Source organism: Marmota monax, unplaced genomic scaffold, assembly GCF_021218885.2.
Source record: "Marmota monax isolate L192 unplaced genomic scaffold, Marmota_monax_Labrador192_F-V1.1 WCK01_AAM20220418_F8-fsc00023, whole genome shotgun sequence".
Taxonomy (NCBI): domain Eukaryota; kingdom Metazoa; phylum Chordata; class Mammalia; order Rodentia; family Sciuridae; genus Marmota; species Marmota monax.
The window spans coordinates 310,438-436,411 of NW_026692907.1; the positions used below are offsets into that span (position 1 = coordinate 310,438).

General features: G+C 42.4%; 2 protein-coding genes and 1 non-coding gene across 9 annotated transcripts; 1 reads left to right on the forward strand and 2 right to left on the reverse strand.

The window, feature by feature from the left end:
• Positions 1-15,324: 15,324 nt before the first annotated feature.
• LOC124097047 (U6 spliceosomal RNA) lies at positions 15,325-15,427 on the reverse strand. Its single transcript, XR_006853089.1, has one exon. It is a non-coding gene; the product is annotated as a U6 spliceosomal RNA (small nuclear RNA).
• Positions 15,428-26,831: 11,404 nt separating this feature from the next.
• On the forward strand, positions 26,832-59,950 carry Rnf11 (ring finger protein 11). The gene is made up of 3 exons (XM_046451090.2): positions 26,832-27,440; positions 55,928-56,097; positions 57,686-59,950. Exons 1-3 carry the CDS (start codon positions 27,318-27,320, stop codon positions 57,855-57,857), a joined length of 465 nt encoding a protein of 154 aa, XP_046307046.1. The 5' UTR covers positions 26,832-27,317; the 3' UTR covers positions 57,858-59,950.
• Positions 59,951-66,437: 6,487 nt separating this feature from the next.
• On the reverse strand, positions 66,438-120,632 carry Ttc39a (tetratricopeptide repeat domain 39A). Of its 7 annotated transcripts, none has more exons than XM_058581443.1 (18): positions 120,487-120,632; positions 95,454-95,558; positions 87,846-87,977; positions 86,930-87,006; positions 86,083-86,150; positions 84,484-84,548; positions 81,991-82,090; positions 81,217-81,282; positions 79,069-79,177; positions 78,513-78,580; positions 78,373-78,432; positions 77,363-77,524; positions 73,619-73,710; positions 71,752-71,872; positions 69,509-69,719; positions 69,087-69,201; positions 68,037-68,153; positions 66,438-67,517 (listed from the first exon to the last, which is right to left on the reverse strand). In XM_058581443.1, exons 1-18 carry the CDS (start codon positions 120,537-120,539, stop codon positions 67,394-67,396), a joined length of 1,845 nt encoding a protein of 614 aa, XP_058437426.1. In that variant the 5' UTR covers positions 120,540-120,632; the 3' UTR covers positions 66,438-67,393. The 7 variants fall into 7 exon arrangements, with proteins under 7 accessions (XP_058437426.1, XP_046306807.1, XP_058437430.1 ...); XM_046450851.2 differs by having other exon boundaries at positions 69,608-69,719; positions 120,487-120,631; XM_058581447.1 differs by lacking the exon at positions 120,487-120,632 and adding an exon at positions 103,934-104,022.
• Between the last annotated feature and the right edge of the window lie 5,342 nt (positions 120,633-125,974).

Consider the following 125,974-nt stretch of genomic DNA (forward strand, 5'->3'; position numbering starts at 1 on the left):
TAGCAGATAAAGAAAATATGCCACACTTCCAGGAAAAAATAATGGTATCATACAAGGGATAGAAAGAAAACTGACATGACATTAAATGTCTCAAAGCAAACACTAGAAAATGGAATACAAAGTATCAAGGCCTTAAAAATTCTGTGTAAATTTTTTTTCAACTTAGAATTCTACATCCAGAGAACACTGATCAAGCATGAAAGAAAAAGGAAGGCATACTAAGACTTGTAAAGTTTCCAAAAAATTATTTTCCATGACTCTTAATTGGAAAGATAATACAAGAGTATGTGTCACTAAAAGGAGACAGCAAAGTAAAAAAGCAAAAGACATGGAATGTGTAAAACAGGAAATACAACACAGAAAAGAAGCAGAGAATCCCCAGGAGGATGATAAAGGGGAATCTTAAAATGACCACTGTTTCCCATGCATACTTTGGAACAGTAGAATGGAGGACTTTAGGAACAGAAATTATCTAATACATTTGATCACGTAGAAAATAGTGACAGAGAATTAAGTAAATGAAAAAAGTTATTAGTGCAGGGTGTTGTGGCGCACTCCTGTAATCTCAGTGACTTGGGAAGTGGGAGGCCAACCTCAGTAATTTACCCAGTCCCTAAACAACTTAACAAGACCCTATCTCAAAATAAAAAATAAAAAGGGCTGGGATGTGGCTCAGTGGTTAAGCACCTCTGGATTCAATCCCCAGTACCGAAAAAAGAAAGAAAAGAACAAAGTTATTATCTCCAGTAAGGAAAAAAAAAAAAGGTGTGAAAGAAAATACAGTGCACTTAGCTTAGCAGTAAACAACATTTAAATTCAATAAATTTTGATTTAGTAAAAATTTATATTTTAACCATATGAGGGAGGGAAAATAGAGGCCTAGAGTGATGAAAGAGAGTTAAATCCTCATCTTTCATAATGGAATTCCAAAATAATGTCTAAAATTGACAAACCAAAAAGAATAAATATACAATAGTCTCCCCTTATCCAGGTGGGATACATATGTTCCAAGACCCCAGTGGCTATCTGATACCTAGTTCTACATATGATAGTTTTCCTACTCATACACATCTTGGATAAAATTTTATTTATAAATCAGGCACAGTAAGAAATAAACAACATAATAACATAAAATAATTATAAAAATATGCTGAAATAAAAGTTGTGTGAATGTAGTCTCTCAAAATATTTTATAGGCTGGGCGCAATGGTGCATGCCTGTAATTCCAGTGGCTCAGCAAACTGAGCAGGAGAATCATGAGTTCAAAGCCAGCCTCAGCAATAACGAGGTGCTAAGCAACTCAGTGAGACCCTGTCTTAAAAAAAAAAAAAAAAACACAAAATGGGGCTGGGGATGTGGCTCAGTGGTTGAGTGCCCCTGATTTTAATACCTGTTACTCCACCCCAAAAAATTTTTTTATGGTGCATGCCTGTAATCTCAGCAACTTGGGAGGCTGAGGCAGGAGGAACGCAAGTTCAAGGCCAGCCTTAGCAACTCAGCAAGGATCTTAGCAAGACCCTGTCTCAAAATAGAAAATACAAAAGGGCTGGAGATGTGGCTCAGTGATTTAACACCCTTGGGTTCAATCTTGGTACCAAAAAAAAAAAAAGAAAAAGAAAAACTTATTATAGACATGAAGATTAATGTCATAGAAGACAAAAAGACAAACCTACATACCTACAGTTATCCAATCTTGAAAAAGTTACCAAAATATAAAATGGAGAAAAGACAGCCTTTTCAACAAATGGTGCTGGGAAAACTGGATATTCCTGTGTAGAAAAATGAAATTTAGATCCCTATCTCTCAACCTGCACTAAAGTCAAATCAAAATGGATCAAAGACAGGAATTAGACCAGAAACCTTGCAACTGATAGAAGAAAACGTGGGGTCAACACTCCATCATGTGCACTGACATTGGTGCAGGCGCTGACTTCCTCAACAAGACCCTTAACATTCAAGAAATAAAACCAATAATCAATAAGTGGGCTGCCATACAATTTAAAAGTTTCTGTACAACAAAGCTCTCAATTAAGAGCATGAATTGAGAGCCTACAGAATGGGGAATAAAAGCCCTTGCCAGCTATTCCTCTGACAGGAGATTAATATCCAGATTATATAAAGAACTCCAATACTCAGTGCAAAAAAAAAAAACAATAAATGGGTAAAAGAACTAAACAGAAATTTCCCAAAAGAAGAAATACAAATGGCCAACAAATATATAAAAAAAATGTTCACCATCTATAGATATCAAGGAAATAGAAATCAAAACTGGAGTAAGATTTAATCTCATTCCAGTCAGAATGGAAACTATCAAGAATACAAATAATAATAAATGCTGGCAAGGATGTGGGGGAAAGGTGTACTCATACATTGGTGGGACAGCAATACAATAGTACAACCACTCTGAAAAGCAGTAGGGAGTTCCTAAAAAACCTAGGAATGGAACCATCATATGACCCAGCTATCTCACTCCTCGGTATTTATCCCAAAGAACTAAAATCAGCATACTATAGCAATACAGCTACTTCAATGTTTATAGTAGCACAATTCACAATAGCCAAATTATGGAATCAGCCTAGATGCCAGTCAATAGATGAATGGATCAAAAAAAAAAATATGGTATATATCTATAATGGAGTTTTACTCGGCCATAAAGAAGAATGAAATAATGGCCGTTACCTGTAAATGAATGAACTGGAGAATACTATGCTGAGTGAAATAAGCCAGACTGAGAAAATCAAGGGTTGAATATTTTCTGTTATATGTGAAAACTAGAGCAAAACAAGGGAAAGAAGGCAGTGGAGGTGGGAGTATCTGATATTATAAATATATAGGGAAGATCAGTGGAGTAGAAGAAGGAGAATTAGAGGGAGGGAGGAAGGGAAAGGGGAGGAAATATGGAATTAATTTAACAAAATCATGTTATATGTATATATAAATGTGCCAAAGGGAATTTCACCTTTATGTATATGTAGAAGGTACCAATCGAAAATAAATAAATATCCAGCTAGCTAATTCTAAATATACTATTTCTTCAACATAAAAATAAATAAATAAATAAATATTTGGGCACAGTGACACATGCTTGTAACCACAGTGACTCAGGAGTCTGATGTAGGAGGCTCACAAGTTTGAGGCCAACCTCAGCAACTTAGTGAGACCTGTCTCAAAATAAAAATAAAATGGGCTGGGAATGTAGCTCAGTGTTAAAGCCCTTCTGGGTTCCACCCCCAGTACCAAAAATAATGATGATGATGATGATGATGATGATGATAAAAAATAAATAAAGGAATAAAAGGAAGATCCGAAGAGAAGGGAGAATAGGGGAGGGAGAAGGGAAGGAAAAGTAGGGGGACTAGGGACTGTAATAAAATTTCTTACATGTAGGATTTCATCAGAATGAACCCAACCACCATGTATAATTATAATGCTCTAAAAAAAAATCTTATTACACTATAGATCCTAACAACTTCATACGATTTTTTTCTTTCCTGATTATGTTGAGAACTTTCACCTTTTCACTTAAAGAAAGCACTTTAAGGCTTCTATTTTGGTGTATCTGAATTGCAAAAGCATCAGTACTCTTTTAAGCACTACAATACTGTGACAGTCAATCTAATAACCCTCTAATGGTTAATTTGAATTGTCAACTTGATTGGTTGAGATGCAGATAATTAGGAGGCTTATGGGTGTGTTAATGAGGGCATGTCTAGGAATGATTGGCATGTGGAATAGCCAACTGAAATGGAGATCCTCCCTAAGTGTGGGCAGCACCATCCAATAGGATGATGACTTGGATGGAATAAAAGTTGGAAGAACAGAAAACAGCAGCAGTTGCAAGCTCAATTTTTTTTTTTCATGAGAGAGAATTTCTTAATATTTATTTTTTAGTTTTTGGCAGACACAACATCTTTGTTTGTATGTGGTGCTGAGGATCGAACCTGGGCCGCATGCATGCCAGGCGAGCGCGCTACCGCTTGAGCCATATCCCCAGCCCTTAATTCTTCTTGAATGGGTTCTTGATTGCTGCTGTGATCATCTGAGGATGTTGGACTCTCACTTCTTCACTCTTCCAAAGCGATTCTCCAGAAGCCTTCCATCTCAAACTAGGGTAGCACTGTTGATCCCTCTTGTTCTGGGGCTTTAGCCTCTTGGACTGTGCAGCTACTGGTTCTTCCAGCTCTCCAGCCTGCAGGCAGCCTTTGTGGATTATCCAGCTTCAGGTTGCTTAAGCCAGCCAAATAAGTCCCTCTTTTATAATTATACATCCTGTTGATTCTGTTCCTCTAGAGAACCCTGACTAATCCATACCTAGATGGCTATTAAATGACTTACGGGTAATTAGTGTATCCAGCATGGGTATGTTGGACAAAGGGATGATTCATGTCCCAAGCAGGACACTAAAACATTTCTTCATGCTACTCAGCAGTACATGGTGCATGCCTGTGAGCAAGTTGGGAGGCTGAGACAGGAGCATAGCAAGTTCAAAGCCAGCCTCAGCAATTTAGCAAGACTCTAAACAATTTAGTGAGACCCTGTCTCAAAATAAAAAGGGCTGGGGATGTAGGTAGCTCAATGGTAAAACATCCCTGGGTTAAATCCCCAGTACCAGAAAATAAAATAATTTTATTTCATAATTCATAATTATTTATGAATTGTTCATTTCTGCAATTTTTCATTTAATATTTTCCATCTGAGGTTGAGCTTAAAAAAACTGAAACCACAGAAAGCAAATGATGGATAATAGAGGAGACTACCAAAGTACATTTTTTGTTTTAGTTTTTGTGGTGCTAAGGATCAAACCCAGGACATTCTAGGCAAGTGCTTTACTTTGGAGACACATCCCAAGCCTTTTTATTTTTTTCTTGAGACAAGACCTTACTAAGTTGCCTCAGCCTCCTGAATAGTTGGGATTACAAATGGGTGCTACCATACCTGGCTCAAATTCTTTTGATATGTGTATCCTCTACTGGCCTCAGTGTTTCTGATTTGCTCTGTAAGGAGGATGCTGAGTTGTAGGCAGAGTTCCTAACTTTCCAAATTATGAAAATGAGCCTTTATCAAGCCTTTCCAAGCAAAACCAGGCAATACTTAATCATCTTTCAAAATATCATGTCCTGGCTGGGTGTGGCAGCACACACCTGTAATCCCAGTAGCTAGGGAGTCTAAGGCAAGAGGTTGTGAGTTCAAAGCCAGCTTCAGCAAAATGGAGGTGCTAAGCAATTCAGTGGGACCCTATCTGTAAATAAAATACAAACTAGGGTTGGGGATGTGGCTCAGTGGTTGAGGGCCCCTAAATTTAATCCCCAGTACAGAAAGAGAAAGAGAAAGAAAAGGTATTATCTGTGGAAATAATCACTGTTAGGTTGGTTTGAGGTGGCTAAGGGAACAAAGCACCAGGCAACTGGTGCACAAAAGAACAACCAATCAGGTGCCAACAGACAAGCAGTGATGGTGCCTCATAACTACCTGTCAATCAGCAGGATCTCCTGACCAATCCTGGATGGACATGGATCTCAGCAAGATCCCCCAACCAACCCCAGGAGGACCAGGGAACTCTAAAACCCTCCCTTTCCTGTCCCAAGCCCTCCTTTCCTCTCCTAAACCCAATAAAATTCCAATCTGGCTAAGCCTGGGCGCTATTCCCCCAGACCCGCTCTGTTAGACTGGAGGATCTCCCCAGGGAGCAAATCTCAATAAAGCCTTGTTCAGCTGCTTTTAATCTGCCTCTTTTTGATCACCGTGCCTGACCTTACAATCACTAGTTTTTGTATTCCTTGGTTCCATTTCCTCTATCCCCACTGCCATCATTCCTAGTTTGGGTCTCCATATCCATTGCAACTGAGTCCTAACAACCCTTTTTCTCTGCTTCCAGTCTCTTCCACTCAATCCTTTTCCCCTTGCCACCAGACTGTTCTTTCCAACATAGATCTACTCTTCTCACTCCCCGATCAAAAAAAAAAAAAAAAGCCAAGAGGAACTGAGATGTAGCTCAGTGGTAAAGGACTTACCTAGCATGTGGAAGACACTTGGTTAGATCCCCAGCATTGCAAACAAACAAAATACAAAAACAAATACAAAGTAAGAGAAAAAGGGAGGAAAAAATCATGGCTCCACACAGCCCATTGGATCAAGTCAAAACTCCCTTGTCCTCCATTACCTGGCCCCAAAGAAAGTACTCTTCTAGCACACTCCACCTATCATTCTTCTCTCATCCCGTTTCCTCATATCCCAACACACATACATACACACACACTAGAGAAATTCTCTAAATTTTAGGTACTTTTAAAATTTATTCTTAGAGCACAGTGAATTTTTTAAAGTCATCAAACATTGGCATGTTTTTCTTTCTTTTCTTTTTTCTTTCTTTCCTTTTTTTTTCTTTTTTTTTTTTTTTTTTTTTTTTTGTGGGTGGCCAGAGCTATGATTAAGCATTCTCTCTCAGTCTTGAGCCAAGAAGGTGTTAGTCTAGCATTGCAGCTTCAGGCTGCCCATGCAGGTGACTTCCACCTTCAATCGGCAAAGAAGTTTTGCTTCCTCCTGGTTCTGGACCTGGGCATCATCCATTGGGACTTGACCAGTCCCCCTAGCCTTACTTGGTGAAGAACATTTTATCGAAAATCCTTTGTTCTTGGGCTGGAGATGTGGCTCAAGCAGTAGCACGCTAGCCTGGCATGCGTGCGGCCCAGGTTCAATCCTCAGCACCACATACAAACAAAGATGTTGTGTCCGCTGAAAACTAAAAAATAAACATTAAAAACTTCTCTCTCTTAAAAAAAAAAAAAAGAAAGAAAGAAAGAAAAGAAAATCCTTTATGCTTTTCCCTATAAATAAAGAGATTCTGGTGCATGGTGCTCTCTCACTCTCCTGCCTTCCAGCGTGATAGCAAGTCCTTTAAGGTCACAGAGCCATCTTACCCCTTGCTTTGTGAAAAAATTACTTCCATGTGGTCTTTTGCCCAACAGCCCACACCACGCAGAGTTATCCAGATTCCAATCCCTGTGCGGGACATGGGCAGTATTTTTTCATTCTTTATTATTTTTTTATTTTTCATTAGCGGGGACTGAACCCATTGAACTACATCCCCAACCCTTTTTATTTAGTCATTTTTTTTTCAAGACAAATTCTCGCTAAATCCCCCAGGCTGGCCTTGAACTTGTAATCCTCCTGCCTCAGCCTACAGAGTAGCTGGTATTATAGGCTGCACCACTATGCCCATCTTGCATGTGTTTCTCTGTGTGTGTGCATGTGTGTGTTCTCTCTTAAATGCCTTTTGGCCCACAAATCTTCTTTAAAAAAACAACTTAAATATCCCTATTATTGGTTAAAAGCATGACATCTGGTCCAACTGCTTCCAATCCAGTTTACTAAATGTGCAACCTTGAACAAGTTACCTAAACTCTTTGCTTTAGTTTCCTCATCTGTAACATGTAGAAAATAATAGTGGCTACTTCATAGGGTTGGTGAGACAAAATAATAAAACACTTAGTACAAGGTCAGGCATCTTTAGATGAGATTCGAGTTCAATGAGTGTTAGCTCTAGTTTTAAATAATAAAAGATGAATGATGAAGAAATAGGTAAAATATCTGTTTTCTGAGAAGCTTTTTTTCTCATTTCCTCAGGGAAAATTAATCGTTTTTAGCACAACACATTCATATGTTATATTGCTTATGACATTCACTTTCACATATATTCACTTTACATAATTTCTGGCAGATAGAATGTGTTCAAAAATTAGTTTTAAAAAATGAAGTCATCAGGGATCTCATGAAAATCAAAGGGAAGTTAGGAGAGGAAAGGGACCAAGGGGTGGGAGGAGGGTAGGGAGGAAATAAGTGCTGGGGAGTGATATTGGCCAAAATATATTATTATATTTTGTGCATGTACAAATATGTAACAACAAATCCCATCATTATATACAATTATAATGCACCAATAACAAATGTGGAAAGAAAAAATGAAGTCATGTTTGCCCTTGAAGTCTTTTAAAATATAGTTTCATAGTTATTGGACATGGATTCAAATCCTTTATCAGCCACCTACTAATGATGTGTTCTTGAACAGGTGGCAAAACCTGTCTGGAGCCTTATTTTCCATATATACAAAAAGAGAATTAATATAATTTATCTGATTAAAGGTACTAGATAGGGGTTGGGGTTGTGGCTCAGTGTAGAGCACTTGCCTAGCATGTTTGAGGCACTGGGTTCAATACCCAGCACCACATATAAATAAATATATTATAAAGGTTCATCAACAACTTAAAAATAGTTTTTATTTTTAAAAGAAGATACTTGATAATTTTACACTCAGTATCTTTCATAGTCTATGGATAGACACTTGGGCAGTCACACATATCTTTCCTGAGGCTTGCCTTTGTCTACCTTTTCAGTTTCATCTGCCTCATTTTCTTTTATACTTGTTATTTCAATAATTCTGAAATGAGATTTTCTAAACTTTCCAGGCTTTTGAGCCTTTGCATATACTATTTATTCTTTCTGAAATGTTCTTCCCCTTACTTCTACTTACTCACCTTATTCATTCTCCAAAACTCACTAAAATAACTGGGTGTGGTGGCATACATCTGTAATCCAAGCAATTTGGAAGAGTGAGGTAGGATTAATGCAAATTAGAGGCCAGGCTCAGCCATTTAGCAAGGCCTAAGCAACTCAGCAAGACCCTGTCTCAAAATATAAACTAAAAAGGGGTGGGGATGTAGCTCAGTGGTAAAGAACCCCTGGGTTATCTGGAAATGGTGGTGCATGCCTATAATCCCAACAGCTCAGGAGCCTGAGGCAGTAGAATCACAAGTTCAAAGCCCAGCCTCAGCAATTTAAGGAGGCCCTAAAATCAATTTAGCAAGACCCTGTCGCTAACTAAAATATTTTTTTAAAAGGGGGTTGGGGGAACTGGGGCTGTACTCAGTGGTTAAGTGCCCCTGGGTTCAATCCATGGTACTAAAAATATTCCCAAAAAGCAAAACAAAAAACCATGGGTTCAATTCTTAGTACAAAAAAAAAAAAAAAAGCAAAACTCACTAAAATACTTATTGCATACTTGATCTTGATTACATGTATTCTGTATTCATTTTGGTATCAACAAATGCCCAGATGCCATATCAAGTACTACAATCTCCTTCAAAAACAGTCTGCATTGGAGCTAAAAATCAGAAATATAAAGGTTTGTGAACACAGTGGCACACACTTGTTATTCCAACTACTCACAAGGCAGAGGGAGGAGAATCACTAGTTTGAGGCTAGCATGAGCAGCTTAGCAAGACTCTGTCTCAGTGTAACAATGGTCCACTTTTTGCTTTGAATATAGACCGTGCGGCTCTCCACTGCAACTTATTTTTAAAGTGGACATGTTTCTTTCTCTTCCTCTCTCCTGGCTCCTCCCTAATCTCAGGGGAAACAGGATTACCTTTCTTCCCCATCTTTGCCCACATTTGCCTACCACAGGAACAAAGTAATCCAGGTTTGGGGGATGGTACCAGATTTCAGAAATGACTATCTCCCAAATTAACAAGTGAATTATAGCTCCAACAGAGAACACATGGAATGTAGCCTTTGAATCACCTGTATAAAAGCCGCTATTCCTGCTAATGGGCAGAATCACAGCCTCTGGGGTAGGAGTCCCCTGGGTTTCTTCTTTGCTAGCAAAGCAATAAATTTTCTTTTTCTTTTTTTTCTCAAAACTGTGTTCTTGTTATTGAATTGGCATTGGGAACAAGGACCGAGATTTTGGCAATAGTTTCAATTGACAAACTTCCTAACAGCCTTGTCCTTGGGCATCATCAGGTGCAGTTTGGACAACGAATAGGATATACGTGGCTCTATTTGGCACAACCATTATTCCTTCTTTAGTCATCTTGGAAGTGAGGACCTGAGAGAGACTCCATGTACTTTTGCAATATGTATTTGGGAATAAAGGGAGAGATACTGAGTCTCAAAGAAGTGCCAGTGAACCACTGAAATGTGTGAAACACCCATAAACCTTTGAAATTGAGAAAGCAGAGCTGGGGATATAGCTTTACACAAACTACTTCAAATGGTGATATAGGTATAAGATAACTGCAACAGACAGTACTTGCCTACCATGTGCCAGCCCCTGGCTCCATTCCTAGCAGTGCGCGCGCGCATACACACACACACACACACACACAGGAAGAAAGAAAAGACAGAAAGAAAGAACCCATGAAGAATTGCAGTTGCAACTCCAGAGTGAAATGCTCTTGGCCCCATGCCCTTATAACATAGGGCAATGTGCAAGAGCATAGAAAACTGGTGCAAAATTGTGTAGTGCCACCCTGGCTCCAGTTCAAGTCCAGCCCCTAGCAACCCTCCCTCTGTAAATATTAACAACCTATACTAACCAGCTGTTGTCCACCCCCCCACCCCCGCAGATAGCCCAAATTCTCCCTTGTGTTGATATTTTATTACTTTATCCCAAAGGCCTCTTCTTTATTCTCTATTCTGTCCCTTCCCTTTCTCCTCCCCTCCACTTCCCTCCCCTCCTCTTCTCTGTCCTTCCCTCTCCCCATCCCCCTTTCTCTCTGTTCTGGAGATTGAACCCAGGGACACTTTACTACTGAACTACCCATCCAGCCCCCCCCCTTTTTTTTTTTTGAGAAAGAGTCTCATTAAGTTGCTAAGGGCCTTGCTAAGTAACTAAGGGTGGCTTTGAACTTGCAATAGTCCTGCCTCAGCCTCCGAAGACGCTTGGATTATAGGAACGTGCCATCACGCCTGGCTTCCAAGGTATCTCTCCTTTGCTTATGTTTCTACTTTCCTAAATAAACTTTTTATCCATGCCTTTGACTGAAATTCTTTCCTGTCAAGTATGCCAAGAACCCCATTGGTTCCAAGTCAAGTCCTCACCTCTCTCTGGAAACTCCTCAGACCCTTTTTTGGAGACATGTCTTCAGTAATTATATTGTTTCAATATAATCTCTCCAGCAGAGTACATTGTTTTCTCAGAGGTCTAATAGACACTGTTCCCTAGAGACAGGTAGTAAAAGTTACCAGTCTCTGAATTATTTGGGATTGGAAACTAGCACAAGTGTCATTTCTGCTGTATTCTCTTAGTCAAAGCACTCATAAAGTCACTCATATTCAAGAGGAGGAAACATGGGCTTTCTCTCCCTCTGCAGATGGCTCCCATTTCTCCCTTGAATGCGTATTCTCAAAGGCATTTCTCTCTCTCTTTTTCTTTTTTCGAGGTGCTGGGGCTTGAATCTAGGGCCTTGTGCACATGAGGCAGGCACTCTACCAACTGAGCTATATCTCCAGCCCGGCATTTCTCTTTTGAATGTATTTCTCACTTGAATGTGTAACTACTCCCTTGAATGTGTAACTACTTTCCTAAATAAACTTGTCAATAAAAGAAGGGGTGATATTGGTTAAATTATATTGTTATATTGTGTATTGTATGCATGTATGGATATATAACAACAAATCCCATCAGTATGTACTACTATAATGCACCAAAAAAAAAAATGTTGGGGGAATAAAGCAGAGAGAGAGAGAGAGAGAGAGAGAGAGAGAGAGAGAGAGAAGGAAACACAAGACCCTGCCAGGATTATTAAAGCATTTACAGCCATCTTTAATCTGTCACAATCTACTTTCTGGTCACAAATTATTTACATTCCTCTCACCATGCAAAGTATGCTCACATCTTCAAAGGACTCAGCAAAACTCAGCTCACTACATCAGACTAAGGATCAAGGTCTGTGATCTCTTCAAATGCTAGGTGTGGTTGTGGGCTTCAGACACAGCTCACAGAGCTTAGTTTTTGAGTATCCTTTCAGCCTAAACACCTGTGAACTAAAAAAATAAGTTGCTCCCCTTTACACACACAACTACAAATGGTGAGATAGGTATAAGATAACTGCAACAGACACTCTTTTTTGAGAGGATTGTAGGGCCAAGCATAGTGGCACATGCCTGTAATCCCAGCTATAGGGAAGCTGAGGCAGGGGGATTGCAGGTTCCATGCTAGCCTTGGCTACTTAGCAAGACCCTATATCAAAATAAAAAGGGTTGGAGATATGGTTCTGCAGTAAAGTGACACTGGGTTCAAACCCAGATACCAAAAAAAAAAAAAAAAAAAAAAAAAAAATCTGAAACCTAGCTATTTGCAAGTTCCTTTTTTAAGACTTGGTTCTGCTACCTAGAAATGATTCTCTGCCCTCTGTCATCATTTCTTTTCCATAAGAAACAGCCCATTTTTGAAACTGAGTATTTTTTTAATGCAGTGTTGAGGATTGAACCCAGGACCTTAATACATGTTATGCAAGTGCTGTACCACTGAACCACATCCCTAGCCCAAAATCAATCTCTCCTTCCCTTCCCTTCCCTTCCCTTTCCTTTCCTGTCCTTTCTCCTCTTCCCTTCCTTCCAAGACAAGGGCTTATTATGTTGCCAAGGCTAGTCTCCAACTCCTGGGCTCAAGCAATCCTCCTACCCTCCCCCTGCCCAGTGCCTGGACTACAGATGCTTACCACTGTACTTGGCTTATAGCTTACTACTTTCCTCAGTCTGCTTTCTGCCCTTAGTAGGTAGGGATCCAGAGACCTTTTATTGATTTGTACTGTCTGTGAATTAGCCGAGCTAATGTAACTTTTTAAATTTTGGAGGGTAAAATAAAAAGCAAAATAAAATAAAATTTAGGGAGTTTTCTATGTCTCAAATTATACTCCACTCCATTAGGAAAAAAAAAAAAAACACACCTTTTCAGATAACCTTGTAGATGGGCCCCATATGCAGCTGATGTGAAACCACACCCATAAGGCTAAAAAACCCTGTTGTTGATCAGGGAGAGACTGTAAGGCATATAATTAAGATCCTTATACTTTTTTCCTTTAGAAATGATTTTGAAAGTATCTGAAAATTTCTGAGATTTTAAAAGGTTTTGCAGTCACACCCTTGACTTATCTTTACCCTGTGATCTCATTTTACTGGCAACCCTATGGATTTGATATTTACCATTTCTTCCTTTGAGATCTTACAGAGACTAGAAATGCTACCCTGAGTCCTTCTATCATATTTTTGGATAGACAACTAGAAATATTCAGTTGATACTCTGCACTTTCTATGTGGAAACTCCCCAACCATATGCACATGGTCATTAAGTATCTTTCTACTTTGCATGTTACCAAAATCAACAGTGTTGTCAAATTTGTGTCCAATAGCAATTCCTTGGTGGCAAACCCAAGAGATTAACGATCTCTTTCAGGGCTTTCCAGTTTTCACTAAAAGGCTCCTCTAGACCTTGAAGGTAGAGACCCATTGGCCAGTCCCAAAGTAATTGGTACATGTTTTGGGGTTTTGTTTTTGTTTGTTTTTGCTATAGAAACACCCTATTTGCAGGTATAAAATTCTGTTATGTTTATCGGTTAATGATGTAGCAAACTATCCAAAATTTAGTTGCTCAAAAAAATTCATTATTTCTCTCAATTTTGTAAGTCAATATTCAGGGTAAAACTTGGATGCTAATTAGGGGGTCAACCAAGCAAGATCAGTTGATGGTATTCAGCTGGCAGGCAGTCTGGTCTGGAGGATCCAAGACAGCTTTATTCATGTGATTGACACATTGTTAAGAAAAACTGGAAGGCTAGGCTCAGAACCTTTTTCACTGCCTATAGTATTGAAGACTCCATGAGGTCTCTCCAGAGGGGTGTCATATATCTTATATGACACCTGGGGACTCCATGAGGCAGTGTTCCAAGCATAGGAAGTTGAAGCTTCCAATTTTTTAAGGTGTAGCTTTGTAATGGGCATAGTGTCATTCCTGCCATATTTTATTAGTGGAAGCAGTCACAGAGTAGGCTTAGATTCAGGGGGAAGGGCTAGCTGGTAGAACTAACAAACTAATAAGGTCAGTAGGTAGGTTCACATTTAATACAAGATGGTAATAGAGTATTGTAGTAAAAGGGACTAGACTGGTTAAGAGTATCAGAGAAGTGCTCATAGAGCTGAGTTTTGAAAAATGAAGAAAATTTGCTAACAGAAAAGAATGAAAGAGGGGCTGGGGATGTGGCTCAGTGGTACAGCGCTTGCCTAACATGTTCAAGGCCCTGGGTTCAATCCCCAGCACCACACTGCAAAAAAATAAAATAAAATGAAAAGGTTTGGGAATGTAGATGAAGCTTAGTGGTAAACTTCCCCACTACCCCCGCCTCAAGTTCAATCCCCAGTACCATTTTAAAAAAGAAAAAAAAAAATGAAAGACTTTCCATTCATGAACCAAGGAGAGGAACAGTAAGAGAATGTGCATAGTATGTTTGCGAAACATTGAGGTGTTGATGTGATTGGTGTAGAAGGTGGTGAGGAGTACAAAGTGCTTATTTTATTGTTTGTTTGGTTTTTTTTCCTGACTCATTCAGAGGGATAGAGAGAAAATGATTGGGTACTTCATTTCAACATAGTGCTTTTATTTTGTTTTATTTTATTTTATTATTAGAGCTTTATGGTTATACATAGTAGTTAGTTTCATCCTGAGAGACTCCTACTATTGCCAAAAGCTCGGTCCTTGTCCAGATGCCAATCCAATAATGAGGACACTGGTTTGAAAAAAAAGGAAAAAAAAGTTTATTGCTTTGCTAGCAAAGGAGAAACACAGGAGACTCCAGCCCAAAGGCTGTGATTCTGCCCATCAGGTGATTCAGAGAAAGTGAGATTAGGGAGGAGAGATTAGGAAGGAGATCACCTAAAAGAAGATCAGGGAGGAGAAGTTTAGGGAAAAGAAGATCAGGAAGAAGTTTAGGGAAAAGAATATCAGGGAGGAGAAGTTTAGGGAAAAGAAGATCAGGAAGAAGTTTAGGGAAAAGAAGATCAGGGAGGGGAAGGTTAGGGATAAGAAGATCAGGAAGGACAAGGTTAGGGAAAAGAAGATCAAGGAGGAGAAGGTCAGGGAGAAGAAGGTTGGGAAAAAGAAAAAAAAAACATGTAAGTTTCAAAGCCACAAGGAATACAGTCAAAGCATCAAGTGAACCCATTATAATACATGCATGGAAATAGATGTATGATCCCCCTTTTCCCTCCCATGCTCCCTATCTTCTCCCCTTCTCCTTCTTCTAGTCTATTAGACTTCCTTTTGCGTATCTATTAATTTGTATTTGATGGGTTCTTTATTTAATTTTATCCTTCCCTCCCTCTTTCCTTTATTTTACTCTAGTTTCTAATTATGAGAGAAACCATTGGACCTTATGGTTTCTGAGTTTGGCTAATTTCACTTAGCATGATATTCTCATAATTTCATTCTTTTTAATGGCTGAGCAGAATGCCATTATTTGTGTGTGTATGTGTGTGTATCTCACAATTTCTAAAAATATGGAACACTTTACAAATTTGCATGTCATCCTTGTACAGAGGCCATGCTAATCTTCTCTGTATCATTCCAATTTTAGTATATGTGCTGCTGAAGCAAGCATAACATAGTGTTTTTCCTACTGATAATTCCAAGGGTTGTGACTCCAACACTTTCCTTTCTGTTCTCCCCATTTGCAACACTTACCACCACTACAATCCAGCCCTGTTTCTTTATTAAATTATGGCAATAGGATTAGAGGAAGATAAGGTCATTTATCGTTCTATATTTACATCCAGTACATAAACTTCTGTTTTTCAATAATATGTGCATTTCCAGGTAATGGACACTATGTGATAAACATCATTCACTGTTTTCATAATGTTCTATGAAGGCTACATGTTGAACCTGACCCTAGTATTGCTGGAGTCGAGATTTATATGTTGCAACTAAGAGGTTATTTCACCTACATTAGACTCCAACACACTAAATCAATACCCACTTCACTACCCATGATAGGGCCTCAGCCATATTATGTGATGCCTTTGTGAAAATTAGAACAAGGCACACTATATGGGCAAATACCATACTATGACAATTTCAATAGCTCAGAGAGTAACATCTGAATTTCAACAGCCACTTGTTTCCAGAGTTGGGCACCTTTGCAACATGTACAGACCGTGCAGCTCTCTGTTTTGCCTTGTGGTTAGTGTTCCATTATAAAATTCAGAACAGAGCCTGTGGGCACAGATCAGAGAGGCTATTTTCCATTTCCTTCTCTCCACATTCCCCAATTCTAATGTGTTGTTATTTACTGTTCAACAATAAGCAAACTATCCTATTTCTCTTATTTTTCTCTCTCCAAAAATACTAAGGATTGCCTTTTCCATCTTGAAATACAGAGTCCCATTTTTCAGAAATAAGTTTTGCAAACATAATATTCTATCTGTACCTTCACAGTGATTTTTAATCCACTTTTTGTGGCATTGGGGATTGAGCCCAGTAGTACTCTACCACTGAGTTATATCCCCAGTCCTTTTTATTTTTTATGATTTCTCATGAGGCATTGTGGCCTATGACTGTAATCCCAGAAGTTCAGGAGGCTGAGACAGAAGGATTGAATGTGTGAGGCCAGATTCAGCACTTTAACAAGCCCCAAAGCAACTTAGTGAGACCCTGTCTCAAAATAAAAACTAAAAAGGCTGGGGATGTGGCTCAGTGGCAAAGTATCCCTGGGTTCAATCCCCAGCATTGAAAAAAAAAAAAAAAGACACTAAATTGCCAAGGCTGGTCTTGAACTTGTGATCATTGTGTCTCATCCTTCTAAGTCATTGGAATTACAGGTTTGTGTCACCACACCTGGCTCACTCTGACTAAACAAAAATAATTCTTACTGGGAATGTAACTCAGGGTTAGAGCACTTGCCTAGCATCCCCCATCCCCCCAAAACAATTATTTCATTGTACAAACGATTTTGAAACAGTAATACTGTGGCAAGGGCAGACATTGTTAGCAATTCTGTCCCCTATCAAATAAGCCATTTTTGGTTTTCCACATTATCCTGGTGATTATTGTCTCCAAGTTCCTAATTCCATTTTCTATCAACATATATATGTCATTTTTCACTATTTTAATGAGAGAATAAACTGCATTCTATTTTCTGTATTTACTATGTATTATACTGAAGATTATATTTCATTCATATATTGTCTAAAATATGTCCACAGTTCCTACAATGTTCTAAATTGTTTTTGTTCTTGTTTTTTTGGTACTGAGGATTGAACTCAAGGGCCCTTTACCACTAAGCCACATCCCCAGCCCTTTTTGTTTTTTATTTATAGTACTGGGAATTGAACCCAGGGGGGCTTAATCACTGAGCCACATCCCCAGCCTTTTTTTTCTTTATTTCTTCATTTATTTTTGCATTACAATTCTTAATACACCATTATACAATAATTTACCATATCTCTGATTATATATAAGGTATGTTGACACCAAATTTACTTCTCCATACATGTATTTTGTATAATGATGACGGTCTCCATGCTATTCCCCTTCTCCATCCCTTTCCCTCCCACCCATATTCCCTATCTAGAGGTAATCTTCCTCCCTTGCTCTCCCTCCCAACCCCTTTTTGAGTCACCCCCCTTATATCAGAGAAGACATTCAGCATTTATTTTGGGGGGATTGGCTAACTTCACTTAGCATAATCTTCTCTAATGCCATCCATTTCCCTGCAAATGCCATGATCTTATTCTTTTTTACTGCTGAGTAATATTCCATTGTGTATAAATGCCACATTTTTTTTTTTTATCCATTCATCCATGGAAGGACATCTAGGTTGGCTCTACAGTTTAGCTATTGTGAATTGTGCTTCTATAAACATTGATGTGTCTATGTCCCTGTAATAGGCTGTTTTTAGGTCCTTTGGGTATAGTCCAAGAAGAGGAATAGCTGGGTCAAATGGTGGTTCCATTCCCAGTTTTCCAAGCAATCTCTATACTGCTTTCCAAATTGGCTGCACCAATTTTCAGTCCCACCAGCAGTGTATGAGTGTACCTTTTTCCCACATCCTCACCAGCACTTGTTGTTGTTTGTCTTCATAATGGCTGCCACTCTTACTGGAGTGAGATCACCAGCCTTTTTTTATATTTATTATTTAGAGATAGGATCTCACTAAGTTGCTTAGGGCCTTGCTGAGTTGCTGAGTCGGGCTTTGAACTCAATATCCTCCAGCCTCAGGCTCCTGAGGTGCTAGAATTACAGGCTTGAGCTATAGGGCCAGGATAGACTCTATTTTAGATGTTGAGGACTCAGTAGTGAATAAGACAAGGTCCTTGCCATGTGGACTTTATTCCTGTGAAGGAGACATACAGTGAATAATTGATATATGGTAAAATGTCAAGTGCTATAAAGAAAAACAAAGCTGCTGGGGTCTATGCTGGTCTTGAAGTTGTGTTCCTCCTGCCTCAGTCTCCAGAGTCACTAGGATTGCAAACATGCACCACTGCACCAGGCATAAATTATCTTATTTTAGAAAACTTGGTAACTAGCCAGGCATGGTCATACATGTCTGTAATCTCAGTTTCCTGAGATACTGAGGCAGAAGGATCACTTGAGCCCAGGAGTTCAGGGCCAGTCTGGGCAACAAAGAAAGATCTCATCACTAAAACAAAAATAATATAGTAATTAATCTAAAAAAAAAAAAAACAAAGAGAGAGAGAGAGAAAGAGAAAGAAAACTTGGGTAAAAGTCCTTTGTGAGTTTGTCTGGCACCACAGTAACTTTCTATAGGTCAATATTCATTAGAAAAACTAAAAAATGTATGAGTCTTCTCTCCTTAGGGTGTGGTTAAATGAAGACTTGTGGAATTCAAAACTGGAACAGTGGAGCAGTTTGGGAGTCTGGCATTCCAAATATGTTGCCAGCTTGGGTGAGGACCTCATGGGTGGCATCATGGGGGAGCCTACATTGTGTGTGTGTGTGTGTGTATACACTTTTCTTTTGAGATTTAACTCAGGGGCACTTTACCACTGAGGTACATCCCCAGTCCTTTTTTTAAAAAAATTTGAGACAGGGTCTAAGTTGTGGAGGGTCTCACTAATTTGCTGAGACTGGTCTTGAATTTGATATTGTCCTGCTTCAGCCTTCCATGTTGCTAGAGTTACAGGCATACACCACCGTGCCCAGCTACTTTATAAACTTTTACTTTAAAAATCTCTTTCAGAATCAAGTTTCAGAAAGAGGACTAGAGGCACTTTTAGATTCTAATTTGGGGGGGGGGCATGTATTGAACACAAAGGTACTCTACCACTGAGTTACATTCCCAATTCTCAATTTTATTTTATTTTGACAGAGTCTCCACTAAGTTGTCCAGGCTGGCCTTGGGATCTTCTTGCCTCAGCGTCCTGAGTAGCTGGGACTATGGGCATGTTGCACCACACCTGCCTAGCTCCTGATTTTTGTTGAACTCTTATAGTTGCTATAATTCATTTTAAAAAATATTTATTTTTAGTTGTAGTTGGACACAATACCTTTGTTTTATTTATTTGTTTTTATGTGGAGCTGAGGATCGAACCCAGGGCCTTGCCGGCGCTAGGAGAGCGCTCTACTGCTGAGCCATAACCTCAGCCCATGATAATTCATTATTTTTGGAGGACTAAACGTTGCTAAGGATATAGGCATGTTTTATTGGCAGTGTCACAGAATGTCATGACATTTCTTTTTATTATACCTTCCTCCAGCTCTCTCCCTCCCCAAATCATCTATCTGCAGTCCTCCTTGGATACTCCTACCCATCCTATAAAATCCAAGTGTCACCTCTTCCAAGAATTTTTAACCACATAGATCAGTGTTGCTCAAATTTTAATATGTATATAAGTCACCTGAGTATCATGGTAAAAGATACATTCTCATTTAATCAATCTCAGATCTGTTTAAAGGTTTTGTATTTTTTTTTTTAAACCAGAGATTGGACCCAGGTGCACTTAACTGCTGAGCCACATCCCATCCCTTTTTATATTTTATTTGGAGACAGACTAAATTGCTTAGCACCTTGCTAACTTGCTGAGACTAGCTTTGAACTCCTAATCCTCATGCCTCAGCCTCAGGAGCCACAGGGATTAAAGGCGTGTGCCACCATGCCTGGCAGCAGAATTTTGTTAAATTGCTTAGGGCCTAGCTAAATTGCTGAGGGTAATCTGGAACTTGCAGTCCTCTTGCTTCAGCTTCCTCAGTTGCTGAGATTAAAGGTGTGGGCCACCTTACCACACCTAAGATTTTGCATTTCTAACAAACTCACCAGTGATTCAGATAGTGCTGATTCATGGACCACACAGTTGAGTAAGAAGGCCTTAAACAGGGATTCTCAAACTTTAATCTTCAGATTGAAGGCCCCAAAAAGTTTTTGTTTATATGAACTATGTCTATCAATATTTATAATGTTAGAAACTAATGTTAAGAAATATCATAAGCGGGGCTGGGGATGTGGCTCAAGTGGTAGCATGTGTGAGGCACCGGGTTCAATTCTCAGCACCACATAAAAAAATAAAATAAAGATATTGTGTCCACCTAAAAAACTAAAAAAACTAAATATTAAAAAAATATCATAAGCATATTTATTTGTTTAAAAATAACAATATGAAGCTCATTGTGTGCTAGCATAAATATATTTTATTTAATCTTTTTATTTTTATTTATTTTGGGGGTACTGGGGATTGACCCCAGGGGACTCTACCATACAGCTACCTCCCCAGCCCCCTTTTTTTGCGGGGGCACCAGGGATTGAACTCAGGGGGACTCGACCACTGAGACACATCTCCATCCCTATTTTGTATTTTATGTAGAGACAGGGTCTCACTGAGTTGCTTAGTGCCTCGCTTTTGCTGAGGCTGGCTTTTAACTTATGATCCTCCTGCCTTGCCTCCTGAGCCCCTGGAATTACAGGCATGCACCACTGTAACCAGGCCCCCAGCCCTTTTTATTTTATTTTGAGATCCAGGGTCTTGCTAACTTGCCTAGGTTGACTTTGAACTTGTAATCTTGCCTCAGTTTCTTGAGTCACAGGTATGTGCCAATCTGCCCAGATCAAACATTTTTGTTTTAAAATAAATATATTAGGGCTGGGGTTGTAGCTCAGTGGTAAGTGCGTGCCTTGCATGCGTGAGGCTCTGGGTTTAGCACCACATAAAAATAAACAAATAAAAATATAGTTATTGTGTCATCTACAACTAAAACAAATATTTAAAATAAATAAATATATTAGCCTAGGCCTATACAGGATTAGAATTATCAATATCATTGTCTTCTAACTTCACATTTTATCCCACTGTAAGTTCTTCAGGGACAATAACATGCATGGAGCTGTCAACTCCTGTGATAATAATGCCTTCTTCTGGATCCCTTCAGGAAGGACTTCCCTAAAGCTCTTCTGAGAAGTCAGCTCTTTTCAGAAATATGTCCAAGGTGGTTTGGTTGGTTTCTTTTTTCATCATTAATTTGCTTATAAGGAGATAATGAATCATGACCATTCCTCTCTGCTAATGACAAACTTTCAGTGTTGGGGACCATGTTTTCAAACATTTTAAGAGCTTGTTGAAACTTGCAAAAACTTCTGGTAAGTCCTTCTGCTAAGCTGTGAATTTTCTTAGGCATTCTTCTTGTTCTTCTGCATTTCACTTTTCTCTTGCTTCTTCTTCAACTATGTGTTCCTGTTTCATTTCCAACAACTCCTCATTAGTCATTTCCTCAGGAACCACCTCTATGTGCTCCTCAATGTCAAATTCATCCCCATACAGTTTAAAGTTGTTTGTATCTCCATAGTCTTATTGATTTTTGCAACTTCCTCATCCTGGGCAGGAAGTCCTATGAAGTCATGAATGAACCTCTTAAATGTCTTCTTCCACACTGGTGACATCATCCCAACCCCAAGTGAGGCTCTTGAAATACTTTGTAATTCTTCCAGAATTGCATCAGTGTCTTCCTAATGTCTTCAGTTGCAGCAATAGCCTGAGAAAAGGTTCTCCTCAGGTAGTACATCTTAAAAGCTGTTATTACTCCTTGATCCATCTGTTGGATCAAAGAGCTTGGGTTTAGTGGGGAAAATATTGGTTTGATATTGGGATGAAACTCACTAATAAAAGGATTCATGAGAGCATTACCATGAATCTTGAAAGGTGTGTTATTCTCTAAATGGCACTTCTCCATTTTGCTGGCACAGCAATGCAGGAGGGCACCTTGGAAGAGGAACTGGGTCATGGCTTCTTATTTCTGCTGTAGTACACTGGCATTGTGTGCTTACTGATATGCTTGAAGACCTTGGAATTCTCAGTGTGCCAGATCACAGAGGGTTTCAATTTGTAGCATGAAACATTGTCCCATAGCAAGATTGTTAGTCTGTCCTTAAAACCATGGATACTGAGCACTGAACTTAGCCTCCTTATGAATGGAAGTCTTGTCCAGGGATCTGTTTCCAGAATAAGAATGTTTCATCCACATTGAAGCTTGCTCAAGCAAGTGATTTTCCTCCAAAATCAGCTTATCTAGAGTTTCCAAAAATTCCTACTGGGGATTGAATCCAGAGCATTTACATGAGCTGCCTCCCCAAGTCCTTCTTGAGTCTGAGTCTTGCTAAATTGCTTAAGGCCACGCTAAATGCTAAAGCAGGTTTCTAACTTGTGATCTTCCTGCCTCAGCCTCCAGAGCAGCTGGGATTATAGGTGTGCACTATAATCTCAAAAATCCTCAAGCTGTCTTCACATTAGTATTTGATGACTCAAGTCCCTACTCTTTTTTTTTTTTTTAAGATGGGCTCTCACAATGTTGCCTAGGCAGGCCTTAAATTTCTGGGCCCAATTGATCCTCCCTTTTAGCCTCTCAAGTAGTTAGGGTGATAGATGCCAGCCACCACATCCAGCTTAAATAACAAATCTTTCATTGATTGATTAATTGATTGATGGGGGTAAAAACTCGTGCACGATAAGCAAGTACTATTCTTCCATCAAGCTACATCCCTAACCATGTAATGGGGGTTGAACTCAGGGCCTTATGCTCTATCAGCTATGTCCCCAGTCCCAGAATAATGATTCTTGAATCTTTTAAACAACTCAGAGCAGCAGTAAAGTCAATGTCATAGGTAGTCAAGTCCAGCGTTTTCTTTTCACAATGCAAACAAATTTTTGCTTTGGTTGTGATGATCTTGAAGTTGAGAGGGATATGCTTCTGTGTCCGGCATCATTAGAAGTTTTTCCATTTCTGATATAGGCTCTTCTCAAAATTTTATTAGTACATTGCTGTCAATGGAAATAGATCCTTTAACAGCCTCTGTCACTTTATTCTTGTTCTTCAAAATCCTAGTTATAGTGTAATGGGACATGCCTGAGAAGTGACTAATAATAATCATTGATTTTCCACCTTTGCAGTCCTTAATTTTTTTATTTTTATTTTTTTTTAAGATAGGCTCTCGTTGTTTTGCCTAGACTGGCCAAAAACTCCTGGGCTCAAGTAACTCTCCTTTCTTCACCTCCCAGTAGCTGGGATCACAGATGTGCACCACCACACCCAGCTTCTTAATCACTTTTAATTTGGTTTTCAGGTCACTCAGTTGATGTGGCCTCTTCCTAGCAACACTTGCAATGGATTTCGCATGATTAGGGACCACAATGAACAAAATAACATGATTAAGTCAAGCACAAGAGAAAATGATGCAATTAAGAGGTGTGGGAAACACAAAATATATGAGGCTGCTGTTGGTGTAACACAGCAAACTTTTTTCTTATAAGTATAAGGCGATTCTTTAAAATAATTATAAAAGGATAATACAGTAAATACATAAACCAAGAACAGTTGTTTATTATCAAGTATTATGTAGTGTACATAATTCTATGTGCTATGTTTTTACATGACCATAGTACAGTAGGTTTGTTTATACCAGCATCACCATAAACACTCAGGTAACATATTGTGCTATAATGTTACAATGACTAGACATCACTAGGTGATAGGAATTTTTCAGCTCCAATATTCTTATGGGTCATCATAATATATACAGTCTGTTGTCAACTGAAATATTATGCGGTGCATAACTATGATTATATAGTTTCTTATGCATTATTTTATTATCATCAAGACCATTTGTATCATTTTTTAAAACTGTGTTAGGATTATAGCTGGTATTTTGTCCATCCCTTAGGAAATAATGCTGGGGCTAGGGGACATAACTCAGTGGCAGAGCAGTTGCCTAACATGTACAAGACTCTAAATTTAATCCTTAACACCACAGGGAGGGGGAAAGGGGGAGTCTCTTCCTAAGGAAATAATGATGAATAACCACTCACCTTTTCTAAAATATAATTCCATACCTCCTCTTCATATGTATGCTTTATGTCCTAGATGCTATTATAAAATCATACTTTCTGTGGCTACTTAAAAAAAAACAATTTGCAGTCAGGTGCAGTGGTGCGAGCCTGCAATCCCAGCATCTCAGGAGTTTGAAGTAGGAGGATTGCATGTTTGAGGCCAGCCTCATCAACTTAGACCCTGTCTCAAAGTAAAAAATAAAAAAGGGCTGGGGATGTAGCTCAGTGATAAAGCACTCCTGGGTTAAAGTTGTAGTACCAAACAAAGAGAAAAAAAAATTTTACAACTGACTTGAATTTCTGTGGAATGAGAGGGAAACTCTCATTATTATCAATATTGTCACCTAAATTAGGTGGTAGTGCTAGGTTCAGGAACATGCAACAGTCGTTCTCTTACCACACGGAGGTCTAAAGCTGTACCTACGTGAGGTAGTAATATGGTGTATATGTATATGTGTATGGAGGGGGAGGCGAGTGAGAGAGGACAAAGAGAGATAGAGAGCAAGAGCAAAATTAAGGAAAAAACTAGGGCACAAACAAAACCTAAAAAACAACCACAACAAAAAACTCTGTATCTATAAATTCTAGCATTGTGTAAACATTACATTAAATTTGTTATTTATGAAATGTCATTAGACATGAAAATAATTTGTAAGTTAAATTTTCCTCACTTTGCAAAAATTCAGGAGTACCTCTGATTTCTGGAAGATTTAGCTAAGCACAAATTACATGACTTCCTGGAAACTCAACATTTAAAAATCAAAATTATTACAATCTTTAAAATTTTTTTACACTAGCCAGGCATGGTGGCACACACCAGTAATCCTAGTAACTCAAGAGGCTGAAGCAGGAGAACAACAAATTCAAGATCAGCCCGGGCAACTTAGCAAGACCCTGTTTCAAAACAAAAAGCAAAAAGGGTTGGGTAATGTAGCCCAGTGGTAGCATGCCCCTGAGTTTAATCCAAAGTACAGCCCCTCCCACCAAAAAAAAAAAGAAAGAAAAAGAAAAGAAATACTACTACAAAATGTTATATTTAACATGGAATTTGAATGTATTTTAAGATAGTGATTTTGTAGAATTAGGGACTCCGAAGTAAGGGTGCTAAGGCCCATATTGTTTAAAACAATATTTTCTCTAGGAATTTTTCTGATCCTTAGCCAACTGAACTAATCATTCTCTTCTCAGTTCTCTAAAGACTGTAGGGGTTGGGGAGAGGCACAGAAGGGTTCCTCTGTTTACTTGTCTTCCTAGCTGGATTCTAGGCTCCACCAAGAACAAGCCAGGCTGGATAACCATCAGTTTTACTAGTGCTTCATATAGGGGCACATACAAATAAGAATATAAAAAAGGATTCAAAATCAATTTCTTGTCTTCTTTTTTTTTCTTTGTCTTCAGATTGAATGAATATTAGGAGTACTCTCATCTTTCTTGTTTTCTTTGCATATGCTATTTGAGCTATTTGTTCATTCAACCAAGAAGTGAGCCTGCTCTACCTTAGGCAATGTGCCAGGCCTTGTACAGAGGAGGGACAGATGATTCAGCTTGATCAGTCTGTGAAAGAGAAAAGTCAAGGTCTGAGAGCACAGAAGAGGTGATTAATCTAAGCTGGAGGGTCAGGAAAGGCTTCCCAAGGAAAATGAAATTGAATACGCGAGGGAAAGGTGGGAATAATGATTAGCCTGATGAGAGGTAGAAGGCCAGGACTGAGAAGTGGATTTCTGTCAGAGAAACAATATGGGCAAAGGCCCCAACCAAAGGGAATAGTTCTTGAGATAACTAGAAGCACTTTGAATGGCCTAGAGTTTAGAATTTGTGAAGGTGTGGACAATCCTGCTAATGAAATTTGAGAGGCAGTCAGGTTTGTAAACCATTTAAAGATTGTTTTAAGAACAGAATTGGGAAGCCACTGGAAGTTTTGAACAGGGCCAGTATGTGGCCAGATCTACAGTTAAATACATAACTGTGGGGCTGCGGGTGTGGCTCAGTGATTGAGCGCTTGTCTCACATGCATGAAGCACTGGGTTCGATCCTCAGCACCACATAAATAAATAAAGTATAAAAAAAACATAACTGTCAACTGTGGAGATTACTAAAGTAGACTGGATGATGACAATGATGAATGCACAGAGATTAACGGAGCAGAAGTGTGGTTAAGACATTATGGTAATTTGGGACTATGGTGGTGGGAATGGAAAGAAATGGGATAATCTGAGATATACAACAGGAAAATCTCTGGGTGTGAGATAGGAGGGTAGGAAAGAAGTGATTGGAGAGATAGGGAGAGTTCATTAAAGAGCTTGGACTTTATTCTGAAGGGATACAGGGAAAGCTATTTAGCTTTTTAACGGTGGTACTGATCCATTCAGATATGGGGTTATAAATACACTACTTGGCAGAGGGTGGTGAGAAGACCGTCAGAACGGTGCAGAGGTAAGAGGGGAGGTTTGGAGCAGTGGATGTAAGGAAGCGTGGGAGACTGCTGAGAGATTTCAGAGTCAGGTACCCCAGCCAAACGGTCAGGTAGACTAGAAGAAACCCTTGCATCCTGCGGGGTCCCGGCCCCCCAGCAGCTGCAAAGGGGGGAGGGGCCAGCCGCGCCTCCAGAGCCGCCCTGCTTCGGGCTTTGGGCGCCCGGGGCGGAGCCAGCGCACGCACGACGGGGTGACGCAGGTCCCCTGCCGGCCTCGTTCTGCCTGCCGCCGCCGCCGCGCTGAGGCGGAGTAGGATGAGGCCCGCGGCTCCGGCTCCGGCGTCGGCGGGGGCAGCAGCAGCTGAGGCAGCAGCTGAGGCAGCCGTGACGGCCGCGCCCCCACCTCCTGACCTGGATTAGGCCCAGCAGCTCCGTGGCCGCCGCCGCCCCGCGGGGGGGCGGGGTGGGGAAGTTCTACGTCTCCCCGCCCCCCCCCCCAGAGCCGCCTCGAAGGAGGCAACCGCCGCGACCCCAGCGGGGCCCGCGGCCCAGCCTTGAGTCCCCACCCCCGGGGGCTGGCATGAGCTGCCCCTCGGCGGCGCCGGGGGGCGGGAGAGCCGCCGCCTGAGCCCCAGTCTGCCGTCGACCCCACCTCGCCGAGAGAGGCTGACCGCGGAACGTGCGAACGACCCCGTCACTGCTTTCTTCCTCCCCCTCAGATCACACGCCCCAGCCCTGGAAGATGGGGAACTGCCTCAAATCCCCCACCTCGGATGACATCTCCCTGCTTCACGAGTCTCAGTCCGACCGGGCTAGCTTTGGCGAGGGGACGGAGCCGGATCAGGAGCCGCCGCCGCCATATCAGGTAGGGGAGGGTGTGTGTTGGGGGTGGGTGAGAAGAGAGGCTGCGCTGGCCGAGATGGAGGGGGCTTAGGGATGTCTGGCCTTGGCGAGGCCTAGCCTGGCGGGTGTTGACCCCGTTAAGGCTGGGTCTGAAGGTGTCTGCTCCCAGCCCCAGAATGGGGTGGTCCTTCACCTCCCCTCGGGCACCGTATGGGGCTGGTACTCCCAGTCCTTGAGTTCAGGGATCAGGGTATGTGATCATATCCCTTTGGCCAATGTCTGGTGCTTAGCATGTGGAGTTTGGGTGTGACATTGTTTTCCTGCCTTTATGACTGAATCGTATGATTTCCTCATCGCAACCACCAACTGGATAGGTGGTCAACCGCCCACCCCACTCGTTTATATTTTCAAATACGATTCTTTCCACCCCCACCCGTCTTTGTTAATTGGATCTGGTAGGTGTTCATTTCTCCCTCTGCTTGGGAGACAGATCTCCAAGTGGTGATTTTAGTCAGCAATATCAAGAGTTGTTTATGGGTATATTAATTTTAAGTCGTCCTCCTCTTGTTCCACCCCTGACACAGCTTTTTAACGAGCCGGCTTATTAAGACTTGATTATCTTGAACTTTGAAAACCTTTCAGCCTTACTGGAAATGCCATCTGTTTTGTGGTTCTCCCTTTTTATCAGATTCTCCAGAACAGGTTTCATTGCTATTGGTATAAAAACCACTAACCCCAGATGTGTTGGAATTAATTAGAGCTAGAGTTCTTGAAAACTCAAAATAGATATGCAGATGTTGTAATCCCTGATAGATTAAAAGCCTTTCCTCTGCTTTTTCCATTTTAAATGATACTGAATAAAAAGTTTCCAGAAGGGCCTGAATAGTAGTCCTTATTTTTTCCTGAAGGGAGTTTAGTTTTCTAACTGGGTAGTCTCCTTTGTTGTTTCATGTGGTGACATCATTAATGTTTTCTTTTCCCATTCCTGTGTAACCCGGTGTCTCAGCACACCAGAAAAACCAGATCACATATGCTGTTTTCTGAATAAAACCCTTGAGGGTTCTTTCATGTATACCAGTCAGGTCCAGTGTTAATTGTGGTACGTAGAAGCCTCAATGGCTTCTCTCTTCATTCTGTATTACAAGCCTAGAAAGTACATCAGGCTTTTCACACATCTGCCTTTTCTCCAGTTGCTCACTGCTTGGAGCCCTTCCCCCAAGGTTGGCCAGGTGAACATCTAATCAGCTTTAAGGACTCAGCTTTTATATCTGAAGTCCTGACATTACTCTCCCTCCCACTTTGAATTCCCGGATGTGTCTCCCAGTGAACCCTCTACACTTACATAAGCAGTACCTATAACACTTCAATGTTCTTTTTCTTTAGTTTGATATGTGTCTTATCCTTGAGGTGTTCCCCTTGTTCCCAGTTTAAGCTGTATGAGGCTAGGAACTCTATTTCCAGGTGTCCTTTGTATTATAGTAGGTACTTGGTAACTGGGATAAATGAATAGAAGCCCTGTTCTCAGTGGCTAATCTCAGTGTTTTCATGAAATTTCTGGCACATTAAAACACCTAAATGTTGAATGAATTAGCTTGCATTCAATATTATACTTACTGTACTTATACACCTAGGATTTGAAAGTTGTCACAGGGGTAATCTCTGTAATTCCAAGCAGTATCTGCATGTCTTTCCAAATGTCTTTGCATGAAAGCAAGTGAACTTTTTAAATTTCATCATCCCTTCCCCATATATATATACTCTACAGCAAATGTAAGTTTCATAAACAAAATTTTTTAGAATTATGAATTTTCATTACAAAATTTATGCTCCCTAGCCCCTTTCTAGCAATTCAGAATCTTTAACTTGTTGCTCTTTCTCTTATCCTTTTGATTGCTATATTAAGGATAACTTTAGAGAACCACATTTGTATTTGCCAGAAGCACTAGATGATGAAGGTTTTTTTGTGATCATGAGCATTTTTTGGTTTGTGTTATTTTTGACAGTGGGAAGTTTTTGTGGTTGTCCTTTCCTGAAGTGAATGACCTAGATAACTGATGTAAAGTTTAGTATTGATTGTGAATTTTGTATTAGTTATGAAAATAGTTATATTAAAAGCAGGAGCATAAAAGGAAACATTTTTTTTAGGAAGAATATTGTCCCCCTGAAAGAAATAAGATTTTAGGAACATTTATTTTAGATAATTTGAGTAGCACCAATCCAAGGTGATTGTAATATTTCCAGTTAACAAAAGTAACTTTTTTTCAAGAATTAGTAAATAATTAACAGAACTACAGTAACATTGGCTTATTTATTTTCTTTCATGGTACTAAGGATTGAACCCAGGGCTTCACAGGTACTAGGCAAGCACTCTACCACTGACCCCTTGTTTCTTTAAAAAAATAGACTCAGCTGCATAGGACTTTGAACAGGGAATAGCTGATTATAGGTAGAGGAACGTGTGTGTCGTGACCCCCCACCCCGTGAGTTATAGTTAAGATAACTTTGTGTTTATGTTGTACAATGTACATATATACCAAGAACTTGATAAAGCAAAATTCCAGATATTTTTTATTAGCAGGATATGACAGTTTTGTATGTTTTTTTTTTTTAATTTTTAAAAATTTTTGCTTAAATGAGCCCTGGGCGAGGGTGTGTTTGCTCAAGTTTCAATCAATAGCACCTGTCAAAAAAAAGAAAAAGAAAAGTAATTCCTTTGCCATTAACAATCGACATTTATAGGAAGTATGTATTTCTTTGCCGTGTTCCTTTTAGTAGTCTCCTAGCTCTCACCCTTGCTTTCCTTATATGTAATTTGTTCTAAGCACAATAGCCAGAATGATAATGATCAAATCATGGCACTCAATCCTTCATGGATCCCTGTTTAATGAAACAATTTCTTACAATGTCACATAAACCCTATACAATTTATTCTGCATCTCCACACATACTTATTATGACATCTACTATGCTTTCCCCCTTGCTGGCTTCCCTCTAGTCTCACTGGTCTCCTTGTTCTTATCTAGGACCTTTTCTCTGCTCTCTCCTATGCCTGGAGTGCTCCCCAGGTATCATCATGGTTGATTGACTTCCTCTCCTTCAAGGGTTTGTTCCTTAGATGTTTTTCGTTTTTTGCTCTTCTGGAAGAGGTGCTAGGATTGAATCAAGGGCCTTGTGCATGCAGGCAAGTGCTCTACCTCTGAGCTCCATTGCCAGCCCTTTTTATTTTGAGACAGGGTCTTGATAAATTGTTCAGACTGGCCTTGAACTTGCTATCTTCCTGCCTCAGCCTCTTGACTAGCGGAGGTTTTTAGTATTCTCCACCTTGACAGGCTTGAATTTATCATTTTCAAGCACACGCTTACTATGTTTATCCATCTTTCACTAAGAAGAAAGGAGATTTTTGGAAAGTTGATGTTTGCTAAGTAGTGCTTGACACATTAGGCACTCAATAATTTGGTTGAAGGAATATATGGATTCACCTTTAGTAGATTAAATGTATTATGAAGTGAATGCAAGTTGAATGTTTTAGAGGAAAACTGCAATTCCTAGTCACTCCTAAAGAAGTCAAGTGCCAAGAACATTAAATATTGGACTTGATTTAAAATAATTTATTGATAAATTTTTTTTTATTTTTTAATTTGCATATCTATATTGCCTCTAGATGTTTTATGGTAAAGTAATTGAATATTTACCTTTGAAGTATGGGTGGGGGAGTGACTGAGGCATTTCTTGAACTGGAAGAATTAAAATTTGGCAACCCATTTTACCCAGCTTTTTTATTTCTGAATGTTTAGAAATAATACAAATGAAATCTGCCCATCTAAGGCAGTCTTGGAGTGGTAGTAAGAGGGAAAATAAGTCATGAAATGCTGGGGAATGGAGGTTCATCAGAGAAGGGGATCAAGTAGGCAACCTATAACAGCTAGAGGTATTGCTCTATCACTCAAGAACCCTGTTAAGTGCTGGTTTGACAGGCATTTTGCTAAGAGTTGTCATTGAACAACAAATCACTTTATAGTTTTTCTGAGTACATATAAATATTGACATCTTGATGTTTTATAAGAACTATATGTAGACTTTCCATCAGTTAAGAAGATTTTGGGGCTGAGGATATAGCTCGGTTGTTAGAGTGCTTGCCTCACACGCACAAGGTCCTGGGTTCAATCCCCAGCACCAAAAGAAAAAAAAAAATTGACTTAAGTTTTTTGACTCTTATCTTTTTGTTAAAGATAAAGAGTCTCACTTAATTGCCCATGCTGGCCTTGTACTTGAAAATCCTACTGACTCAATGTACTGAGTAGCTGGGATTTAAGTTTGTATCACCATGCCTGGTAAATTCTCAACTTTATTATGGTGCAAACTCAGTATAGAAATTGTGCTTTGAATTTTGAAGTTGCTTTTTTTCCCGGGCTAGTAATACATGATTATGATTCTCTATTGTGATGCTAGGCAGTGGGTAGCAAGCTTAACCAGTACTCTATAAGGTATACTGTGTTGCAAAGCTATAACATCAGGTAGGTTAGATATGTTACATGCATTTTCTAAAAATATTTTCAACTTTCATTGGGTTTATTGGGATTAGCCCCATTGTAAATTGAGGGGCATTTATAGTTTGTGATTTACCAGTCTTTTTTCTCTGCCTTACACTCCTCCCATTCCCCTGCTCAAACAATGGGCATTGAACTCCAGGGTGCTTTACTTACCACTGAGCTATTATCTCCCAACCCCTCCACCCTTTTTTTGTTTTGAGACAGGGTCTCACTAAGTTTCTGAGCCAGCTTTGAACTTGTGATCTTCCAGAGCAGCTGGGATTATAGGCATGCACCACCACATCCAACCTTATTTTTTTTTTTATCCTGAGACAGGGTCTTACTAAGTTGCCCATTCCAACCCTGAACTTGCTGTCTTCCTCCTTCAGTAGCTGGGATTATAGGCATATGCCACCTCACCTGGCATACCCTGTACTTTTTGATGAATAACATTTGGAAGTTTAAAAGTCAAAAGGAAAATAAGCTATTAATAGAACAGTGAATACAAGAATATCTCTGGTTTAGAGTTAGATAGGCCTGGATTCAAATTGCTTGGCCACTTACTTATAAGAAAAGGAAAGAGTTTATCAGATTATGTCTTAATGAACTTCCTTCACAAGCAAAAAAATGTAATGCTTTGAATATTTCAAAATATCACTGAATAATGCTTTCTTCAAGGTACTTTTTTGTTAAATAGCTTTTTCTGTCGTACAGAACTCATTGAATAGTAACCTCCCTCCTTAAAATCTTGGGATGTTATTTATTTTAAAAGTATTTGGAATTGTCTATATTAATTCTTCATTTTTCTGATACCTAATTCAAATAATTGAAGGGTTTTTTGTTTGTTTTTTAAATGTATCAGCATTGTGTTTACCTTTTTGTGGAAGTTACCTCCAAATTTATTTCATTGATCTTAGTCTTATTAAATAAAGTGTTTAACTTTTAGAAAGTTCTCTTAAGGACTGGGGGTGTAGATTAGTGGTACAAAGAAAGCTTTCTGAATATGCTTGAGTCCCTGGATTCAAACCAGAAAAAACTTTCCCTTGTGTGAAGTTTTATCCCTCCCTTCTACTTTCTCATTGAGGTATACATCAACTCCAGCTTTGTTAATAAAGGCTTCCCTAGACATTTCATTCTTCTCACTCTTAATTTGTCAAGTACAATTTTGTTTTAACATTTCTCTTGACATTTACTATCTTGTTAATTAACTCTTGGTCTTAATGATATTTGTTTTTCCAGTTCAATTTCCTCAAAAATAAGAATGATATATTGAATTTTTTAAATTTCTTGGTGGAATGGAAGGGCACTATACATATTGTAGACACCCACAGAATATTTGATTAACTAGCTCAGAACTATGCCACAATTGAGAACTTTGTCAGTTCCTACAACAATAACTTAATTGACACTTCCTTTCCTGATTCCATTTCATGACACTGGATAAATCTCAGATGATTGTTTCTTAATCCTTAATGATTCTTCCATGACTAACTACTGAAGATCTGTTTAGGCATTCAGGGTTATGATCTGATTCTGTACACCTTTCCAGTTCTTTGTAACCCTGTAACCTATTTATTCCAGTCAAACCTAACAGTTTGCTATATATGCCTTCTGCATTCCTGGCTTTCACCTCTGTTCTTTCTGTTCAGTTTACTCAGTATGCTCTTCTTTAATATTTCCCAGTCTAACCACCTAGTGTTCAAAAGTCCAGCTGAAATGTCATGAGTTCATGAATTCCAACCTGCAACATAAAATTCTTTTCTTTTTTGGTGGTGGTGGGAATCAAACCCAGGGCCTTGGCCATACAAGGCAAGCATTGAAAAATTACTGAGCTACACCCCAACCCCTTTTTTATTTTATCTATTTATTTAGGTACTGGGAATTTTACCCAGGGTTCTTTTATTGCTGAGCTATATCCCTACTGCTTTTTATTAATTTTGAGACAGGGCCTGAGTAAACTGCTTAAACTGGAACTTGTGATCCTCCTGCCTCAGCCTCCTGAGTAGCTGGTATTATAGGGCATCTTAAGAAAGGCTCTTAATTTTTCTCAGTCTGAATTGTTTTACTTCTTTGTATACCATTCTTCAGGTAACTTTTCTCTTTTTGCTCCTGGGGATTGAACCCAGGGGTTCATTACCGCTAAGCTGCATCCCTAATCCTTTTTATTTTTATTTTTATTTTGAGACAAGGTCTTGGTAAATTGCCTAGATTGGCCTTGAATTTACTATTCTTCTGCCTCAGCTTCCTGAGGTGTTGGGATTACAAGTGTGCCCCACTGTGCTTGGCTATATTTTGTGTGTTTGGATTTGGTTTTATGTTATGTGAAGTTCAGTTTGCTTAGTTGTTTTTTTATACATGAGCAAAGTTATTTATTGTGACCATTATTTAAGATTTTTTTTTTGTCTGATTTCCCACTGGTCCTTTAATTAAAATTGCTTAATTGTCATTAAGAATGTGGTAGAGGGCTGGGGATGTGGCTCAAGCGGTAGCGCGCTTGCCTGGCATGCGTGTGGCCCGGGTTCGATCCTCAGCATCACATACAAACAAAGATGTTGTGTCCGCCGAGAACTAAAAAAAAATAAATATTAAAAAATTCTCTCTCTCTCTCTCTTTTAAAAAAAAGAAAAAGAATGTGGTAGAGCACTTGCCAAGTTAGTATGCATGAGACACTGGGTTCTATTCTCAGCACAGCGAATAAATAATAAAATAAAGGTCCATCAACGACTAATAAAAATATTTAAAAAAAAAGAATGTATGCACCTTTAAGAGTACTGAGTGTCAACAGAATTTAATTCTAGAGCTAATTATAGGGTAACATGAGAAGATGGGGCAGTGAGTTACTTGGTACATAAGATCTGAGAACTTGATTTTCTTAACAGTTTTTTGTAATAATAGAAACCTAATTGATTTTAAATATTTATAATTTTTAATATACAGTTTTTTAAGATAAATGCTTAAAGCATGATGGGATTTTTAAAAATATATTTTTTAGCTATAGATGGCCACAATATCTTTATTTTTATGTGGTGCTGAGGATAGAACCCAGTGCCTCACACATGCAAGGCAAGCGCTCTACAACTGGGCTATAACCCCAGCTCATGATGGGATTCTTTTTTAAGGGCTTAAATTTTTTTAAGGGTGGGGGTAACTGGGGATTCAACTCAGGAGCAGTTTACCACTTAGCTACATCCTCAGCCCATTTTATTTTGAGACAGTTTTTCTAAATTGCTGAAGCTGGCCTCAGACTTGCAATACTCCTGCCTCAGCCTCCCAAGTCACTAGGATTACAGGGCGAGCTCTGCTTTGCCCAGCTCAGGGATAATATATTTCCATTCTGTATTAAATTGTTTATTAAAAATAATCTATAAAATGGAGAGCTGTTAAGTGGGTATACAGTTTCAGTTCTAAAAGAAGAGAAACTCTGAAGATGGATAGTGGTAATGGTTGTAGAACATAAATATATTTACTATCACTGAATTATATGCTAAGGTGGTAAATTCTATGTGCATTTTAAAACAAAAATGGGTAAAAATAGGCTGTAAAAAGTCTAAAGTCAATTCCTTATGACATTTAATATTGCTGAACAAATATTAATAAATAATGAATAAACAAGCAATAGGAAGATCAGAAGAATAAAGGAAGGGGAATAAGGGGAGGAAGAAGTGAAGGGAAAGGGGGAAAAATGGGGACTGTAATGGAATAAATAAAATTTTATGCATGCATGACTTTGTCAAACTACTGTGTAATTATAATACTCTAATATTGGAAATATGAAAGATGTGAGAATTGATTTATAGATAAAGTGGTTTTTAAGGGCAGAAGGGATTATTACATGAGATTGAAAAGTAAAAGAAAATTTTTTAAAAGGGATAAAAATTTTTTATAGTCAATTTAAACTGTCTTTATGATATATCATCTTTGAACTCTGACTTACTATTAAGAGTTCTTTATTTTGAATAAGAATACTTCAAGTTAAATTGCCTATGAATGTATACGTACCTGCCTTTTTAATAGTGAATCTGGGGTGTGCTCCCAGGGGCCAGATGAGTAATTATCTTATTTCTTAATCCAGAGAGCATATATCAAAAGTAACTAAGGGATCTGAAGATATAGAAATGAAGAAAGCATTCCTTCAAATTTATGTCTAATTAAAATTTTGTGAATACTCATAAAAATCCAGGAGTCCTAATACCTGTGTCTTTTGTGACACAGCAGGATGTGTCACCAAAGGAAAGAGGAGAAATAATGAGTCCCTTGCTCTCAAGGAACTGTCATTTTAGTTATAAGAGCACAAAATTTATATTTTATGTATGTATGTGTATATATATATGTGCATGAAATAATTATTAGCTCAGTACATAAACAAGTATAAAATTGGTATAGACTTTGGAAGTTGGGATAAATAGAGCAATGAGTCAGATTTACTTTTTAGCTTCTGATGCCTTCAAATGAAATTTTACATGAAACCTCAGGGTAAAAAGTGGATAAAAACAATAGAGCTATCTGATTAATTATGAACAGGCGAGCTTAGAGTTGAAAAACTAGTAAGTAGGTGGTGGGCATGAATTGAGAGTCCAGAGTTCTATAGTCTTGTGTAAAGTGCAGTATATATGTGTAGATATAAACTTAAATGAAAATGTAATTTATATACAGTGAAAAAGTATATCTTTGCCCATTGCAGTTCTGCACGTCTATAATCCCAGCAGTTCTGAAGGCTATGGCAGGAAGATTGTAAGTTTCAGGCCAGCCAGGAAAATTTAGTAAGCCCCTGACTCTAGAAGGATGGAGATATAGTTCAGTGCTAAAACACCCCTGGGCTCAGTCTCCATACTGGGGTTTGGGGGCTGGGTAATATATATATATATATGTGTGTGTGTGTGTGTGTGTGCGCGCACACATGCTCATTTATATATTTTTTTCTGCATGGGTTATTGAGCCCAGGAGCACTTTACCACTGAGCTACTTCCCCAGGCACTTTTTTAAAATTTATTTTTATTGAGTTAGGATGTTCCTAAATTGCTAGGGCTTCACTAAATTGCTGAGGCTGGCATTAACCTCAGTTTCCTTAATCACTGGGATTCAGGCAAACACCACTATGCCCCACTGTGTGTGTGTGTGTGTGTGTATGTATATATGTGTGTGTGTGTGTATATATACATATATATATATATATATATATATATATATATATATATATATATATATATATATAAAATCTTTAACAGAATAACTTAAGAGGTTTTTTTTTCACTATATAATCCAGTGAACAATTATGTACCTCTGTGGCATAGACTAATTTCAGCCCCCCACCATCTCACTCATGCCCCCTCCAACAATCAGTACCCTTTCTCCAAAGGTAAACATTATCCTAATTTATCACCCATGTATTTGTTTTACTCAGTTTCAAACTTTCAGATTGAAAAGAATTCTCAGCATTGTTTGTGAAATTCATGTTACATAATGGCAGTAACTCATGTTTTTTGCATTTCTGTGCAATATTCATTTGTATAAATGGGCCATATTTTATTCATTCATTTTACTAATGATGTATATTTGGTTTGCATTGTTTTTTGGCTCTAAAGTTGTTGTGAACATTATACATAAGCACCTATTTTGGGTGTATATCCAGGAGCATAATTTTGGGTAATGGAAAAGTATATGTGTATATGTTTAGTTTTCCCTTCAACATTTTATTAGAGAAATTATCAAAAATAAAAGTTGACAGAATTGTTGGAATATTCATAAATTCTGCAGTTAACATTTTGCTGTATTTGCTTTAATACATATCTGTACAATTCTCTCCCAATTTTTTATATTTTTTGGTGCATTTCAAAAAGTTGCCAATTAGTTTTCCCAAGTTTACCACTCCTATCAAATATATGAGAGACTGTCATCTGATATTGTCAGTCTATTGTCTTTAAAATTTTTCCCCAGCTTTATTGAGTTATATTTGACAAAATTATATTGTATACAACAATATTTCAATATCTATACATGTGAAATGATTGCTATAACCAAGCTAGTTAACAGATACACAACCTCAGTTTTTTTGTTGAACCTTAAGATTATCTAGTAGTAGTTTTCAACTACACATAGTAGATTAGTGTAGTCACCATGCTATACAATAATCTCCAGAATTGTCTTTATTTTATTTTAGACATTATGATAGATGTATTGATATGTTTCCCTGTGGTTTTCTTGCATTTCCCTAGTGAGTACTAGGATTGAGAACCTTTTCATATGCTTGACCTTTTGGAGATCATCTTTTATATAGTCTTTTGCCCAGTTCTTAATTGCATTGTCTGTCCCAAATGAATCTGTAGGAGTTAAAAATACATTATATTTTTACCAATAGAATCAATAGTAAGTATTCTCCCTATAACACTAAAGGTACATAATTGTTCACTAGATTATATAGTAAATAAAAAAAACCTCTTAGTTATTCTGTTAAAGATTTTATATATATAATATATATATACACACACCCACACACATATATATACATACACACACACACACATACACACACACACAGTGGGGCATAGTGGTGTTTGCCTGAATCCCAGTGATTAAGGAAACTGAGGTTAATGCAGCCTCAGCAATTTAGTGAAAAGGGAATGAAAACCTGAGATTGTGTTAAGGGCTAGAATACAAAAAAAGCAATTTTTTTTTTTGCCTTCCCTGCAGATATGCTCAGCTCTTCAAATTATTTCACCCTTTTGGTTTTTTGTTATTTTTTTTAATATTTATTTTTCAGTTGTAGTTGGACACAAATAAAAAAATAAATAAAAATAATAATAAACAAAAAATAATTTATTTTTATGTGGTGCTGGGGATTGAACCCAGGGCCTTGCACATGCTAGGCAAGTGCTCTACTGCTGAGCCACAACCCCAGCTCTGTTCTTGTTATTTTGGATTGAATCCAGGGCACTGAGCTACATCAGTAGCTCTCCCCCAACCCGCTTTTTTAAAATTTTGAGACAGGAGCTCTCAAGTTGCCGAGGCTGGCCTTGAACTTGCTATCCTCTTGCCTCAGCCTTCTGACTGAGTTGCTGGGATTACAGGCCTGTGCCACCATCCCATGCTCTTTTGCTATTTTTAAAAAATTAATTAAAGGGCTGGGGATGTGGCTCAAGCGGTAGCGCCCTTGGCCTGGCATGCATGCGGCCCGGGTTCGATCCTCAGCACCACATACAAACAAAGATGTTGTGTCTGCCGAAAACTAAAAATAAATATTAAAAGAAAATTCTCTCTCTCTCTCAAAAAAAAATTTATTAAAAAAAATTAATTAAATAGTCCTGGTGTGGTGGCCCATGCCTATAATCCCAGCAACTCAGGAGGCTGAGACAGGAGAATCATAAGCTTAAGGCCAAACTCAGCAAGGCCCTAAGCAACTTAGTGAGATCCTGTCTAAAAAATAAAAGGGTTGGGGATATAGCTCAGTGGTAAAGCCCTTGGGCTCAATACCCTACCCCCATTAATTAATTAATGTATTTGTTTTTGACAGGTTTGAGTACTTTACATCACTGAAATACATTCCAAGTCTCATCATTGTGTGTGGTGTGTGTGTGTGTGTGTGTGTGTGTATTTTTTTACTGGAGATTGCCTTGTGCATGCTAGATGAGTACTCTACCACTGAGCCACTTCCCTAGACCCTCTTTTTAATTTTTATTTTGAGACAGGTTCCAAGTTGCCAGGGTCAGTCTCCCAACTGATATTCCTGCCCCTCAGCCTCCCCACTCACTGAGAACACTAACATGTGCCACCACATCTGGCCTTTTTGCTGTTTTACATTATTCTGTGATTGTTTAATACATCAGACATTTGTTTTAGAATATTTTATAGTATAAATTTTCTTATGAAATGCTGGATAAAAAGATGTGACGAATTTTAAGATCCATGATGACAAAAATTGGTTGTACAATCCTTATCTAAACCATGGAAAATGTCCACAAAAGTGGCATTTCTAAATCTTTTTTCCTTACTCTAAACTTACTGGCTGTCAGCACATCTATAATTCTATTGATTGGATTATAGCTTTTCTTTTTAAGTCAGTAGATCAGTCCTGATAAGAATTGGATATGCCTTACTAAGTTCTTTGGATTAGTTCATATTTCAGATGAATATTACTATTGTTGACTCTTACTGTTTACTTTGGGAGTTAGTATATCTCTAATTTTCATTGTATTGCCTTGGAATAAAGTACTTATAATGTATATAGTGTATGTTTATATACCATTTATAATATCATGCAGTATTTTTATAGCTGAGGCTTACAGAAGCTAAGCAACTTAATTTGCCTATGTTTGTCACATTTAATTTTTTTAACAATTTTGTTGAGGTATATACCATATAATTCACCAGTTTAGAGTGTATACTTCAGTGGGTTTTTGTATAGAGTTATGCAGCCATCACCAGTCAAGCTTAGCATGGCCTCATAAAAAACAAAATCCACTATCCATTGCCATCCACATTTCTCCACCTCTACCCCAATGCTGGAAGCAACCACAAATCTACTTCCTGTCTATAGATTTGTCTGTCTTGGACATTTCACAAATGGACTCCTACTGATATGTGGTCATTTGTGCCTGATTCTTTGACTTAGCATAACTTTAAGTTTTACATATTTTATAATGTAGTAGGACTTTGTATGTATGTGCTTCTGTTGCTGGAGATGGAACCCAGGGCCTCATGCATGCTAGGCAAGTCCTCTACTACTAAATTATTTCACCATTCCAGGACTTCATTCTTTTTGTCAGATATTCCATTTTGTAGATATACCACTTAATAATTTCATTAATTGATAGATATTTGGGATATTTCTAGCTTTTTGGCTCTTATGAATGCTGTGCTACATTGAACAGTTGTGTTCAAGTATTCTTGCAGTTATATATTTTCATTGCTTAGATATACACTTATGGAATTGCTGTACCCAATAACTCCACATTTAACCTTTTGAAAAACTGTCAACTCTTGGACCATATTACATCTGCCACAGCAATGTAGAGGGCTTTGATATCTACATGTACTTGTTAAAAATTATTATTTGTCATTTTGGTGGATGACAGTGAAGTGTTGCTTTTCTCCCTCTTTTTTCTTTTGGTGGTGCTTGGGCTCAAACCCAGGGCCTCACACATTAGACAAATGTTCTATCATTGAGCACTCCAGCCCAGGTGATATAGTTTTCATTGTGGTTTTGATGAGTATTTCCCTAAAGGCTAATTAAATTGAACATCTTCAGGGGCTTAATTGGATCTTTGTATTCCTCCTTTGAGAAGTGTCTGTTCAAATCTTGTGTGAGTGTGTGCTAAGAATTGAATCCAGTGCTTTGTACATGCCATGTATGTGCTCAACCACTGAACTACATCCCCACTTTTTTTGTTTTTTTGTTTTTTGTACTGTGGATTAAACCAAGGGGCACTTAACCACTGAGCCACATCCTCAGCCCTTTTTGTATTTTTATTAGAGAGGGTTTTACTGAGTTGCTTAGGGCCTTGCTAAATTGCTGAGGCTAGTTTTGAACTCTCAATCCTCCTGCCTCATCCTCTCCAGCCAGTGGGATTATATTTGTGTGCCACCACGCCTGGCTATCCACATTTTTTTTTAGGCAGGTTCTTAACTATATCTTTTATGTTGTCTTTAACTCTTGGCCTCAAGCAGTTCTACTTTAGCCTCTGGAGTAGCTAGCACTATGGGAATGCACCACCATGCCCATTCTTTTTTTTACCCATTTTAAAGATCTGAAGCTGGGGACATAGCTCAGTGGTAGAGTGCTTGCCTAGCATGCACCAAGCCCTGGGTTCAGTCCCTAGCGGGAGACGGGGGAGAGGGGAGACAAACATGGACGGATGGATGGACTGCTTAAACATTTGTGTGAATGTTTTTGGTTTGAAACTAATTGTGTTCCAAAGTGTCTGTACCATTTTATGTTACTACCGGCGGTGTGAGTTCCTGTTTTTCCACATCTTTCCAGTTTTTTGGATTTTTACTATCCTAATATGTATATATTGGAGTGGGTTTTTGTTTTGTTTTGTATTAATTTTCAGTGCTTAGTACTTTTCATCTCTCTCCTTCCAAATGGGACAGATAATCTGAAAGAGCTAGATTTTGGTAGTTCCCTTTTCTGAGTGACACTTAGCTCTGACAGGTGTTTCTCCTGAGGGTAAGTTTTGGTAAGCACAGAATGCCCTGATTACTTATAGTCCACTACTTGGGAGACTGAGGCAAGAGGATTATTTAAGTCTGGGAGTTTGAGGTTAATGTGGGCAACATAGTTGCAAGACCCCCATATTTAAAAAACAGAATGCTTTAGCATATTTCAAATCATTCCTTTTCTACTTAGAGGAATCATGAGATTTTTTTTCATTGCAAGGACCTGATAAAGAGGTCTTGGAGGTAAAATTCACAAGTGTGATTGTTCCCCTAAGATTTGAGTTCCACAATTCATCAACACAATTATTTAGTTTTTATACCTTGGCACTGAGTCTCTAGGGTTTCTATTCTAGTAAGTGGGATTCCATATATCCACCTTTCTCTCTGTAGGAGCAAATGTTTGTCCTCTAACCTCACTCACTATTTTTTGGTACCAGGGATTGAACCCAGCAGTAGAGCAGGTCAGCTAGGAGAGTTGAGCTTAAACAGTAGTGATAATTATAATCTGACAGAGGGGTAGTTGTAAAATGGAAATAAATATGATAGATTTGGCTCAAAGGCAGTCCTAGGAGTTCAGCAGAGGAAAGGGACATTGGAATGAAGTTGTTTGTTTTCAGTATTTTTTTTTAAGTTGTTGATAGACCTTTTATTTATATACAGTGCACTACCACTGAGCCAGTCACAGCCCCTGGGATGAAGTTATTTTTAATGATACCTGAAGTAATGAGACTTATAATCAAATGGGTCTTCTATAAACGCCCTATAAATCATATAAAGGTAGACTTTATGTGGTACAACAGTGTTTACCAAAATTAATAGAAATATCCAAATATTTAAGGTCTGATTTATATTTGAAGGTAAACAGCCGTGCTCCATAGCAAAATTCTGGGGTTACCCAAGTGTTTTTTGATACCTTCAGATCTTCTTTCCTATGCTCAATTGATTGTACTTTTGCTCTTCTCTCCCATTAAGTAGTCTGGAGTCTGTTTAACCTCTTTCTCCCAAATGAAATGATGGTATATTAAGTTACCATTTCCTGTCAAGGAACGTATTTTAGTATGGTGTGCATGTGTTTTTATTTAGCATTACATCCAGTAGGTATTTATATAGTTTTCCTATTTCCTATTTACCTTCAAAAATGTTAGAATCCAAGAAATATACCTCCTAAAGAATTATTTTTCAGCATTCTTAACATGAGAGATAAAAATAAAAACATAATTTTTATTGGTGATGTTAGCCTTAGTCTTTAAGTCAGGAAATCATCTCTTGGCCTGCAAATACTCTGGCGATCTGCAACAATGGCAAACAATTCTTTGCCAAAAGACAAAATTGTAGCCATTTTATTTATAAGTTGAATTATTGAATTGACTTTTTTGCAAATTTAGGTTGGGGAAGATTCCATTCTACAAAGTAGAATGAGAGCTCCCAACCAGGCAATAGCAGAGCAGTGGGTTTGTAAGGTGGGAAGAAAAGAAACAACAGATAAAAATGATTAGCCTCCTATAACTTATAGCTACTTTTTTGTAAGGGTTAAAGCAGAGGGAATTTGCATGTCATGCTGACTAAAACTAGCCTGCTTGGGGATTTGGCTATTAACTCTCTGGGAAGATCAGATAAACAAGTTGGTTTCGCTTTGCTGGCATAGAATTTCAGCAAGAGTGACTCATTTTGGTTTCTGGTTTGGGCCTCATGCAGAGCCCTGTTCAAACCAATGACCTCTTACATGTTTAAATCAGTGAGGAAATGCCATTTCCCTTCAAAACCAGTTTGCTTGGTGGGATAGAAAAGGTAGTTGAATTTGAAATTGAAAGGGAAGAAAGTGGAGGTGGGGCTTAGGAGACTTTTAAAATTAGGTAAAAATACCTCAGAGAGATGGTTTATTTTAATGATACATATGAATTAAAAATCAAAAGCTGTCAAGAAATCAGGGGACTAACTCTGCTGTGAGACCCTCACATGGTTTTACCTAGGGTTTCAAGGTTTTTTTGTTTGTGGTATCTCCTAATATGTGCATAGTTCTACATTCTATCTTAATTTTGTTTCCCCATAATCTTGATTATACCTGCCTTTTAATTGGCATTGCCACAACCTTTAGTGATAACACATTTAGTGATAACACGTTTCTCTTCCAAATAGGACACTGTGCAATCCTATGTATGAAATACTCAGTATTTAATAGAAACCAACTAGTAAATTTCATTTTAAAAACAAGCAAACAAATCCCAGCCCTGGAAGCAGAGCAATTTTTCAAACATTCAGGCCACGCTCGCCTGTCAACTTTCTTAATAAATATAAAGTGATATCATATCTCAGTTGATATCATATCTCAGTATCTAGATAAGATGCAGACTTTTGTTTCTGTGTGTATGTACAAAAAGTATAGTTAAATGCTATTATTTGGGGGTTTTCTTGCTGTTATGAGCAAGATTAATAGAACATCAGAGCTAAAATACACATTGTGACCAACTATTCCAAATCTTTCTTTTTTTATGACCATAAGTGTAAGTTTGGCAAAATTCAGAGAAAACATGCCTAGCAGGAGACTGCAGCTGGGGAGGAGGTGGTGCTAGCAGCAGTTTTAAGGCTGTAAGGAGAAAAATCAGAAGGGCTGGCTCTTATTTCTTACTGGATAAAAAGATACAGCTTTTGGTGACAAGCTGCATTCTTTAGCAGTGACTTTATTTTTCCGTCACCACAAACCAGACTTGTACTATTTCCAGTCTCAGCACATTATTTAGGCAATTCCCCACTGCATTGTTTTAGTTTCTGAAAGTGTATCATATTCCCTAAGTTGAATCCAACTTTTAATGGAATGCCTTTCAGATGGTCACATTTTACATTTTCATCTGTTTTTGTCTTAAGATTTGGCCCCAGAATGTTCTTGCAACACTATTCATTTTGTAGATGCTATCTTATTTATTAACAAACAACTGGAATGTTTCAGAGATTTTTCTCATAAGGTTGGACCTGCTTTGTTATATTTTGATTCTGCCTGTGTCTGAACCTGTCATTTCCCATTGCCCTGTATTTGCATGTTTTATAGTCCTCTGTCCTTTTTATATTCTACCTCCTTCCATGTTGCTGCATTTTTCCTTAGTGCACATTAAATTATTCTTTTTCTATAGGACAAATGTGTCTTTTTGAATTCACTTGGAGTTTTTATTTTTTTTTGTTTATTTTATTTTTTTACATGCAGACTTATATGGAGAACTAAAGAAAGCATTAAGGAGAATGTTGTTTAAATTTATTGGTAATAGATTTGCTTTTCCAACTGAATTCTACCTGTCCAAGAGCAACTGTGTGTATCCTATCACTGAGGACATGATAAATAAGACTGTAAGATACTTAAGTAGATGATGGATAAAGGAAATCAGGAAGAATGAAATATCTACTTAAATGACTGGTGATATCATTATAGGAGAGCCCAAATGGTTCAGAGGTTTGTTTTTGTTTTTGTACTAGGATTGAACCCAGGCCCACGTTAACACTGAGCTACATCCCTAAACCCACTCCAACCCACCCCACCTTTTTTTTTTTTTTTTTTTTATTTCCAGATAGCATCTCACCAAGTTGTTTAGGGTCTGGCTAAATTGCTGAGGCCAGCCACAAACTCTTCTGATTCAGTTCATGAGTCGTTGGGATTTCAGGCTTTTGCCACTGCACCTTGTTCAGAGGTATTAAGTAACATGCCTAAAGTCACATACTTGTTTACATGCCAGTGTTGAAATTCCATGAAATGCTTGTATTTACACAGTCCTTCTCTGCTATTAACCTAGTAGAAATTCTGGATTTGAAAATAATATGGAAGTATAGAGAGGTATAGTTTGGTTTGGACCTATTGGGATGGGTAGGTAGAAATTTGAAAAATAGCAAGCCAGGTGTTGTCACTTGGAGAAGCCCTGTTGTAATTCATATCAAATTTACCTTTTTTATTGTGATTTATCAAATCATTAGCAATTTTTTCGTATTATATCAGCAGTTTTTTAAAAAAGTTAAGTGTTATATGACATAGATTATAGGAACACTAGTGATTTGATATAGATCATTCAGCTATCCAGTAATGTTTTAGTCCTAACTATGTGCCAGGTATTGTGCATTGATAAACAGATAGAGCTGGGTAAGGTAGCACAATCTTGTAATTCCAGTGACTCAAGGCTGAGTCATGAAGATCACTAAATTTGAGACGAGAAATTCAAGAAGACCCTGCATTGATGATTGATTGATCAGTTGATTGGCAGGCAGGCACTTAGCAGGATATATATAGCTCATTGGTATAGAGTGCCCTGGGTTCGGTCTCTAGTATGGGTTAGGGAAGGGAATCACAGTTAAATTGCTTTTTTAGCCCAAACACAGTGATGGTTTGTATTCATAGCCACAGAGACGATTATTCTTGCTGTAATATAAATCCAAGGAGCTTTCATTCAAGAATTGCCAATTCCCAGGTACTTTTTGGCCTTTTTCTAACTGGTGTTCTCTGCTTTAATCAAATACTCTCTTGAAGACCAGTGTTTATATTAACAATTTGGTACTTTGGTGATTTAGATAGATCTTCATAAGTTGATTCATAATTCTTTCTATACATTGGACATGATTAATTGCTAAATGTTATTTTCCACTGGTGGTTAAAATCACTAAGTTCATATTTGGGGAAAGGGTTGTGTGTCAGCGTACAGAGGAGACTGTTTATTTTGTTTTTTTATTTTTGTTTTCTAGCTTTTTAAATATATTTTTGTTCTAATTAATTATACATGACAGTACAGTGCATTTTGACACATCATACATAAATGGAATATAACTTCTCATTTGTCTGGTTATACATGTAGAGTTACAGGTCATGTAATCATATATGCACATAGGGGAATAATATCTGATTCATTCTACTATCATTCCTAACTCTCTCTCTCTCTCTCTCTCTCTCTCTCACACACACACACACACACACACACACACACACACTTATTGTGAATTAATGTGTTGAGGGGCACCCAGGTTGGTTCCATAGTTTAGCTACTGTGAATTGAGCTGCTGTAAACATTGACACTATAGTATGCTGATTTTGAGTCCTTTGGGTATAAACCTAGGAATGGGATGACTGGGTCAAGTGGTGTTTCCATTCCAAGTTTTCTTAGGAATTTCCATATTGTTTTCCAGAGTGGTGCATGAGTTTGCAGTCCCAACCATGTATGAGTGTACACTTTCCCCATATCCTTGCAACATTTATTGTAAAACTTATATTCTTGATAATTGCTATTCAAAATGGTGTTTCCAAAATGGCGTTTTTTAAATCATCTGCTTTCCATAGTGGTTGTACAAATTTGCAGTCCCACCAGCAATGTATGAGTGTACCTCCCCCCCACACATCCTTGACAGCATTCATTGTTTTATATTATTGATTGTCATTCTGATGAGACTGTGTCTCTTTCAAGAATCTGAGAGAAAGCCAGTAAGACTAAAAAGCAATGATTTGAATGCAGGCTTAAAGAATTACTCTACCCAGTGCACAGTGCATCCCAGTGCCTCAGGGCGCTAAGGCAGGAGGATCTTGAGTTCAGAGTCAGCCTTAGCAAAAGCTAGGCACTAAGCAATTCAGTGAGACCCTGTCTCTAAATAAAATAGGGCTGGGGATGTGACTAAGTGGTTGAGTACCCCTGAGTTCAATCCCCAGTACCCCCACCCCCCAAAAAAATTGCTCTAACTTCTATATAGAAAACAAATTGAGGGTTTGCTAGCTAATACTGCATACTAGGGAAGAAATGAGAGCTTACACTAGGCAACATGTCTATGTTGGCAATAGAAATGGAAAGAAAATAACAGATTGTCTATTTATGTAGAAAATAAGTTCACCACAACCTGATGACATACTTAATATGAGAGGGTGAGGAAGAAGGAGGAGGTGTCAAGGATGTCTTTATCTTACAAAAATAGAAAGACAGGATCATGCCATTTACTGAGATAGAGAAGCCTAAAAGAGGATCAGATTTTTTAAGGGGAATTTGTTTATGGACATGTTGAGTTTGAGGTACCCTTGAGTCATTGGATTGGAACTATCAGGTAGAACCTAGAGTTTAAAAGGGAGATCTAGACTCAAAATGTAATTTGCCGGGGTGGGGTGGGGGGCTGCTGGGGTTGAACCAGGTCCTTGTGCATGTGAGGCAAGCACTCTACCAACTGAGCTATATCCCCAGCCCTAGAAATGTATAAATTTATGAATCATACCATTTCAACTGTCAACAAGGACATAGTGTTAGGTGAAGACCATGACAGGATTAAAAAAGGATGCACATAGGATCTTATTCAACACCCTCTACCCCCTCAAGATAGAGGCAGATAGCTAATTGATTCTCTTGAAAGTACTTTTTCCTTACACTAAATAATAAATGTTCAAAATATTAGTCCTTAGTAACTTTGAGAAAAGTTGATGCTGGATCACCACTGTTGTCAAAGTATGTGAGGGCTGATGGTATAGTTCAGTGATGGAACACTTGCCTAGTATGTTTGAAGTACTGGGTTCAAACCCCAGAACTACCAAGAAAAAGAGAATTCAAAGCATGCTGGGATTTTGTTTGTATTTTGTTTTTGCAAGGGGGCATATCTAATACTATCATTTGAAAACATGGGCATCAATGCAGGCACCGTTGCTATCACTGTGAACATCATTTGAAAAGTATGTTTTTATACCTTTTATCATCAGCTCTATACTTAGGCCCTGGAGTATATTCTATTCAAAATTTTTAGTTTTCCAATGGTGCAGCTATGTTCATCAAACAAACTCTTCTCAAGTTCAAGAGTCTAATAGACCACCATACAATAATCATGGGAGACTTCAACACACCTCTATCACCACTGGACAGATCTTCCAAACAAAAGTTGAATAAGGAAACTATAGAACTCAATAACACAATTAATAACCTAGACTTAATTGACATATATAGAATATACCACCCAACATCAAGCAGTTACACTTTTTTCTCAGCAGCACATGGATCCTTCTCAAAAATAGATCATATATTATGTCACAGGGAAACTCTTAGACAATATAAAGGAGTAGAGATAATACCATGCATCCTATCTGATCATAATGGAATGGAACTGAAAATCAACGATAAAAGAAGGAAGGGAAAAGAATACATCACTTGGAGAATGAACAATAGGTTACTGAATGATCAATGGGTTATAGAAGACATCAAGGAAGAAATTAAAAAATTCTTAGAGATTAATGAAAACACAGACACAACATATCGGAATCTATGGGACACATTGAAAGCAGATCTAAGAGGAAAATTCATTGCTTGGAGTTCATTCCTTAAAAAAAGAAAAAACCAACAAATAAATGATCTCATACTTCATCTCAAAATCCTTGAAAAAGAAGAGCAAAACAACAGCAAAAGAAGTAGAAGGCAAGAAATAATTAAAATCAGAGCTGAAATTAATGAAATCGAAACAAAAGAAACAATTGAAAAAATTGACAAAACTAAAAGTTGGTTCTTTGAAAAAATAAACAAAATCGACAGACCCTTAGCCATGCTAGCGAAGAGAAGAAGAGAGAGAACTCAAATTACCAGCATACGGGATGAAAAAGGCAATATCACAACAGAGACTTCAGAAATACAGAAGATAATCAAAAACTATTTTGAATCCTTATACTCCAATAAATTAGAAGATAGTGAAGGCATCGATAAATTTCTTAAGTCATATGATCTTCCCAGATTGAGTCAGGAGGATATAGACAACCTAAACAGACCAATATCAATTGAGGAAATAGAAGAAACCATCAAAAGACTACCAACTAAGCCCAGGACCGGATGGGTATACAGCAGAGTTTTACAAAACCTTTAAAGAGGAACTAATACCAATACTTTTCAAGCTACTTCGGGAAATAGAAAAAGAGGGAGAACTTCCAAATTCATTCTACGAGGCCAACATCACCCTGATACCTAAACCAGACAAAGACACTTCAAAGAAAGAAAACTACAGACCAATATCTCTAATGAACCTAGATGCAAAAATCCTCAATAAAATTCTGGCCACTCGGATACAAAAACTTATCAAAAAAATTGTGCACCATGATCAAGTAGGATTCATCCCTGGGATGCAAGGCTGGTTCAATATACGGAAATCAATAAATGTTATTCACCACATCAATAGACTTAAAAATAAGAACCATGATCATCTCGATAGATGCGGAAAAAGCATTCGACAAAGTACAGCATCCCTTTATGTTCAAAACTCTAGAAAAACTAGGGATAACAGGAACATACCTCAATATTGTAAAAGCAATCTATGCTAAGCCTCAGGCTAGCATTATTCTGAATGGAGAAAAACTGAAGGCATTCCCTCTAAAATCTGGAACAAGACAGGGATGCCCTCTCTCTCCACTTCTGTTCAACATAGTTCTCGAAACACTGGCCAGAGCAATTAGACAGACGAAAGAAATTAAAGGCATAAAAATAGGAAAAGAAGAACTTAAATTATCACTTTGCAGATGACATGATTCTATACCTAGCAGACCCAAAAGGGTCTACAAAGAAACTATTAGAGCTAATAAATGAATTCAGCAAAGTGGCAGGATATAAAATCAACACGCATAAATCAAAGGCATTCCTGTATATCAGCGACAAATCCTCTGAAATGGAAATGAGGACAACCACTCCATTCACAATATCTTCAAAAAAAATAAAATACTTGGGAATCAACCTAACAAGAGAGGTGGAAGACTTATACAATGAAAACTACAGAACCCTAGAGAGAGAAATAGAAGAAGATCTTAGAAGATGGAAAAATATACCCTGTTCATGGATAGGCAGAACTAACATCATCAAAATGGCGATATTACCAAAAGTTCTCTATAGGTTTAATGCAATGCCAATCAAAATCCCAACGGCATTTCTTGTAGAAATAGAGAAAGCAATCATGAAATTCATATGGAAAAACAAAAGACCCAGAATAGCAAAAACAATGCTAAGCAGGAAGTGTGAATCAGGTGGTATAGCGATACCAGACTTCAAACTATACTACAGAGCAATAGTAACAAAAACAGCATGGTACTGGTACCAAAACAGGCGGGTGGACCAATGGTACAGAATAGAGGACACAGAAACCAATCCACAAAACTACAACTACCTTATATTTGATAAAGGGGCTAAAAGCATGCAATGGAGGAAGGATAGCATCTTCAACAAATGGTGCTGGGAAAACTGGAAATCCGTATGCAACAAAATGAAACTGAATCCCTTTCTCTCGCCATGCACAAAAGTGAATTCAAAATGGATCAAGGAGCTTGATATCAAATCAGAGACACGCCGTCTGATAGAAGAAAAAGTTGGCTACGATCTACATACTATGGGGTCGGGCTCCAAATTCCTCAATAGGACACCCATAGCACAAAAGTTAACAACTAGAATCAACAAATGGGACTTACTCAAACTAAAAAGTTTTTTCTCAGCAAAAGATACAATAAGAGAGGTAAATAGAGAGCCTACATCCTGGGAACAAATCTTTACTCCTCACACTTCAGATAGAGCCCTAATATCCAGAGTATACAAAGAACTCAAAAAATTAGACAATAAGAGAACAAACAACCCAATCAACAAATGGGCCAAGGACCTGAACAGACACTTCTCAGAGGAGGACATACAATCAATCAACAAGTACATGAAAAAATGCTCACCATCTCTAGCTGTCAGAGAAATGCAAATCAAAACCACCCTAAGATACCATCTCACTCCAGTTAGATTGGCAGCCATTATGAAGTCAAACAACAACAAGTGCTGGCGAGGATGTGGGGAAAAGGGTACACTTGTACATTGCTGGTGGGACTGCAAATTGGTGCAGCCAATTTGGAAAGCAGTATGGAGATTTCTTGGAAAGCTGGGAATGGAGCCACCATTTGACCCAGCTATTCCCCTTCTCGGTCTATTCCCTAAAGACCTAAAAAGAGCATGCTACAGGGACACTGCTACATCGATGTTCATAGCAGCACAATTCACAATAGCTAGACTGTGGAACCAACCTAGATGCCCTTCAATGGATGAATGGATTAAAAAAATGTGGCATTTATACACAATGGAGTATTACTCTGCATTAAAAAATGACAAAATCATAGAATTTGCAGGGAAATGGATGGCATTAGAGCAGATTATGCTAAGTGAAGCTAGCCAATCCCTAAAAAACAAATGCCAAATGTCTTCTTTGATATAAGGAGAGTAACTAAGAACAGAGTAGGGACAAAGAGCATGAGAAGAAGATTTACATTAAACAGGGATGAGAGGTGGGAGGGAAAGGGAGAGAGAAGGGAAAATGCATGGAAATGGAAGGAGACCCTCAGAGTTATACAAAAGTACATACAAGAGGAAGTGAGGGGAAGGGGAAAAATAATATAAGGGGGACAAACGAATGTCAGTAGAGGGAGCAGAGAGAGAAGGGGAGGGGAGGGGGGATAGTAGAGGATAGGAAAGGCAGCAGAATACAACAGACACTAGTATGGCAATATGTAAATCAATGGATGTGTAACTGACATGATTCTGCAATCTGTATATGGGGTAAAAATGGGAGCTCATAACCCACTTGAATCAAATTGTGAAATATGATATATCAAGAACTATGTAATGTTTTGAACAGCCAACAATAAAAAATTAAAAGAAAAAAAAAATTTTTAGTTTTCATTTGTTTTTAGCTGGCAATGACAGTAGCCAAGGAAATGAAGTAGGAACAAATCATAGTCATTGGGAATCCTTAAGATAATTTTCAGGCTTGATGATAAGTCTCAAAAATCAGCATGTAATCCTACTCACAGCTTTATAGCAAAAGAATACAAAAGCAAAATCAGTAAAGGGGAAAGGTGCATAGGGCAAAGTTCGGAAGAAATAATGCATCAGCTTCCAAAAGTCCTTTCCTGGTGGAGTTATACAGAAAACTTAATTCCTCCAACATGTGGAAACGTGTGAAGGGTTATCATCTAGGGAAGCTTATTGGTGATTCATACCCAAGGGATTAAAATAGACACTTACTTGCCTAGCATATACCATATTCCAGAATTAGAAGGAAATCAGGTTTTTGGCAAAAATCGTAGTTTACATAAAGAGTTTGGGCACAGTGAACCATCAGTTATGGAATGGGAAGAATCATCCCCCAATCCAAATCTTTATTTTTTGAGCTAATGGGGATTGACAAGAGCATCCCACCACCACCTCCCCCTCTTTTTTTTTAACTAAGGATTGAACTCAGAGGCCTTGAGCCACATCTCTAGCCCTTTCTTGTTTTATTTAGAGACAGGATATCACTGAGTTGCTTAGCACCTAGCTTTTGCTAAGGCTGGCTTTGAACTTGTGATCCTCAAATATCTCAGCCTCCCAAGCCAGTGGGATTGTAGGTGTGTGCTGTGCCACCGCACCTATATATGTATGTATGTATGTGTATATATATAAAATTTTTTTTTTCCATTTTGAGATATGGTCTCATTTAATTTGCCCAGGCCGGACTCAAACTTGGGATTCTTCACCTCAGCCTCCTTGGTAGCTAAGGTTACAGGTCTTTACCTCCACACCTGGTTTCAGTATATTTTTTCAAAGTAATGTAAATGAACAAAATCCAAATCCTTTAATAAAGTGGGAGAGTTGGTCTTAGATGATTTCTAAAACTCCCATTTAAAAGTTTTACTTTGGACTGGGTTGTGGCTTAGTGGCAAAGTGCTTGCCTACCATGTGTGAGTCACTGGGTTCCATTCTCAGCACTGAAAATAAATAAATAAAATAAAGATCCATCAATGACTAAAAATATATATATTTATATTTATTTATTTATTTATTTTTAAATTTTACTTTTCCTCTAGTCCAGTGCAAAAGTCAGTTGTTAAATGCTCTGCACTAAGGCAGAGCTGTAATAATACTTATTGACTGAACTTATGTATTTGGCCCAATGCCTAGGATAACACTTAATTCCCATTTAACCAGGGGTAACAGTGTACACCTATAATCCCAGTGACTCAGGAGGCTGAGGCAGGAGAATTGCAAGTGTAAGGTCAACCTTAGTATTTTAGCAAGACCCTGTCTCACAATGAAATAGTAATGACAGGAAATGTAGCTCAGTGGTAAAGCAATTCTGGATTGAATACCCAGTATCGAAGCAAAACAAAACATCACACCGTTGGATTCTTATAGTGACCCTAGTATTTTAAAGATGGAGAGACTGAAGCTCAAAGACATTAAATAACATGTATAGCACATAGGTGACAGAATAGAGACATTCTGTTTGACTCTACACTATGGAATTTTTCTGCATTGAAGATTTTGGCTAGTCTTCAAGGTGATTAAGAACAGGGTGCCCATACCATATTTATGATTTAATATCTAAAGATGAAATAGGAAATGGGAAGACAAAGATATACTTGCTTGGGGAAAATGTCCATGAAATCCTGGAATACTGGAAATAATCATGAGATTTAAATAATCATGACACACATTCCTTGAGCAACATTCACTGAGGTACATCCGTAGCCCATGCCCTTGCTTACAAAAGTAACAATGCAGCTGGGTGTGGTAGTGCAAGCCAGTAATCCCATTGACTCAGGAGGCTGAGGAAGGAGGATTGCAAGCTTGAGGCCAGCCTGGGCAGTTTAGGAAGACTGTCTGGAAAAAAAAATCGGGCTTCCGGATGTAGCCGAGTAGTAAAACACCCCTGGGTAACGCACGCGCGCGCGCGCGCACACACACACACACACAGTAAAATGATGCAGGCAACATATGTGCAAGGAAAACTGATGGGAAATTACGTAAATCCTTACTGATTCAACCTCTAATCCAGTCCCTAGCACCTGACCCTCTGTAAATATTAACATACTACATCAAAGAACTGCTGTTTTCCTTCTGGAGGTGGCCCACACTTTTTCCTTGAATGCGTGTTCCTTGATTTACTCCAAAAACTTTTCACTCAAGATGGCTTGTATTCTCCTTTGTTTAAATGGCCAGCATTCTCCCTTGAATGCCTGTTACCTTATCCAAAAGACATCTCTCTCTTGAGAGCCCACATTCTCCTCTGAATGTTTACCTACTTTCCTAAATATGTGCCTCTGCCTTGTGCCTACTGAAATTCTTTTCAGTCACTTATAACAAGGACCTCACTTGCCCTGAGTTGAGGTCCCCCTTTCTAGGAACTCCTCCAGTCTGACAAAGGATCACACTTTTTGATTGTGTAGACTGCACAGTGAAATTTGCAGATTTTATTGCAACAATACCCAGTCTTTCAAACAGTAGATGCATTTTAAGGTTACTTTATCTGTGGAAAGAAAAGAAAAAAGTAATTCTGGGATGGCCAGTTTTAACACAAATATTGTTAATACTGTGACCACAACTCCGTTGCAGCGTACAGAATGTGACTTAACTGAGTACAGTTCCACTGCTTGATCACATGGCAGGTCTATTTATATTATCTATTGCTATATCAGAAATGAATATATCTTGATATATTGGACTTCATGGAAAAATAACTTCTATTAATTTTATGCTAGTTTTTCAGTAAGACTTTCCTTTAAAACTACGTCTGAGGGCTGGGGTTGTGGCTCAGCGGTAGAGTGCTTGCCTAGCACGTGTGAGGCCCTGAGTTTGATCCTCAGCACCACATAAAAATAATTAAAATAGTTATTGTGTCCAACTACAACTAAAAAAAAATCAACTAGGTCTGATATCTAAACATGAATTTTTTGTTATGCTTTATTGTAGAAGCTAAAGTTAAGGCAGAGCTGGGTGCCCCCTTCTCCCAAACCAAACAAAAACAAAGAAAACAGAACTGTAATAAAGTAAGGTTTTTAATCTTTAATTCCTTTTTTAATATTTAGGAACAAGTTCCAGTTCCAGTTTATCATCCAACACCTAGCCAGACTCGGCTAGCAACTCAGCTGACTGAAGAGGAACAAATTAGGATAGCTCAAAGAATAGGCCTTATACAGCATCTGCCTAAAGGAGTTTATGACCCTGGAAGAGATGGATCCGAAAAAAAGATCCGGGAGTAAGTTTTAATTAATAAACACATTTCAGAGGTCTGTTTTCTGAGATTAACTTTTTGAAAATTTGCTTTTTCTCATGTACTTTGGAAGTCTGTGATATTTATGATTTTAGAACACCTCAGTTAATGCAATAAGATGTTCAGAGTAACAATAAGGGAGAATTTTGTAAAAAACAAAAAGCTAAGAAATCATGTGTGGATTCAGACCATTATATGCTGCTTGTCTATTTGAATGACTTTGGTAGTTAATTCACCTATATGAAAGTGAACATTGCTGGTGGCCTCTCAACAGGTTTTTGAAAAGTAGTTTGGCAGTATTTCAAGGACTGATAACCTCTGAGAAAGAGTTATGTACAATATTCCTAGGAATCTGTCCCAAAATGTATACTTCACTCCCCCCATGCCAGAGCTTTATGCACTAAATATTCACTGCAGTCTTATTAGCTGCCTAATTGTTCAAGAGTAGAGGTATATTTAAGTAAATTATAATACAGGAATACATCAATAACATGAAGTCATTAAAATTGTTAAGGCTTTATAGTGATAGGAGAGAAATTTATTTCTTGTGAGATAATTCATTATGCTTAATGAGTTGTAGGTAAAATTTTGCTTATTGAGAATTTTTGTCCCCAGGGCTCATCATTGATATCTGAGAATCTTTAATGAGGACATTCATTTTCCTTTTAAATTGAGATAGGCTTCACTAACACAGACATAATCTAATTTACTGTGTTAGTTAATGTTAGGCTGTTTTAGCTATAGCAACATTTAGTTCTAGTACTTACAATATAGTCTGTGTAGATATTGACTTCTAAAACACTGTAGAATTGGTTTGCTTTCTTGAACCTCAGAAAAGTGTAGTGAACTCAACTGGGTTAATGAATATAGGTTTAAAACAGCAGCCCAGTAGGTAGGATTAAATCAGTGGTTATGTTTTCATATGTAGTTATTAAAATGCAAATTTTTTTTTTTTAAAGATAGAGTGAGAGAGGGAGGGGGAGAGAGAGAGAGAGAGAATTTTCAATATTTATTTTTTTTTTTAGTTTTCGGCGGACACAACATCTTTGTATGTGGTGCTGAGGATCGAACCCGGGCCGCACGCATGCCAGGCGAGCACGCTACGGCTTGAGCCACATCCCCAGCCCAAAATGCAAATTTTAATAAAATTTAAATAAAATTTAATAAAATTACTCCAGCATTCTACTAAAAACTCAGTACAAGGAAAGTTGATCTAACTGATGCTTTCTTTCATAAAGTGCCACATTCTTCATAGATGTATCCTGTAATATGTAGCTGTTTTACAAGCACATCAGTGAACCTGATTCTGAGGTCCATTTCTCTTTGCTCTGCTGATTGTGATGAAGGCCCAGCAAATTCCCAGGAAATTAAAATAAGATAATGTGAATGTGTCAACATTTATCAACATTGAATACATCACTATGGATGTATTCAGTTTGCATGCTTTGGTAATGAGGTGACAGGCAAACCATTCTGATGTGTTGTTTGTATTAACATTGTCTTTGTTATGGGATTTTAAAGAGTGTTCTGAGTAGGCCACTCACCTAAAAATACTTTACTCTCACATCCACAGGTGTGTGATCTGTATGATGGACTTTGTTTATGGGGACCCAATTCGATTTCTGCCGTGCATGCACATCTATCACCTGGACTGTATAGATGACTGGTTGATGAGATCCTTCACGTGCCCCTCCTGCATGGAGCCAGTTGATGCAGCACTGCTCTCATCCTATGAGACTAATTGAGCCAGGGTCTCTCGTCTGACTTCAAGTGAACCATCATTTTTGGTGGTTTTGATCTTTCGTCACTGAGCCCAAAGAGCCAGGGATTAGGAATTAAGATCATGCACAAAACGTTTCCTAAAAATTCCTGGATGGCTGCAGATGTTGAGGAAAGTATGTGATATTTTAGAAACTTAGGGGGGGAAAGTAGGATGGTATTTTTATGTAAAGCCTTGACCCAGTGTTTAAGAATATAATTGTTATTATATATACCTTGTTATTGCTGCAGTACATAGGAATTCTGTAAAGTGTTAAAGCAACTGTATATGTTTAAATTGTGTGTGTTGAAGATTAGGAAAAAAGATAGTGGTTATTTTTCCTAAATGAAATAACATTCTTCTCTCCACCAAATTTTTTTCTGAAGTTAATGGCATTTGGGTCAAGGTTTTATTAAAAGCTACATTTTATAACACTGGCACAAAAAAAGTAGTTTTAAGCTTGTTTGCACAGTTCTTTTTTTCCATTGGAAATGGAATTCATTGCCTTAGGTCTTTTTAAATAGTGTATTATCGTTGGGGCTGGCTCTATGCTTGAAAACCAGTTTATTTATAACCTGTTGTAAGTGCTATATTCTGTTTGCAGTTAGGAAATGCAGAATTTTAAGTGATCTCCTAGCTTGTAAGCAAACTGAGATGCACTATCCCTTTTCTATATAAAAATGAGTTAATGTGTCAATAAATCAACTCAGCAAGGTGGGTTTAATATTACCCTTTCCTATGTGTTTTATCTAATTCTTTTGGTTGTTAATATGGTGATAAATGAAAGTCAAGGTAAATTTTAAATATTAAGATTTCCGATTTATTGAGCTTGAATTATGCCACCATGCTTATGTAAAAATGAAGGTGGCACCATGGTAAAACTTAATGAGAAGTAGTTTCTCAGTTGTAATAATTTTGATTTCTCTTTCTTGTGATCTCTCCTTCCCTGTTGTCTTGAACCATAGCAAAAGGATACTGCATCTCTCATTACTATAGTGATGAGGTTATTGAAGTTATATAAACACATCTCAGTCTCTGTTTCTTTGAAAGGTATCTGTTAAGTCCTGCTAGGTGATTGACAAGACTAAGTAGGGAGAATAAAGGTAAATGTGATTCATGTTTTGCACACAAATGCAGAATTTTATAACCACATGACTTCATAGTTGTGATCTCAAAAGGAATTTCTCCTTATAATTTTTCTTGCAGTTAATGTAAGAATACTCTAAATCTCTAAGCTTCTGAAGTATTAGAGGTAGAGATGATCTAGTAAAGATGTAGTTTATCCATTTAGCATGTGTTTATTTTTCCTTATGTACTCAAGGTGATTTATTTGTTCAGCTCAGTGATATTACAGCTAAAAAAACATTCATTAGCAAAAGGAGAAGCAGTCTACATCTAACAGAGGAATCAGAAATGTTTCTTATTTTTGTTAAGTTGAATGTTTGACTCTAACACTTTTCTACATACAAAACATAAGTTCCTTAAAGATTCTTCATAATTGTATTATAGAAGAATTTAATATGTCATAAATACTTAATTTGACATTCATCTGTAGTAGCCATATGTTGTTTGATTTCCTTATGAGCACCATGATGGAAACACTCAAATGAATTTGAGAAAAATTGGAAGAAATTAGATTATCGGGTTCTGTTAAATTGTTAATGTATCTTGCTTAAATTTTTGTTCATTAATTTATATCCATCTGATTATATAAAGTAAATTTGGAGGAAACAGCTGAAGTTGTGCAATATTTTCAGTGATAATTACTTTTTGTTCTTGTGTTTTCTACTTAAAACACGATGTATATGTTATCCAGTATTATAGTCAGACCTTCTTTTCTAGATTGTCAGAATTGCTAAATGAACTTTTTTTTTTAAATCAGTTTCCATGTTGATTTTAGTCTTTCTTTATTATAAGGCTTCTTTCACAGAAGTTTGGTAATATTGAAGGTACCGGTATTAACAGAATGATTTTTGGGGCACTTTGTATTCTTTGACTTTGTTCTCCACATACCATGTTAAAATCCATCAATTTTGGCTTTTACTAAGTTGTTAAATAAAGTTATAATACAGCTGTGAAGGGCTACAGTTAGAGTTGATTACTGAGAATATCTCCCAAGATATCCCCCCCCCAAAAAAAGGGGGGATCATGTATAAATTTTAAATTTGATCACTAAAATGTTTAGGTATATATACCTTTGAGAAATATTTTTATTGTTTGGCATTTAATATCATTTAATCATATACTTTGAAACAGTATAGCATTAAAACTCTATAGCATTAAAGCTTCTAAAGCCCAATAGGGGAATTTATTTAGATGTGGGATTTGAGCCAGGTATGGTGGTGCATACCTTAATCCCAGTGATTTAGGAGGCTGAGGCACACAGATGGCAAGTTTAAGGCCAGCCACAGCAACTTAGACCCTGTCTGAGAATTTTAAAAAGGTCTGGGGATATAGCTCAGTGGTGAAGTGTCTGCCCCTTGTGTCTTGGCTGCCCCTGCCAAGTCATTTTGAAATGGTATGAAAAGCCTAACCAGGAAAAAACAATAACCTTATCCTTTTAAATGCAAAAAACAACATGTTACAATACTTCAATTAGGAAATGCAGAATTGGGAGGGAATTTTTCATTAAATTTGTCTCTTGAGAAAATTTACTATTTTTGTACTGGGAGGTTGCTTTCCACAGAAGGTTTTGTTTTCTTAGTATGAATGAGGGAGAGCATATTATGCATCTAAAATGCCTAATGTGATCAGTAGAGTAGCAGCACTGTATGCTTTTGAACCCTTTTAAAACCATGCTTATAGACTCCAGATTTCCTGGCATTGAGGAAAGTAAGTTAAATTTGCATTAACTAAGGACTTACCCTAAAAATCTGGGCATAGTAATGGATTCTTGTGAGAAGATTTGGTTGGCCATGCCAAAATAAATCAATAAAAAGCCTACCATATAGTAGTTGATGCAGTCAGTTAGGACTCAAAAGCATTATGTGAACTGGGAACCCTAGTCTATGCTGTCAGAAAGAGGTTGGTTTTCAGTACTGAGTGCAGGAGCAGGCTACATTCTGCTGATTCCAGGAGTAGAGCTAATCCTTCAGTTTTGAAGCGGTGCCAAATAATGATCTTCTATCCATGAGTGTGGCCAAACTCAGTAAACAGATTATAAACTACAGTATTACAGTGCAGCATTTGGTCCTTATGACCTTTGTCATACTGATTATCTGTAATGACATGAAGGAAAATAATTCATAGGTCTTTCTGGTTGTGAGATAGGTGCTATTCTAGCAAGTCATTTTCAGATGGGCTGTTATTGCCAGTCCTACTCTTATAACTCTCTCTTAAACCTTGAATTAATGACTTTGAATATGCTGTTGAAATAAGAAATGATGTTCATGGCTATGGCTTTTGATCAATTGGTCTTCTGATTTCCTGGGAAGAGCTAAGAATATGAAATACCAACTCATGTAAGTGATGATCACTTAGCCTGTTGAAAGCATTCCCTTTTTTCCCCTCCTAATTCCAGTAACAGGTGAAGGGAAGATAAGGTATTTTTGTTAGCAATTTAGAAAAGTCAGAAATAATTGGTTCTAAAGGTTTAATCCATGTTTAACCTTATAAAAGCACATGGGAAGTAAAATAACTTTAATAGATTAGAAGATGTCATTCCTCAGTTTAAAATTTTAATAGTTTCCTGTTTTAAGTAAACTCAACTCCTTAACTGGGATGAGTTGGCTTTCTGCATCCCTTTATTTCATAGGACTCTACCACTGGTTTCATGGATCATCTTTTAGTGTCTTCTAAAAATGCCATGCCTCTTACCTGTTTCATCTTTTTGCAGTATAGTTTCTGCTCTGTAGCTCCTCTCAACATTGTTCAGATTGCTGGCTTCTTAGCCCTTGGAGCCAAATATATTCCATTATTTTACTCCATGGCTTAATTCTTTAAGTACCTATATGTCTTCCCTATCAGAATAAGCTCCACAAAAGCAAGATAGTGGGTTGGGATTGTGGCTCAGTGGCAGAGTGCTTGCCTCGCACATATGAGGCACTGGGTTCAAGTCTCAGCGCCACATAAAAATAAATTAAAGGTATTGTCCATCTACAACTAAATTTTTTTTTAAAAAAAGCAGGATGGTATGTTGTCACATGGTTTTTATTAAACTAGGGGAAAGAAAATGGGGAAAAGAGAGGTCCTAAGCAATCAGAGCATTTCTAATGGAGTGGGACCTACCATCCCAACAATGTTCTCATTGGAAAATAGCAAATTCTTGAAGAGTTTTGATGTGGCAAGGAGAATGTCAAAGACAATTCTCTCTTTAAGCAGGCAGCTTTCTGATAGGCCCCATCTCTTACCAATACCTCAAACTGTACCCACCTGGCCTCATCCTCCTCTTTACTTGGGAATGTGGCAGATCATAGTTCCTGTATATCAATTAATGAAAAAAGGGACATTTTTAATTTTATGTAAGAATGGATTTTAATGTTTTTGTTTAGTATCCCGTGTTTAGAAGTAACCTCCACTGAACATATAACCAAGATAGGACTCCCTTTCATTCTCAGGAACTTGAGTGTATTCATTTGGAGGATTTGTTAAAACTCAAATTACTGGGTCTTAACCCTACAGATCAGAGGCCTGTTGGGGTCAGAGAATTTCTTCTTTTTTTTTTTTTTGTACTGGTGATGGAACCCAGAGGTGCTTAACCACTGAGCCACATCCAGCCATTTTTATATTTTATTTAAAGATAGGGTCTCATTGAGTTGCTTAGGGCCTCACTAAATTGCTGAGGCTGGCCTTGAACTCATGATCTTCCTGCCTCAGCCTCCTGAGCCACTGGTATTACAATTGTGCACCTCTGTACCCAGCTTGAGAATTTATTTCTAACAAGACCCCATATAATGTTAATACTGCTGAGTTAAGAGCTACTTGCCCAAAAGGTGGACATTTGAGCCAGGCCACACTAATTATCCTTATCTGGCATTTTTTATGCAAGAGTTAGGAAAATTGCCACCCAAAGAAACCAAGAGAATAAGCCTAATACAGAAGCAAAGACAAGAGACGGAAAAACCTTAATGGGAGCACTATAGCCCCTAATTTGGTCACCCCACAGGTCAGACCCACCATAGCATGTGTAGACCAGTATACTTAAATGCTTATCAGGAGCCTTATTATGCTAGATTTATTTACATGAACTTTATCTAATGCAACCTTATGAAGCAGTTGACATTAAAGCCCTATTATGTAAAAATAAACTGATTCTCCATGGGGTAAAGAAGTTCAAGTAAGTTTAAATACAGTCGGCTTTTATCCACTGCTCCATAGTCTAAAGGTTGAGTATTTCTAGTAAATCAACTCTAGCCCAGGAGTGACAGAATTCTGGTTCACAGGGCTAGGGTGTTGCTCAGTATGTAGAGCATTTGCCTAGCATGAATGAGGCCCTGGTTTAAATTCTCAGCACTGAAAAGAAGGAAAATAAAAATATGGCCCATGAATCACTTGGCCCACAGATATGATGGTTTTGACCAGCCAAGCACTCATAAGTGTTTAAAAGTTACTGATTAGCTTTGTACATATCCCACTGTCTTGATGTTCCAACTTCTAGTCTGATAGCAGTCCTCTTCTACAATATAGTTTGCTCCCCCCTTAAGCCTCAGTTCAGGCCTCTGAGACTGCATCTTTGCAGGCTTCATTTACCATCTCTGGAATTATTGACTGAACTCTACCTACCAAGTGGGAATTAGATCATGCCCTTTTCTCTATCATCCCTCAGTGATTTTATGAGTGATTTGTTTCTTCCTTTTGTTTTTGTTCTGATTATTCACATTCCTACCTCAAAATGCCAAATAGCCTAGGGGAACCAGGTGACACAAACATATTCCATATGTTCCAACCAAGGATTTCCAGTGGTTATTAGCCAGTACCTCCTCCATCTTTGGCATAAGCCCAAGATTCAATGTACATTGGGGAGACCAGCTGTGAAGTGAATTTTACAACTTGACCAGTAATTTAGCATGGGCTAAAAAGTATGGGCTCTTGAGTTCAGCTACCTGAATTTGAATCTTCTCTGCTACATGATCTTAGGTAAGTTGTGTCTCGGTTTTCTCATTCTATAAAATGGCAACAATAGTCCCTGCTTGATAGGGTAGTTACATAAAATACTTAAGAGCCACAACTGGTATACTTGAAAGCAACAAGCTAAGATTGTTGGCTTCCTATCTTCTTAAATTTACTTGGGAATAATTCTAGGGAAAAGTGGATTTAGTTTCTTTCTTAAATGGTCTAATAATCCACAGGCTGTTGCTTTCTGAAAACCTCCTAGTTCTACTCTTCTCAGGCTGGAATCTCCCACCTGGACCATAGCCAAGTCTTGGGTTGATGTTGGCCTTTTAAAAACCTAGCTTTGATGTCAGGTTGCGGCTTTTGCTGTGAATGACGATAACTGTCTTGGAAACACTCCCATTTGACTCAGTAGATAAGGAAATAGGGAAACCTGCCAACACGTGGGAGAGCTGATAGAGACCATCACACTGCCAAGCCACCCTGCCAGGGTGCAGGAGGGCCTTTGTGACCAGTTGAGAGGCCAAGGTATACTTTCAAGGGCCTGTTCAGATCCTGTTACACAGTTGCTACTTCCCTGAAAACTGAGTTCATCTGTGTGGCACAAGATTTAGACCTTTTCTAAATGAAGATTACTTGTTCTCTGGAGTCCTGGCTATTGTGGAGCTCCTCCTCCCTCATCCTACTCCTGTTTAAGGGAGTCTTTTGTTTCTGGTTGAACTGCTTGTAAAGACAAGCAGAAAAATATGGAGGTGTATCTAGTCCCTCTATTTGCAGATGAAAACTAAGAAACAGACTTGCCCTGAGTTGGAATCAGAGCCTTACTCTAATATAAATTGCCATTTTTGAAAGAGTCTGTGGCTTTTCCAAGGTCACCTTGTCAATAGCAAAGTTAAGACTAGAATTTAGATCTTCTAATTTCCAGGCCAAAACTAATCAGCAGCCTCTGCAGGGCAGATGTGCTTTTAGAAAGATCAGCAGTATTAAGAGATTTAATGACCAAAAATGACTCAAAGGAGATATCAAGAAGCCCATGACACGATTTTCACCTTCAGAGACCCCTGGATATGTTGTTAGACTCAAGTGTTTTCACTCTGTTTCACATGGATGTTTTAGGGGAGACTATCTCAGAAGCTACAGAGGAGGTAAAACCCCACTGATTATCCGTCAGCTTGCAACCAGGGTAACAGGTAAAAGTGACACAGGCCAATTAATGAAGCCCAACAGGAAATCAGTAGTAACAAATATTGGCAAAGGAAACAATCCTCCCATAAAAATTTAAAGCAAAAAACAGCTGAAAGGAATGTTGAAAAAAATTGTTTTTGTTTTATAATTTCCTTCTTAATTCAAGGAGAGATTTCTTTCTTTCTTTCTTTCTTTTTTTTTTTTGTGGTGCTGGGGATCAAACCCAAGGTTTCACATATGTTTGGCCAGTGCTCTTTCACGGAGCTACAACCTCCAGCCCTATTTATTTTTTAAATTCTTTGGGGATCTTTATTTTATTCATTTATATAAGGTGCCGAGAATTGAACCCAGTGCCTCACATGTTAGGCAGCTACCACTGAGCCACAATCCCAGTCCCCCTATTTTGTTTTAAACTGCATTTTGCAAATAATTTGTCAGGATACTGTGACCAGTGCTGCTTTGGTGTATCCATAGGCAACCTTCTAATATGTAGGGAAACCAAAAAAGTCCACCACCCTCATCAAGGAATCACCCCTCTCACTTTGTCCTGTCCAACAGCCTAAAAACAGGTTGATCTCCCAGCATCCAGGCTTTGGAGAAGAGCGAGCTTGCAAAGGACTGGCTCTCTCTTGGACAGCATATTTTTTTCACAGCGTTTATACTCTTGACAGCACTTTTGAGAGTGCAAAAGATGTTATTGGATGAAGAGGTTTTTTTTTTGTTTTTTTTTTTTTTCTGGTAAGAATGTGTTTTAGCTAAAACCAGTTATTCCTTTCAGTATTGGTTAGGGTTGATTGTATATCAGTATTAACCCAACCCCTGGCAGATGTTCAGCTGTTTGCTAAACAGCAATTCTAGAAAATTTGAAAAAGATGGCTGTGATTCTTATAGAAATTGCATTCATGCATCTGGGGAGTCACTTCTTTACAGATGAATATTTTTACTATTAACATGATTTCCTTTTCAAAAAAATAGTTATGTTGAAATGTACTGACATTAGAATGTGAACGGTAAAACTGTTGGTAACCGAACTTGAGTTCTCACTTAACAGTCCCAGAGCTTACAAATTCAAATGCTGTTAGGGACCAGAAAGGTAGAAGTGGTGTTTAAAGTAGTCTCTACTTAACTCCAGCTGATTGTCCTCTTGTGGGAATTGAGGCTCAATGTTGAGGCCGAAACCAGATTCATTTGCAAAATCTTCTCTTTTTTTAAATGTTGGTAACTTATTAAAAAAGTTGACATGGGCCATGTTGCTTCTAATCAAAACTTTCTGCCCTGCCCAAGAATTCAAGCAACACGTATTTTATTGAAATAGATGTTGCATGACCTCTTCAAGTGTATAAATTTTATTACTTAAATATCTCTTCACTGAAAAACCTAAAACATAATACAGCAGGCCAAGAATAATCATTCTATTTCTAAGAAATAGAATGTAAATAAACATACCTGACTGTAAATAAACATACCTTGGAGTGAAGTACATATTTTCATTTCATTATTCCCAGTGGTTTTAGTTTGGCATATAGCAAGGATGCAGACTGGTTTCTGAAAACCACCTCCCTCACTTCCCACAAAGTTCCTGGTTTTGGCGCACAAAGGTTACAAGGTGCCTCTGCTGGGCCTTGGCATCCCTGTTCCCTACTGGTGGAAACTGATTTTTCTACAGATGGGCTCAAACTTCATCTCCCTAAAAACACCTGCTTGATTTTTAAGTTGGACAGTTAATAAGTGGGGGGATATGAAGTATGAGAGTAGGTGTCTGTGACATTTGTGCCCTACCTCCAGGAACCTCAAATTCAGTCACAGACCCTCTGGATATTCTTTAGGTCCTCTGAAAGGAAGGTCTTTGCTGAGGCTTAAAAAGCAGTTTGGCCTTTGGCATCTTATAAAGAGATTTACTGCCACATCAGTGTGGGTGAAAACAAAGGTTTACAGGTGGTTGGTTTTTGTTTTTAAAGCCAACTATAATCCCATCATTGTATTTCTAAGGAAAATGTAAACTGTTCATACATTCTCTTTAAACATCACAGTGAAAAACAAGTACCCGTATGTGTGATAGGGCAGGCAGAGGGCTCCATCTGCTCTGCCCTTGGCAAAGGCCTGTGGCCACACTAGTGAAAATGCCAGCTTTGCTTCTGCATGGATACTCTTGCTGTGCCATCCCACTGGAGCACCGGTGGACCCCAAAGGCAGGGCAGGGTAGGGGGAGGGAATCTTTTGAAATGTTTCCAGGAGCTCTGTCCAGCTGTCTCTGTTCATCTTGCAGCCCAGGAATGCTATACAAAGCTACAAGGACAATGATGAGACTATGGATCTGGTGCCATTCTCTAGGGAAGACTTGGCTTGGAGTGTGGCTGCCTGGATTCGAAAATGCGTCCTTGACTCCATGGAATAATTCTTGTAGTTTTGCCTGGAAGTGAGCAGAAAATTAGATACATGAAGCTGCTCTGGGAGGTCTTTTTTCTTTTTTCTATTTGAGCTTCTCCCCTGTTATGTTTTAGAGACTCAAATCCCTGACTCATCCATATGAGTGTGGAGTCCTAGCCAAGGGAAGGAATACCCAGAGGGTGTGTGCCCCCTCACCCTGGTATCATGCCCTTTGGAACAGTTCTTGGTCCTGTTGGGTCCCTAAACATGAAGGGGTGGTTTCAGGAGATATATCCCTGGACTAGAAGGCAGGAGACCTGGGTCCTCACGCCAGTCCTTGGTAGCCCACTTCCTCTGGGATTCCAATTACTCGTTTGTAAGTTGAGGAAGTAGTTTTCCTATGATAGTGCAGAGCTGGGTACCCAGGGATACATGATTGGCCTCTGGACTGTGTGCCCTCCCCAAGAAGCCTCCCTCACTGCTTCCTGAGGGCTCCTTTCCCCCTGCCCAGCTCCTGAGCTCAGAGTGAGCAAAGGACAGATGGAGGTGACTCAAGCCTTACTTGGCTGACTCCAGGAGTTTGATGGCCTCTTCGTTTCTGCCTTGCTCCATAAACAGCAGGGCCAGTTCCAATAGGGCATTTGGGATCAAATAATGGTCATATTTAATCTTCTTTTCACTGCAGAACAGAAGAAGGCATGGCTTACAAATTTTTGCCCTTGAGGTGTCCTTCGGGTCCTCCTCTGTAGCTTCCCAAGAACTTCATATGAGGATTTCCTGACCTGCATTCCAATTTGGGAAAGTTGCCACTACCTAACCTTAGAAAGGTTAGAGTCCACAGGGGAGCCTTCTAGTTCTATACCCTAAGGCTCCTGACAATCTATGTGTCCTGTCTATACTTAGCCTATCCCCTGCCTCAATACCAACTGCATACTCCAGGCTGAATGGTTTATTAAACTGGGAAGTCTCCTGGCTCTGACCCATGTTCTATGCTGCCCCTGAGTCATACTTTTAAAACACAAATCTGCCTTGTCCAGTATCCTTCCTGGCTCTCCTCTACAGGATAATTTAGCCTTATGCAAAAGAACATGCAGCCTTCTTTATTTCATGTTATACCCTTTTCTCTCTATAGCTTCACTTATGCAGCAAAGGATCTCACCACTGTTACCCCAATCTCAGGTGTTTATCCTGTGTCCAGGCATTTGCACAGGCTGTACCTACTTTCTCTGCCTGATAAACTTCCCAATTTAAATAATCAGCACTGGAAAGCCTTTTCTAGCATTTCCAGTTAGGTTTAGATCCCTCCTCCAGGCATCCTCTGCTTCCCTCCAGCATAGCCCTAGGCTGGGCTATCCATAGATATCCATCTCTAACATGTTGCTTCCCATGCTGCTGAATTACAAACTTTACCAGGGCACTGTTCACTGGAAACATGGCTGTATGATTTGGTGAGCCTGGAGGTCTAGGTCTGAATTCTCTGTACCCAGCACAGTAGACAGTAGTACACATGGGTGAATGGGGTTGGCTGCTATCAGCTACATGAGGATGGAGGAGGCCCCCAAAATTCTTCCCAGGAGGCCTAGGCCCAGCAGGAGGAGCCAGAGGTACTTACTTGGCAGAGATGCTCCTGAAATTCTCCTCAGCCTCCTCGATACGGCCTAGGTATTTCAGACACAGGCCTTTCAACAGTTTCACCAAGCACTGATCATCTGCTGAGTACTCATTCTCTGAGAACAGGGGTGTAAGGGAAGAAGATATAGGCTTAGTCATTTCTGCTTCATTACTTGGGGAGCTCCTACTCTGTAGGTCCCAGGATAAGAGTGAATCAGACAGTCCCTGTCCTAGGGGGAGGGGAGTTCACATCTAAGAAGGAAAAAAAGATACTGAGACTGACAATACAGAGAATCAGGCATGAAAGAAGGAAGCCCAGGGGCTGTGGAAGCCTAGAGGAGAGGCCTTGACAAGGGGACAAAGGATAGCTACTTGGAGGAGCTGACATTTAAGGTCAGTCTAGAAAGAAAAAAGGACAGTTACCAGAATAGAGAAGCGAGGAAAAGCATTTTGGGCTGAGGGAATCTTCAACTGTAAAGACCTGCCCTAGCCTGGCAGGTTCAAGGGCCTGAGTGTAGTCACCTGGGCCCTTTGCCAGCATCTCTTCAGCATTGGTAATAATCTCAAGCATCCCATCTGTGAGTTCCGGCTGCTTCCCAATCACAGCATAGCCATTCCAGATGTACATCATTTCCTGAGGGCAGGGGATAGGGCAAGTCAGTCCTACATTTCTGCCCTAAATGGGGACTTAGTTTTTCCATCTATAAAATGAAAGCTCAGATCAGAGGATCTCACAATCCCTTCTAATTTCTCAACCAGGTTTCAGCCCAGCCTGTAAAGTTGTGGGCTTGAGAGTGGTATGGAGGGAACTTCATCACATATTATTGAGATCTCACCTTAACCCCAGTCAGGAATTTAAGATGGCCCAATGTTGGGGAAGGGGGTACAACAGCTCAGTGGTAGAGCGCTTGCCTAACATGCAACAGGCCCTATCACTGGCAGTGGGGCAGAGGATTCAATATCCTCATTATTCTGCTCATAACTACCAATATGTTTCATCTACTTTTCTATGGCTTCCCTGGGTACTGTTATGTCTTCTTCCAACCTCTGTCCAAACTTGGCATTTCTAAAGACCAGGCCATGTCCTAGCCAACAAGAAATCCTCTTTTCCATCCAGCAGGGACTCCTTATATTGGAGGAGCCATAATTTATTCAAGTACTTTGGGATAATAGAATTTAATACTGTCATCTTTTCTCCTGTCCTCCCCAATGAGCTCAATAATGGCAACTCACATTCCATTTCCTTTAGAATTGCATTACTATCATGAAGACTATAAAACATATCCTGATTCCATTTTGTTGTTGTTTGTTGTTGTTTTGCCTTGACTTCCAGAAAGTTCAGGATATTAAATTTGCATTCAAGTAACTGTTAGCTTAGATTAGCATTTCCTAAACGATCAAACCAAGTATTGGAATGTAATTTGTATAAAGTTCTAGAAAGATACTGTTGCAGTTATTATATTCTAGGAAGGGAATTTGAATTTAGACCAGTATTTCTCAAATTGTTCTATTGTCCCAAGTTAGCCAATATCCCATTAAAAAAGAGGGGGGTTTTGTGCCCAAATAAGGGGAAAAAAATCATACATATCTTTAAGCTTCTTCTGGGAAACCTATCATTTAGATCAGCATAAAAAATCTCCAAGAAAGTCTACAACATATCAACTTTGTTTAGGCTCACTTTCCCAATGTATTTAATCACTGAAACTATTTTCTGCATAAATAGTGTTTTGCAGATTACAGTTTGGGAAAATTCTGCCCTAACTTTTCAGTAAAGTTGCATCTTCTGCCCTTCCTACAATAATCCTTTCCTCCATTTGATAATAATAACAGCTTTACTATATATTTTTAATTGTAAAATTTTTTAACATTTAGAAATATTCAGGCTCTAAATAAAATTCTTTATAAATATTGAGCTTTTCAAGTTACAAAGTGTTTAACTATGGAAATAGACAAGACACATATTATCAGGTTTATATTGAAGAGGAATTCTACCTAAGGTATGCATTAGTGAGTAGTGGAGCTGGCTTCGGGTCTCTAAATCAGGGTTCCTACTTTTCTAACTGCCTTACTAGTTGAATAACAATATGATTTTTAGCTAAGGGGAAGTTTATCTGATGCCAGCTCAAATCAGGCATTGAATTAGCTTTATAACAGTGGCTCAGAATACAGGTTCTGAAGCCATGCTGCTGAATTCAAATTCTAACTCCAATTTACTAGCTGAGCAAACTGGACAAGTAAGTTCATCTTTTTGTTCAAAGTTAAATAAGACATGGGCTGGAGACTCCAGCCCTCAAAAAAGATGAGTTTAGTGAAGGGGGCACCAGCATGAGCAACAATTATTATCATCATGTGACAGAACTGGAATAGTCTGGGAACAGAGGACAGTCAGGTTGATGCCTCTGCCTAGGGACCAGGCTGTGGCCTAAGAACTGCTCTTTCTGCCCTGAGGTATCTCCTCCCCATGCTCCAAGACCAGCACTTTTCTCAGGTTCAGGGCCAGGTCAGTTCATCTCTGTTCCTACCCTCAATCCCAGGTGAACTGTGAAACCCTCTCCAGGCTCAGAGACAAGAAAGTTTCCTCATGTACTTCCCACAGGCAGTGGCTCTCATCTAATTTTCACAATCCCAAACCCAAGGGCAGGATCAAGCCAGACCTTCCTACCCACCAGAGCAGGGATTGGCAATGAGATAGGGTTCGGGGAGAGGTAGCGCCTGGACTTCCGGATGGCAAACTTCTCTGTGGGTAGAGATTTCCCAGCAATCTTGAGCTTGAGGCCTGGCACAGCTCTGAGAAAGAGACAAGGAGGGTGGGGAAGAAATGAGAAAAAGCAAGAAAGCACTGAGGGTCCCCAGGCTACCCAGCCTCTACTTGGTCCCTCTCTCTGGACCTGTTTTTCCATCTGTATGAAAAGAGTAACTCTAAGAGCCTTCCAGGTTGAAATAGCCTTTGGCTATAGTCTTATTTCATAGGCCCTATCTCATCACCTGGCTACTTCCTTTGGCTAGTCAAAGGGTTTGTGGCTGGTGAAGGTAAAAATATACCCAAATGCTACTAGGCTTGCCCCGTGTTATCCTAATATTGCTCTTCTACTCCCAGGCTCCATTTCCTGGGAGGACCCAATGGAAATCTAATTCTAGTTTCACAGGGGAGACCAACATCCAGAAAAAGGGTAGGACCTACCTAGACCAAACTGCTCAAAGCCTTAATTAATTCCAGTTTCTCGAGCTTTAGCCTCCTCAGGTGTTTCCAAGGGCAGAATAATATGCAGTATGCAGCTAAGCACACCTCCATATCTGAATCTTCACCCACCAGCTCTCCTACCCTCCAATTTCTGCCATGGTCACTTGGTATGGCCATGACCTCAACCTCAGGCCTGAGACATTTAGGTTCCAGAAACAGCTGGACATAGGAGTGAGGCCACCCCAAATGCCTTGCATGCTGGAAGGAACCTCTCTGAGCCTCAGTTTTCTCATCTCTATAGTATTAATGATACCTACCCTCACAGGCCTTCTGGAAGAGTTCTATGGGACAGGGATATGGAGTTTGCTATAGTAGCAGGCACTCCATAAGTGATACATGCTGTATGTGACAGTAGTAGTCCAGGAAGTTCATATTATACCCACTTCCAAGTCTGCAAAATGGGTTCAGCCAACCTCACCATGACCCTAGGAAGAGTCTAGACTCCCTTCTTTAGCCTGCCACAGCTAAAGGAGCTTTCCTTTAACAACCTTTTTGCCTACGGAGGCAAACAGGTGGTACAGATAAGAATGAAAACAGCACCACTTGGCAGACTGCTCACTAGGTTCCAGGTCCTAGGCCAGGCACTTTAAATATATTATCTAGTTGTCACACAATAACCCTGCAAGATTTATGATGCTGAAACTGTCCAAGGTGACACTGCTAAGAAATGGCACTGGCTGAGCTAGGCATGGTGGCACACACCTGTAATCCCAGCCACTTAGGAATCTGAGACAGGAGGCTTAGGATCCTGAGGCAGGAGGATTGCAAGTTTGAGGCCAGCCCGCGCAACTTAGTGAGATCCTGTTCTCAAAAATAAAGAGGGCTGGGGATGTAGCTCAGTAGTAGAGCACTCTCAAGTCCAATCCCTCGTACCACAGGGGGAAAAAAAAAAGGCACAGGCTGGATTTAACCTTGTTGGTTTGGTCTTCATTTGTGGGGTGGGCTCTGTACTGTGCTTCTGGAGTGCATCAGGCTAACTCAGCTGAAGGAGGACCTGCCCCTCTGTAGGTCTCAGTGTCCACCTCTGTTTTACTGACCAGATGGAAGAGGCTGAGTGGTAGATGAAGTCTACAGAACCACTTATGAAAGGAAACCTGGGCATTCAAAGGGTTCTGACCAGCAGCAGCAGCAGCGTCATAGTGGGTGACAGGAGATGACAAGCTGTGAACACTCTCTGGACAGGAAGCCCAGAGCTGGAGGAGATGGCCACCTCACCAGGCCCCTTTCTGCTACCCTCATCAGCTATGAAAGGAGCCTGGTTGGTCTGTCTACAGTGGGATGGCAGGACCTACCTAAATAGCTCCACTTCATCATCCCCAAAGGGCTTGTAGTCCTCCTTCCCAAACATGCTAAGGTAAGCGGCCTTCATGTAGATGTAGGTGGCCTGTGAGACATCAAGAGACAAATGTGAGTAACCCTCCTGCCAGTCACTGTTCCAGAATGGCACAAATTCCTCATTCAGATCTCACTGTGGCTCAACATTCTCCCGAAGCCCCTGGGGAGAAAGTGACAGTGAGGAAGCTGAAGTAACTTTAGGAATTGAATTGGGAGTTAAATCCTGGAGGATCTTATGTCAAAGCAGTCATCCCCTCCATCCTGAAGCAGGAGAGAAGGACCAAGCAACTAGTAGCTGGGATGGAGACAAAGACAGCGAGAGCATCAGGGCTTCTAGGATGCAGCGACTGAGGAATGGACTCTTGAAGGTCATTCAAGGAATTGAAGATTCACAGAGGCACAAGAAGGGGCCTTCCAGCCAACAAAGAGTGGCCCGAACAAAGCACTGGGGGTGGGACTGTGCCATACAGACCGGTGGCAGCCGAGTCCGGAACTGGATCCCTTCGCGCCTGCGCACGCCCTCCCCCGGAAGTCTATGAGAGAGGCGCCCGGTTGGGTGCTGCCTGGCTCCGTGCTGCCCAGCTGCGTGCTGCCCTCAAGTGGCCCATCCTTGAACCACAGCTCATGGCTCCTGGGGCTGATGCCAAGGAAAACACCTGCCAGTAGCCAAGAAAGAAATAGGAGCAGGACATCCTGGAGTCTGATCTCTGGAGGAGGCAGAAAGCAGCCTTCCACCTGGCAGCCACGCTGAGCCCGCGCCTCAGTCAACCCTTCACAACGTCAAAAAGCTGATGGGAAGTTCCCCCTTGTGGAAACCTGTTCCCCAGCGCACTCTAGCTCTGTCCCTTTGCCCCGCCCAGTTCCCAGCGACTTTACCTCCGGTCCAGCCTTGAATCTCACAGGCCCTGCTCCCACAGACACCCCTCAGTCACCGCACCAGCCCCCCCACGCTCTCCCCGCTGCAGGCTGTACTCCTAGTCCACATGGTCTCCTGTGCTCCCTGCTCCCATTCCTACTCCCCTGCAAGCCATTACCCACACCATGGACTACGAGATTCAGTTTTCCCCACTCTCCTACTTCATCTCCTACCATCTCCCCTCACTCACACACTTCTGCCACAGGCCTTGAGCTATTCCCAGAATAGTGTGTTTCCCTGTTTTCCAACCAGGCCTTATCTGCAGCCTACTGCATCCACAGCTCGCTCTGTTTGAAGGTCCTTTCTTTTGAGGGGGTGGGTATCAGTATCAGGAACTGAACCCAGGGCCAACTCAACCACTAGCCACATCCCCAGCCCTATTTTGTATTTTATTTAGAGACAGGGTCTCATTGAGTTGCTTAGCGCCTCACTGTTGCTTACGCTGGCTTTGAACTCGCCATCCTCCTGCTTCAGCCTCCAGAGCCACTAGAATTACAGGCGTGCACCACAGCTCCTGGCTCCTCGTCTGAAGTAACAGAAAAGCCTGCCCCTTCAACACATTCCAGTTTCTTCCCTGACACGCATCCCTGACTACCCATACATTAGAAGGGGATCAACATAATGATGTATTATACATCTATATATGTAGTTGTATATACATCAACTAGGATGTTAGCCTTGAGCAGGGTCTTTGCTTTATTCACTCTTGTATTCCTGTCCTAGAACAGGACCTGGCACTTGGGGGTGCCCAGAATGCACAAATCTGTAAACCACTAGCATTCAAGGGTTGTCCTTACCCCTGATGTTACCATAAAGCCCCAAAAGTCACTGGAGACCTTCACCACCTGCCCCAAACTCCTTTTCTGGCTTATCTGCTGCCATTTCTTCTCCATTACTACTTACCCACCCAGGTCTTTGCCTGCACTGTTCCTCTGCCCAGTATGCCACTCTCCTCTGTCGGTCTCATTCTCCTAAGAGCCTTCTCTACTCACCCCAGACAGCTCGCCCTCACTATGCTACCAGGAGCTAGAATGGATTTGGTGACCTAGAGTTGTACACATTCAAGTTATCCAGGGATGTTGTAGAACATAGCAGCCACCTCCCCTGTTGGGAGTCCCTTCTCCCCAAGGTACCTGACGGTTCGCTCTTTGATTCCACAAACATTTACCTTGCTGGATTACAGTACAGGGTCTGTGCAAGGCAGAAAGTAATTGTCTTCAAGAAGCTTACATATCATTGGCTGGGGTTGGGCTCAGTGGTATAGTGCTCGTCTAGCATTCATAAGGCACTGGGTTCGATCCTCAGCACCACATAAAGTAAAATAAAGATACTATGTCCACCAAAAAACTAAAAAAAAAAATTTCTTTTTTAAAAAAAGCTTATAGCAAGTGGCTCAGAGGAGGAAGGACTCTCTAGTGTCCCTGCACTCACACCCCACACCCCTCAATGCCCTCGTCCTGATAACACAGAACCTCTTGGCCCAAGCCTTTGCTCTTGCTGTCCCTCTTACTTCCTCCACTCCACCACACTAACTCCTCCTCCGAGGCTCAGCTCAGAAAGCTCCTCTTCCTGAGGCCTTCCTAGTCCTCTGGGCTGCCTCAGAGCTGCTCTCATCCCCCTTTATATTACTAAGTGCATAGATGTCACTACCAAATTTCTGACCATCTCAATCCCTAGGCTAAGCACAGGAGAAACTCAAAGATCTTCACAGGGTTGCCTTTGAAGGGTCCAAGCAGAGAGAAATCTGAGTAGAGGAGGTGACACATATGACAATGGTCACAGGCCAAATCCCTAGAGTAGGACATTTATTGACACTGTGGTGGCCACATTCTAAAGATTAGGAATGGATAAGCCCCAGGACTCAGGGTGCTACAACCCCCATTTTCTATAGGAAACCCCCTGACAGTATTATAGATAGATAGGGACTTACAGACCCCCCAAAAAATCAGTAAGCTGGGGACTGAGCTGGTTGTCACAGCCAGAGATGTCCTGACACCTGGGAGACTTGGCCCTCCTACTGCTCCTCAAAGCAGCTGTGTAGATGCCCCACGCCCCGTCTCCCCCAAGTGGGTGAACCCACCTGCCACCTCACTGCACAGGAAGGCTTCCACAGTCACTTTTAGTTCAAAAAGGTTCCCGAGGCTTAGTTCTACTCGGAGTGGGAGGTGATGAGGCATGGGTGTGGTGGGCACACAGGGGCTGGGCCCAAGAAAGCCCCCAACAACAGAGTGGTCTCAGGGCAAGCCAGCCTCCCTGGGAGGACTAGAGCAGTGAGGGAAGAGCAGAGGCCCCTGAGTCTCAGAGACTCAAATCCAGGGTTTGTCACCAACAGCTAAGTGGGCCAGGAAAGTCAGCCTCAGAGTCTGCCATGTGCTCAATGGAGATGGCAACTTTTCCATTGGTTGTGATGTGAAGGAAATGGAAAGAGCCAGGCAGTTCTATTGGACAGCACTTGCCTAGACATGTGAGCCATGTTTCTATTCCTTGTGACCAAAAATCTTGACTGACATAATTCTGGGAATGTAGCTCAGTGGCAGAATGCAAACTTGGCATATGCAAAGCTCTGGGTTCAATTCCTAGCACCAGAAAAAAAAAAAAACCAAGTTTCTCTATTCCTCATGGTTTTAGTACCTTCAAACTCTGGGTCCCACTATAAGGTATGGTCCTGTTTAGATTCCATCTGGCACATCTGTTCAGCCAGGGGGTTAGCTTTTGGTCTAGGGACTCATGGCCAGTCTGGGTCAGCCTGAGCATCCCAGTACCCTGACACGGGATGTCAACCCACCTTGGACCAGGAGTTCTCCTTGCTGAGCAGGTCGGCATAGAAATAGGACATTTTCCACTGGCCCTTGTAGGTGAAGCACCACATCAGCTCCCAGTAGCACATGTGGTGAAACTGCTTCCAGTGCTGCTGGGCTTCGCAGCACTCCTCAAACCGCCGGATGGCCTGTGGACACCTCTGCGTCAGCCTGGTGTGTCCTGCCCCACCCTCTGCACCCTTTGAGACCTCCACCTCCACAGCAGACCTGACCTCCTCCAGTGCATGGTGGTCCAGCCCTGTGCCAGGCTTGGGTGGGGCCAGGAGATCTTCTTTCTGTCCTGGTTCTACCCACCTAAGTCTTATATGTCCTTGGGCCCATTACTGCCCCTCTTTGGGACTCTAGATTTCAGTCACAAAATGAAAAGGTAGGACAGAGCTACACTGGAGGGGATAACAGGAAGTGGAAGGAATTAACATGACAGTGATAAAATAATGTCTATCAGTAGCCTCTATAAGATTACCTGTGCCTGAGATATTTGTCCTACCAGGGCCAGCTAGAAACCCCAGCACTCCACACTGTAGAATCTGCTGTGGGCCTTGACTTAGTGCTGGAGTCTCTACCAGTACTGTGACCCTTCCCATCTCTAACTCTCCCTGGCTCACCTCAGCCCCTGGCAATACCACTCTACTCACTAGGGTCCAGCCTCACCATGCTCTGAACAAATGGCCTTTCCTACTCTCCACCTCCCTTAAGCATCCCCCTCACCTAGAATATCATACAGCACAACAAATCATTATGTACAACTCTAACACACCATTAAAAAAAAATGGAAAGAAAAAAAATCCTACAGTACAGATACCATGTCCTCCTTCATTTTCCCAGACTGCGTTAGTTAGAAGTGAATCTCCTACCCTACACTTGTGTGGGTCCTCTCTTGGGGCCCCACTACAAGTCTGCTCTATCCACTAAGGATGCTTCTGTTTGCCTGACTTCCTGCTGGGCTGGGAGACCCCAAGAGACCCCCAACACTCACTGCGTCAATGTTGCCTTTGATGGCTTCAATCCGCCCAGCAAAGAATAGGAAAATGGCGCCCTGCAATGACATATATAAGGTATGTATGGGTCCGTGGTGTGCTCATGGGCTTGGGGAGGCTTGGCTGAATGTGGGCTCACCTTGGGGTATCGATTCAGGTAGGGCTTCAACAGCTTCTCTGCCTCCTCGATGTTGACATTCCCAGTACCTGGAGGAGGTAGCCAGGGGAGCATAAAACATTACCTTCACAGGCTCCTGGTATTCTTCCCAGCAGCCTACCAGGGCCTTCCTAGGGCCTCTACCTCCCACTCTCTGAGATAGGGATGATAATTCTTCCTATCTCAAGGCAACATAAGAATTAAATAAGATAATGCAGATATCACCCTGGCACATCACAGAGCTCAACAGTCAGGTGCCAAAATCTGCCAAGTTTGTGTCCAGAAACACAGAAACAGCATCTTCACTCCCTGCAAGGTAGGCACAATCATGCCAATTTTGCAGATGAGGAAACTGTGGCTGGAATGTGGTTACACTGGAAGGAACTGAGTGGCCAGCAGGCTAGGCCACAGGATAGTCAATGTGGCTCTGTTATTTCTGGTTTCAGTAACCCACCCCCTTTCCCACAGGCCTGGACATAGTTTGCAACCTCTGGTCCTTGGAAACCACTAGACCCGGGGCCCCACATAGGGCTCCTACCAAGCACGAAGGTAAGGAAGGTGTGGTAGCACAGCAGCAGCATGACACAGAGCACAGCCCGAAAGCTGTGTCCTGAGGCGCCCTCCTCCAGCTGGAGTAGCCCATAGTCCTGGGGGAAAGGAGGACAGACTGAGGTTCCCAGAGAGAGCCAGGGGCTTGGGAGTCTCTACTGCTGAAGCAGGGGCAAGACAGCACTAGGCTTGTTTTGGAAACCTGGAGGCCACAGCAGCTGCCCCCAGGCTGTGTGACTCTGAGCAAAGGGTTGCGTTCTCAGTGCCTCAGCCACCTTGGGGGCAGGGTGGGGGACACGGCTGCTAAGGCCAGGATAAAGGGTTGCCTGGGTCTTGGGTGTCACCCACCTCTCCCATAGTCCCTTCCCATTCCTCCCTGTATGCATCTACTGTCAGCCTTGTGGTGGGCTCTGAGAGCCAAGCAGCTTGGTCGTGTTGGGAGGAGGAGTGGTGAAAGGAAAATCCTAACCACAGGGTCTGGGCACAGGTGGGGCCACGAGTCCGGGTGCCTGGGAAGGCTTCCCGGGGGAGAAGCCTCCAGAGCCTAATTTGGGGAGAAGCAATGCAAGACCCTCCTGTAGTCCCTGCCCCTCAGTCTGTAGTCTGCAGCATTATTGTCCTTCCTGTGTCCTTCCTAAAACACAAACCTGACCTGCCTCAAACTCTCTATGACTACCCTGCCTTTGGGACAAAGCCTAGGCTGGATGCTGCAGGTTAGGGTTACCTATCCTACCTGGGCCTTTCTCATACTCTTTCTTTCATCAGCACCCTGAGACCCTACCTGCCATCAGCAAAACTGACAGGATGGACCTTTGAAGCCTCCAGTCATGGACCACAGATGGTAACCAAAAAAAAAAAAAAAATCCTTTTTCTTTTTTATTTTCTTTTTATTTTCTTTTTTGTTTTGGTACCAGGAATTGAACCTAGGGTCGTTTAACCACTGAGCCACATCCCCAGCCCTGTCTTTTGTTTTCATTTTGAGACAAGGTCTTGTTAAGTCCCTAGGGCCTCACTAAATTGCTGAGGTTGGTCTCGAACTTACAATGCTCCTGCCTCAGACTTCCAAGTTGCTGGATTACAGCTGTGCACCACTGTGCCTGGCTGACAACCCAAATTTTGAGGGCCCAAAGATAGGCATTCAGTATCACCAAGCCTCAGGTAACAATCTCCCTCCTTGGCTCTCTCCGTCCTGATAGTATCTAGAAGAAAGCTCCAGACCCATGCTGGCATGTGTCAAACTCTTGCCCTAAATTCCCTCTCACAAAGAGAAGCAGCCTGAGGTTGAGTTAGGGGGTCACTATTTCATAAGATTGTGTGGCCCTCGTAATTTTTTTATAATAATGTTCTTTTTTATAATAATGTTCTAGCCAAATAATATACACTTCATGTAATATGGTTTCATTAAAATAAATTCAAGTGAAAATTGAGTGACTTTTGAGAAAAGTAATATATAAATAATACCGTGGAGATCCACGGGCAGGGCAGATGTCAGGAAGGGCCAGAGACAGTGCACCTCTGAGCAACTCTTATCCAGCCCGTAGGGATCCCTTGTTTCACTGAGAAGTAACTCAGGGGAGGCAGGGACTTGCTCAGGGTCGCAGGAAGGGCATGAGGCTCCTGACTTCCAAGCCAGTGCTCCTTCCACACCGCCAGCCTCCTCCACCAGAGAGCCCTCAATGGGGGCTGGTAGGTAACTCAAGTTCCTGCTCTCAGTAAGGCTTCTGGGTGCTCAAGTTCTCTGGTTCCTTCTCATGTTCTGAAGCCCAGGATGGCTTCCTTGGGTATCTCCCAGATGAGGTGGGAGCACCAGAAAATTGTCCTGGAGGGAAGGACTTGCTTAAAGCCTTGAAGTGAGGAAGAATCAGAGGGGAAAAGAACTCCAGGTCCCTCAGGGCTGCCCTTCACACCCACCCTCACCCCAGAGCCTCTCCTCCATGTGAGGGGCCAGGGAGGGATCAACTGCCCCATAGGACCAGAATGGAGTGAAGGCAGACTCAGAGATCTGGGCTTTCTCCAGGGTCACACACTGAGAGGGGCTGAGCCTGGACTGGCACCTAGGTCCTCAGCTGCACCCTATCAAGCCCAGCTTCAGTTCTGGGGAGGAGCAGGACAAAGGCACTAAAAGGCAAGTGTTTACCTTATTTCCTGAAAACCCCACAAACTCCAGGAGCCGCAGGATCCTAGTGGGAAGCATGGACAATGTCTGCAGGAATAGAGACAGCTGGGTACAATGAGGGCACCCCAGTGTGGACAGGGAACCCCACCCCACGGCCTGCTCTTTGAGTAGACTTCTGGACAGCAGAGCCCTAACTTCCCTGACACACATGCCTTTGGAAAGGTCCCTAGTCCTATGTGGCAGGGACCTGAGCAGCAACACCTCCTAAGAGCAGTGCTTCCAAGTCTCCCTGTCTGAGCACACACTGTCCCCTCTGCCTGGAATACCCTTCTCAATCTGCAAACTCCGTGGATCCTTCAAGATCCAGCCAGATGCTTATTCTGTCTCCCAGAAAAACTTCCCCAGCTCTCCTGGAAAAGGACTAGGCTCTCTGTCCTCTGCTGGTCACCAGCTATTTCCAGGCCTGTTGCTTTCCCTGTCATTAAAGCCCTGATATAACTGATTTTTCAAGTTCTAGTGCTATAATGATTTCCCCCATGGTAAATTTTGAGCCACCAATTTGACACACAGATGCACAGATGGAGTCTCTGGAGCTGAGTCCAGCACCCTCCACCCACACCCCAGCTCTGAGCCTCTGAAGGTTGGTGATATGTGAGGTTTATCTCTGGGTCCTGGTGCCTGGCACATAGCCAAGCATGGTGCACTCAATAATGACCACACATGGCAGAGACATGCAGGGGAGACTTATCTGGAACCCAGACACTGTGGAAATGGGGAGAGGTGACTCCCACTCACCAGGTTGAAGGCTCCTACACCAAGCTTCACTCCTCCTTCAAAGTGCCTGTGGCTCGATCCCTTGCAGTACTGTGAGGACTGGACAAGGTTGTCCAACTCCCTGTGGAAACAGGCAAAGCTCTGTTTCAGTCACATGCTGGGGGCAGAAGCTGGGGTCCCTTCCAGCTGGGCCCAAGGTCAACTACACTTTAGCCTGATCTAACTCCATAGTGGTGGATTTGCACAGTTCTAGAGATCCAGAGAGCTGATACTCAAAGAATTTCTAGCCATCTCTCACCATGACAACACATTCCTCACCCTGAATTTCAGCCACACTGACCTTAGCATGCCTCGCCCCTGTCTTTCAGGCATGTGTTCATGCTGTGCATTCTGACTAGAACAGAGTTGCTCAATCTGACAGTTTAGGTAGGCTAGCTAATTTTGTTGGGGCTGTCTCTTGCATTGTTTAGTACATCTCCAGCCTCCACCCTCTGGATGTCAGTAGCATCCTCTCCCCAGTGGGACATTGCCAAACATCTGCAGGGGACATAATTACCACCAGGTGAGAATCACTGGCTAACTTGAAACCCCCCTCCCTCAGGAAATCTTCCAAGAGTTTGCTTGGTTGGAATCCAACCTTTTCTTCCTGGTCACCAACTAAAGATCCCTTAGACCAGGCTAAGCCAGAGGTTCTCAGGATGTGCCTGCTGCCAGGCATGATGGCACATGCCTGTAATTCCAGCAACTTGGGAGGCTGAGGAAGAGGATTGCAAGTTCAAGGCCAGCCTCAATAATTTAGCGACCCTGTCTCAAAAAAAAAAGAAAGAAAGGAAAAGAGAAGAAAGAAAGAAGAGGAAAGAGAAGAAAGAAAGAAAAGGGATATAGCTCAGCAACAAAGCACCCTTGGCACCCTTGGGTTCAATTCCCAGTATTTTAAAAAAGTGCTTGGGGCTGGGGATGTGGCTCAAGCGGTAGCACGCTCGCCTGGCATGCGTGAGGCCCGGGTTTGATCCTCAGCACCACATACAAACAAAGATGTTGTATCCGCCGAAAACTAAAAAATAAATATTGAAAAATTCTCTCTCTCTCTCTCTCTCTCTAAAAAAAGAAATATATATATATATATATATATATATATATATATATATATATATATATATATATATATAAAGTGTCTGCTTCCTTCCTGGACTATCAATGTCTTATGAGTTTTTGATTGGCAAGCACCACTGAGGCTTCTCAGCTCCAGGCACTAGAAGACAGTAGGGAACAAAACGACCAAGCACAGCCCCATAGCACCCATCTTCTATGGGACAGCTCCATCAAGTCACTGCAAGAGTGAAGAGAACCTCAGAGGGGAAGCCCTGGGCCCAATCTCATCTGGGAATCAGAAAGTCTTTAGCTAGGAGGTGACATTTGAGCAGAAAATCTAAGGGGTGAGTTGGAGCTAGCCTGGTACAGAGTGTTTCTGATCAAACATCATATCCAAATGCCCTGAAGCAGGACTCAGCTGGGCATATTTGAAGAACTGGGGGAAGGCCCAATGTCTGAGGCAGAGGAGAGGAGAGGATTTGGCAAGGAAGGTACGGAAGAGCTCCCAGGAATGGCTGGATAGTGACCAAGAGTCTTCTCAGAGCAGAAGGAGCCTCAGGAGTTGGCAAGAGGTGACCTAACCAGGTGTGTTTTGGAGACATCATTCTGACAGCTGACAGGCAGGCTGTGGGGCCAGAGCACTTGTCTGGCTCCTTGGACGAATCCTGTGCTCCAACCCAGCCACACTTGTCACACTGATGAGCAACACTTATCTGCAGGGAAACAGTCACACTACATGGGAAAGGTGAAGATAAGTAGTCTCACACTTTCATGGGAAATAAGTTTTAATGTAAAATTTAGGGGGATACTGAGTTTTCAGAGCTTTATTTGATGATGGATTATAGATAAAGAACTGTGGAGACATACTGGGTAAAAGTGCTCTTGATTGTACCTTCATTCTTTCATTCATAAACACAATCTATGTCTGGCCCACAGCTGAAAGTCAGGGATCCACAGAGCATGGAAATGATTCTGGCCCTCAAGGGTGGGGTATGTGTGTGTGTGTGTGTGTGTGTGTACAATCTGACTACTAAAGGAGTTGAGAAAAGCTTCATGGGGAAAGGATCATGGCCTTCATGGATATGTATGAATTCTGCTGTTCCTCGAATGACTGTTCTTGGGTTTGTCTCCCTGCCTCCACTAGACCAAGATATTTGTGTGAAATCTGGGTCTAATTTTTCCCTAGCATAGGCTCAGCCACAGAGAAGGCACTCAGGAGATCAAAGGAACAGATACAGCCAGAAAACCAGGGGGATATTATTTCAGAACACTGAGACACTGGGGGTGCAGAAATCTGCCTGAGCTCAGCACGCTAAACTTCCAGCCCCCAGCCAATACTCTCTGCCTCCTACAAAGCAGCCCAGGGTAGTAGATGCCGCGGCCCCAGGCCTCCCAGCCCTCCTGCTGGCAAGCCCCACTCACTTGTAGGTCTGGTAGCTGTTTCGAACTTTGATGCCCCCCTTGATGAAGCTCACCATGTTCTCATCCTGCAGAAGGGAGAGATGCTGAGAGCCAGCCCAGGCTTGAGAACCAAAACAACCCAACAGGAGTGTGGGTAAACACAATGGGGTATGTTCATCCAAGACAATATCATACAGCCACATGAGGACAAGTGAAGAAAGCAAGCAATACATAGCCTGAGCCCTTGGGAAGTTCATAAACACTGAAGCATAACAATGTGCTGTTCAGAAATGAACAGGAAGCTGATAAACTGTTTTTAACAACAGGTGGGGGATGAAGGAAAATGAAGATAGTGGCTTCCCTGTGGAGGGAAGCCAGGATGGTGGCAGGATCCCAGACGGCAAGAAGAGTTTCCACCAGTGCTGTTCTTGGGGGTTGAAGGTGTTTATTATTTGTAGTAATATAATAAATAAAATAATCCAAGTGTGATGGTACGTGCCTGTAATCCCAGAGACTCTGGAAGCTAAAGCAGGATGATCACAAGTTTATGGCCAATCTCAGCAATTTAGTGAGACCCTGTCTCAAAATAAAAAGTAAAAAGGGCTGGGAATGTGGCTAAGTAGTGAAGCACCCCTGGGTTCATTACTCAGTATGTATAAACAAACAAACAAACAAGCCTTTCATGGTGCAATTATTATAGTGAGTCCTAAACCAAAGATTAGGATTAATTTAATTCTAATCACCAAAGGTCCCAAAAGACAATTAAAAAAAAAAAAAAAAAAAGAGCTAAGAATAACAAACAGCACCCATGTGTATCCCTTCCCTCCAAATATCCTGATAATATGTTATAACTATAAGCCAGGCTTTTTAATAAAATAATGCAGTGATAGTTCTCATGAATCCCACGGGGTGGTAAGGAGGCCGTTTGCTAATCCTGTGACCCTGAGAAAATGACTCCTCTAAATTGCTTCTTCACTGGCTTCTGAGTTGAAGATTAAATAACAATGTAAACATATATAAAAACAAACTGACGTGTGTGACGTATGGAGAAAGGACATACTTTGCTGTGTGCAAAAGCTTGGTGCACTGTAGGTGCTACCAGTGTTGACTGGATGAATCAAGTGTAAAACAGGCTTTGTGGGCTGGGGATGTGGCTCAAGTGGTAACACGCTCGCCTGGCATGTATGGGGCGCTGGGTTTGATCCTCAGCACCACATAAAATAAAATAAAGATGTTATGTCCACCGAAAACTAAAAAATAAATATTAAAAAATTCTCTCTCTCTCTCTTTAAAACAAAACAAAACAAAACAAAAAAAAAGTGGGCTTTGTGACAGGGCTCTGTGACAATGCCTGTTGCCCCATGTGGTTATAAACAGGAGCAGCAGCAATGAAAAGGTGGAAGCCACACCCCAGGAATGGTTGGGAGCACCTGTGCTAGGTGGGAGAGGAAGAGCACATTCCCTCCACAGTGAGGCTGGCCAGGACCAGGAGCTGGGGCTCTAAGCCTCAGGCCTCACCTGGACCACAAGGGGAGGGTCATGGTGCTATGTACCCATCTGGCATGGACATGGTAACTAATCTGAAATTTCCAGTCTCCCAGCAAAAGGAGAGGTCCCTACCTGCAGGAATGTCAGCGCCGCTCTCTGCAGCAGGCACTCTGCATAGCAGACCTCAGCGTGGATTTCCTCTGTGGGGGAAAAAACAAAATACTGCAGCCAGGAGATGGGGGCGCCAATCCTCAAACCCCCTCTTTTTCCAAAACAAAGGGAGGCTGTGTCAGCACCTCCCCTACCTCTACCCAGTCACCCTGTCCAAAGTTAGCTCACATCTCTCTCCCTAGTCTTTGGACTGGCTCCCAGCCCTAACACCCCAAATATAGGCACAGACCATTCTCCTTCCCCAAGTGTCACTGCAGATGCCGCTGCACCCTGCACCACTGCATGCATTGTTTGATACTAAAACCTACCAGTGCTCTCAGGTGGGTGAGATCATTTGTCCCTGTGCTGAAAAGCCCCAAAATAACTTATGGTTGGCTACTGTCACCCAATGTCATGGCCTAAAGATGCCACCTGGTCTACAACAGCCCAGATCAACTCTTCTGCTGCTGCTGCCATCTGTCTAAACCTGGGGTGTCAATTCCTAAGACCACTTTCCCCTCTGGGGCACACGGTGTCACTAAGGCAAGTACATCAGTGCACCTGATCGACACTCCATTCTAAGCACCCTTTGGTCCCCATGAGTCTCCCTTTCCTCAGTCCAGGTTCTCAGCCAGGCATGCTGTTGGGTGGGCAGGTCTCCTCACACCCTTACCAGAGGCCATTCCTGAAAAGGTCCCAGGCCTGACACACCCATGCCCCACATGTAGGCCCAGGGCCCTGCCCCCGTGGTAACTGGAAAAAGAACTGCCCCTCCCCTCACTCCTCAGGTCTGGAGCTGGGCCATCTGGGCTGGGCACAGATGCCACACCTTCTGTGAATTGGTCCATGGTGGGGCGGTGCACCAGGTTACTGAAGGAGTCTGTCACAGAAGACTTTCTCCTATGCCTGAAAAGGAAAAAGAGGCCTCCAGTTATTAGGTGGGGATAAGAGAGAGGACCAGCCTAGGTCTTTGCCCCTCTTTGCTATGCTCCAGAAAATTCCAAGGTGTATAGGATTCTCCAGATACTGAACTCCTGACATTCCCCAAATTCAGGACTTTCCTACCCCTTTGTCCTGCTGTTGTCTTCTGGCTGAATCCCTGTCCTGCTTCCCTCTGCCCTGACCAGCACCTGGTCACACTCCAGGGCCTTCTGAGGTATTACCTTCTCCAGGAGTCTTTCTCACTTCGTGGGCTAGACACTCAAAACCCTATGAGCCCCCTGAATCATGCTGAATCACTCCCTGGGTCTGTGTCCCTGCCTGGTGGTACAGGCAACAAAACTGCCCCAGTTTGATAATCTAGGTCACCACATCTGGCCCAGGCACTCAGGGTCTATTGGCCCACTTATACAGCAAATATGGATTGGACACATTCAGTTATGCACCAGGTCCTGTGACCCATGTCCTCATGCAGTTTCCAGAACTACCCATCATCATATATTATCACACCCATTTTGTAGATGAGGAAAGTTAGGTCCAGAGAGGGACCTGCCAAGGTCAGATTTATGAAGTGACAGAGCTAGATTTCTCTCCTAGTCAGCACTGATACCTGAAAGTGGCTTGGTAACTAGAGCAGATGACAAAGCTTTACTGCAGTGCTGGCAGGGACGGCTCTCAGCACTTGAGGACAAAACCTCTTAGCCAAAAGCAACAGCACTAGTAGTGGCATTCTAGACACTAGGATAGGACAGGATGGCAAACAGGGGGACCTCAAACCCCAGTCCCTGCCTCCCCATAGCCCCAACCTCTGACACAGCAACTGTGCTTCCTTCATCATGTTGCCGGCAAGCAGGATGTCCTGGGGGTCAAACGTCATCATGGCCTGCATCTCCAGGATGGTGGCATACGTCAGCGAGTGGTACATGCTCTCCTTGGTTCTGCCAGAGAAAAGGGACATTGAGGGCACCCCTCCTCCAGCTCCAGATGTGACTGGACAAGTGCAAATCACCTGCCATCCCCTTCCAGCTCTTCATGAGGGAAGCAGGTACTGTCTGACCCTTTCACTGCCACTCAGAAGACCTCGGATCAGCTCTTCCTCATCCTGCTGAGGGGTCCTAAATGACCTTCCAAATTTGAGCCTCAGTTCCTCCTCTCTCTGGGAGGGGTGGTAGCAACAACGTAGCTTGAGGACTAAGATCCTGGAGGAGTGTGGACCTAAATCTGCCCTTCCCCAAACCTGGGCCCGCCTCTTGTTTCTGCCCTCACCTCCAGCAGGCAATCCCTGGTCCTATCTGTTCCCAAGATCCCTTCTATCCCCAAGCCCCAACCCTGGGCTAGCTCTCATTCCCAACCCCCTTGATAGCTGTGCTCTCGATCCCTTTGTCCCATCATCTGACCACTAGCCCCTGGTTTAACATCCCAGTTCCACTGGAAACAAGCTCCACCCCTCCATGGTCTGGCTACAATGAATATTGCACCATTGGCCTCAATGAACCATCCAGACCTTCCCTGAGAAAACCCCATGCTCTCCTCCTCATGGCTCCTGTGCCCTGAGATGCCCCTCCCCTGCCTCTAAGCCTCCTGGGAATCCAGGGCTCTTCCTCAGGGACTGTGTGCCTATGACCAGGCACAGGCCACACTGAACTGTCATCAGCATAGACTCAGCCATCTCCAAAGACTATGAGCACCTCAGGGACAGAGCTTGGATGTGACTCACCTCTGTCCTCAACCTTTGCCTCCTGCCTCCCTGCTCCTCCACAGCCCTGGGCTTTCCCAAAGACGTGTGTTTGGGCAGGAGGGGGGTGGCATTTAGCCTAACATATGGAGAGGGCAGAGGGCAAGGAGGCATGGGAACTATGCCAGTTTGGGCCTTGGTGGCTGTTCTGCAAAAGGGGGCAATGATGCTGGCTGGCCTGGGCCCTGTGGCCCTTGGGACTGACAGGAGGGAGCTGCTTGCCTGGCACAGCATCAGTGTTGCTGCTTCCCCACGTGCCCTTGTCAATTATTTACAAAACTCCTCAGTGCCAGGCTTATGCTGGGAACTTCACAGGAGAGAGAGATGACTAAGGTTTATAGACAGTTTTATCGTAAAATCATGTGACTCTAACCGTCTTCCTTTCTCGTTCATGAAACATCTGTAGATTGAGTTGCTTTTTTTTTTTAATACTTCTGAGTGACTCTTGGGTGTTAGGCTCCTTGAGAGTCAAAGATTCCTGAAGGAAACAAAAAGCTGGAGGACCCCTCTCAATCCCTGCCTGTCCTCAAGACACCTCATCAGGCTTCCTCTGGGGATAGCAGTTTGTGGAAAAATGGCTGCCTGAAGTGGGACCAAACTTAGACTTCAGAATCCCTCAGACACAGAATGGAGTTTCAGCTTTGCCAGTTACCAGCTGTATGATTCTGGCAAACCTCACAGTTTCTCTAAGTCTCAAGTTTTTCCTCTGTAAAATTAATACAATAACTCTTCTGTCCGAGGGTTATTGTATTTTTTGAGTGACACCCAGGTCAGGGGCCACAATGTCTATGCTCAGTAAATTGAGCTCCTCTGTGTCCTGCTAGGGTCAAGGTTAATTCCCAGCCCTCTCCTGGATGAGGGGCTTCCCAAGCAACACAGACACCCAACCCCCTGATGCCCCACAATAAAACCCTTCTTCAGACCTATCTAACTCAGGACCTAGCCTCTCCCTTCCTCTTCTTCCACAGGTCTCAGTCCCAGGAATCAGCACCACCTGTCCAGCTTCCCTGCTGAGCCCAGTATGGTACTTGGCCCAGAAGGAGGGACAGCCCCACCTGTGTAGCTGGCAGGCAAAGTAGAATTTCTAGTCTGAGTTCCAAGGCCCCAACATGCATCTGTGGCTAGAATCCTAGCCCTGTCTCAGCCTATCATCTGGAAGCCCCCTAACTCTGATCAACACTGAAAACTCATATACAAAGGTAGGACAACCCCCAAACCTCAGTATGTACTCCACATGTTTTTATTTGCACACATAGAATCTAGGTCCCACACAGCTGCGCTGAACCCAGCTCTGCCAAACAATGCCCACTGGGATCCCACCTTCCAGGGCCCAGAGCAGTTATCAAGATGGGAAGGGTGCTGGAAGAGCCATCAACAGAGCAGGATGCTGTGACTGGGGACCCCTTGGCCACTTGAGGTAGCCTCAAGTTCTTCCTTCCTGGCTTGCACCCAACAATTAGGCCTTATCAGCCATCATGACGGCCCTTGCTTCCACCATCTGGGCCTTCTCATCCTGACACAACCTCCACTGCTCCTTCCTGGGCCCCCATCTCTAGTCCCAGCCTAGGGCCTCACTTTCCAAGTATGTCTGAAGGCAGACACAGCCCTCTACCTCACCTTATCTCTACTCCCTCCTCATCAGAGCTCCCACTTCCTAGTCCCTCACCTTGGTCTTCTCAAAATTCACCTCACTGACCTCCTCTCAAGACAAGCTGCTTCCAGGGGACTGTACATCCCATTCACCTTCCCTCAGACTGCTGGGACCCTTCCCTACTAGTACCTGCCGTAGCTCTTCCCACTCCAGCCAGGTTGAGGGTCTCCACCCTCAAATACACCAGAGCCTCATTCACTGTAGGTTCATGCACAGGCTATTCCCTCTCATCCAGCCCAGAAGTTTACATGTCACTTCTTCAAGAAAGCTGTTTGAAGCCAGTTTCACAGGCATTTGATCTGTGCTGCTGCACAGAGCATTGTACCTAAAAAGGTCCTATGTTTGGTTTAATTCTCTGTTATCACTGCCTCAAAATTCTTTTTTTTTTTGGTACCAGGGATTGAACCCAGGGGCTCTTAATTGCTGAGCCTTGTCCCCATCCCTTTTTGTATTTTGTTTAGAGACAGGGCCTCATTAAGTTGCTGAAGCTGGCTCTGAACTCAAGGATCCTCCTGCCTCAGCCTCAGAAGCCATGGGATTATAGGCATATGCCACTATGCCCAGTTCAAAATTCTTAATTTGGAGCTAAATGACCCCACATTTTCATTTTGCAATGGGGTCTGAAAATTAGGCATCTTGCTGGGCACACACCTATAAGCTAACAGCTCGAAAGATTGAAGAGATTGAAGCAGAAAAATTCCAAGTTCAAGGCTATTTAGGAAGTCCCTGTCTCAAAATAAACAAATAAAAGATAGCACATTGGCTCACATCTGTAATCCCAGCAACTCAGGAGGCTGAGGCAGGAGAATTTCAAGTTCCCGGTCAACCTCAGCAATATAGTGAGGCCCTAAGCAATTTAACAAGACCTTGTCTCAAAATAAAAAATAAAATAAGAGGGCTGGGGATGTGGCTCAGTGATAAAGTGCTCCTAGATTTAATCTCCAGTGCGTGGGCATGCACACACACACACAAAAAAAAAAAAAAATGGAAAAGAAAGAAATTATGCAGCTGGCACCAAAGCCTTCCTGACCCCCACATGAGTTGGGGTCCCTGTGTAGCTCTCAGCAAGCTTATGGTTGGTTTCACTATTCCCCTGCTGGGACCTGACCCCTTAGTCTCAAGTCTCAACAAGTGACCTTTCTCTTGGAGAAATTCCAGGATGTCCACATGGACGCACCCTGAACTTCCTGTGCCCAGGCACATGCAGGTCTGTGCGCACCCTTTCCTACCTCTTCACTCCTCCTGGTGGAGAGGCAGCATGAGGCCTTCCTATGCAAGGTGACCGCCTCCACCCTGCCAAGACCCAAGAGAGCACAGTGGTCAGAGTGGGGCCTATGGGCCAGGTGGCCCTGAATTTAATCCCAGCTCTGCCACTTATGAACCATGATCACTTATTTATCGAGAAAAATTAACAGGGTAGACTCCATGTTCCAGAGACAATGCTTTGAGACGGACATAGAGCTAAGTACCAGAGATTAGCAGAACAGATGTAGGAAGGGAGCTTGGTAAACATAGTGACTTCCCCTGGGAGTAAAAGAGGGATAACATCCCCTATAGCTAAGGCAGACAATTAAACAAGACAACATGTGACAGTGAAATTGAATCCTAACCTCTCCTGAAGCTTCAGAGGTTACAAATGGGGACCAGGACTGCTTTTTAGCAAGAATCATTTTCCCTAAACCAGTGGTTCTCAGTGTTGAGGTATTTTTTGCCCCCATAACATGCCCCTCAAGGACATCTGGCAAGTTCTAAAGATTTTTTTTTTTTTTTTTTGGCTATCACAGGTGGGACATAATTTGCTCCCCTGGGGACTTCTGGCAATTTTGGAGACATTTTTGGTTGCCACAAGGCAGGGTAGGGAGAGCATGCTATTGATACTATCACCTGTGGGAAAGCACTGAGGCACAGAGGCTACCCTGCTCTACATGCAAGGTAAGAGGGGCCTCCTGGGAAGACTGATTCTCTAGGGTACCTCCTTTAGAGTGAGGGTTTTGTCTTTGGAGTGCTTCCCTGAGGTGAGGGAGAGGAGGAGGGAAAAATCCCTCCTCAGGACCTTTTGGTAGGTTCATTGAGGGCCTGGGTGTAACATGCCATGTGATTTTAGTGGGTTTTTTTTCCCCCCCCCATGCTCTGATTCTCTTCTGTTGGCCCCAAGTCTACAGGACAGTCCAGAGTTAAACCAAGGTGTGACCTGGTGTTCGCTAGGCCTCAGGGGATGAGGAGAAAGGCCAGTGTCAATGTTTGGTGTGTGGCAGTAGAGTCCTGAGATAGCCAATTTCCAGTGCAGGAGGTGGCTATGGTCTGGGGTCCAGGAAATGGGAGACAGGAAATGACCAGGAGGGAATTGAGAGCAAGTAGCCTTCCAAAACTGTTGGGAAGGGGCTAGGTGCAGTGGCACATGATGTAATTCCAGAGATTCATGAGGCTGAGGGAGGAGGATTGCAAGTTCAAGGCCGGCCTCAGCAACTTTATAAGAGCTTACCTCAAAATAAAAAATTGGAAAAAAGACTAGAGATGTAGCTCAGTAGTAGAGGATCCCTAGGTTCAACTCCTAGTACCTCAAAACAAAAAACAAACAAAAACTATTGGGAAGGAAACCTGGACAATGGAGCAGGATGACTGGGTCACCTGAGTCCCTCAGAGGGTGAGAATGAGGAATAGTTACCAGAAAGACTCATTCTGATCATCACATCCTGGATCCCCCACCACACCCCAGAAGCTGGGACCCTGAGCCCAGAAAACAGAATGATGAGCCAGTCAACTCCAGAAAAAGTGAACAGAGGGCTCGGATTGTGGCTCAGTGGTAGCCCTGGGTTCGATCCTCAGCACCACATAAAAATAAATAAATAAAGATATTGTGCCCAACCAAAAAATAAATATTTTTAAAAAAGTGAACAGATCAGGCTTGGGGACTTGTAGAAACCAGTGGGCCTGCCTGGGCATTGGCTTTCCTGGGATCTGGGGAACTGGGTATAGCAATATAGAGGATATCGTAGGACTGAAGAGAGGGAGATTAAGGAAAATAGGCAGATGACATGATTGGACCCCAGCCTCCTCCCCCCACCTTAGAATTCAGGCAGCCCTGGGTTCTCTGTCCAGGCTTAGAAATGGAGGATTCTTTTCAGGAAACTGGACCACACCAGATGCTGACATCTGGGGGCCAGCAGCTCTCTTCCAGATCTCACCAATCACAAGGCTACTTGGTACAGGTTTTCCAGCTGGCCTTTGAGTGAATTTACTGTTAACTATGACTAGGGATCATCAGGTATCTGAGAAAATACCCCATGAGAGAAGGGTTCCCACCATTAAATGAATGCAGGAAACTGGAGAAGCCAATATCATATGAAAAGAATAAAGATCCTGGGAAAAGAATAGAGCATTTTGAAAAGGGATAATAAGCTGTGATGATAACAACAACAATGATAAGTTAGAAAGCTTACTATGTCAGGCTCTGTCATATGGAACCTCACATTCCAAATGTAGCTATAAAGAAGACAACAGGTCCACAAATCAAGAATAAGACGTTATAGGAAAAAAAAAAAGAAGATCCACAGAACAATACAGAATACTAAAAAATTATCATGTACTTGTAGAAGCAGTCAATAGAAGGACTTAATAATGAAACTGAGGAAATTCCCAAAAATTGGAGGAAGAAAACGAGAAAGAATCAGAAAGGGGAACGGGAGATAAGAGCCTTAGAAGAGGATTGATCTAAATAAAGTCAGGAAAGAGAAACAGAATATAGAGGGAATTTCCTAGAACTGAGTCTCCAAAAAATAATATGGGATAAAAAAAGACCTTTGTTTTAGCACATCACTGTGAAATCCCAGATTTTCAAGAATAAAAGGGAAGATCCTAAACATTTCTAGAGAAGGAAAAAAGATCACATGAAAAGTAGAATTAGGATTCAGAGAGACAGAAGATGACAGAAAGCAGGGGAGTGATACCTTCAAACTTCTGATAGAAAAAAATGTTATGTTCATGCAACTCTTTGTTAGGAAATTTCTAGAGGGCATATTCTGGAAAAATCCAGTAGAATATGTGAGAGAACGAGCTGGGTTCAAGGAATCAGGAGAGAGGCAACAGGAGCCTGGGGGGGCAGGTAGCTGGGAGGTGGCCAGGAGACATGTATATCCAGGTTTCCAGGAAGAACAGGGACTGAGAGCTCACTTGGTATTTGGACATATAGGGAAAAACTCATGATAGGATCAACTGGTAGAGTTAAGGATAAATGTGTAAAGTGTGACTCTACTTTGGGTACAAAGAGAAGTGAAAAATTGTGCTCCATCTGTGTACTATGAGTTGAAATGCATTCTGCTTGTCATGTATAAGTAATTAGAACAAATTTTTCAAAAAGTAGTAAGTAAAAAAAGGTGACTTTCAAAAGATATATTCCATGGTTGTATGAATATCAAAATGGATTCTACTGTTCTGTATAACTAAAAAGAACCATTTAAAAAAAAGAGAGAGAAACAGCAAATAAAGAATATAATCAAAGTGTGGGATCAGAAGTTTAAAAAAAAGGTGACCTTCATGAAATGAGAATTATATCTCAGTTTTAAAGACAAAGAAAAAAATGATAAGAAAAAGCAGTGTAGACATATTATCAAGAAATAAGGCAGCAAACACTGGGGAAATTGATTAAAAGATCAGTGCTCATTATTACCCTACTGATCTTGAAGTAGGCAACTGCGGGGAAAATAAGCAAAGCCGATGGAGAGAAGAAGCCACAATGGACTCAGCAGGAATAAGAGGTAAAGTGGGAAGAAGTGAATAAGTCATAGCGACCTTAGAGAGGTCTCTATGGTGGCTGCTCAAAGGCTCAGGGACTGGGAGCCTGAGCCATTTTATGGGACTTCTCAGTGGTCACGGTGACCCAGAAAGCTGAAGGCATTGAGTTACATGAGGTTCTTCTCATACAAGACCTCTGGTTCTCCATGACCAACATGCCCCATCCCTACACACACATTTGCACACGCATGTGCACACGCAGCTCTGCCCTTCACCCCCACTGGGGCTTAAGCTCACCTGGGTTTGAGGTAGCTGAGTGCTTCTGAGAACTGGTTGGTGAGGAACAGGTCCAGGGCCGTCATGCACTGGTCCAGGGCCTCATGGAGGTTGCTCACAGGAGTCCTGAGGGGAGAGAGATGGGCCTCAGCTCCTCCTGGCCAACTACCTCTCTGGTTAGCCTTGAATATCTTTCCCAAGCCCTTCCAGGCTGCCCACTCTGTACTGGAATGAAGAGACAATTTGGACCCACTTCTCAATGTCTCCAAGGGTGAGAGGAGGAGCAAAAGCGTGTGTGACATCTGAGATCTTCAGGAGGGGTGGGGGAGGGGCTGAGAATAGACAGCAAGAAGACCTCGGAATAAATGTATCTTACCCTCCACAAGAGCAGTGGGAATCCTTGTGGCCTTTTTGACCCATTGGGCTCTGCTGCCCCCCTGGGGGGGTGCAGCTCACCCACTAAGTCCCACTTCTGTCCCTCCTTCTCCAGGCCTCCTCCTGTCTCTCAGGCCTGCACTCTAGAACCCCAGACACTGTCATAATGGGCCATGGAGGGCAGCAGACCCGTAAAAGCAGCCCGGGGCATTCCATACTGCAGTCTCACCTTCCCAATGACACCTTCCACATACCCGCCCTCCCCACTTCTCACATTTCTCTGAGGTCCTTATCTTCTCTCATATGTGATATATTTTTGTGTTTATGGTCTGTCTGTCTCTCTCTCTCCACAAAAATACAAGCACTAAAAGACAGGAATCTTAGTTTTGATCACTGCTCTATCCCCAGCACTTAGGATCTGGCACAAAGTAGGCTTTTAACGCATATGTGAAGTGAATGAATGAAAGAAAAAAGGGGAGTAAAAAACTAGGAAAACAAATTCCTAACTTTTCTGATCTTCAGTATTCCCATCTAAAAAATAAGATGTGAAATGAGAAAGATCCCAGAAGTCTAACTGATAATCTTGAGAATGCCTCTTCTCAAGGGCTCTTGTGAGTGAAGGAAGGTTCCAGAAAGGAGCTCAGTGATATAATTGAAGGGAATTCCTATTTCCAAAAAAATAGTAAAGAGAAAACCTCTTCTCCACCAAGTAAACTACCTATACCTTGAGGCCCAATTCTAGTGCTTCCTGTTCCATACATCAGATCTTCCCAGGCAAAATGAGATGTGTCCCGTTTAAACTCCCATTCATTCTCCCAAATATGTTCTCCCTCAGTTCTGCCATTTTAATAAGTGACACACCTCTGCCCAGTTTCTCAAGCCAGAAATCTGACAGTTATCCTTGACACACCCCTCTCACAGGCCTCCATCATCCACTACATCACTAAACACTATCAACTATACTACCTAAATGTCTCAAAACCATCCTCTTGTCCAGCATGATGCCCCAGCCTTGTAATACCAGAGACTTGGGAGGCTGAGGCAGGGAGACTGTGAGTCTGAGGGCAGCATCAGCAATTTAGGGAGGTCCTAAGCACTTAGGAAGATCTTGTCTCAAAAAATAAAGCAGGCTAGGGATACAGCTCAATGATTAAGTGCCCCTGGGTTAAGTCCCTAGTACCCCACCACCACCAAGAAAAACCCTACCTACCCCTTTCCATGCCCAGTGGCCTCTGGCCCAAGTCTCTATCATCTTTACCCAAGACTGTTCCGATCACTTCCTACCCCTTCTCCCTTTTTTAAAATTTTTAAAAAATACTTTTTTAGTTGTAGATGAACACAATACCTTTATTTTATTTGTTTTTATTTTTATATGGAATTGAATCCAGTGCCTCACACACTCTAGGCAAGCAATTCCGGCCCCTCAGCTAGACAGTTTTTATTCCACATTTCATGTCTCTCAACTTGCTTCTTTATTATCCATTTGACTTATTAGGTTCTGAATACTTTCTTTAGGTCTTTCATTTCACGACTTCCTTCTTCAGGTGTGTCTGATCTGTTTGTTATTTGTCCAGGATACTGGTTTTTTTTCATGTTGATTATTATATTTTTCCTTTCCAGAAATTCTTCTTGGTTCTTTTTCAAGTATGTTTTGGATATTTTAGATAGTATTTTGCTACCTGTTTATCTTATTGTTTCAAGTTCTTCTTCAATTTCTATATATTTTTGGGGGGAGGGGGTACCGGGGATTGAATCCAGTGGTACTTTATTCTGAGCCACATTCCCAGTTCTTTTTATTTTTATTTTGAGACAGGGTCTCACTAAGTTGCTGAGGCTGGTCTCAAACTTGAGATCCTCTTGCTTCAGCCTCCTGAATTGCTGGGATTACAGTCATGCATCACTATGCCTGTTTGAACATCTCCACAATTTTTTTTTGGTGGGGGGTTGGGGGGAGGGACTAGGGGTTGAACTAGGGGCACTTGACCACTGAGCCACATCCCCAGCCCTATTTTGCATTTTATTTAGAGACAGGGTCTCACTGATTTGCTTAGTGTTGCACTTTTTGTTGAGGCTGGTTTTGAATTCCTGATCATTCTGCCTCAGTCTGTCTAGCAGCTGGGATGACAAGGATGTGCCACCACACCTGGCATCAATGTCTCCACAATTCTTAAGCACAATTATTTATATTCTGTATCTGATAATTCTAGCATTTAAGACTCTCAGATAAACTACTATTTGTTCCTGATATCTGCTGATCATAATGGCTTGTTTCCTTGTGTATTTTAAAATTTAAACATGAATTCATCATTGTCAAAGGGACCTTGGGACAAGGGCACATCCCTCCAAAAAGGACTTCCATTTACTCCAGCCAAGCTCCCTGAGGCACTGACACCCTGAGACCACTTAAGTCACTTTTCTAATTTATGAATTCTAGGACCACAAAAGTGGTATGCATTCAAACCCAGCATTTGTGTCATGGCAGATGAATATTTAGAATTTTCTAGAGAACCCTTTTTTCCCACCAGAACTGTTGTCTCCCTTTTCTGGTGGATGATCTTTTTTCTGGCCCATCCTCCTAGTCACTGAGACTGAAGGCCTTAGGGTCCCACATTTATGAAGGGGAGGAAGACTATGTGCTAATTCCTCATACTTCTGTACCTGCGCAGGCTTAAGACCTCATCTCCCATCCCTTGTGTGGCTGTTGGCATTGACAGGTCTAGGTTTCTGAATCTGCAAGGACCCTAAGGTTGCTGTGGCTTCATTTCATTTCCAGCCTGACTCTAGCTCCCTCTTTGTTCTTGGATTGAGTGGATCTGCTTCTACTGAGGGAGCTCAGAAGGTGTCATAAAGGGTGATTGGTATAACCCATCCATCCTCCAGGTAGTTTTTTTGGAGGCAGAATATTTGAAACATTATTCCCTCTAATCTCTCCCTTTTTTATAGCCAAATATGTCCATTTAAAACCCAGATCTACGGCTGGAGTTGTGGCTCAGCGGTAGAGCGCTCATCTCGTAGGAGCAGGACCCTGGGTTCGATTCTCAGCACCACATAAAAAATAAATGAGTGAAATAAAGTTATTATGTCCAACTACAACTATAAAATAAATATTTAAAAAAAACCACAGATCTGACCATGTCACTCCTAGACTTCAAATCCTTCACTGGTTCCCCATCCTCTCAAGGCAAAGACCCAGTTCCTTTTCATGGTCTAAAAAGTCCCACCCTAAGCTGCCCCAGCCCTCTCCTCACAAGGCCTAGATGTGTCTATCTTCCTTTGTGCCCTGGGCCTAGCCTGCCAACTAATGCTCAATCCATTCAGCTTTGTTGGATGAATGAATCAACAAGGTGGCACTGAGCACCTACTACCCTGGATGTTCAACAGCACTCTCTCCTTGAACTCTCAAAATGCTCTGTGCAATAGGATTATTACCACCCCGCTCCCTTCGCCAAACAGACACGAACACTGCAAATGAGGAAACAGAGACTCAGAGGTGACTTGTCCAAGGTGACACACCCACATGTGAGTTCCAACCCAAGTTTCTTCCTGAGCCAAGGCATATCAGTTCAGCCTCAGGGAACCAAGTCCATTGCTATGGTTTATGTCCATGTCTTAATTCCAGAGCCAAGAGCCTAACTCCCATTTATGCACACATACCCTACTCCCTCCATCCCCCACCAAGAAGAGGTTCTGCCCACCTGTCCATGCACAGCCTGAGGGACAAACAGTACAGAGATGCATATCTGTCCCCCTGGCAACCCTGGCACCTCTTTGGCTTAACTGGAATGAGGCTGGTCAGTGACTTTCCTTCCTCCAGATGATTTCCCCCTTCCTTCATTCCCATAAATACCCACTGAGCTCCTGTTCTGGGCCAAGCGTGGGGCTAGGCTCTGGGAACACAGAGAAGGCCCAGACCTGGGCCTGCCCTTGAGCTCATAGTCTGTAGGAGCAACAGGTGCAGGTGGAGACAGTGATAGTCATCCTGATCAGGGCTATAATCATGGGGATCACTGGAACTGAAGAGGCCCAGAGGAGGTCTCCAACCCAGCCTGGGGCACTCAAGAAAGCTATTTGGGACAGATGGTGCAGAGTTGCAGATATGACGGAGAAAGAAGTGCAAGAAGGGACAATGTGCGAAAAGGGCTGGAGACACTACACCTGTACAGCAGTTAGGGGGCTAAGCAGCCTCAAAGGGCTGGAAGACAGAGGCTCCAAAAAGGCAGCTAAATAGAGAGGTGAGACGGGGCCTGACTGGGGAGCTCAGGAAAGAGAGACACTGGCCCCACTTAACTTAATAATAGCATTAACACCATCCACCACCAAGAGAATATCATTCAAGTTTTATCTAAATTGGAGACTGCATTATTTCACTCAATCCTCCGGCTAGCAGGCACTCTTATCTGTACTGACAGATAAGAAGGAGGGAAGGCCCAGAAGCGGAAACAAGGTCTGGCCCCTCCCATGAAGCTGGGAAAAGACAAATGCTTTCTGCATCTCAGTGCTCCAAGTCTTTCCCCTGGCCTGACTGTGACAGAGGCCCCTCCTTCTCATAGGCTGTGTCTTCAAGGCCACTCTCCTTTAGGGCACCTTCAGGTAAGCAGGTGATGGGTCTGTGATGAGGGGCCATCTCCTTGGGAACACTGAGACAAGGATGAGAAGGTGAGGAAGGTGGCCAAGGGAAGCACAGGGTTGGGTGAAGAATGGAGCAGGGCTGGTGACCAACTTCAGGAATTTGGTGGGGCTTTCCCATTCAGATCCCATCCACTTAAGGCCCACATGAGATAGGAACTGGACAGAGTGGAAGGGGGCATCAGGCAGCCTGGAGCCACCTCCCTGCTCTCCTCTTGCCTCCCACCTCCCATCTGTTGTCACCTGGTCTGCTACCCTGGTGCTTCATAGGCAGAGACAGAGTGGGGTAGCTAGAAGATCCTCAGCCCCAGCTAAAAAGCTCCCATCCCAACCTCAGTCAGGGTGAGGTGGATGTGGGGCAGGGAGGCGAAGTCACTCAAGAAGCATTCTGGAGCCAGAAGTGGCTTTTAATCCCTGCTCCATCATGGGAGAGGGGGACTTTGGCGCCACGAGTGAAGTAACATATCCACTTCCAAAGAGATATTTCTAAACTCCTTCCAGAGACCCCTTAAATGCACATAAAGCGAGTGCCCTGTGGCATAACAAGGTGGCCTTTAAGCATTTTAAAAGCACATAACCCTTGGACTCAAGCTGCGTCTCAGCAATAACTTACTGCAAAAACCTGAGAAAGTTCTTTAACCTCTATGAGCCTCAGTTTTTTCGTCAATGGCCTGGGAATGACAGGATCTACCTCCTTGTATTGTAGTAAAAAATGAGATTGTGTAAAGCACAATAGGAAGTACTCAGAAAAGATCAGCAATTATAACTTTTTCCTAACATTATATATTGCCATCATTTATTTTACTGAGCAGCACTGATTTTATAATAAAACTAAATAACTTTAAAAGATTGAGTACATACCTATGACTTGGCAATTCTACTATTAAGAGACATTCCAGAGAAACACATGCGCAAAGGACACCTGTACAAGAATATTCAGTATTTGAACAGTAACACATGGGGACCCACCTCAATGTCCAACAAGAAAGGTAAGTAAATAAATGTGAGTCTTTACACAGGGTGGTGTACCATATATCAGGGCAAGGACAACCAGAGTCACATGATCAAGAAGGCTAAACCTCAGAAACCTGACGTTGAATGAGGAAAAAGCTGCAGGACAACACATGCTATGACTCCACTTTAAAGAACACCTACCTACCATTTAGCATTTCATATATTCAGCAAAAGAATGAAAACGGGGAAATGAAAAAACCAAAATTCAGGATGGCAATTATCTCTGGAGAGGGAAGGAGGGAAGGAGTGTCCACAGAGGTTTCCATGGTTTATTTCTTTTTTTTTATTTTATTTTTTTTTAATTTTTTATTGTTGGTTGTTCAAAACATTACAAATTTCTTGACATATCCATGGTTTATTTCTTAAAAAAAAAAAAAAGAACATGAATTAAATGGGGCACAGTGATAATATCTGACAAAGTTGGGTGACAAAAAATAAGAGTTCAGTTTATTATTTGCTATCTTCTTCCAAAGGCTTAAAAATATTTTATAATTTTTAAAGTGGTAGAGATTTGAGGCTTACTTTGTTCACCACTGACCATCCTGCCTAGGGCTGGGCCCAAGAGAGGTCTTATTTGATGAGTGACTGAATTAGTGTCCACAGAGAAGGTGGAGATAGTTCTGATTTGGGCCTCAACTGATCAGATCTCATGAGGATGACTCTGACCAAAGCAGGGGCAGATAGACCTACATGACCTCAAAGAACAGTAGGCCATGGCAGGACTGCAGGGAGGCAGATGTGGTCAGTCTGAGGAAGGTCTGCCAGTGCTAGAAGAGCCAGCCTGCTGCCCTGGAATCCCACAGCAGGCCCAGAGGAGCCTGAGGTTGTGGAGGGGACTCAGGCATGGATGTGGTGGTATAAAGAAGAGGGATGAATGTGGATTTCAGTCCCAAAGTCTAGGATTCTTTCATGGAAGCCTTGCTCCATGCCTGCATACTCTCCAGGAAATCACTTTTCTAGACCCAGGGGGGTGGTGCTAAGTCAGAGCTGGGCAGAAGGGGACCTAAGCAAGCTCCAGATTTACAAGGACTTCAGCCCTCAGCAGGAAGGGAGTAGGTGGCCCAGCCTCCCCATATTTTCCAAAGGTGGGTCGAAAAATTTAGGGAGGGTAAAGAACGTGGCCAAAGTCATATAACAAAAATGATAAAGGCAAAACTTACCAGGCATCCCTCACCAGCAACCCAGCTTCTGAACTCTTATACTCCAGCCCCACACAAAGGCCCTATGGGGGCATCCAGCTGCCCAGATGGCACCAGGTTCCTAACTTCCCTGTTCATTTGTTAGGCCTCAGGCCCTTGGCAAATATTGTCACCGGTAGTGAGGCTCCAAGCAGGGCAGGCATAGCTTCCAGCTCACCTGGGGTTCGATCTCTGCCCAGCAACCTGCCAGCAGCCAGAAATCCCCGCAGCTGCCCCTACCCACCGGGGCTTAGGAAAGGCAGAGCTGCGGAAGGTCTCTGGACAGCAAGCAGCTGTCACTGCTACAGGGGCAATGTGGAGGTCCCACAGGAGTCCTCAGTGGGTGGGGGTAGGGCTGGGCAAGGCAGCCTTGTTGATAGTGCCAACGCCCACCTTTTACAACCCTGTTACGACCCCTGGGCCGGGTTGGACACACAGCCCTTTAAGTCCACCCAATATCACTGAAGATGACGTGGGTGGGAGCTCTGACATCAGACAGAATTCGTCCCAACTCTTACCTCAGGGAGGAGCGAAGACAAGTCAGATAAAGAGCTATGCCTCAGTTTCCTCATCTTAGCGGGGGGGGGGGATGGTCACAGGCCCACCCAGACACCAACGCCACGCGGCTGGTGAGCAGGCTCCTGCAAACATGGCTCTGACTACACCTCCGTGAGAAAGTTGGGACCCAGAGGGGGAGTGGCCGACCCAGGGTCCCCTGGGGCAGTTTCCGCAGCCCCCTCGCGGATCCCGGCGCGGGCCGCCCCAGAGGCAGCGGGGCGGGGGACTGCGCGCCCGTCAGGGGCGACAGCCGCAGTGCGGGCCGCGGGCGCGGCGGGGAGGCTCGGCGCGGGCCCCCGCACGTCCCCGCCCCGGCCCGCGCCCCCGGGGCCGCCCGCCGGGCACTTACCCCGCAGGCAGGGCGCCCGGGGCGCCGGCCGTGGTCATCGCCGAGGGGGGCGAGCGGCGCTGCCCCCGCCGGAGGCCAGCAGCGGCCCAGGTGCTGCCGCCGGATCCCGGAGCCCCGCGCTGTGCAGCCGAGCCACGGAGGCGGCGGCCGGGGAGGGGCGCGCCGGGGGCGGGGAAGGCGGCGGGGCCGGGCCGGGCCGGGCCTCGGTCTGCCCACCAGCGCAGTGGGGCCACGGCCACCCCCAGCCGCGCGGAGCTGGGGCAGGGCTGGGGCGGGGCCTGCCTTCGCTCGGCCCGCGCGAGGGTCCCCACCCCCACCCCGGACAGGTGCGACCCCGGCCACAGATTCTGTGCGCAAACCCCGCCCAGCCCAGCGCTCGCTCCTTCCGCAGACGCCCCCACCTGAGTTAGAAAGTTCTCCTAGACCTGAGGTCCTCCTTCCTGTCACTCGCCCTCCCCCACAGCTCCCGCCCCGCAGCGGCTCCCACCGGAGCCTCTGGTGTCCTACAACATTAATGGGGGCATTCATGCGGAGAAAGACACAGCCTCCAGAGTCAGGCTTGAATTTTAATCCCAAACACATGCCCATCGAGTATGTTTGTAGGAGACCAGAAGGCGGGAAATAACGCGATTTTAGCACTCACTGCTAGTGGGCAGCTCACACTAGTCTTCTCAATCTCCATAATTGCCATTTTACAGATGTGGAAACTGAGGCATAGGGTTCTTGTGATTGGCTCCGGAGCACGCATCTAATATGTGACAAGCTGCGATTGGAACCCAGCCCTTCTGACTCTGGAGCTCATGTGCCAGTCCCCACTGGTTCTCTCTTTTATTCTCAATGCTTGTGTGTGGGGTCACTCTCCAGGTGTCCACTGTGCATCTAGGCCTCAGGTGGGTATGTAAGCCCAGGGTTGAACTGACCTGATCTCCTGGCAGAGAAAGTTCTAGCCCATCAGGAGTTAACCAGCCACCACCTCTGGGTCCCAGATGCTCTTAATCATGACTCATCACAGCACGTGGCTGCCATTAGAGCTGTCCCTTCACATAGGCTGGGGACAGGAGAAGGAGGGACTCCACTTCCCCTAGATCAGGTTAAGTTCCTAGATGTCAGAGGAGGAAACAGGAGGGGGCAGTCTGCAAAAGCAACCAGGGTGGGAAGAAGACTTGGACTAGATCCCAGAGGAGCCAGGCAGGCTGTTTGTAGTGGGGAGAGGTTTGTGGGATTATTGCTTACATTAAACAAGCTTCCTGGGAAGGCAGTGAGTTCCCCTCCAGCTCATGTGTAAGCAGAGGGCAGATGCTTACTTCCAAGAATCATCCCACCTCTGCAGTCTCATATATAGGCATAAAAAAGATAATTAACTACAAGGAGCAGTCTATAATGACATCCACACGAAACTGTAAGGAATCCAGATGAGGAGAGTCAGGGGGCCTTCTGGAGAAGGTGGGGTCAGAGCTGAGCTTTGAAGTTATATTATTAATGAAGTTGTGGAGCAAGTGTACCAGGTAAGGGAACAACATGCATGAAAACATATAGGTGGCAAGGGCACATTGGTGACAGCTGGAGTTTGGAGGCTGTGACAAGACCAGCAATTTGTTGTAAAGACAAGTCCCAGGTGATGAGGCTGGGAGGCTGTTACATGCCATGCACTTTCAAATCTCCACGTATTTGCCCATGCTGTTTCCTTTCCCTAGAAGATATGTCCCTTCCTTGTCACTTATTATCCATTCATGTGACCAGGGATGGATCCAGAAGCTTACTATTGGGAGGCCTCTTTTCAAAAAAAAAAAAAAAATCATACAAATTTACTAATAGAAAATTGCTAGGATCCTCCTTGGAGCCTCAGAAGATGCCAGGCAGGTGAGGAAGAGATCCTGAAGTTTTAAGCTACATTAGCTCCAAGGTAGATCTTCACGGTATTTGACCAACATGTATTAAGAACATGCTAATGCCCAAACTCCTCCTTACCCTACAGGTTTCTACTCAGATACTGCCTCTTCCAGAAAGCCCTCCCTCTCAGGCTGGGCTGGGAATCCTGGGCACCCACTGCCTTAACCTGCTCTGACCAATCCTAATTCCCCCCACCACGGGACACTCTTGAGGGCAGGGCCTGGTCAGATTCATCTGTGTGTTTCAGCGCCTGACAGCTGGTGTTGCCTGACTAATCACCAGACATGAACACTAGGTCCAGAACTTTATAGTTTCCCTAAGGAAGTAATTACCTCTAAGGTAATTATTGCAACAATGGCTGATGCACATCAAAAGCTTCTTAAGTGCCACACATGGTATTAAATATGTAACATGAGTTATCTCATTTAATTTTCATTTCTAACTAGATAGAGCCTCAGTTTCCTCATCAGTAAAATAGAAATAATAATACTGCCTACATCAAAGGGCTTTTGTAAGAATTAAGAATTTATGTATGCACAGTACCCAGAATAGGACCTGGCATGTAACATAGTGCTGCATAAGTACCCAGTAACGGTGGTAGTGTGCTAGATGTTGTGCTCCCCATTTTACAGATGCAAACCGAGCTCTGCAAGGTAAGCAGCATGGCTGCCATTACAGCTGGAACACTCCTCACACCACCATGGTGGCAACGATACTGAAGCCAACCCAGTATCGTGATGCCCACTCACCTGGTGAGTCAGAGCATGGACTGGCCCACCCTCAGGAAGGCCCCACCTGGCCCATTCCCCACCCCTAGGAGCTGCCCAGTCCCAGCCCAGGGGAGCCTGTGAGTCATCATCCTTGTTTCTGCCTCCCAACACAGTAACTCTACTCTGATCATCCATCCAGCCACCCGTGACCTTGAGCTGACAGCATCCTGAGTCGTGGATCCCTTCCTCCCCTGTCAGGACGCCTGTTTCCTGCTTTCTGCCTTCCCTCCTTCCATCACTCTCAGGAGTGCTGGAATGATAAGTGAGCATTATCTGGGTGATTCTTGTCCCCATCCTCATTTCAGTCCCTTCCCCAAGGCCCTTCCTGGCACAAAGTGCCCCTCCCAACCCCTGTGGTCTGTGCCAGCCCAGATCCACCACTGACTCCAGAGCCTTCCCAATGGGGCTGTGTTGGTGATTGTAAAACTGGTTTTCTTGGAGAGAATAAGCCCTACCCAGCAGGATACAGAACTGGGCTTGTTAATAATTCACAAGTGAATAGACCCAATATGGACCTTTGAAGAGACTGTGAGAATCACAGCTCTTAAATATTCCCTGTAGTGACGATGCCTTTGGGGGTACCTAGGCCTGATCCTTGGATGGACCTCTTCCCTCAAGTGGACTGTGCCCACACTAGTCCTGTGATCTTGGGCACATATTACTGTTCTACTCTGGCCCTTAGTTTCTCTCTTTCCTCCAAATACAGAGAGGAGGAGAGGCTGGATAGGGAGCTCAAGGGCCCTCCCTTCTCTGACGTTCTCAGTTCGAGGATTGGGGTCTTCTACTGCCTGGTCTTCAGCAGCTGCCAAGGGTGGGCATATAGAAGGAGCTTGGGCAGGCACAGGGAACCAAAGTTCTGATACATCAAGGGTGACAGCTCTAACGAAGGATTTCTGCCATTAAGTGGCATGGTGTTGGGGTTCAGAAATTGGGCTGCAGAGCTAGGAAGATTTGGATGGACTCCTGGTCCCATGATGTCCCAACTAGGTAATCTTAGGCAAGTCATCTGATTAGCTTGAGGCAGGGTAGGGAGTGGCTCAGGGAACAGCTCAAATACCAGGGTTGTACCCAGCTCTGACACCTGGGTCAGTGACTCCATCTCTGGGATGAGAATGATGGTGGGTTGTTGCAAGAATTAAATGAGGTAATATACAAAAAAAAAATTTTTTTTTGGTACTGGGGATTGAACCTAGGGACACTTAACCACTGAGCCACATCCCTGGCCCTTTAAAAAAATATTTTATTTAGAAACAGGGTCTCACTAAGTTGCTGAGGGCCTCGATAAGTTGCTGAGGCTGGCTTTAAACTTGGGATCCTCCTGCCTCAGCCTCCAGAGCCACTAGGATTACAGGCATGGACCCACCATGCCTGGCCACAAAAAAACTCTTAGAACAGAGCATTGTCATTATCTTTCAGCTTTACATTCCTCACCCAAAAAGCAGGGATAACAGGACTGTTGTGAGCATTAAATAAACAAATGAACCTGAAAGAGACTTCAAACCACACAAGGCTGTCCAGAAAAAAAATTAAAAGGATTTCTCCTAAGATGTACACCAAGAGCTCTGCCCAGGACCTGGAGGCCTCTTTGGTCAAAATTGTGTGGAAAATAGATGATGCCTGTCAAGTGCTCCTGGTGAGGCATGGGCGAAGGCCTATGTTATGATGGATCCCAAAGGCAGGAGAGGGGAGAGTTCTGGAGGCAGAGAGCTGGTCCAGAAGGTGTCTTGGGAGAGAAGCTGGGACTTGGAGGAAGCAGTGGCAGGTGAAGGAGGAGAGAAGTACTGTTGAGTGGAGCCATTAACTTTTGACTAGCCTGATCTGTGCTCAGGGACGGTCCTTGGGTATGCCCTTTTGGCACCCAGATGTAAAGCAAATGCCCACCCACTCATTTGCTCAGAAAGAAAGCAAAGTTACCTTCAACCTGAGGCTTAGCTGTTGTACCTGTTGGAGGGTGTTTCTTTGCTGGAAATGAAGCAAGGGGCTATGCTACTACTTTTTGCAAGCTGTGGGTATTAGTCAGAGCCGACTGCAAGGGACTAAGGGGAATACCTTTTTGCAGGAGGCAAAAAGCAAGGAAGAAATTTACTCCCATGGGAAGAAAAGGGATCCAAAAGAATGGAGTTGCTTGGCTGAGTTCCACCTGGATGGGGCACCTTATGTCCCATCTAGTCCTGCCAGGAGTAGTGCAGCAAAAAACAGCTATTTGTAGGGTGAGGGAAAGAATTTTACTTGAAAGTGGTAGATTTTTGCACTGCTGCTCACTTGGGAAAGGCTGATCTTGAGCTGGGAAAGGAAGGCTTTAGAGTTGGGGTAAGAGAGAAAATGTGGAACTGGGTTTGGTGGCTCATGCCTATCATCTAAGACACTTGGGAGGCTGAGGTGAGAGGATCATTTGAATGCAGGAGTTCGAGACAAGCCTGGGCAACAGAGAGATACCTTCTGAGAGAGAGAGAGAGAGAGAGAATGCATATGCTTCCTGTCTCTTAATTAAGAAGATGCTAGAAGACATGCATAGGTTTCTCCCAGAGAAGGCTCATTCCAGAATTCCAGAATGCTCAAGAGATTGGAGAATGGCCATGGTATCATCAAAATCTGTTATGCTGGGTGTGCTGGCACACATTTATAATCCCAGCAATTTGAGAGGCTGAGGCAGAGATCAAAAGTTTGAAGCCAGCTTTAGCAATTTAGCAAGGCTCTAAGCAATTTAGCAAGGCTCTAAGCAATTTAGCAAGACCCTGTCTCAAAAAAAAAAAAAAAAAAAAAAAAAAACAGGGGTTGTAGCTCAGTGATAAAGAAACCCTGGGTTCAATCTCTAGTAACAAACAAACAAACAAAAAATCTCTCTTTATTCCTACTTGCTAAAGCATCCCAGTCAATCTGGTGGGGAATTAGGTGTGACTTGTCCTTGGGATACAGCAATTGCTATAGACTGGATATTTGGTTCTCCCAGAATTTACATGTTGAAATCTTTACCCCAAGTTGATGATATTTGGAGGTGGAGCCTTTGGGGAGTGATCAGGGCATGAGGTGGAGCCCCCCATGGATGGGATTAGGGATTTTATAAAAGACTCCTCATGGCTGCCACCATGTGAGGACACAACAAGGCACCATTTGTGAGCCAGAAAGCTGAATCTGCCTTGATCCTTGGTTTCCCAGCCTCCAGGCCCGTGAGGAACACATTTCTGATGTTTGGAAGCCACCTGGCTTTTGGTATTGTTAGAGCAGCCTGAATGGGAACAAAGTTGACAGGTGATAAAGTAAGGAGCCTCCAGGGCCACTCTGTTCCCAGGCCAGGGTGGTGGTCACAGTCAGGGAGAGAATGGTTGGGTATAGAAAAGCCACAACTGCAGGAGGGCAGTGAGTGGCACAGGCCCCCAGAGGAGGCCACAAAGGATTTTTCAACTTTCAGTTTCTTAGGATGTCACAAACAATTTGGGGTCTCGGAGGAATGGGCAGGAGTCCTCCAAAATGCATTGTGATTTGTGTACTTTGCACAACTATAGCTTCATTTTATGTTTTGGTCAGTGGCCACCTCTATACTATAAGCCCCTCATGTGCTTGTTCTTCAGGAAGCAGTTCTTCAAGAAGCTTCACTCCTTTCCAGCCCCACTGGCTGACCTGCAGGAGCATCCCCTCACCTGACCCTGCTTCTCAGAGTACAGTGATTGGTTGTAGGAAGATCCAATTAGAATAGTCCCCCGGGGATTTTCAGACCAATTTCCTAGAGTTGATGGAGAAGACCCTTCCTCTTATAATCAGAAGCTCTCCTACAGCACTGTGTCAGGCACTGTTCCCAGGGCTGTACATAAACAAATTCTTAGAATCCTCACAGTCCTCATTTGACAGATAAGGAAACTGAGGCACAGAGAGGTTAAACAATGTGCCCCAAATAATACTGCATACTTTTTCTATTTCTATGAGGAATGTCATTGGGATTTTGATCGGAATTGCATTAAATCTGTATCGTGCTTTTGGAAGTATGGTTATTTTGATAATATTAATTCTGCCTATCCAAGAGCAAGGCAGATCTTTCCATCTTCTAAGGCCTTCTTTCATTTCTTTCTTTAGGGTTCTGTAGTTTTCATTGTATAGATCTTTCACCTCCTTCGTTAAGTTAATTCCCAAGTATTTTACTTTATTTTTTGAGGCTTTTGTAAATGGGATAATTTTCCTAATTTCTCTTTCTGAGGATTTGTCACTGATATACAGAAATGCCTTTGATTTATGGGTGTAGATTTTATATCCTGCTACTTTGCTGAATTCATTTACTAGTTCTAGAAGTTTTCCTGGAGGAACTTTTAGGGTCTTCTAGGTATAGAATCCTATCATCAGCAAATAATGCCAATTTAAGTTCTTCTTTTCCTATGTGTAGCCTTAATTTCTTTCATCTGTCTAATTGCTCTGGCCAGTGTTTCAAGAACTATGTTAAATAGAAGTGTGAAAGAGGGCATCCCTGTCTTGTTCCAGTTTTTAGAGAGAATGCCTCCAATTTTTCTCCATTTAGAATGGTGTTGGCCTGGGGCTTAGCATATATAACCTTTATGATGTTGAGATATGTTCCTGTTATCCCTAATTTTTCTGGTGTTCTGAACATAAAGGGGTGCTGTATTTTGTCAAATGCTTTTTCTGCGTCTATTGAGATGATCATATGATGGATAAAAAAATGTGACATATAGACACAATGGAATATTTCTCAGCAATAAAAGAGAATAAAATCATGGCAGTTGCAGGTAAATCAATAGAATTCGAGAAGATAATGCTACGTGAAGTTATCCAATCCCCAAAACCCAAATGCCGAATGTTTTCTTTGATATAAGAAGGCTGATTCATAGTGGGATAAGGAAAGTGAGCATGGGACGAATAGACAAACTCTAGATAGGGCAGAGGGGTTGGAGGGGAAGGGACAGGGCGTGGGGTTATAAATGATAGTGGAATGTGATGATCATTATTATCCAAAATACATGTATGAAGACACGAATTTGGTGTGAATATACTTTGTATAAAACCAGAAATGTGAAAATTTGTGCTCTATATGTGTAATAAGAATTGTAATGCATTCCACTGTCATATATAAATAAAAATTAAAAATAATAATACTGCAAAGAAGTCTCTGAGTCAGGGTTCAAAACCAGCCTATGTGACCCCAGAGGCCTTTTCACTGCTTTGTTGGTACTGTCCTGTGGCTTGAGCTGGAAAGCTGCTGGCACCACATCTCATACCGCATGGAGGAGCATAAGGAGTGAAGTTGGCCACCGAGAGGCTCCACTGAGAGGCAGACAAAACAACTCAGGTCATGGATTGGAAGGTATTTCAGGAAATGTAGCATGCTGGCAGAACTGAAGTTGCAACTCCCAATAATCTATTTCCCATTGACCTTTTTTTTTTTAATATTTATTTTTTAGTTTTCGGCGGACACTACATCTTTGTTTGTATGTGGTGTTGAGGATCGAACCTGGGCCACACGCATGCCAGGCGAGCACGCTACCGCTTGAGCCACATCCCCAGCCCCTCCCATTGACCTTAAAAAGGATCCCAGGGCTGGGTCTGTAGCTTAGAGGCAGAGCACTTGCTTCTCATGTGTGAGGCACTGGGTTCCATCCTCAGCACCACATAAAAATAAACAAAATAAAGGCATGCTGTCCGTCTACAACTACAAAAAATAAAATAGAAAATAAAAAAAGGGATCCCAAATCAGAATCCATAACTCATAAAGTGGGATGTAGGTTGTTTGGAAAATTTTCATGATATTTCACAAGGGATTGAGAATCTGAGGGAGGGCCAAAATGTGCTTCTCACACCAGAACTGTCTCCTGCCCCGAATAACTGCCTTCAGCAACAGGGAGCTGACCAGAATCCTGGAATCAGAAGCTTCAATATCATAGAAGCATAAATTTGTTGTTATTTGTTTTAGTATTAGGGATTGAACCTAGGGGCTTTATCACTGAGCTACATCCTCAGCCCTTTTTATTTTTTTATTTTGAGACAGGGCCTCACTAAATTGCTGAGGTTGGCTTGAACTTGTGATCCTTCTCCTTCAGTCTCTTGAGTTGCTAGGATTATAGGCCTATGTCACTGCACCTTGCAAAGTTTAGAATTTTTTTTTTTTTTTTTTTTTTTGGTGCTGAGGATTGAACCCAGGGCCTTGGGCAAGTGAGGCAAGAACTCTACCAAACTGAGCTATATCCCCAGCCCTAGAATTTTAAATCATAGGTCCAGAATCACAAACACCTCCACCTGTTGGATCTGAGAATCACAGAGATGAAATCTCATCACTGGTTTTGAGTTCAGATCCATTTCCAAGGAAGGGACTCCACAGCTATCCAAGGATTTCAGCCACCAGATGAGACACACCTAAACTGGAGGCAGCTGGGGGCTCCTCTAGCTCAGACTACACACCAAGAGCAAGAATTCTGTCTGCTGCAGCCCAGCCTCTTCCTCGTTTTGCAGCTCTGCCCTTTAGTCACTTGGGCAAACCTGCCTGCCTGCACTTCGCCTGGGCTTCTGGTGCTATGCCTACCACAAATGGGCTGCGGAATGGCTAGGAGGGAGCTCTATTTGTAGGCTAGTCCCCACGCTAAGATGCGCAGGGATGGGACAGTTCCATTTCCTCTTCCTAACAGTTTGGGGTTTCCATTTCTAGGAATTTGATCATTGACTCCTGAACCCTTCAGAATCCCCTCTGTCCAACGCAAATGCTCTGGAAGGGTGATATTTCCTCCTACCAGCACCAAGGACATGAACTCACATTTACTCCACACTGAACAGCCCCAGTGGCTGACTTTTAGGTCCTTTACAAATATGACTTCAGTGGGTCTTTCCCTCTCCTCAGAAAATAGCTAGTATTTTATGGCCAAGTAAGCTGAGGCTCTCACAGATCAAGTAACTGAATCAAGTTCAAGTGGCCGAATAGGGGGTGAGCAACATCTGAAGCCTTCCCCCTTTGGACATGCTGTGGGAGACCAGGCAGTATGAAGGTCAGGGGTGAGGGTGGAGAGAAGACATGGCCCCACACTGGGAGAATGGAGACTTGGGTTTAAGCCTCAGGTGTGACACCTTGTGGGAGCAACTGGGAGTAAAGAATTCTCTGGTGTTTGTGTCCAGCAGGTACTAGCTGAAGTATAAAGGCTACTTGTGTGCTGGCTGCACATGTTTTCCCTCACATAGCCCCCCCCCCACCCAGGGATGTGGAGGCCTCTGCTTGGCCAGAGGGCCCCTTCTCCCCCCACTTCTCCCAGCCCCTCACTTCCTTCCCATCTTTGTGGTTCTGAGTCTTGCCTCCCAGCTTGTCCCTTCACCAAGGTGCAGTTCTTATTGCTTAGACTCTGTCCGGCATCCCCTCCATTCTCCTAATCTATATCCCAGTATCTCTTTCCCGGGTCATTGTGTGGCCTCCCCTCTGATACTCCTGTCCATTTCTCTCCACACAGTAACAACAATATATACGCACAGAATATTAGCGTGGAGGTTCCCGTACCCAAGACAGCACAACTGGATTCTCATAGGTGTTTAGGAAATCCTGGGAGTTTAAGAAATCCATCTGGACACAGCCAGTCCTTACCACGCCAACCAGGGCATCTTGCCCTCCTCAGAAATCCCTCATGTACTCATCAAAACTGAACACAGCCTGAGCCTGAAACCCATTCTGTGCTGGGCTCTGGGGCCATGGAGCAGAAGAATCCTGTCTCCTCCCCCAGGCATAATGGGGAAACAGAAAAAGGAGTAGAGTTGAAATGTTCTGTCCACAAATATTTTCTCTGGAGGGGAGCATGATCATCTTTAAATATGTAAATACGTAAATACCCTGCCTAAAGCACTAGAGAGTGCTTTTCAACATGCAGTGAAACCTCCTTTCCTGTTTGTTCTGGTCAGCCTGCTTCCTGGATCCTAGATCTGGTCAGCACTGATCTTCACCATGCTCTGGGCGGTAGATTTTACTGTGCATCACGTCACATTACTCTAAGTCTTACTCAGCATCTATTTCTGATGTTTACTTATTTCCTGGTCTACCTGTGTATATCTGTGTCTCGCACTGGAATATGGTCTCCAAGAGCCCAGGCCTGTATGTGTAAAGTGACACTATATCTGTAGTACCTAATACAATACCTGAAACATGGTATGTACATAGGTCCTGGGTTACAAATGTGACGAAAGACTGAGAGCCAGGAAAGAGAAGCCAAGATGCCAGGGCCCTGGAGACCCTGACTCTGACTCAGGGATGGGCTCAGAAGACTCTCTAACAAGAGGTCACCTGAAGTTGAATTTTATGGAGTGTTAGAGTGGAGAAATGGCCTTCTAGGCAGCCCCGAGCAATAGTCCTGAGAGCACAAGGCCAGTTGGTGTGGCTAGGCCAGTGAATGATCAATGAGTGACCAATGAGTGATGCACCTGGGCAGGTCACAACCCTGCCCCCCAAGGGCCTTGAACTTCAACCTCTAATTGATGGAGAGTCATGGAAACATTTTAGAGCAGAAAAATAGCAGTCTGGTTTGTGCTTTAGAAAGAATGTTTGGAGAGTGAGAGATTGGAGGAGCTGGGAAAGCTAGGGGCTGTTGTGAGGGTCTAAGGGAAACCAACAGCTTTCAGAAACATCCAGGAGGTAAAATCAGCAGGATTGGAAACTGGTGTGAGAGTGAGGGAGGGAGGTGTCAGAGGTTTCAGGCTTGGGCAACTGGGTGAATGACTATACCATTGGCTGGGATGGGGACCCAGGAGGAGGAACAGGTTTGGGAGTGAAGATGTTGAATTTAGTTTGGGACTTGCCAAGTCTGAGGTGCTCCTAGGACAGTCAGATGGAGGATAGTTGCATTGCCCTTTCCGGGATAGAAGAGTGAACTTTAAATATGTCAATATTGTTGAGAGCCACAGCCAAAGGGGCCCCAGCAAACTTCCAGCTGCCAGCAAACTTCCAGCTGCTGGCTGATGATTGGCTCACAGCGGCCCCAGCAACATCTAGCTGATTGGCTCCTCGGCCCCAGCAACATCTAGCTGATTGGCTCCTCTGCGGTGATGCTCATTGGACTGTTTCCCTGCCCTTTCAGACCACGGAGCTGCTCATTGGGGGACTTTTTTGGCTCCGCCCACGTGACCCAGCCAATCGGCCTCAAGAGCAGGAGGATTGGGGGAGGTGGAGAGAAGCTTGTGTGGGAGAGAGAGGCTTGGGGAAAGCCAGTGGTGGCAGTTGAGGCTCTGAGGGTTTTTCCTGAGAGACTATTTTGTTTGTCGTGTGTGGTTCTAAAAATAAAGTTAGTTTCTTTTGACAAGTGGCTCCTGATTGTGCCCAGCCAGACTGCGGCATTTGGTGGCTCGCACGGGGAGCGACTGAGGGTAAGTGAACTGCTCGCCCCTGAGGGCAGGGCGAGAGGATGGGTAGCCATTTTAAGATTCTTCTTTTGTTATTTTGTTTCACTTTTGTTTTAAGTTGCCTGTCCCTGGAGATGTGTAAGATGGAAGAAAAACCACTCACATCTGAGGAACAGATAGGGAGAAAGGACGGATGGACATTTCAGGAGGCTATTATAATGATTTTGTGTTGTTCCAATTTTGTTTCACTCAGTTTCAGTTTTGTTAGGCGTTATCTTGTTGGGTTGTATTATAGTAGAAATACGGGATCAGAAATTAGTAAAAAACAAACTGAAAGAGTGTTAAGTAAATTGTTAGAGGAAGGAGGCATCTCAGTAAAATCAAGAACAATCAGGGCATACGTTGATACAATACAAAAATGTAGCCCATGGCTTTTTAAGGAGGAGTTGTTAAATATATCACAATGGAACCATCATGGTGAAGATTTAAAAAGAATAGAACTTCAATAGACGAATGGATAAAAAAAAATGTGGCATTTATACACAATGGAGTATTACTCTGCATTAAAAAATGACAAAATCATAGAATTTACAGGGAAATGGATGGCATTAGAGCAGATTATGCTAAGTGAAGCTAGCCAATCCCTAAAAAACAAATGCCAAATGTCTTCTTTGATATAAGGAAAGTAACTAAGAACAGAGTAGGGACGAAGAACAGGAGAAGAAGATTAACATTTAACAGGGATGAGAGGTGGGAGGGAAAGGGAGAGAGAAGGTAAATTGCACGGTAATGGAAGGAGACCCTCAGGGTTATACAGTGGAGGGGGTAGAGAGAGAGGAGGGGAGGGGAGGGGAGAGGTGGGGAGGGGGGAGGGTGGATGATGGGAAAGGCAGCGGAGCACAACAGACACTAGTATGGCAATTTGTAAATCAATGGATGTGTAACTGATGTGAATCTGCAATCTGTGTATGGGGTGAAGGTGGGAGTTCATAACCCACTAGAATCAAAGTGTGGAATATGATATGTCAAGAAATTTGTAATGTTTTGAACAACCCACAATAAAAAATTAAAAAAAAAAAAAAAAGAATAGAAAAGAAAAGCCCAGGGACTCTGCCAGTTGGCACATTGCCATTGTGGACATTCGTATCTTGTTTGCTTAGTCCAAAGCCTTCAGTTCAGACAATGGTAGAGGAAGGAGAAGACATAATGATTCAAGTAAAAGAGAAGGCCTCTCAAGTTAGTCAGACAGAGGAAAAGATTCAAGTAAAAGAGAAGGCCTCTCAAGCTAGTCAGACAGAGAAAGAAAGTGTAAAACAGAAAAAGCCATCAGGGGGAAAGTTACAACAGGAGACTGCTACTAACACCTTTCTATCACCAGATGGTGTAAGTGTCCACCCAACAGCACCACCTCTACAGGAGACTGCTACTAACACCTTTCTATCACCAGAGGGCGTAAGTGTCCAACCAACAGCGCCACCTCCATATGCTGGGAGGCCCCCAACCCCCGCAGTTGATAGTTGGGATCCTGAGACAAGATCTCAAATATTAACATGCCCTGTATTTGAGGCAGGAGGGCAGCGATTTTACCAAGTTTTAAATTTCAAAACAGTGAAGCAGCTAAAAGAGGCTGTAACAACCTATGGTCCTCAAGCACCCTTCACTGTAAGCTTGGTCAAATCCATTAACAACTTGAACATGACGCCAGCAGATTGGGCTAATATGTGTAAAGCTGTGCTAAATGGAGGACAATACCTGTTATGGAAGGTTGCCAATGAGGAATTTTGCAAGGAGACGGCTAGGCGAAATGCAGCAGCTGGTTATCCTCAGAGAAATCTAGATATGTTGTTAGGAAAGGGACCTTATGAGGATCAGCAGCAACAAATTGCATATGATCCTGGCGTATACGCACAAATTGCTGCAGATGCAATTAAGGCATGGAAGACTTTACAAGGACATGGAGGTTTACAAGGTCAATTATCTAAGGTAATACAAGGAGCTAATGAACCTTATGCTGAATTTGTAGATAGGCTTATTCAAACAGCTACCAGAGTTTTTGGGAATACAGAACAAGCAATGCCATTACTAAAACACCTGGCTTATGAGCAAGCGAATCGTTGGTGCAGAGATATCATTAGACCATGGAAACATGAAGATTTAAACACATATATTAAATTATGTAGAGACATTAATGAACAAGAGCAAGTCGTGGCAGCTGCAGTAAAACAGGCTTTAGATGCCAGAGACATTAATGAACAAGGGCAAATTGTGGCAGCTGCAGTAAAACAGGCTTTAGATGCCAGGCCAAGAACATGCTACAATTGTGAACAAACAGGACATTTTAAAAGGAATTGCCCCATTGGAGGAGGGTTTAACAAAACTAGGTATCAAAGGAGTAGAATACCAGGTATTTGCCCACGATGCCGTAGAGGGAGACATTGGGCTAATGAATGCCGTTCTCAAACCACCATAGAGGGTACTCCATTATCAAAAAACGAACAAGGACCAGGTGTTTATCCACGATATCGTGGAGAAAGGCATCGGGCTCCATTGCCAAAAAATGGACAGGGGGGCCCAATGCTCCGGGGCCCAAAACCACAAATATACGGAGCACTGGAGGAACCCAGCAACCCCATCAGGGTAGTGCCCAGGACACATTGTCCATCAGATCCCTCATCAGACAAACCAGAGGGAGTGCAGGGTTGGACATCTGCGCCTCCGCCAGAGCAGTACTAACTCCAGAGATGGGAGTTCAAATCATTCCCACAGGGGTGAAAGGACCTCTTCCCAAAGGAACAGTAGGCTTATTATTGGGACGCAGCTCTTCTACTCTAAAAGGACTTATGATAAGTCCTGGGGTAATTGATCCCGATGATGAAGGTGAAATAAAAATTATAGCCAGTTCTCCAAAGGGTATATCAGTAATTTCACCAGGAGATAGAATAGCACAGTTACTAATAATACCCAGCCTACATGATAAATTTTCCAGTCGTACTGTAGAAAGAGGTTCCAAGGGATTAGGCTCCACAGGTGTAGATTGGGCTATGCTTTCTTTAAATTTAGATTCTCGCCCCATGCTAAAACTAAATATTCAAGGACATGAATTTAATGGGCTACTGGATACAGGTGCAGACCTTAGCATCATCTCTTGTCAAGAATGGCCAAAACATTGGCCATTACAACAAGCCACTCAAACTCTTCGAGGCCTAGGAGTGGCGACTAATCCCCATAGAAGTGCAATGGTATTAGATTGGAAGGATCCTGAAGGATGTGAAGGAACTATACAGCCATATGTATTGGATCATCTTCCTATAAATTTATGGGGACGAGATGTCCTAGATCAATTAGGTTTGACATTAACAAATAACATCAACCAAAATGCACCCACTATTATGACTAGACAAGGTTTTAGGAAAGGAAAAAGATTAGAAAAACAAGAACAAGGTATAGCAGCACCAATACAAATAGATCAAGGAACAGACAGACATGGGTTGGATTTTCAGAAAGGGCCACTGAGACAATAAAAATTACTTGGAAATCAGAAAGACCAGTATGGGTTCCTCAGTGGCCCCTGACTAAAGAAAAGATACAAGCAGCCCATGACCTGGTCAAACAACAATTAGCAGAAGGACATATACAACCTTCTGTATCTCCCCATAATACTCCCATTTTTGTCATCAAAAAGAAATCTGGTAAATGGAGATTATTGCAAGATTTAAGAGCCATTAATAATGAGATGGTTATTATGGGACCTGCTCAATCAGGGATTCCTCAGTTGTCTGCTTTGCCAAAAACCTGGTATGTTTTAGTTATAGATATTAAAGATTGTTTTTTTTCAATTCCAATTCATCCTGAGGATAGTCCACGTTTTGCATTTACTATCCCTGCACTGAATCATGAAGGTCCTGATCAGAGATATGAATGGAAAGTACTCCCTCAAGGGATGGCTAACAGCCCAACTATGTGTCAAATTTATGTTAACAAAGTAATCCAGCCACTTAGAAATCAAAATCCTGAACTACAAATATTTCACTATATGGATGATGTATTATTAGCACACAAAGATAAAAACACATTGCTAGAATGTTATGCCACACTTACAAACTTATTAAAAAATTATAATCTAGAGATAGCAATAGATAAAGTACAATTAAATTTTCCAATTAATTATTTAGGAGTTCTATTATCCTCAACCATGGTCCGTCCACCAAAAATTCAAATACGAGTAGATCAACTCAAATCACTTAATGACTTTCAAAAGTTATTAGGAGACATAAATTGGATAAGGCCTTATTTAGGTATACCAACAGGAGAGTTGGGACCTTTATTTGCATATTTATTTGACTTGTGGGGAGGGTCTCAGCTCAGAAGAAGGATCAGGGCTGTCCCCTCATGGGAACACATCTGAAGGTAGCAACTCATCCAGGATGTGGAGTTAGCTGGGAGAGGTGACAATCAAAAGAGGGCAATGACACGTCTTTGAAGGGTCACTGGAGAAGCTGTGATGCACATCATTCCACACTCGGACAAAGACCCAGGATATGGTCACCACCCCAACTCCCAACACTGCTTGCTGCCCTCTGATGGAGACAGCCCCTCAGGAGGACAATGTTCCTCCTTTTATCTGTGGGGGCAAGCTGGGGAGAGCTATGCGAGTGGGCGGAGGGCTGAGCAGAGAGTGGCTGCCCAAAGTGGACTATCAGCACTGCCAGAGTCCAGCCCCCTCAGGGTGACTACAGGTTGTGGCACTGGCAGCAGGACTCAGGTGAGACTGAATCCCTTGGCCCCAGACCCAGTCCTGCTGTGCTGGAGCTGGGAGCACCTGGAGCTGGGGGAGGTGCGGGGCTGCCCCTGTGGCCATTAACCCCGCGCCCAGCAGCCTGTGCGCTGTCGTCTCCCTCTGTGCCCCCTCGGCTGTCCCTCCCTTCGGCGGTGTCCCCTAGCGGCCTGTGGGTCCCCTCCGCGCCTCCCACCGAGTCCCCGCCCCCGCCCGGTACCTGCGGTCTCTTTTCCCGGAAGCCGGCCCCCTCCAGGCGGTCAGAAAGGCCATGGGCGCGGGCGGCCCCTCCAGGTGGCGGTGTGGGCGACAGCAACCGCGGCTCCAGCGGCAGCTCCAGGACCAGGCGCGCGGGGCGGGCCCGGCAGCTCCTCCCAGACCTGGCCGGCACCTCCCTGCTTGGTGAGGGCGTCGGTACCCCGGGAGCGGGGTCCCAGAGCAGCACACTCCCATCCAGAACCAGAGAGGACCTCGAACAAGTCGAGACCCATCATTGGGCATGGGAGAAACTGAGGCCCACAGAGGGCCAGGGTTTTGTTCTAGGTAACACACGGGGCCAGTCGCAGCCCTCTTCACTCTGCCTAGAGCCTGGCCTCCATGCTGATGAGTGGCCTGATGGCCCAACCAGGGTCTCTGCGTCACAAAGTGGTTCCACCAAGCCCTCTCTCTCCCACCTACTACAGAACCGGCCTTCCCAGGCCTGCCTGAGCCTGAATTGGGTCAAATGCTTGGAACTGGGTCAAATGCAAGGCACAGAGCAGGAGTGGCAGGGGGCTGACATGGGGAAGGGAGATAGGAAGTAGTTGCCTGGTACAGCCTGAAGACCAAACCAGGCCAGGCCAGGCACTGAAACACAACCCAGTTTATGGATTTCTGGTCCCAGGCTCCTCATGGAGGTGGGTAGAAAGAGGAGAATAAGCCACAGTCTGTCTCCAGTACAAACTTTTTTTAAAGCCTTGTATTTCTTCTTGGGTCATGTGCACTTTTGGTTTTTATTTTAAATTATCATCAACAAGTGGAATTGGCTCTGGCACCTCCAGGTGAGCCCCTCAGGGTGCGGTCCCAACAATTCAGCTAAGGATGAGGCAGAGGAACACCTTGAAGTATTAGAAGAGAACTTCTCCAGATCCCATGGGAATAGATTCAAGGGCTTGTGGCGGCTTCTTTCATGGGTGAGGATTGAACACAGCAGAGGCAAGGTAGCTCATTTTGGGCTGGGTCTATATGCTAGGTGCTTGTGCAATTCGAATCTTGTGTCAAACAAATGGTGACTAATTCTTACAAGTTATAATTCTATGATGTGCCAAGTCTTGAGTCAGGCATTTTGCACCAATTCTCATATTTCTTCATCTTATTAAACATTCCCACTTTACAGCTGATGAAACTGAAGTTCAGAGGGGTTAACTAACTTCCCTGAGACCAAGTTGTGGAATCAGGTCTTAAACCCATGTCTGTCTGTCTCTACCTGCTTGCCTGTGGTCCACAGGTGGGCTGGGCATGGGGTGGGAAACTCTAAGCAAATCTGCCAGAAGTGTGAACACCCCAAGGGCCATCAGGGCAGTCTCTTACTCTTCCCTGGTAGGCAGAGATGTGATTTTTGGCCCTTTCTCTGAGCACTCATGCGATGGTCTTGGCAGATCAGCAAGGGCCTGAGAATGCTGCCTATCTCTCCATAAAACTAGAACTTCCAGATCTGGAAATTCCACTTTCAGTGCACCTACAAGCCCCAAACCCCTCAGTTCACAGAACCTTGTCCAACTGGGCAGCACTGGGCACTGCAGACAGCTAGCATTCTCCTGGGCTCACAGGCAAGGCGTCAGAAGCCTAGTCTCCCACAGCTCCAGAGCTCAGTCTACAAAAAAGAGAATTAAAGAATCACCTAGCCTCTGAGCCCATAGCCAATGCCACTTCCTCTAGGAAGCCCTCTAGATTTTCACATTGAGGGAGGTCTCTTCAGAGGGTACATTTTTGTTTCTTGTACAGTATTTAGCAGTACATATTTTTAATTCTTTGCATTAGTTATCTACAACATCAGTTTCAGTCTTCAGATTTCTATCTGAAAGTATGGAGAATAACTCATATCTGTGTCTTCCTCGGAGCCTAGCACATTGATACATATCTTAGCGCTCAGTGTTGAGTAAATGAAGGTAATACCTAGCAAGTTGCTACTCAGTGGCAGGTACTAGGCTGAGGGTCTTTACAAACACTACTTCTGATCCAGACAATTCTGTTTTAAGAAATTTGACTCAGATGTTTAGAAATGATCTTAAGACCAAATCAGGAGCTGGGATTCAACTTCAAGTTCTTGAACTTCAGGTTAGTTTCTTATTCTTAGTTATCTGTTTAGAACTATATTAGGCATTATTCTAAATTTCATATGTACCAACTCATTTAATCCCAGAAACAACTAAACAACTATATCATGGATTTTTATTTTGTTTTTGGGTACTGGGGATTGAACTCAGGGGCACTTGACCACTGAACCACATCCCCAGCCCTATTTTGTATTTTATTTAGAGACAGGGACTCACTGAGTTGCTTAGCACCTCGCTAAACTGCTGAGGCTGGCTTTGAACACACGATTCTCCTGCCTCTGCCTCCCAAACTGCTGCAATTACAGGTGTGCACCGAGTTTGGCTTTTTTTTTTTTTTTTTTAATTTATACCTGGGATTGAATCCAGGGGCACTTAACCACCGAGCCATATCCTCAGCCTTTAAAAGTTTTTTTTAAGGCAGCGCCTCATGCAGGGCGCAGTGGCACACACGGCTAATCCCAGTCTCAGGAGGCTGAGGCAGAAGGATTATGAGTTCAGAGTCAGCCTCAGCAACCACGAGGCACTAAGCAATGCAGTAAGACCCTGTCTCAAAATAAAATAAAAAATAGGGCTGGAGGGCTGGGGATGTGGCTCAAGTGGTAGCGCGCTCGCCTGGCATGCGTGTGGCCCGGGTTCGATCCTCAGCATCACATAAAAAAAAGATGTTGTGTCCGACGAGAACTAAAAAATAAATATTAAAAAAATTCTTTCTCCCTCTTAAAAAAAAATAGGGCTGGGGATGTGGCTCAGTGATTGAATGGCCCTGAGTTCAACCCTCAGTACCACCCCCCCCACCCCCCCCCCAAAAAAAAAGACAGGGTCTTGCTAAGCACCTAGGGCCTTGCTAAATTGCTGAGGCTGGCTTTGAACTTGAGATCCTCCTGCCTCAAACTCCCGAGTCGCTGGGATTACAGGCATGTGCATCCACACTTGGCTTCATGTATGTCTTTTTACATCTTACATGTATCAATTTTAATAGTTGAGAAAGTGAGGCAGAAAGGGATTAAGTAATTTGCTCAAAATCACACAAGTGGCAGAGCTGGGACTCAATGCGAACAGCCAGACTACATCTTAACCACAGCCTCAGTCGGCCTGCCGTAGAAGCCTAGAATGCACAAAGCACAAAGAGCCATTTCCCCAACTTTATCTTATTTTGCATCTCCTAATAACCCCAAGGTAGTGTAGGTTTTATCCTTCCTATCCTCCATAGCTCTGGTGGCATGCTGCCTAGGTTAGAATCTTGGTTCCTCACTTGCTAGCTATGTGTGACTTCAGGCAAGTTACTTCATTGCTCCTGTTTTCTCATCAGGAAAATGAGAACAAAAATAGTATCTATTACAAACGTTGTTGTAAGGATTAAATGAGTTAATGCAAACAAAAGAGAATGGTGCTAGACATAGTGTTATATGAATTACCTTCAGTGGTAAATTTATCCAGAATTAGAAATATACTATAAAAGCAACTTTCAAGATAACTGAATTTTATTCCCTTTAATCACAGATCAAAACATTTTCCTAAAATATGTTATTACCTTTTCCCATTTTTTTTTTTTTTTTTTTTGATACTAGGGATTGAGCCCAGGGGTGGCTTTACCACTGAGCTACATCTCCCTCCCTTTTTAGTTTTTGAGACAGGATCTCACTAAACTGCCTAGGGCCTACCTAAGTTGCCAAGGCTGGCCTCAAACTTGCAATCCTCTGTAATTTAGCCTCAAGAGTCACAGGTGTGTCCCACCATGCCTGGCTCCTTTTTTATTTTTTAAAAACAGGTATGTTGGCTGGGGATGTGGCTCAAGCGGTAGCGCGCTCGCCTGGCATGTGTGCGGTCCGGCTTCGATCCTCAACACCACATACAAACAAAGATGTTGTGTCCACCGAAAACTAAAAAAAATAAATAAATATTAAAAAAAAAACAGGTATGTTGGGGCTGGAAATATGGCTCAAGTAGTAGCGCGCTCGCCTGGCATGAGGCACTGGGTTCGATCCTCAGCACAAGATAAAAATAAAATATTGTGTCCACCTAAAGCTAAGAAATAAATATTAAAAACAAACAAACAAACAGGAATGTTAGCACTAAGGATCTGCCATGTAATAGGAAGCCAGACATTATATCTATCTTTGTTGTTGTTGTTGTTTGGGGGATTGAACCAGGTATGCTTTACCACTACATCTCCAGTCTTTTTTGAGACAGGGCCTAAGTTACTTAGGGCCTAAGTTACTGAGGCTGTTCTCAAACTGCAGTCCTCCTGTCCTGAGTTGCTGGGATTGTTGTCTCCATTCAGCAAATAACTGAAGAACAGGATGCAGAGCAAGGAAACAGTAGGTTTATTGCAAAAGTGAGAGAGACAGATTTCTCTGAAGAGAATGGGCCCCAGAGCTGGGAATCTGGTGAGGGAGTTTTGGCAAGTTATTTTTGTGGTATCTGGAATTTCCTCCCCTGTCCACTCTCTCCTCATTATAACTGATTGGTGCCCCCCTCTGTCTGCATGTCTGTTTTAGTTTGTCTTTTTGGGTACCAGGGACTGAACTCGGGGGTACTCACCCACTAAGTCACATCCCCACCCCTATTTTGTATTTTATTTAGAGACAGGGTCTCACTGAGTTGCTTAGTGCCTCACCTTTGCTGAGGCTGGCTTTGAACTCGAAATTCTTACCTCAGCCTCCTGAACTGCTGGGATTACAGGAGTGTGCCACCGTGCCCATCTGTTTCAGTTTTTCTATTGGATCTCCCACTTAGGAGCACAGATTGGGTCCCCCACTTGTGTCCATGAGCACTTTTGTCTTGCAGGAAGTTGACTTCATTATAAGATCCTCTTCATACCTCTTTGTTCTGGCCCTACCCCTTACTTCCTTACTTGCCATCTTGCCCTGGCTGCCTAAGCCGTTCTCACAACAACTCTTCGAGGGAATTATCCCTCTTAAGGATCAAAGAGGTTTAAGAGACTTACCCTAAGTCACCCAGCTAGAAAATGGTAAGGCATTTTGCTGTGTATCCCAGGTTGGCCCAGAACTCCTGGATTCAAATGATCCTCATGCTTCAACCTCCCAAGTAGCTGGAACTATAGGCATGTACTCCCAGGCCTGATGGAGATAATCTTTTACATAATTTACCTGGTTATATACTATTGGCACCTCAATTTTTTAACTGAAAAGATTTAAAAAGAAAATCAGTGGCTTTCATTTTTTCTTTTGACCCAGTACATATCAATGACAAATTTCATGATTTAAAAAATGATGCTCTTTAACATACTGAAAAATGTATACACAATGATGAAAGCAAAGATATGCAAAGTCACCACAACCAGACTTATAGCTACCCAACCAGTCAAACCAGACTGTAACCTCATTAAGCATATGAATCCAAAACAATGCGTCAGGCAGCTTTGGCTGCCGA

Excerpts from the sequence above, each read along its gene's own strand:
- Rnf11 (XM_046451090.2), top strand. The coding sequence starts at position 27,318 with ATGGGGAACTGCCTCAAATCCCCCACCTCGGATGACATCTCCCTGCTT. Across the intron at positions 27,441-55,927 it reads AGCCGCCGCCGCCATATCAG|GAACAAGTTCCAGTTCCAGT; the intron begins GTAGGGGAGGGT and ends TTTAATATTTAG. Across the intron at positions 56,098-57,685 it reads TCCGAAAAAAAGATCCGGGA|GTGTGTGATCTGTATGATGG; the intron begins GTAAGTTTTAAT and ends TCACATCCACAG.
- Ttc39a (XM_058581443.1), bottom strand. The coding sequence starts at position 120,539 with ATGGCCTTTCTGACCGCCTGGAGGGGGCCGGCTTCCGGGAAAAGAGAC. Across the intron at positions 81,283-81,990 it reads GTGTAGGAGCCTTCAACCTG|ACATTGTCCATGCTTCCCAC; the intron begins GTGAGTGGGAGT and ends CTATTCCTGCAG. Across the intron at positions 73,711-77,362 it reads AGGAGAACTCCTGGTCCAAG|GCCACCTACATCTACATGAA; the intron begins GTGGGTTGACAT and ends GATGTCTCACAG.